Consider the following 142,231-nt stretch of genomic DNA (forward strand, 5'->3'; position numbering starts at 1 on the left):
AGGCTTTGAGTTAGAACACACAATACTCTAAGAAACCTTCCTGGATCTCTGGGAGTGCCCTATGAATGCTTGATTGTGCTGAGATTGTCCCAGTGCTCTGTAATAGGCGCTGTCCTGGTGGGAAGGTCATAAATCGGCCCATCCTGAGGGGCCAGTGAGCTGGTGGAGTCTCCTTCCCCTTTGCACACCAGCTGGGCATAGAAGAACCAGCAACTCGTTCCAAGACATGCCACAGGGCCAAGGAAGCAGGTGCTTCAGCCAGACATCTGCAGACACTCCCACACACACCAACTTCCCTGCTGGGCCCTTCCTAAGGGTCCTCACTGAGTTCCCCAGTGATACTCAGATACTTGGTGTTTGAGAGTTTCCTTATAACACACTGGGAACATCCTTCATCCCACTTAACTACCAGGAAGAGCTGGCCCCTGCCTTTAAGTATCTCCACCCCTTGCAAGATGGGTAATTAATTGTCACCTGCCTCATTTCTCCAGGGACTGGTGGCTCTGTTTGATTCATTAATTAACTGTACTCAGAGCCTGCTTTCAGCAGGCACTTATCTCACAGTAAATACCACTCGTAATGTGCCGTAATGTGCGTGGTGCATTCCAGATGCAATGCTAAACACTTGCGTACATTGTTTCACTTAGCCTTCTCAGCGATGGCCCAGGAGATCCAACCAGAACCTGCTTTGCAGGTGAGAAGGAAAGGCAGAGTCCTTGGCGGCAGACCAGAGCTGGGGCTCCTCAGCCACTTTGTGGATCTCCCACACTCGATAGCATTCCCACTCAGAGACAGGACAATGGGCTCCATAGAGATGATTCTGTATAAGGGGAGGGCAGAGAACCCTGGAGAGTGCCAAGAAGAAAGCACAGACCAACCAGCCAAATCAACTCCTACAGCTGTTTTCACTGTCTCAATGAACACTTCGTGGCTTTTGGTGATTGTCTCAGATGCTTAGATGCTGTTACATGTGTGCCAAGAATTTCAAAAGGAGCCTCACCATCGAACCCTGCCTTTGCCCACCAGTTCACCCACACTTCCACTTCTTCACACGTCTACGTCCACCCCAGTGAGTGTGGGAGCCGAGGTCTGAGCAGCCAAGCACCCAGAAAGTGGTTTGGCTCTCTGGCTCTACTTTTTCCTGTGTGGAGCAGAGGTGCATTCCCAGTACTTGTGATAGTGTGACTTTACGTAAAAGGTACCCATTTCATTTAAACCGTGACTGGCTTCAATGACTCACAGCATATACAGTCGACACTGTGTGTGTGTGTGTGTGTGTGTGTGTGTGTGTGTGTGTGTGTGTGTATGTGTGTGTGTGTACATGTGTGTGCTAGTGTGCTCTTGCATGTAGAGGTCAGAGGTCAACAATGGCTGTCTTCCTCTATCACTCTCCTTATTTTTTTGAGACACAGTCTCTCATTGAATCAGGAATTTACCCTTTCAGCTAGAATGGCTGGCCTGTGAGTACGCAGGATCTTCCCATCTCTGCTTTCCCCTGAAGCTGGGTTACAGACATACACGCTGCCACACCCAGGTTTTAGTGGGAAGCAACACTCAGTTCCTCATGCTTGCACAAGTGCCATTATCTGCAGAGCCACCCCTGCAGCCTTTGCTACCTTCACTTCGGAATGTTAACAGAGGGGTGAAATGACTCTCCCAAAGTCACACAACCAACGGAGAAATGCACACAGTAGATTCCATTTGGATTATGGCATAATGGTCATCACTCAACTTGTTTTTTGTGTATGAAAGCATGCCTTGATTTTATTTTAAACTCATTTCTAAAATTACAAAAGGGAGGAATACGGAGGAGCCCCTGAGCTGACTTCATAGAAACAAGGTACCATTGAGTTTCCTGAAACAGCAAGTTCTGGAACAACAACAAAAAAGAAGTCTAACCCTGTTCAGTTCTTCAGACTGGGCAGCAGCAGCTATGGCGCAGGAGGGTGGGAGCCATCCCAATACGGCAGGCTTTCCAGTTGCGTGGCAACTTCTGTCCTGTCCTAGGCATCTTTCCACAACGTACAGTTTAGTGGATGTAACCCAAACCCAACAGATGGTGGAGGTGTTGAAAACTGTCCAACACACAGCAACATGTGGGGCAGTTTGCAAGGCTTGCTTTCCAGTCTGGGCAAATGGGACTTTAGTAAGAGCAGCCTCTTATGCTATGGAAATAGAATCTTCAAGTGGGCTCACAGATGAGCAACTTCGGGGCTGAGGGCAGGGACACCAAACATTTCTCTCTAGTGCTCTGCAAATATCCAAGCTCAGGATGCACTCTCTGACGGGGTGTGGGAGAAAAATTACTAGTGCCTATAGGAGACTATGAGCACACAGCCATACTTATCTACCTCCAGTCACTGGGGGTTAATATCTTCAATATGACAGAGTCCAGAGTCACCAAAGAGACAAACTGCTATGTGTGACTGTGAAAGAGTTTATAGATTGGGTTAACTGTGATTGGAAAACATACTCTGAGTATGAGAATACCATCTCTGGGTGGGATCCTGGGTTGAATAAAAGGGAGAAATGAGCTGAGCACAGGCATTCACCCTTCTCTACTTCCTGGACATAGATGCAGTGTCACCCGCTGGCTGGTGCTTCTGCCACCATGCTTTCTCCACCATTATGGGATGCACCATCAAACTGGACGGGCCCACATAAGCACTCCCATCTGTGTGTGGCTTTTGGTTTTTGTCACAGCAGCAAACAAGAGAAAAAAGTGATTAAAGCAGTCACCTACATGTAGTACAGTGAGCACTGGACCTCCGGCTCGAAGGGCGTGTGCCGGCTTCTGCCCATGACTGGGAGTCTCATTCTGCAGAATGAGAAAGGAGCTCCTGCCAGGACCTGCAGAGCCAGGGCCAGAAACAATTTCCAAGGCTTTTTCAGGGAACCCTTAGAAGGAGGGAATTTGAGACTCCAGAAATATCATAGCCAAGGTTGATGGGGATCCTTTCTGTCCTGGATATCTGGGAGATTTTGGGAAGGGTGGTGCTGGCTTGCTGGCAAGGATAAAATTTCTATTGTTGAGCATCACCTTGCTCTTAGGCTGCAGTCACGAGGTGCTCAGAAGTTGATTGGACATGACAGGTGGCAGAACCAGGTGTCTACCCAACTCCAAGTGATCTGCACAGGTCAAGTCCATCCAGACAATGAATTAAAATTACCAGAGACTCAGACGACTGTGATTATTTTGTTTTGTGAGGTGGAGTCACCCTCACGTCTCAGATCAAGGCCTGTTAGACTGGGCAGCTCTGAGGCACGGCCAGGAAAATTAAAGTGTTCGAGAGAGCTAGAGGGTCAGACGAGTGTGCAAGAGAATGGAGACTGAGCAGGTGGGTGCCCACAGGGGATGGAGACTGTGATGGGTGGGTGCCCACAGGGGTTTGAAGCCCACGGGGATGGGGGTGTGTCTCTTGCTGTAGTTCCCAACAGGAGCCTCATCTTTTTGGAAAGCACTTGCGGTGGCTTTTAATTACTGCCACATCCTAAAACATTTTGACAGTGAGCTCAATGTTCTCATTCTTGAAAGATCATGGAGGATGATAGATGAGGAGGTAGTGCACAGGGATCAGTCCTGAGTCTCTTGGGGTTCCTTGCGTGAGTCACAGGCTGGAAAAATCTTGATGAGGATGTGGCAGAGAAAGCCAGAATCAGGGGGTTTATAGTTCTGGGAACTTCACTGGTTCTCGGGATGTCTGACTTCAGAAAAGCCTTATCCAGAAGAGTCCTAACCAGTCCTTCATTTCCCCCAAGCAAGTAGTTCCAGCAATCTAGAGAGAGCACTCAAACTTCATTCATTCATTCATTCATTCATTCATTCATTCATTCATTCATTCATCCACCAAACATTCTGGAGAGACCAAAGTAAGAGCCTTTATATTCTGGAAGCTTAGAGCTGAGCGATGTCTCAAAGTGAGGTCCTTCACGTGGGGAAGTGTTTATTGTCAGCTGGGCATCTCTCCTATGCCTATTATATCTCTTAAATATATTGACAGTGAGAGTGAAGAACTGGTCTTTCCTTTGACAACTTCCCAGCAAGGAACCTGTGACAACAGCCAGGTCCACTGGTCTCTGAAGTCCATGATGCTGATATCTTGAGCTCAAACTGACAACCTTAGGGTATTATGACTGTTAAAAAAAAAGCTATAAAAAAAGAGAGACTGACTCTTTGAATTATGTGAACCCCAAGTTAAAGCGCTCTCCCTGTTCTCTCCTGCTTCTGTTAGTGCTGCTTGGTGAGGAGGTGACACAGAATCCCTCCTGTGATTGACACATGCAAATACGGTGATGTGACAATAGAATGACAAGGCAGACTGAAGCCCTTTTTCCAGGGAAAGATGGCATCTTCCTCTTGGGATGGAGTCTCGATGCAGATACCCTCAGGTAGCTTTGCCTGTCCAAGACCTGCCCCCCCCCACTGCACACCCAGACCCAGGTCACCTCTTGGGCACAGAGAATGAAAACTTGGACTTGTTGCTTGTTCTCCAGTCAGAGCTGATTGCCAACACCAGCCTGACATCCGCTGACACTCTGGATTGGGCTGATAGGAGGCTGCGTGTGGGGGAGGAGGAAGAAGTGGAGGAGGGGACAGCATGTGGGGGAGGAGGCAGACGGGGGGGGGGACAGTGAGATAGAGCTGGGGAGCAAAAAGAAGCATGGCATGAGAGTGGAGGCAGGAGAGAACCCCACATCCCATGACTGTCCGGGGCTATGGGATGAAAGGGTGCAGGTGTGAATTGCTAATTCCCAGTCCCCCATCCAGGTGGCCTAGGGCAGCAGGAAGGAAATCTCTGTGCCCTAAGCAGAGGTACAGGCATGATCCCTTGTAACCCATCATAAAGCCGGAGGGCAGTTGACGTATCAGCCTCCCTCTCTACCCCAGTGTCTTTGCGTCTTATCACACTCCAGTGCTTCCTGGGATGTCATCTTCAGCCTCTATCCTGGATGGCAGAGGGCCTCTTGCTTTCTGCTGGCAGCACCACCTCTGTGGCCATTGGCTGAATGAAGGGTAAACCTTCACAGGAGAAAGCATTAGCCTGAGGCTCCGTGGTGTCATGAGCACTTGTCTCCAACAAGCATGGTTGGTTCTAGATTTTAGACACCCAAACAAACAGTGGCAAGCAGCAGATCTTACCCTGGCCATTCAGAGACCACCGGCCATGGATATATTTCATGCGGGATTGTCAAGGGACAGGTGACTGACCGGGCATAAAGGTAGCATAGCAGGAAGCCTGGCAATGCTAGCTGACAGATCTACCTGGCTCCACTTGTTTGCAACTGGAGGTACAAATATGCACCGCCATGCCCAGCTCTTGTGTGGTGGTGGCTGGAGTTCAAACTCAGGTCCTCATGTTTGTCCAGCAGTCACTTTATCTACCCAGGCATCTCCCCAGGCCCCATGCTGCACTTTCTAAAGTTGCCTTTTCTGCAATTGTTGGCTTAACTCTATTTGAGCTGGATATCTGAAGGCCAGGGGTCAACTCAGACTGGCTCAAACATTCATTGAATACCTACTATGTGCATGTAGACTGTTGGGTGCTGAGAAGCAGACTGAGAAGGATGGTCTGTCTTGCTCTCGCAGGATCCCTTGTCTTCTAGGCCTGCATGCAGTCAAGGAGAGTCTACAAGTAGCTGTAGGACGAGGCCCCTCCCTCCCTGAGCCGGGCTTTAGGTGATTCAGACTTGCAGGGGGAAAGAGTGGGAGTCCAGCCCACCCCTTTCTCACTAGGGTCTCTTCAAAATAGACTAGGGTCTATTTTGGACCTCAGTTTCCCCACAAGCAGCGTGGAACTACAAACATCTTTTTTCTAGTTGGGGGTGGGATGATCCTCAGGCTTGCTGCCTCCATTGGGCTTAACCAGCACAGGTACTTTGCAGACTAAGCAAAGGAAGAGACCCATAGCAAGGGTCAGCAGGCATCCCTGCTTTCCCTTCTGGGATCTGTTACCTGCTACCAGTGATGGTCCTGAACCTTAATCCTGTGGCCTCGTGCTGAGGTGGGGAAGTGGAGCAAGAAAGGACCCAAAGCAGACAGCCTCGGTGGCTCTTATAAGAGCAGGAGGGTAGAAGACTCAAAACTGCTCAGGTTGGCCTTCTCTGCCCCTGGCTTCATCACTACCCATCTTGTGGGCTCCAAACCCCTAAGGGCAGTCCCTCCTCCACAGGGTTGAATAAGGCTTTGAATTCTTTCCCTTGGCAATGCTTTGGTTCCTAGGAGGCTTGGGGGTAGGGAGCTGTAAACAGCAAAACCCTGGAGCACCATCAGGCAGAGCCCTGGAGCACCGGCATGCAGAGCCCTGGAGCACCTGCATGAAGGTCTTAAGAACACCACCATGCAGAGCCCTGGAGCACCAACATGCAGAGCCCTGGAGCACCTGCATGCAGATCTTAGGAACACTATCATGCAGAGCCCTGGAGCTCCTGCATGCAGAGCCCTTGCATGAAGGTCTTAGGAACACCAGTGTGCAGAGCCCTGGAGCACCTGCATGCAGATCTTAGGAACACCAGTGTGCAGAGCCCTGGAGCACCTGCATGAAGGTCTTGGGAACACCAGCATACAAAACACTGGCCCAGATGTAGATTTGCTGCTTCCTCTTTCCCATCCCAGGAATATCCATAAGAAATGCTCAGCCCTAGCCTGGCCCTTCTTCCACACTGACATAGTGTCAGCACCTTCCAGAAGGGTGGGTCTGGTCCACGAGTGAGCCTCTGTCAGCACTTCCTGCTCTGGCCCTGCCCTCCCATCCAGGACAGCATCTTTCCTCACACCTACCCAGTTTCTCCTGTGTTTGCTTTTATTTTGTTGTGGTGAGAGGGTTGAGGAAGATGTGACACTGTGAAATCAACTGCACAGTAGCTTGCAGGTCCCACTGATACTGAGCTGTCTGTCTGCTGGCCTCGGGCCTCTGTAATTAGAACCCACCTGGGAATGGTCTTGAGAGTTTGGGACAAGATGGCTTACTTGGACCGAGTTTTCATTTCCCCTCAGAACCATTCACTGAGGACTCTACTCAGATTCTTTATAGGGCTCGAATTATGGATCCTTAGGAGTGAGTCCCCCAGAAAGGTGTCTGTAGATCATAAGTGAAAATGGTCACCTTTGTCCAGGTGCACTATGGGCTTCATTGAGGCTGCTGTGATGTCTGTCTCCCTGTAGGTATGACGTATGAGGGGATAAACAAGAGGTAGGGAATTCTCACAACCTCCTAGTGGGACCCCCTGTTCTTCCCCCTCTTCTAGTATGAAGCATGGTTAAAAACAGGTTAGCAGAGAAAGCTAAGGCAGGTTCCTGATGGTGGCTCTCCCCGCGCCTGAAAAGACTCTGTGAGAAGAAATAGCAGGATGCCCAGAGGTGGGGAACTAGTCAGGACCAATAGGGGAAAGGGGAAGGCCCAGGGGTGTTATAAAACACCGAAGCCAGCACCCGGCCTTGGGTTTCTCACATCCTGAATGAGTAAGTTGTCACTTTTCTTTCTTTTCTCTGCTGCCCGGCTGTCTGTCTTTCCTGGTATCTGTTCGATTGTTTGCTCATGCCAGGGAAAGAACTCAGCAGTACCCCCAAAACACAGCCATCATCTCCATTATCAGTGTCTCTGGTGGGGCCCAACTGCCTTCCTTCCCCCAGAAGTGGCAAATGACATTGTTGCTCATTTGTGCCATTTGCTGCCTGTCCCACCTCTCACTAACCTCTCATTCAGGTCTCCTGACAAGCCTAGGCTGAGCCACTGACCTCCAGAGAGAAGTCTGTCCTCCTAGCCATCCCTCCACACCTTGTTTGGACCTTGCCTGTTTGTTGCACAGCTCCTTACCTCCGTCACCTGGCAGCTAGTGAAGCTAGGGATCTTTGTCACACCTTTGCTAGCCAGGGCTCCCACTCCATCTTGATCCCAGGTGCTGTTCCTATATTCTGAATTTGAAGCCTTCCTGTTAGGGATGGGATGGTTCTTCTCAGCCTCTTCCTCCTCATTGGTCCAACAAGGCTGTGGCTGTGTGTCTGACAGTCCTTGTGGGGGTTTTATATTTATCTTTCTTTTAGAAATTCTTAAGTCACATTTGTTTATTTGTCTTGTATACATATAAGACTCATGTGTGGAGGTCAGGGACAACTCATGGAAGTTGGTTCTTTTCCTTCTGTCATGTGGTTTCCAGGATGGAACTCAGGTCAGCAGGCTTGGCAACCCTTAGCTGCTGAGTCGTCTTGCTGGCCTGGATAGTTTTCAACTCATCCAAGATCTTTAGAGCTGAATGCAAAGTAGAAATTTAACCTTTCTCCTTTGTCTGCCATGCACAGTAGCTGGCTGCATTCTTCCCTACTATACAAATAGGGGTCTGTCCTTGGACCATATGCTGTCTACTTCAGGGACGTAAGATAGATGCCATTATCTCAGCTCTGCAGGGCAGTGTCACTTAGAAGGCTGACATTCCCACATGAAAGACCTTTTATTTTTCTGTCATGTCCCCTTAGTTATCGGCTGAATGAGTTTTTATAAACCAACCTGTGAGGTTTTGTCCTCTGTGGACTTTAATTAAGATTGGGTTCAATTCTAGATTAAGTGGAAGAAATTGGCAAGGGGAACCCAAGCAGTAGAGGCTCAAAGGAGCTAGCCTGAGTTCTCCATCTCTCCCTCGTCATGTGATCTTATACAAGTTCATTGACCTGTCTGTCTGTGCCACAATCCTTCATCTCTAAAGTGGGCTAATAATATACAGATCCTTCTTGTAGGCCTGGCGCAGAAAAGCCAATAGGTTAATGCTATATTGGTACATATTGAATCATTGTCTCTTTTCAGATAAGTCATTATTGTATTTACTACTAGAAAAGGAAGAAAATGGAGTTAAGAGAGCCCTGATGCACCCTTGATTGCAAAGCACACCCATTTCAGGGATTCTCATGTGTTCTAGACTCCTCTGTGACTGTTAACTTTATAACGTGTCAATGCCAGCCCTGCACAGAGAGTGGCCATTCTTTTTATTTACATGCCTTTTATTCATCTGTAAACAAGACTTTAGAGTAGTCTTTGTGATTATTCTGAGGATTGTCGGTGACTTTTTAGGAAGGTGAAGGGATCTTGAATTCCAGCTGCTTGAGAACCAGGGCCAGGAACCAGAGTCCTTCATCCGGTCTTCAAGGATGCTGAGGAAGCAGTTAGTCAAGGTTGACACTTTCTGGTGATACAAACTGGCCAGCTGTGAAAGGATACCCAGCCGGAAGTAAACATGGAAACAAGCTGAGCTGTGTGTCATCACCCCACAGCCTCCCCGTGACAGAGGAGGGCAAGGAACCTGAAAAGGCAGAGGAAGAAATGAAAAGTCACAAATATCAACCCAGAAGAAGCCTGGCTCTGACCGTTCATGACATGTGAAAAATTCCACTTGATAAATTTGAATGAATGTGTTGAAGATTTATTGGGATAAATTACAAGTTTAGCAAGCTGACAGATACAAGATAAACACTTTTTAAAGATTAATGTTTTGGACTGTTGAGATGGTTCAGCAGTTAAAGGCATTTGACGCTGGGCCTGATGTCCCAAGTTTAATACCAAGGACCTACCTGATGAAAAGGATAAAATTAAGTCCTACAAATTGTCCTTCTACCTCTACACACAAGCCATGGAAACCACCATCTTCAAATAAAGAACAAATATATACATACAAATTTAAATGCAATTAGTGTTTTACTGCCAATTCCACAGCCAAATAATACAGGACTTTGAAAAGTGACTGCATATAAGAAGTCTAAATGAGGCTTACTTGACTCTGTAATGCAGATAATGGACATATGCGCTATCTGGATGATGGTAAACAAAAGAACATTCGTGACATGGCTCACTCATTTTTCTTACACTTAAAGTCTTGCATAAAGCAAAGAAAGCAACAGATTCCACCTCCAGCAGTTGCAAGATTCCTTAGGCTTGACACTGTATCACCCTGGGTTTTTACTCTCTCCCTCATTCTCTCTGTCCTTGGCTTCATCTTTCTTGTGCTAGAGTTTTCATTTCATCAGAATATACCCTGGAGTAACTCTTTCAGAAAGGAGGGTATTGTAAATTAACTGATTCTGATTTCTATTTCATTCCTAAACTAGAATGCTGGGTTTAGGAGTTACCAGGAAGAAGCTGGTGTGAGTCTCTCCTCTGCAGGGGCATCTCTTCTTGTACCCCAACTATTTATTTATTTATTAGCATGTAAATGTCCATATCTGTAGGAATGAGGAGGAGGAGGATGCAAAGGTCAAAGGCCAGTGTTAGAGGTCTTCACTCACTCTCCACCTTGAAACTGATATATATATCAGTTTATTATAGGGTGGGAGGTAGAGAGCGAGAGGGAGAGAGTCAGAGAGGGTAAGAGAGAGAGAAGGAAGACGAGAGTGAGAGAGAGAGGAGGAAGAAGAAGGTAAGAGAGCAAGAGAGTAAGAGGACCTTGGCTTTTCTTTTTATTTTATTCTTTTATTAGTTCAAATTAGGAACAAGCTTGCTTCACATGTCAATCCCTTCTCCCTCTCCCTCCCCTCCCCCCAACATCCCACCTGCCCCTACCCATCCCCCCTCCACTCCCCAGGCAGGGTACGGCCCTCAAAAGGGGCTCCCCAAAATCTACTACATCATCCTGGGCCAGGCCTAGGCCCTTCCCCATGTGTCCAAGGACCTTGGCTTTTCTTAAAGGTCCATTTTTTTTTATTATTATTTTTAGTTCTGTGTAGGTGTGTGTGTCAGCATGGGGTATGAGCACATTAGTGCAGGGGCCTGTGGAGGCCGGAGGCATCTAATCCTCCTGAGCTGGAATGGCAGTTGGCTCTGAGCCAACTGACATGGATGCTGTGAACCCAGCTTGGGTCCTCAGGAAGAGCAGCAAGTGCTCTAACTGTTGAGCCATCTATCCAGCTCCAAACTTCATCTTGTTTTTTTGAGACAGGGCCTCTCACTGAGCCTGGAGTTCATTAAATCAATGAAGCTGGCTGGCCAAGAAGACCAAGGAGCCTCCTGCCTATGCTTACGAGTGCGAAGATTGCAGTCACTGTGCTCTGCTGTTTGGTTTTTTATGTGGGTGCTGGGGTTAGACTCAGGTCCACATGCTGGCTTGGCAAGCCCTTTGCCAGCTATGCCATCCTCCAGCCTACTCCTCCTGCCTCTGAATCTCATTTGGTCTATCATGAACTTTCTCTCTCTGGATATCAGACTCCTTGCCCTGTTATTGGCCTGTTGTGGGCCTGTTCTCTATGATCTGCCCAGCTATAAGTTCATCAGCTTTGAAGACAGTGTCATCCTGTGGTTTGAGAACAGCCGGCCATTCTCTCCATCCTTTCCTTGTCATCCTCCCTTCAGAAATGTCTGCCACCAGCACTGGGGGGGGCCTCTGGATCTGGTCCAAGTCCCCCACCTTTCCCCTTCTGCCCTTTGCACTGAATTCCTAGGGCGGCACCTGCCTGAACCTCCAGCTCACTAATTTGCTCCTCAGATGTCTCTCTCTGCTTTTCAGACCATCTATTTTAAATCTCCATGATCTCTAATTAGTTCTTTTATATAAAAGCCCATTCTTGCTTCATGAATACAATAACCGCATATCTCTTTAAGGATAGTAATTATACTTATTTTAGAGTCTCCTTCTGTTGATTTGATCAATGCTGCTTCCGCAGGCATTGGCGTTTCTGCCTCTTTCCTTGTGGGTTCAGCTCACACATTTGGTCGTGCGGGCAGTGTGCCCAGCTCTGCGGCTGAGATTCACCATTTATCTGTCTGCCACTGGGGCATTTTTCTGCACTTCAGAGAGATACAGTCTCTTACCTGAGGCTTTATTTTATGTTTTTTTTTTCTTAGCTTCCCAAAGGTCAACCTGGTCAAAAGGAATATTCAAAGGAAGATTCCAGAAATAAATATACATAAGCTGCAATGCCTTTAATTAAGAATATGGTTTGAGTCTCTGTGAGTTGCAATCAGGCTCTTGCTGTATTTGACTTACAAATTAAATTTGATCCTAGGCATGTGTAGCCACACAGGGCTTCCCCAGCACATGCACAGGGGCTGCTGTACGTGTGTCCAGGTGGGATGGTGGAAAGGTAATCTCCCTCCCCTGAAGTTGTTATCTTTCCTTGAGGTCAGCAGCTACCTGGTCACTGATCTGCCACTGTGGCCTCTCTGGGTCTCAGCCTTGGTGTCAAAGGCTGTGAGTAATAGCCAGGAGCAAGCAAGTAGCCAAACTGTTGAGCCAAAAGCAAAAGCTGAGTGGCCCTGACTGCGCTCTCTATAACACCTCAGGGCTACTTTCTACCACTTTACCTTCTCCCACATGACCACTGTCCACTCCACCCCATGGCAGTGTCCACCCCAAGACATGACCACTGCCCACCTCACACCATAACCACTGTCCACTCCACCCCATGGCCAGTGTCCACTCCACAACATTGTCCACTCTCTACCATATCCCAAGGCCACTTTCCACTCTACCCAATGACTTGTGTTCTCTCTATACCATGACCATTGTCCATTCCACCCTCACTGTCCACTCCACCCAGTAGCTATAGTCTACTCCACCTAACGGCCACTGTCCACTCCACACCATGGCCACTGTCTACTACATTCCATAGCTACTATCTACTCTACCCCATGAACTCTGTTCGCCTCACCCCTGGACACCATTCATCTTAGCCCATGGCCACTGTCCACACCACCGTATGACCACTGTATACCCCACTAAAGTACCACTGTTCACCTCGCCTTATGGGCACTATCCACTGCTCTCCATGGCCACTCTCTTCTCCACTCCCTGGCCACTGTTCACCCACATAGTTGCCATGACTCTGCATCAATTCCCATATCGTCCAGGATACTTTCTCCTCTGGTTTCTGCCTTCCTCCTACTGCATGAATATTACAGGGGTCTGATCTGCTGAAGTTTTTGTTTGTTTGTTTGTTTGTTTGTTTGTTTGAGTGCTCCTGGTTGCTGAACCCAGTACCTCCTATGGCCAAGTGTTCCACCCCTGAGTTACATCCTTAGCCCCCACAAAGGTGACAATCAAAGATAGCCCCTCTCCAGGGTGGCACAGCACTGGTGGATCCTCTGGATCCTGCACCTGTTGTTTGGGTGACACCTGAGCATTGACAAAAATATCTGAATCTCTTCAAGTACCAAAGACCACCCAAGACCACCAGCAATATGACACAAGGCTCACACCCTAAGCATGGTCTACAACCAGCCAAGTGTAGAGCTACTCACCGTCTGAGGTCTGTCTTGCCTCGTGTCTTAATTGGGGTTTCTATTGCTGTGAAGAGCCAATATGACCATGGCAACTCTTAAAAAGGAAAGCATTTAATTGAGGCTTGCTTACCAAACAGAGGTTTAGTCCATTGTCATCATGGCTGGAAGCATGGTGGCATGCAGGCAGCTATGGTGCTGGAGAAGGAGCTGAGAGTTCTACATCTGGGTCCACAGACAGCAGGCAGAGAGAGAGACACTGAGTCTGGCTTGAACATCTGAAACCTCAAAGCCCACCTGGTGACACATTTCTTCCAACAAGGTCACACCTACTCCAACAAAGCCACACCTCCTAATAGTGTCACTCCCTATGAGCCTATGGGGGGCGTTTCATTCAAACTACCACATCCCATTTCCCCATAAAGATGCCTCTGTCCAGTTTTGGGGGGAATAGCTGGTACACCCTTTCATTCCAAGGATTTCTGGAGAACAAAAGATGTTTCCAGTCATGGGGACAATTGCACAGACAAGGATATGGATCTTGGGAGGGGCACCCTCCTCAAGCCCTGCAACAGACCAGAATGAGCCTACAGTGGCCTCAGTATCCCCAGTGCTGAAAGCTGTGATTCCAAGACTCCTGTTCCACTAAGTGGGCCTTTGGCATCAACATCTAAGTGCCTGCCCTTCTAAAATATCCCATCCCTCCAGACATCGACAGATCATTACCCAGAAACGTGTCCTCATCAGCACCCATGCTTACAAGCCTCCTCTCCGCCTCGGTGCAGCTCCTCCGCCCTGGTCATTTTAAAAATCTGCCCTTTCCCTGGTGCCTTAGGCTGAGTCTCTCCTAACTTGATCAGCAGCAGGGAAATTGGATCAGGGTGTGCAGATCAAGGCCACTCCTGCTGTATGAATGTCAGAGGCCCCTGGGCTCAAAGACCTGTTCTTTTCTAAAGCTTCATCTTTGACAGGCAGATGGGGAACCTCGGAGAGCCTTATTGAATTTGTCTTTATGGAAATGATGCTTCCGATTATCGCTGGAGGGAAGCAGTCTAAGCCAGAAGCTAATGTGGCCTATCTATGAGGCTTAAATCTACTTACCTTTAGGAAGGCCATGTGCTCCATGGGGACAGCTGGAGCTTCTGGCTGGTGCCAGAAGAGTCAGAGACTAAATGTTCTCCTTCCCTTGTGACCCTGGGGGCTGTCTTTGGTTGGGAGCTGAGATGCAGCTTTCATGTGCCAATGCTCTATCCATCCAAAGTGGACATAGAGAAGTGAGGGACAAAACAGTAAGGAATAGTGACAGTCCCAGGACCTGTCCCGTGGTGATCCGAATGAGTAACTTGGCCCCCAGTTGGTGGTGCTGTTTGGGGAGGCTTAGGAGTTGTGGGCTGGCTGGAGGAAGTCTTCATTGGGGGTGAGCTTGAAAGTTTAAGTCCTCATACTATTTCTGCCTGGCTCTCACTGCTTCTAGCTTGTGGTTCAAGATGTAAGGTGTGAGCTCTCAGCTTCCTGCTCTTACAGTTATGCCCACTGTCTTAGTTACCGTTCAATTGCCATGTCCAAGGCTATTTATAAGAGAAAGCATTTAATTGGGGCTGGCTTACAGTTTCAGAGGGTGAGTCCATGATCATCATGGCAGGGAGTACAGTGGCAGGCAGGTATAGTGCTGGAAAAGTTACAGAGAGCTCACATCTGACCTGAAAGCTGCAGGCAGCGGGGCTGGAGGGCTGGGCCTGGCATAAGATTTTGAAGCCTCAAATCCTAGCCTCAGTGGCACACTTCCTCCAGAAAGACCACATCTCTTAATCCTTCCTAAACAGTTCCACTAACTGGGATCAAGCATACAAACACATGAGCCTATAGGAGCCATTCTCATTCAAGCCCCTGCACCTGCTGCTTTCTGCCACAGCCTCCCCCCCACCATGATGGACTCTTATCCCTCTAGAACTGTAAGCCAAAATAAACTCTTCCTTTTATAATTTGGTATTGTGTTTTATCACAGTAGCAGAAGAGTAACTAATATACCCCCAGATTTAAAAACAGAGATCACACACATGATCCAGCAATATCATTTCTCACTATGAACCCAACAGTCAAAAAGTGGCAACAGGCCCACTGGTAAAGGTAATGATTAGTTTTGTCAACTTGATCCAACCTGGAGCCATCCAGAAGGGAATCCAGGTGAGAGACTGTCGAGATCAGGATGGCCTGTGACATGCCTGTGGAGGGTTGCCTTAATTTCCTTAATTGACATGGGAAAACTGTCATAGTTACTTTTCAGTTGATGTGACAATGCTATGACATACAGAAGACACCCATGGTAGCTGTTGATAGTTGCTACCTGGTATCATTGACACAACCGGGTGCCACCTAGCTCCAGGACCCACAACTCACCCAACCGCTTAAGCAGTTGTCATATGGGTTGTGAAAGCAGAGGTGACATGGTCACAGAGATCTAGGCAGGGGTCTAAGAGAAAATTACTGGCCTGCAGCTCAGACTATAGCCACCATTCACTGTCTCTGGGGCCCTAGTGCAGCTATCTGGCCTCTGACCTTTGAGGTGCAGCTGAGGCCAACAAGGCCCTCATTTCTTCTCCTCCCCTACCTCCTCCCATGAATCAGAAACCCACCCTGCCCAGTCAGTAGACGTTCTGCACTGTTGTGGATAGCACTTCACCACTTTCTTATGAAAGGAGAGCAAGGGGCAACACACAAGGACACCCAGCACACATTTTGTGATCTAGGGAAGACACAGTACTGCAGATGAACCTGAACAGAGAGCATGAGTAAGTTTGAGTGTTGGCTATGACAGCATTCCTGAGTAGGCTCCTTCTGTGTGCCAAGCAAGTGCCTAGGGCATCCTCACCCATTTCTCTCTCATGGGTCTGCTCCAGGGTCATCCCTGGTACCCATAGTTCCCTGTGATCTCTGCCCAATCCCACTCCCCAGACTAGCCTGTGGACAGGCTTGACCCACCTCTGAGCACCAATGCCTGGTAGCTTCCTTCACTGGTAATGGTGACAAGAGGGAGGTAAAGACTGGCTCTTTGTCATCTCTGTGATGGTTTGGGACAAGCTCCAGTCTCATCCAGTTGCCCTTGGGAAACTGCTCACTATATACTGCCGACTCATCTGCTTGCTTCTTTCTGTGCACCCTGGGGTTGTCTTCCATGTAACTATCTTCCATAGTAATCCTTATCCATTGCCCATTTCTAGCCTGATCAGAAGCTGCAGTGCTGAACTAGCTGAATGAGTTGGAAGAGGAAACCTGGGGCCAGGCTGGATTACACAAGAACCCTCTGGCTGCTGCAGTGAGCCCTCAAACATGCAAGGCAGGCTCCTCCTGAGCCTGAAGAGAGTCCATTCCTGCCTCTTCTTCATCCGAAGGTTGCCACAGCATCAAGCCTGTGACGACTCTTCCCCGGACCTCACTGCTATTGTCATATCCACTCTGATTCGAGCCTCCTGTTACCTTATTCCAGAGCCACCCTGGCTCTTCTGGGTTCATTGGGATAACCTAGGACCATCTTTCACTGAGTCTGGAGGATGGCATGGTTGGTAAAGTCTTTTCTGCATAAAGTCTTTTCAAGGACATATCTTCAATCCCCAGGACCCACTGTCACGTGACATGGTGGCTTGTACCCCCAGTGCTGGGATTCAAACAGAAAAAAGTGGGATCCCCTAGGGTTCACTTACCAGCCAGTGTAGCCTGCTTGGTGACTCCAATCCAGTGAGAGACCCTGTCTCAAACACACACACACACACACACACACACACACACACACTGGTGTCTGGCACCTGAAGAAGAGTATCTGAAGTTGTTCCCTGGCTTCCACATAGCCATTTGTATGCACCCGACTCATGCACAGATGTATAAACATACATGCCCATATGTATGCACCTACAGGATCCCTCTGCACCATGTCAATCCCATCACACCCTGGGGACGAGGGAGCACCCTGCAGGTAGGACTGCCAATCACATGTCTCTCTGGTACCCTCTTGGGCTTGGAACCCTGGTCATCTAGCTCCTGTGGTATGAGGCAGTACAGTTGCAACAAGGGAACCTTTGGCAGACAGGCTTCACCTCTTTAGATTGGCAGATTTGGGTCAGCAGTGGGTGAAAGATTCCTGAAGAGATGGTGATCTCTGAGACAACTAAGCTGTTGAGTACCATATGCTATGCAGCCTCACTAAGAGGCAGAGCAGTTTGTTAGATGTGTGTGTGTGTGTGTGTGTGTGTGTGTGTGTGTGTGTGTGTGTGTGTGTGTGAGAGAGAGAGAGAGAGAGAGAGAGAGAGAGAGAGAATATGAATGTGTATGAGTGTATGTTTGTGAGTGTGTGTGTGTGAAAGTGTGTGAGTATAAGGGAGTGAGTGTGTAAGTGTGTGTGTGTCTGGGGGGGCTGCCTCCCTCTTCACCCAGTACACTCAGAAGAGACAGAGCATGAAGGGGACATCAAGGGTCCAGGTCACTCACTCCTGAAGACTTGCTCATGGTGGGCTGCTCAGATTTACACGGGGTTGCTGGGCATCACACACACAGTTCCTTGCTCACAGATGTCTACTCGTGGCCCTGTGGGGAGCTGGATGCTCCTGGATCCTGCCCTGGGTTCCAGTACTGCTGGGATGGGCTCCTATGGTATCCATCCTGCCGATCCTTTTGTGGCCACTGTTCTGGTTGCCTCAGATGTCCCATGGGCTCATCCTGGGAGAACATGCCCCTTCCACCTTCAATTACAGCCACTGTGCTTGGTTGAAGAGACAGAAGCCACCTCTCCAAGGGAGACCCTGAGTGTTTATCTGCCACAAGGAAGTCCCTAGGGACTCAGCTTCAGGCTGGGGGTGTGCAGTCCTGTGGCCCCTGTTGCTGCTGTGGAGCTGCTTGCCCTGACTAGTCTGGATCAGCTTCCATGCCCCCACTCCAGTAGCCGTACTGCTGGTTGTCACCGCCCACGGTCAGGAGGTAGCCGCAGCTGGCTCACGTGGCAGAGCCAATGGGGGATTACAGCTCCTGAAGGCCTCCAGCATCAGAGAAATTCGGAAAGGCAAGGGGCTTATTAAAACGCTGAAATTGGTTCTAAATGAGGTCAGCCATCGTCGATGAGCCTTGGAGTGGAGCCAGGCACTGAGCAGAACACGCAGCCTATTTCCTGACAGGATGACAGTGACGTCCTGGGTGCCACCCCCAGCCTACCCCCACCCTGGGAGAGCAGCTGACACAGTCAGAGTCAGCAGGGTGGGGGTGCAGGCAAGAGCAGGAGAGAAGGACACCCCCCATACCTGGACCTCCCAAACACAACGAGGAAGTATGTCCAGCCAGCTCAGCGTTTATGGGTGTTGAGAGCACCAAGTTTATAGGCTGAACATTGTTCCCTCTCCAGGGTCAACTCACCCCTTTTCGAGATTAATAAGGGGGAGGGCAAATAATGATAATAATGATAAATAACACTAAAAACAACTAACATTGAAATTTAAGGGCTGGGGAGATGGCTCAGTCAGGAAAATGATTGCCTCACAGGCATGAGGACCTGAGTTCAATTCCCCAGCACCCATCTAAAAAGCCAGGCCTGGGTATGGTGACACATGCTTTTAATTCTAGCACACAGGAGGCAAAGGCAAAGCAGACAGATCTCTGTGAGTTCAAGTCAAGCCTGGTCTACATAGTGAGAACCTGTCTCAAAAATAAACGAACAAACAAATAACCAAGTGAAGAGGAGGCTGGCTATGATACCCGTGGGCCCTGCTGGCTCTGCATTCTGGTCAGCACATCCTCATGACTCCTGTGGGATCACCCTGACCTTGATTGTCAGGGCACACCCTACCCCTTTTTCTGCTAAGAAAACCCATTTGGGGATCCCTTAATGCTGTCTTACCCTGCTCTGTCCCGCCCTTGAAGGCTGTGTGACCGTACCCATCTTCCCCTCTCTGTGGCTTTATCCCCTTGTGTGTCAGATAGGGACAACAGCAGGCCGGTTTCTCAAAGCCAGCAGAGCAGGCAGGCCCGCTTCCCTCTCCTGCTAACTACCCGGACTGGGTAATTGTTGCTTGTGAAGTTGGCTGAATCACTTCTGCCAGCGTTCCAGCCTTGTTCCAAGCTGCAGAACGGGATCGCTTTCTGGATCTGTTAAAAATAAACGTGTGTGTGGCACTCTGCTGTTTACTAAGAACCGTGCTTCTCCTCCTCTGAGCACCGAGCGCAACTGTTGCTCTCACCCTGGATCCAGGAAAGGAACTCAATTTGCTGCAGTCAGGTTCCTGCCAGCACTTCTGCCCTTCTTCAGAGACTGAGCCCTGGGAGGACCTGAAGCCTCACTGTCCCAGGTGACCCCAAGGGCTCACTGAAAACCAGGCTGTGGCTGAGCTAAGCACACCCCCACCTCAGAGCCTGTGACTCTTGTCCTGGCAGAACAATGTGCCTACTAACTAGCCCTGGACCTTCTGCCTCTTAGAATCCCAGGGCAAGGATGGGACTATCTGGAAATTTCATCTGTGTACAGGACTGAGGTCCCTTTCCCTCTGTGGGACAGAGTTCAGCACAGAATAGGCCTTGATGCCAGAGGCTCAGGTCTCTGTGTTTCTCAGAAAACAGGAGGAAAAGCAGAGAGAAGAAAGGAGGGAAGGACTCACAGCTCAGTTGGAGGGACTACAATCATAGTTACAGAGATGGGTGGCTTTGGATGCAAGTGGAAGGGAAAGTAGAATTCCAGGGTAGATGGAGACAGCAGAGATTGGGGTGGACGAGGACAGCAGTACAGGTCCAATTACTGCTCATCAAGAAAGGGACAGGACTGAGCAAAGGGAAGGTAGACACTTCAGATTGGTGGTCAAACAGGTGCAGAGGCCCTGTGGTAAGTATAGGAGAAATAGGGCTAGGGCCAGATGGCCTGAGCGGCAAGAGGCAGTCCTGGCTTTGAGAGCTTTGGAGAGAGAGAAACAGGCATGTCCCCACCCTCTTCTTCTCTAAGGACTGTGCCTACAGCCATGCACCTCGCCGAGTGCCTATTTCCCCATTCACCTCACTCTCTGTTTGCTCTGTGCTGTCTTCTCCAGTGATGCCCCACGCCAATCTGTACCCCAGCTCTGCACCCACTCCTTCTGCAGCAGCCGTGGCGCCAGCTGGAGCCCGTGGGGAAACAGGAGAAAAAGTGGGAACAGCAGGCCTTGGAGAGAGTGTCTAAACACGGACTATTTGGGGACTGTCTTTTATTTTTAGTTTGAAATTTGTCCACCCTCCAGTATTGTAAAAACAGGAGCCAGGAGCCCACCACTCTGTCACCTGGAACAGAGCCCCTCGGGTCTCAGTTGGATCATGTGCAGAGGGTGTGGTACCTGGCTGCCTATGAGGCAGTCACTGGGGTCTGACTAAAGGGGTCCTCAGGACCTATGACCGCAGAGTAGCTGCTTCCAGCAAGCATCAGAGCCGTGTTGGACATCAGCCATTCTGCTTTGATTCTCCTGACGATGTCCCTGTGTCATTAGGGCCAATTAGGGGAGGATGGGAGCAAAGTGTTTGCCCCAGGGCACGGCTGGTGGGAGGGCCACCAGGACAATTGAATTCCCCATCAGACAAATGTGATTAGGAGCAGCCTGGCCCACCCCCACTGGACATGCATAAATGCCCCAGTGAGGCTGGTGTGCTCATCCCAGCCATGCAGGCTCACCTCACCCACCAGCATTGCTGGAACAGTCTCCCCAGCCCCAGTGTTCGTGAGGCGGCTTCCATGTATAGTACTGCTGTGGCCATCTTCTTGGTCATCCTGGTGGCTGCACTGCAGAGCTCAGAGCCTCCAGAGAGCCCCTTCCCCTACCACATTCTCCTGGACCCCGATGGAATCCTGGAGCTCTCATGGAACATCAGCTATGTCCAGGAGGTCATCCACTTCCAGCTCAAGGTGCAAGGGCTGAGGGCTGGGGTTCTATTTGGAATGTCAGATCGAGGTGAGCTGGAGAACGCCGACCTCATCATGCTCTGGACTGATGGGAACAGATCCTACTTTGCGGTGAGTCTTCTCCCACCTTGCTATCCTGCCCTCGTGCCCATACCCCCTATCTGGCTACCTTCATACAGCCATGCTCCATGATAAACAACGGGAGCTTGCCTATTGCTTCTGTGTTTGATGTCACTGATCTGAATTAAGACTGTGTCAGCATCAGAGGCACACTCACTAAATGATGAAATGGTAAGCGGGTTCTTCCTGCAGTCCTGTTAACTGCACCTCCAAGTAATGGATGCAGCAATCCCAAGAAGGTTAAGCACATATGGAGGACACATATGCCAGGAAGCACCCCATGCCACGTGAGTACAGACCCTCCATATCCACCAGTTTTACAAATAACAATTCCATTCCACGCTGCCAGTACATGCACACCTGTTGTGGGCCAGGTGGTGGCATGTGGCTTAGTAGAGCAGGCAGAATACACTCCAGCCTAAGACACAGCACACACAGGCCTTCTGTATTATACTCAATGGTGGTAAACAGAGATGCAGATAAACCACAACTCAGGTGTGGGAAAGCCCCACCCTCACCACCCAAGCTCAACCTAGGCCAAGAGGATACATTTGGTTCCCTCTATTCAAAATCTACCTGAATGACTGCCTGCCAGAGTGGCAAAGGAAGTCTCCTATATACTGGAGCAGCCTTCGGGCCCCCAAACAAGCTACAGGGGTCAGCAGAGGGGGAGAGCCCCCACCACACCCTCTGGGGCCCTGCTCCCCCTTCCTCTGCAGAGGGGGCTCACCATCATGGCCTCTTTGGGGATGGAGTATTACCTCTCTACACCCACAGGGAAAGGATTGTCAGAGATTTTTCCTTATCAAATCAGGACATACCTTCTTCATACCAGGCTGCCTCAAATTTGTGTTAATCCTTCTACCTCAGCTTCCCCAGTGTTGGGATTACAGGTGTGAATCACTGCACCTGACTAAGAAATGCCTTCTTAACCTGCTCAGAGCAGACACTCTACCTGTTTCATAGTGAGGCCAGAGTCATCTGCTCAGACCTGTCTGGAGCCACAGCCCTGTCTGAGATGTGTGGAGGACAGAAGAGCCTCACTGGCTCCCAGAGGGTTTGTGGCTCCTTTCCCCATTCCCAGGGAGCTTTTCCATGCTGCAGTTCCCACAGCCACGGGAGCCTAGTGTTTCACTTTTCCACCCCTGCCAGGTTCATTTGCACAACAAATACCTGTGAACCCAAATGTTGAAACTGGGGTTCTTGGGCAGCAGTATGCTTGGTAGCACACTCTAGATTCTCAGCAGCAATGTCAGCTGCCTGTCTGGTCCTGCTGCAAGTCAGCAGGGTCCCCAGCAGGAGTTTCAACACACTGTTATCCTCAGGGAAAATTTTTGCAGACTCCTTGCCTTCACTTTCCTTAAGCTGTGATGATAGCCCCAGAGGTAGGACTCAACAAAAACAGCCCAAACAATCTTCACAGCAGAGGCCCAGGGTGTTCATGAACTCACTGGGTGCCATCCCACAACCTGCCTTCCTTGCACTGGCCTGGAGTCCTACAGGTGAAGGCAGGGAGACTGGGCCAGTCAGTGATCTAGACTCTAGGAAATGTCCTAGGGAAATACTCAGTCCAGCTGCCAGTGTGGCTAGGACAGCCTCTCCAGACCAGGCTTCAGTTTACTCCTCCAGGCAAGGCTGGCACTAGAGTGGAGTAAGAGATGCCTAGGGTACAGTATTTAAGGCAGCTTTTGCTCTCAATGTTATGCAAGTATGGAGTTGGTACCTGGGAGTGAATGCCACATTAAATGCTGGCCTGCTCCTTCCACTCTGGCTGCATCATCATCATCAGTCTGGGTCCAAGGCTCTGATCTCAAATCTCTAATCCTGGTGTGCACTCCCGTGAGAAGCCTTGACCACCTTAACAGTGCAGTGCAGTTCTCCACATCTCACTCTAAGGCCTGAGAACCAGTCATCTGGCTGTCCCTGGGATTCTCAGGCACCTGGCACATGTGTGACAGGCTGGAAGGAAGCTGGATCGGGCTGCACCTTCAGGCAGGATGGGTGGCATGGGTGATATGGGGGCTAGGAGACCTGGGTCAAGGGTGGACTGATCATCTTGCACACATACGCCCAGCCCTGGGTTTGATCCCCAGTACTGAAAAAGAATGAGACAGGTGAGATCCAATAGGAGTGAGATTGAGCAGCTCCCTAGCCCCACTGGGTGTTCCCAGGGAGCTGGTGACTCACTAAGAGTAGCAGCTGTGATCCCGACTGAAGAAGGGCAACTACATTCTGTCTACCATGCTTGTGCTCCTTCCCGCTCGGACCCTGAGCCTGTCTCTGCAGGATGCCTGGAGTGACCAGAAGGGGCAGATCCATCTAGATGCCCAGCAGGACTGCCAGCTGCTCCAGGTGCAGAGGACTTCAGATGGCCTATCCCTGCTCTTCAAGAGGCCCTTTGTCACCTGTGATCCCAATGATTACCTCATTGAGGTAGGCTACCCAGTCCAGGAGAACAGTTCTCGGAACTGTCACTGCACCCTACGGTGTCAGGTCAAGGGCTCTCCCTCCATAGGAAGCCTGAGGTAGGGCCTACACTTGGACGCTGTTTTGAAAGGCTGTAGCTCTGCAGGGGACATAAGTCTCTAAAGAAGCAGCTCCCCGTGGACATGTAGTCAATGTTCCTTCCAGATGTGGGTGCTGTCAGAACCCTCTCGCTCTGGGATGTAGTTCTATCCTACTCCCATCCTGCTCCCATCTGCTCCCATCACCATGTCAGGTGGAGCTCTACACAGAGCCCAGCATACCTGGCTTTCTACCCCACCCCATTGCAAACTTGCTGTGAAACTCGGGACTGGTCCCTTTCTCCCTAAACCTCAGTCTGCTGTCTATAAAATAAGGCCGGGAGCTACGGGATTCCTCAACATGGAAGGCCTGATTGCATAATTCATGGCTGCAACTTAGCTCCAAAACACCCGGGCTTCTTAACTGCTGCACAGTTAGGAAAAGCCAGTCCATCTTGCCCCTGCTGGGACCTTTGCGTTCTTGTTATCTTAGTTAATCTTTCCTGACTATACTGACAGGGGCTAGCAGTTTGTCCCTCTGCCTTAAGTTATGTTGATGACTGAGAGACAGGATGGAGATGCTGATTCCATGGGAAGAGACTCATAGTCTCAGAGGGGGCCACCACAGCATGTGGGAAGTACCAGGCTCAGTCACTAGGCAGAAGCAAGGGCAGAACCCTGACAATGTGCCCTACTGGGCAAAGGCTAGGAGGGGCCTGAAAGCACCAGGGTAATTCTGACTCTTCTGGACTGCAGAATGCTCTCTGATTGCTACTCCTGGCCTTGAGGTGATTTAGGGCAGGGGAGATGCTAGCTTGGAGTAGAGATGGGTGGAGATTTGGGCTCACCTGAGCTACAGGATTTGGAAGGTGGTATATACCCATTCTAAGGCTGGATCTTAGGGATGACGTAAGTAACTTTGGCTGTTTGCTTAGACCTGTGATTGATTGATGGATGTCAAACAGACAAATCTGGAATTTAAGAAAACAGATAAGGAATTGAGGCCAGTGAGGGGATAGACTAACCCAGGAGCTCTTGACACAAAAAGCTAGAGCAAGACCATTGGAAATGGGTCACCTGAGCCCCCATTCTCCTGTAGGCAAGGCAGGAACAGTTAGAGAACCTTTTAGAATACACTTTAGACTGATGTTTGCATGTTCTGGGGCCAGAGACTTCTACATAGAACTTGCAAGGTGTCCTCTCCAAGAGCAGCCCATGGGGCTCCTACCAACCAGAGCACACAGGCTGCCCACATGAGTGGGAAGTGGCTGCAGGCATTTCCAGCAATGTACCCATCCATAGCCACCAGTCTCCATTCATAGCAACCAAGCCATCTCTGTGGTCTGGCTGGGCCCTCCAGCATGGCAACGTCCTACAGCTTTACATGTCCAGCTCCTGGGAGCTTGGGAAAACTATGTCACACAGCTCACTGCCAAACTCAAGGTTTCTTCACTGTGGTCACTGATCCCGCAGGTGTGAACCATCCAGAAGAAATACCTCTTCCCTGCCCCCAGTGACCCTGGGGTTCATTCATAGAGGAAGCAAGTGTCCTAGCCTGCTTTACAGCAAGGCCCAGTGACTGGATGAATGGAAGCTAAGCAAATGCAAAGAGTGTGTGAGAAACACAAAATATGTTTGATGGGTGGAGATGGGATTCCACAAGCAGCCTGGGGCCAGGCAGAGCTTCAGAGTCTTTTCATTTGCCAAGGCAGTGTGGAGATTTTCCTGGTTGGAGTGGGTGGGCGGGGACACAGTTCCCTTCACTCACCGCTGAACCTATGCTGGCTCTAAGTGAGTGGTTCTCTCTGGGCTGCAGGATGACACTGTCCACCTAGTGTATGGGATCCTGGAGGAGCCGTTCCAGTCGCTGGAGGCCATCAACACCTCAGGCCTGTATACCGGCCTGCAGCGCGTGCAGCTTCTGAAGTCTGAGGTCCCCACTCCAACCATGCCTGCTGATGTACAAACCATGGAGATCCGGGCCCCTGATGTCCTCATCCCTGACAATGAGACCACATACTGGTGCTATGTCACTGAACTGCCCCAAGACTTCTCTCAACACCACATCATCATGGTACATTTGGGTCCAGCTGCTCCATTTCCTCCCGGGGCCCCAGAGCTATGTAGTCCTCTTAGTTCATGAATCTGAGGTATTGGCCTGACCCCCTTAGAAGCAGCACACACCTACTGGTCCTTTGTGACCCTGCCACTATTGGCCTCAGGGCCCCTGTTTTCCTGCCTTACCTGCCTGGACCAAAGTAGAATTTTTTTTTCTGAGATTGTCCTTGAGGCTAGAACTTCTGTCAATTTTTCTGGCAACCTCCCTTCATGTAAAAGTAACTCAATTCAATTGCTCCAAAGCCACAACTAGGGACTTCATCACAGTGGTGCCCAGAACCGGATACTGTCCCTATTCTAGTAGAGGAAGAACAACCCAGAAAGGTTGCATGAGTACTCAGGGTCACACAGCAAAGAGTAGCCTGGTTGTATAGCTATGCTTAAGGCCCCAAGCTCTAGCCTGGAAGCATCTTGCTTCCCAATGGAGCTTGTTTCCCAGGGGTCCAGAGTCACCCCACGCACACAAGGATAGCTGCCTTCCGAGTTCCACCTTTTCAGGAATAGTCTATGTGGGTTTCCACTTTCTTCCCCAGAGCTCTTCGTGGGTTCTGGTACCTCCTGGATCTGGATGGTAGCCCTTAGTACCTGAAGTTACATTACTTACCCTTCTCATTTATATTTATAGCCGAGCAGACGAGGACCAGATGGCCCAGCAGAGTGGGAAAGTTAGGCAGGTACTGGGCTCCCGGCTCAGAGTGTTCTGTTCCTCTGCAGTATGAGGCCGTTGTCACTGAGGGTAATGAGGCTCTGGTGCACCACATGGAAGTCTTCCAATGTGCAGCTGAGTTTAAGAGCTTTCCCCTCTTCAATGGACCCTGTGACTCCAAAATGAAGCCTGACCGACTCAACTACTGTCGCCACGTGCTGGCTGCATGGGCCCTGGGTGCCAAGGTTTGTGCGTATTGCTATATGTTTGTTCCAGTTTGCTTTCTGTTGTTGTGATAAGGAGAGGAAAGCGTTTACTTGGCTTACATTTCCAGGTCACAGTCCATCACTGAGGGAAGTCAAAGCAGGCCTGCTTGATATTGTGTACATCCCCTCTGACCAAGGAGCTCCTAGCCAAGGAAGTACAGCAGGGATCCTGGAGGGTGCTGTTTTCTAGTTGGTGTGCAGGACAGTTTGTACTAAGTTAGCTTTCTTCCACAGTCCAGGGAATGGCACTGCCCACAGTGGGCTTGGCCCTCCTACATCAGTAAAAAATCAAAACAAACCTAAATGAGCCCATAGGCTGGCCCTCCTATATCCAGACAAACTTCATAGATACTCCAACAGGCCAATCTGATGTGGATAATTCCACAGCTGATATTCTGTCAGAATGATTCTAGGCCTTGTCAATTTGACAGTTTAAAGTTACTTAGGACACCATTGCGCCTTCCCCAGGCCTTCTTTGGCATCCTCAGGATCCCAACACCCTGCACCATCTTCACAAAACCACATCCTAAAAGGACTCAAAAAAGGGACAGAAAGGGGATGCACAAGGCCCTCAACAGAGTGTGGGCTCCAAACAGTCCCAGTCACTCCAGGATGCTTGAGCTTTGGTGTTCTTTGGGGCCACAAAGGCTCCTTCCAGGCTTCTGTGAGAAGGCATATCACCGTGAGTGTATGCCTCTTACAGCTCCTGTATCACTGCAGAGACCTGGGTTCTGTGCAAAGCATGACCCTGTGGCTGCCTGTAGCAGAGTCTCATCAAACCCCTATCCTCCCCCAGGCCAGAGGATGATGAGGGCTGGACTGGAGGGCCCAGGCTCAGTGCCCTCCTGATAGGACTGTCTGTGTATGACAGCAAAGGCTACTTAGCTCCAGGAGAGCATCCTTCTAATCCAGCCACTTGTTGATATCACCAACTTCTGCTCAGGTTTGTCCCAGGCCCCCCCAAAAGACCTCTGTCTGATACCCCTATCCCACACAGGCATTTTACTACCCAGAGGAAGCTGGTGTTGCCTTTGGGGGCCAGGGGTCTTCCCGGTATCTCCGACTCGAAGTTCACTATCACAATCCACGGAACATACAAGGTAAGATGGTAGAGGGTGCATCTTCTGACCCCACTTCATCTCAGAGACTCTTGCTCAAGCAGAAAGGAAACAGGGCGTATGCATGCTCCAGAGACAACACAAGACAAGACAAGCTCTTTGTCTACTTTCTTGTAGTCAGCAGCCTAATGAGTCCCCAGTCTGGGATTCTGAGTGATCCCCTCAAGCCAGGGCTCTGATTCATTAGTGATGTCTGCCATTGCAGGACTTGGTGCTATGCTGTCTAGCACCTAAACACTCAGTGAAGACTGGGCCTTTACAAATCCCATGGGGTGGGCAGGATGTCAAGTCTACTTCCTCCCAGGGCACCACAGCAGGCCTTAGATACTGAAGGCCAAGGGCCCTGCCTGTGACCAATCCAGCCAGGCACCAACTGCTCTGGACCAGGTTCTTTCCCCAGTTTGTTTAGACAGCACAAGTGGTGCAGTTAGCTTAGAAATGCCCAGGGCAGGACCACACCTGCCCACCTGTCTGTATTCCACTGCCTGCAAAGAGCTGGAGAAAAGCAGGGATGGCCTGCTGGGCCTGAGAGTACTGTGTTAGTTAGGCAAGGGGATCTCAAGGTGAACAAGACCCATGCATGCTGCCAAGAGCTTCTAAGAGAGGCAAAGTGTGTGTGTGTGTGTGTGTGTGTGTGTGTGTGTGTGTGTGTGTGTGTGTGTGTGTTGTTCGTGTTTGCATACAACAGAAGGGTAAGGATTTGTGAAAGGGTCCATGTGATGTAATTGGTATTTTGGTGGCATTTAGTAGCAATCTTGCAGGCATAGCACATTCTCAGGTAAGGACAAAGGAAGTCATCATTACGGCTAGATCATCCCATGCCTGAAGGTGAACAACCTGAGTGGGTCATTAAAGGATTGACAGAGGACACCACATCAGAAGCTAACTATTTCTTTGCTCTTGTACCCCATTTTACAACAAATGTCTCCCCTTCCCTTTCTCTCCCCCTCCCTCTTTCTCCTTCCTTGGGAATGACACTTATCTTCACATATGCAAATAAGGAGCAGAAAGGGCCTGACAGACATAGTCAGCGGCCATAGTGAGACTGGAGCAGCCCCTGCACCCAGCTCCCAGCTGGATGTGGACACTGGTTGTGCAAATTTAATGACACAAGTGGCTTTCCCTCTGGCTGTATAAGCAATGCCTCTGCTGCCACAGGAATTATCTACAGCGTGCAGGGAAGGCGAGAGGCGGCTATGGCCTAGCACCACAGGGGATTTATTGCTCATTTAAAACCTTAGACCAAATGGATTTTTGAAAACTCCTTGGGCATTAGGGAAGTCTGTCTTCTCTGATCGTCTGCATGTATTTATGGATCTTTTGCCAAATATAAGGGTGCTCCTGTCAGTTGGTGAATTTTGAGACAGGCTGCTTTTCTATTAATATCAAAATCCACGATTATCTCATTATTTAATCCCCATCTAAATTTTAACCAATTGCTGCTTCTTTTTATTATTTGCCTCTGATGTCAGCAGCCCAGAGACACAAGGGGCTGTTTGAGCTTGGATATTGTTGGCATGGGTGGGGGTGGGGAGTTGAGGGGATGAAGACAGAAAAAAAAGAGGTACCCTCAGATTCAATGAGTAGAAATAGCCAGGGCCTGCCAGCAACATCCTGCCTCCCAGCCAGTGGTCCTGGGTTTGGAGCCCAGTTCAAATGCTTCTCAGAACTTTGGTTTCAGGTAGAACCTTTCATTCAGCCTCCAGCTTCAGTTTCTCCATCTGTATATGGGAACAATAGTCCTTACCATGGAAAACTACCATAGAGGTGACAGGTGACCTTTCTTGCTCTCATCAATCAGAAAGGGTGACCAAGCACACTGTTCCCTCAGGGGTGTTTCATGAGCTGCTGCTTACTGCATGCCTTTTCCCCAGGCCGGCGTGACTCCTCTGGCATTCGCCTATACTACACAGCCACTCTTCGGCAATTCAATGCAGGCATCATGGAGCTGGGCCTGGTGTACACACCCGTGATGGCCATCCCCCCTCAGGAGACCGCGTTTGTCTTGACTGGCTACTGCACAGACAAGTGCACCATGTTGGTGAGCAGACCGGTTCTGACACACGCCCTGCTGTTTTCGCTGACCAGGGGAGGGCAACATGAGGGTTTTGAACCCCTGACCTGGGATCAAGGTTGTCTGAGTCTCTATACCCCCCTCACTAAGCAAGAACTGGGCTATGCCCATGCACCCACACCTCCATGCACCACTTTTAAATTTTGATGTGTGTGTGTGTGTGTGTGTGTGTGTGTTGGATCCCCTGTAAGGCCAGGGAGCTGGTAACTAAACCCAAGTCCTTTGGAAGAGCAGCAAACACTCTTATCAGCTGAGCCATCTCTCCTGTAACCCCACACAGCACGTTTTAACTTCTTTTGTTATGGGAGTCTCAAAACTTCCAAATGAGATTCACCTTTTACAGGCTCCCCAGCCCCCATTATATCATGTTTCACTACCAGGCCGGAACTAGGGGAGTCAGCAAAGTGCCCAGTGTCCCTGAGGCTGTGCAAACACAGGGTGACACTGCAGAGTAAAGCGGATGGGGCCTTGGCTTCTGCAGTAAGTAGGTAGTGGCTCCTAGCCTGTTCCAGGGTACTCAGCTGGGATGCTATCTTGGCTGGGCTCACCTCTCACCTAGCAAGAAGCTGCAATGGATCTGGTGAGGCATGTCTTGCCATGGAGATCCAGAGGAGCCACAGGTCTTAGTAAAGTTAGGGACAGCCACCAGTGGGGATCTCACAGAACCCTCTCTAGGCTGTCTGTATTCCTTCCCACTCGTGATATAGGCAGTTGTGGCATTCCTCCATGGATTGAGAGGCAGGCCTGTAGCTCTCCGTTGTCCATAGCCTCTGCTCATCTCTGCTAACACTGCTCTTGTCCCTTGTAAGGCTCTCTGGCTGTTTGCCATGGGCCTTACTGTCTGGGGCTCTTTTGTTATCACAGATGTGACTTCACTCTCTGCTGTGTGTCCTGTGTTCTCTGATGGCGTCTGCTTTTTACAGTGACCTTTCAGGGGAGTGTAGATAGGCCTGCGTCACAGATAGGATGATCCAGGTCTCCCAAGAGAGGACATAGACTCCCAAAGCTGCACTGTGGAGCCAGGGTGCTTTGTCACAGAGCTCAGAGTGAATCCCCCCTGCCAGCATACTCACGGTATGACACTTGTTCTTGGGGCCTCACTACCCAATCACCTGGTCTTTCAAGGATTAGCCTGGCTCAATGATCTCCAGCTGAGATGCTGGACACATTGGTTCTTATACTCAGTCAAAGACTTTTTAGCCTGAGGCCAGGATGAGAAATCAACCTCCCTCCCCAATCAAAACAGACAGGTCAGAAAATGGATGCTGGCTTCTGAGACCTGTGTCCACATTCCACCATACACCTGCATCCCTGGCTTATTAGCAATGGTTCCTGGCCCAGCATACATGTTGTCACAGATGCAGTCATGAAGGCCTCTGCTTTTCATTGCAAGAGTACTAAAGATACCCACAATGCAAAGGGCAGGGGCAGTGGCCAGCCAAAGCAAGGCAGAAGGTTCAGAAGTAGAGTTGTAGAAAGCTCAGCAGTCCAGAGTCATCCACTGTCATCTGCCAATACCAAGATTTCAGTTCTGGCTGGTGGCATCAAAGGAGCAGAGGACCATGGCACGGTGGCAGAAAGGTGGCAGAGTCACCATGCGTATGATGTGTCTGAGAAAACTTTATCATCTTTATAAGACAGCTTAGGAAAACTTCTGTTCTCTGGAAGATTTCCTCATTCTTCTATGGGGAAGGGAAGCCTCCTCACACAAGGACTGGCTATCTTTCCCCCACTGGCTTAGTGGCCAGCATCATTGCTGTTGACCAGGGTCGCGGTGACCTCAGAGGGAATACAGCCTCTTATTGTGCACTGGGCACTCCAAGGCCTGGTTGGGGCCCTGAACATGGTGGGAATTACAGAACATAACTGACAGAGAACCCACAGAGAAGGGAGGTCCTGTCCAGCCTCTGCTAGCTGAGGAAAAAGAGAATTCAGTCTTCAGGCACCCCAAGAAGACCAAAGGACAGGGGTGCCATCTGCCCTGAATGCATTCACGTCTGGCTGCTGGCTGGGGCTTGCTGCTTCGAAGTCTTGGGCTTCTGGCCACAGTGCTATCAAACAAGCCACTCTCTGACAGGTTTATAATAGAGTTCTGGGGAGAATCATCCAGAAAAAAGCAAATGTTCTGTGAAGCCAAGGGATGTTGCCTCTGCTCTGGGTCTGACTCTGCCCCTCCCACAGGCACTGCCAACCTCTGGAATCCACATCTTCGCCTCACAGCTCCATACACACCTGACTGGTAGGAAGGTGGTCACTGTGCTCGCCCGGGATGGCCAAGAGAGGATGGTCGTGAACAGAGACAACCACTACAGCCCCCACTTCCAGGTGAGGACCTGCCTGTCACCAGCCTCCCAGGCCTTCTGTTTCCCACAGCTGTCCTCTGACCTTTGGTGGGGGACCCTGGCCCAAGCTGCTGGGTGTCATCAATGTCTTGGTGACAACTTGATTGATCTTGTCTCCTCCTGATTGGAGCACACACTTAGTCCTGACTCTCTGGAGAGATGGAAGCAGAACTGATTACCCAGGGTGATAGGAGGGCCCACAGCTGTCTTACAGCTTCTCTCTTCCCCACTCTAGGAGATCAGAATGCTGAAGAAGGTTGTGTCTGTCTTCCCGGTGAGTATCCAGCAGGACAGCTGCCTGTGGCAGGAGATACCTGGAGAACACTGTTCCCAAAAGAGAGAAAAAGAAAGAAGTAGGGAAGGAGAGAGTCCCCGGGCAGGCATAGCAGACCTAGGGTGAAGTCCATGTGGACTTCATGGTACAGAAGGGACATTGCCTTCTAATTTCAATTGAATTACAGTCTCACCAGAGTCTCACTCCTTAAGAATGCTGGAGAGAAATGGGGGTGCCAAGATACAGTCCTTGCCAATGCAAGGAGCTCTGACATGGCCAGTCAGGGTGCCAAACTACTGATAGATATAAGCCCCAGGGGTGCTTAGATCGAGAGCCTGACTGGGGAGGGCTCTAGGCTCCTCATGGGAGATCACACATCACAGTGCCTTAGTCATCATGATGAGCTGGGCACACCTGTCAGCCCTGAGTGGGCGGGTGCTAATGTGTGTGTCACCTCACTCTTCAGGGGGACGTACTCATCACTTCTTGCACGTACAACACAGAAGGCAAGAAGCTGGCCACAGTGGTAAGTCACACTGGCTTTTCTAGCCCCCCATGCAGGAAAGAGAAAGGCCCAGAGTCTGGTTAAAAATTTCTAACCAGGCCAGGCGTTGGTGGTGCATGCCTTTAATCCCAGCACTCGGGAGGCAGAGGTAGGCAGATCTCTGTGAATTTGAGGCCAGCCTGGTCTCCAGAGCGAGTGCCAGGATGGGCTCCAAAGCTACACAGAGAAACCCTGTCTCAAAAAAAATTCTAACCATTCCTGTGGTTGAGTGTGGCCTGACAGAAACAGGACTGCTCCTCTTGCCTTTCTCAAATGGATTGGACACTATCTGCAGCAATCCTCCCCCCAGATCCCCAGGGCTTATTATCCAAGCAGCCTGCTGGGCTCTACACTGGCTCCACTGAGTCAGACATGGAGGTGACACTGTCAGGGCCTCTTCTAAGAGACACTACAGTGAGTTCTCATTGGCAACATGTGCACAGTATCTCTCTGCCATGGGAAGGAGCCAGGAAGCACTGTGGAACTCAAAGTCTGCCTGAGGAGACAGGCTACAGGAGAAGCAAGTGAAGTCACAGAAACTTCACCAGAGCCAGGACATCGCCCAGGGATGACAGGAGGAATGTGAGGCCAGGGAGAGACGGAAAAGAGCTCTGCATAGGGGAGTGTGCCAGAAGCCCCAGAGGATAAAGGTTTTCTGGGTGGGGAGATGTTCAGTTGTGACAGGGAGATGTGGTCAGCACCAGGCAGGTGGGAATGGCTGGCCACTCCAGAGAAATGGCATGGATCTTATTTTGGCTGGACTGTGGCTAGTCCAAGGAGGAGGAGCACCTCAAAGGTCTACCTTCAAGGTGAGATGTGTAGGAAATGTGTCATCCATCTTGGACACATTGGGCAGGGAGAGGGACACTTCTATAGTTGTCTCAGGTCACTACTATTCCCAGCCATTAACCTCTCTTTTTAAATTTTATTTAACTGTATTTTATGTGCATTGTTCTGAAGATCTCAGATTCCCTGGAACTGAAGTTACAGACAGGTGTGAGTTGCCATGTGGATGCTTGGAATTGAACCCAGGTCCTCTGGAAGAGCAACCAGTGCTCTTAACCACTGAGCCATCTCTCCAGCCCCTCCCACTGACCTTTTAGTTGATCCCTGAGCACCTGTGACGTTGAGTGGGCCAGACCTTGGGCTACATCCCACCCTGGCACCCCTGCATCTCAGGAACTCCCATCGATAGTGTAACACTATCCTTTGCACAAGGTTCCATGCCTTCTGCATGGAAGGTCCTGCAAGGTCCAGGGTCCCTCATTCTGTTTCACGTGTTCTTCAAATAGCTTTACTGTGGGGTGATTCCCACAGCACACAGCTGGGGTGTGGGAAGTGTGCAGCTCATTGCCTGGAAGCATGTTCACAGATCCAAGTACACAGTCAACCCACAACTGTCACCTCCAGGTCCCCTCGCCCAGTCTCTAAGGCAAGCATTTTCCCTCTGTACTTTCTTCATAAGCATCATCTCCTTGCTGCAGCTGCTATGGGTGGGGGCGGGAGGCACTTGCCAGCCATTGGTAGAAGGGAGCCCCCAGGCCTGCTCTGCCGAGGTGTTTCTGCCAGGCCTGTGTTCCTGTCTTGCCAGCTTCAAGGCTGCAAACTAGTGCCTTACTTGTCTCAGGGTGTTTGTAGCTGCAGCCTAGAAAGCACCTAAGATCTCAGACTGTAGGCCTTCAGGTCAAAGACCCAAAGACAAAGTTCCTCCTTGGCTATTTAAGCCTCATGAGCTCTTAGGGAGGCTCCATCTAGGATCGGAGGCAATAGGAGCTCCCAGAAGGCAGACATGAGCTTCCTAGTTCTGACAACCTGTGGATCCAAAGAGATGGTGGCCTTTGAAATGCAGCTTCCTTCCCAAAGTGAGAGAGGAGGGGAAAGCAAATCTGCTCTGGCATTCAGGCCCTGTTCTCATTCTTGATCTCTGAAGTGTTGGAACTAGGCGAGCGGGAGATTGTGGGGGAGTCTCATGCCCACTGAGGGCTATGAAAGTTTATGACAAGTAAACACTACAGGAAGACCCATAGATCACAGAGGCCAGGCCAACTTCTTATTGGTGAACTTGCTTCTCCCACACCTCCAAAGAGCTAGCCCAGTCTCCCTCCACTCGAGGGGCCAGCCGAGTTCTGCACCATCATTGTGGTCTGCCATGAAGTAGTGAAGGCCTTTCTTCCTTCACGGTTCTGACGAGCCAAATAAAATCTCCTTCCCCACATCATGTTCACAAAGAGCCAGGATCCTGGAGCGATGCTGAGAGAGCCTTGGTCTGGGCTCTCTGCCTGGTTCTTGACCCTACTGTGGGCTTCTTTCTCCTCCCATCAGGGACAGTTCACTGTATCTACAAGCAGGAAGTAAGTGGTGGGGATGTCACCTACTCAGTCCCTCCATGATGTGGATGGGTGGCCTGGGGAATGGAGACTGTCCAGGATGCTAGCACCTCTAAAGGTTTTCAATGTGAAGGCAGGTCTGCTCCCACTGGAGACCACAGGACTTGTCCCCTATTCCCTAAGGCTTAGTTGCTTTAGCCCGTATGGCAAGAACAAAGCTCTGTCTCTGTTTCTGTTTTCCCATCACCTTCTGATGCTTATTTACTGGGTCTCTATCTCTCCTGCCACTAGCAGGTGCCAGAGAAGGTGACCTCCCTCCTGGCTCCATCCTTGGGGCTTGGGTGACACACATCCTGCTGTAAGCAGATGAATGCACTGGGTAATAAGCAGACATGAGAAAGCTACAGGCAGACAAGCGGTTGAGAGTGACGTGCTGCGGGCTGACGGATCTTCTCTCCTCCAGGGAGGTTTTGGAATCTTGGAGGAGATGTGTGTCAACTACGTGCACTACTACCCCCAGACAGAGCTGGAGCTCTGCAAGAGTGCTGTGAATGACGGCTACCTCCAGAAATACTTCCACCAGGTTAACAGGTGAAGTGTTGCTTCTTGCTTTCTGCCCCTGGGAAACCCAGCATGGATAATCTCTGCACCCTGCCCCATGCTCTCTCCTCATGAAGAATTTAAGCTAAGTTCTTGGAGTCAAGTTAGCATGCATCCCATCAGACCTAAGTGTCGTTGGAGGTGCCTGTGGCAGGTATCACTAATCAGTCTCCTGACTTACAAGCTATCCCCAGAACAGCCATTGTCAACAACCAAAGCTGACATAAGAGATGGAAGCAGGACCAGGACAGCTTCTTAGGCAATGGATGGAGGAGGCAAGGCTGTGGAGGAGGTGACACAAGGGCAGCTACTGGAAGCCATGCTGGGTCTCCCTCCCTCTGCTATATCTTTAAACCAAGTAACTGTCTTTCCTTCCAGTTTCAACAATGAGGAGGTCTGCACCTGTCCCCAGGCCTCTGTCCCCGAGCAGTTCACCTCCGTGCCCTGGAACTCTTACAACCGTGATATGCTCAAGGCTCTGTACCGCTTTGCCCCCATCTCCATGCATTGCAACAAGACCTCAGCTGTCCGCTTCCAGGTATGACAGCATGGGAGTGAGTGGTGAGTCACAGCAGACATACAGAACTCCTCATCACGATCCAATACCCAACAAGCCCCACTGCTGCCTGAATCTCCAACCCAAGGTCTGCCCAGATCCTGAGAAGGACCCCAATGGGTTGAGCAGGAGTACCCTGAACCACAAACAAGAAGCACTCTCATGAGATGGAGAAAATAACAAGATAGTAATAGAGACAGACAGACAGACAGATGGATGGATGGTAAGGGGACGGGTCAGCAATACTGCCAGGAAGACCAGGGAGGCCACTTCTCCTGGGCACTGTGCAACTGGGACTAACCTCAGGCTTTTCTGGGTGGTATGTGATCAAGTGCCAGCAATCTCCCCAGGGCATAAAAATAGAGCTACGGGCAAGGGTAGGAAAGAAGCCAGAGTTCTGTGATACCAGCCTCACAGTCCCACAGCCCTGCTTCTCCCTCTTTATCTGAGTCCTGCTGGGATTCAAAGGCACCTAATTTATTTCCCAGCAGAGCCAGCCAGCTGCAGCAGTACCAGCCCAGAGCGTTGGTCAGCAGACCCAGCCTGCTGCATTAGGCAGGAGAGCCAGGCACTGCAGCAGCTGGCGGGGGGACAGGGCAGGGGAGGGGAACAGTCCTTTCCTGGCAGCATTTAGGTACTGGATTGATTGCTAACCCAAACACCCATACCATGGGGTGGCTTTCTCACCCCAGAGCAGTCTGGGGTGCTGCTGGATGTGGCTAGATCTTAGCTTTTATAAAAAGCCTTGCTGGAGGACAGTGTCTAACATGACAGCCTGCCACCAGGATCCTGATCCCTTCCTCAGGGCATACAGCTGAGTGAAGGGGCAGGCATGGAGGTGAACAAGCCTGGAGGGCTTCAGGTTCTTGACCAGAGAACCCAGTAGCTTGAGAAAGGACATGGACCCTCAAGTGGTAACCCTCAAAGGGTGACTTGGAGGACGTGGGAAGTGTTCAGCATGGGATAAATGAATTTAAGGACAAGAACCCAATCAGCTAGGGATACAGCACCCTGCCTGGCCCTTCCAGCCTCAGCTTCCCTCCTGGTCCCTTCTTTACAGGGTGAGTGGAATCTGCAGCCTCTGCCGGAGATCACATCCACACTGAAAGACCGCACCCCAAACTGCCCAAATGGACAGGCTGTGAGCCGCACTAGCCCCGCCACCGTCATCAACTGGGGCCAGGGCTGAGTAGGGGCCTGTTCTTCAGCCCCTCCTCATGATGTCCCTGTGGGCTGTGCACCCCTTTTTGAAGACTCCCCTTCATAGAATAGTGCTGATCACCTAGGAGGAAGGGGCTTGTCACCCTGGAGACATCTGCATGACTGAGACCATCTCATGAGGTCCACCTGGACACACTGTGGCTTCCATGTAGGGACCATTTGCTACAGGGTCCCAATTCAGCATTGCAGGCCCTACTCTGCCTCCAGATTCCCCAAGCCTCACAGTCCCCACCCTGTTGGTCCTCCAATGGTGACTTGTGTTGGTGTTTGCCATGACAGTACTGCTTAAACATCTTTTTACAGAGTGGCTCATGTTTCCCAGTGGGTGGCTTCCCTGCGACAAGACAGGACAAGGCATTTAGCTAGTTCACCAGGGGAACTCAATTCACGGCAGAGTAAATAGATATTTTTGCCCACCTAGAGGGAAACCCCAACAAATAGTTCCACCATGGAAAGCCAAGATGGCTAGAGCCAGGCTCTGGGGGTGGGGGGAATGGAATGATTAGAGTCAATTACTTCTCTTGCTGATGACAGACCAGGCTCTAATGAAGGAGTGACTAGGGTAAGCCAATTAGCTGCCTGACCCTCAGTCTTCTTGTCTGTAAAATGAGACTCACCCTCACCTGGCACCAACTGTGGACACCTAGGCAGGGCCGATGTTCCTGCTCCTGGTGCTGAAACTTTCTGGGCCCTACAGTGTCACACATATTGCCCCATATGAGTGAGGTCTGCTTCTTTAATTCTAGTCACCTTTACCCTCCCTGAATCCTTCTCTCCCTCATCTCCTGTTTAAGGGCCAGCTCAGCTCTTTGATGGCTTTGGAAGGGAGATGGGGACTGGGATCTTTTCAGCTATTTCAGCAAAATGCCGGCCAGGCTCCTCGGGCAGGGAGGGTGATGGATGAGCTTTGTGTCCCCCATGACCACAGACACCAGCTAAGCGCTGCCTCCCCTTCAGCAAGGCACTTTATTACTGGGGAGAGAAGGTGCCCAGACTCTCTGCGTTGTGTGCTATGAATCATGGCTCCAGGTACCCATAAGTCATGGGTGTAATCGGTGTGAAATGCCAGGTCTGACAGCCCAGAGCAACGCTCAGCCCTCTGTCATCTTTACAGCCTCAGAGATGGGGGAGGCAGGCCATCTCCACAGCTCTGTGGAGCCTTCCCTCTATGGCTGCCTGCCTAAGTAGCCAGAGAGTATAAGAAAGACTCATGGAGCTCTGAGGAGCCTGACCTTCAACACAGTCACTTTACTCCTAGTGATGTGCCAACTTACAGACAGAGAAACTGAGGCTCATGGGTCAGCCCAGGGACTACAAGAGGATCTGCCTGCTGCCCATGTGACACATCCAGACCCACAGTCCCTTGCATCCCCCCTAGGCTGTCATGATCTTTCTCCAGGGAAGCCATCTGCACACTGTCCTGCTTCTGTGGCAACAGGCCTCACCAGGGAGGCCAGGGTGTTGTTACGACTGTCAGCTGAGGCATATGGGGTCTCCATCAGCTAACCAAGCCTTTAAGGATTCCCTTTGCCTCTTCTAGACAGCTGAGAAAACTGAGGCTCAGAGACCTGGGGTTAGGTGACAAGGTCCCTGCAGAACAAAGGGCAACACATCCCTCCCACATGCTGTAAGCTAAAACCAGTCTCCAGAATACCCCTCTTCCGAATTGGGGTGATAGAAAAGGCCTGAGTGTGAGCCAGTCCCACCTCACTGGTTATATTCTTTCCCTTGCCGGGCTTGGGTATCCCATAGAGCAGAGGGCTCGGTTACCTCCTAGGAAGTGCCAACAGATGGAGTGTGCTACTCTCTAACAGTATTGAGAGGGCCTTGGGTACAAGTAGGGTGTCCCCAGGCCAGGGACAAGCTACCAGTACTACCTGGTAGCCCTCAGTCTCTGGTGGCTATTTAATTTTTATTTAGATTAATTAAAAAATGGTAAGCAGCAAGGCTATGGAAGTAGTTCAGTCAGTAGAACATTTAACCTACCATACACAAAGCCCTAGCTTCTATCCCTAGGACCATATTAAATTGGGCAGTTACTTGAGTACATCTGTTATCCCAGCACTTGGGAAGTAGAGGCAGGAGGATCAGAAATTCAAGGTCATCCCTGGCTATACAACAGAGTTCAAGGCCAGCTTGGTCTACATGATACTCTGTCTCAAAACTGACACAGCTCTGTCAGCACTTGTCATGCAAGTGTGAGGACCTGAGTTCAATCCCCAGAACCCATGTGAGGGTATGTATTTATAGTTCTAGCACTGGGGCTGGGGGGAGTCAGCCTAGCCTAACCCAGCGAGCCTCGGTTCCCAGTGAGAGGCCTTGTCTCAGAAAACAAGGTAGACAACTGAAGAACAAAACCCAAGGTTGACCTCTGACCTCTATACACTTGTGTATGCATGCACATATATGCATGTACACACACACACACACACACACACACACACACACACACACACACACACAGTGGGATATTTGCAGTTCCCTTTTGGTGTCATTCTTCCATGTCAGGGCTCAGCAATATTATGTGACTCACAGCTGCCTCACTGGATGGGGGCATCCACACAGCATCCAATCATTGTGAAGAACTGCTTGGGATTGTGGCACCAAGTGAACTTCAGAGGGCCATCATGGGTTGAAAATCCCAAGCCTCTCTCCAGGTACCCCAGCAAACCAATTATCAGTGGCTCTGGACAAAGCCACCTACACAGCTGCCAGGATTTCCTGCGGGACACTTAGGGCAGGACCTGTCTTTGAGGCTAAAGGACACCCACCACCTGTGATACAGAAGGTGGAGACTTCGTACCCAGTGCAGAGCTAGTGTACAGAGCTTGTGGCACTCCACGAGCTGTAGTGACCTCCTAGGATGTTTCCATGAGCTTGCATACACAAGTTCCTGGGCTTGCCAGCTGTCTACAGCTCCCTGAGTTGGCTGCCACTGTAGTTTGCTTAGCAGTGGGAACCAAAGAACCTGGGCACCTATGCAAAGTGTCTGCTCACAGGTAGTGACACCATCAGGTCTTTGGTGGAAGTCTCAGTGCCCAGGGAGACCAAGATTGGTGTTTAGATGCTAAGTAGGTCTACATGGAAACTGCTTTACTGAAGACTGCAGGGAGAGTAAGGAAGAAAGTAGGAAGTGACCAAAGGTGGGAGGGGCCACATGCTGGGTATTCAGGGCTATTTGACCTGATGGGATCCACAACTTGCAGGAGTAACTGGACCAGCAGGAAGTCAGGGAACATACTGTCCATTTTGCATCTTGACGGGATGGCCACCTGATGTGTAACAGCTTGAGTTAGCCATCCTCTGATGCCCTTCACAGATGCCCACCATTGTCTGCCTCTCACCCACCACAGGAACAGCCTAGTTCCCTCTGCCCACATACAGGTTGGGCCTAGAGGGACTCAAAAGGCCTTGGCTCTGTCCATGAGCTTTTTCCAGCTCATTTCCCAGAGACCCGAACCATTTGCCTGCCTGCTCTCTCTTACCCTTAAGAGTGACAGGGCTGTCACTTGGGTTGTCCTTGGCAATCCCTCTGGCCTCTGAGTTCCCATGGGGTAGAGATAAGCTAAATGCATATGCTCAGCCAGGCTGGATGGAGCTCCGTCTCATGCTGGAAGGCATGTGGTGTGGTATGCTGGCCTGGCATTCTCTCTCAATGTGTGTGTCCTTATACAAGAGGGTATGCAAGCACGTGTGAACACATATAGGCAGAGGCCAGAAGTTGATGTCTTCTGTCTTCCTGTCACCTTCATCCTCATTGCTTGAGACAGGGTCTCTCATTAAACCTGGGTCTCATCGATTGGCTAGGCTGGTGTGGCCAGCAAGCTCTGGAGATCTGCCTGTCTCTGAGTCCTCCTCCATCCCCAGTGCTAGAGTTACAGAAATGTGCCACCACATCAGGGGTTTACTTGGGTACTGGGGATTCAAGCTCAGGTCCTCAAGCTTACAGGCCAAGCACCTTACCTAAGAGCCGTCTCTCCAGCCCTGAAGAAAACATTGCTCAGGGTAACAGAGACCAGGACAGGGGCAGCAAGCCTGTGTGGGTGTGCCTGTCTCTCTGACCTCTGCAGTGACAGCTCCACCCAGAAACCTCTGAACCCCAACACTGTTGTATCTCAGTGAGGCATCTGAGGGTATCAAGACCCCATCATCTCCTTCCACTGCCTGCTCCACACTGCTCTCCATACTTCACATCCGTTTTCCAATGACTTCTGGTCGGCAATGCTCAGCCACAGCGGGGGCCATCGCACTTCATTTTCCAGAGAAAAGAAGTTTTAAAATATAGCTATGAAAGGTGCCTCTAGATTGGCAGTGCAGGAAGCCAGGCTGAGGTCTCTGTGATCCATCCAGGATGGGGTGCCCTGGGCAAAGGCACTTCAGGGACTTTCCAGATGAACTTGGGAGGTGATTCTTGACAGCTGCTCTCACTCAGGGACCCAACACCCTTCCAAGGACTGTGCATGGGGGAGTCAGGCAGGCATGGGAAAGGCACGTGAAGTCTGAGAGTTAGGCTGGGAAAGCACTCAGACCTCCCTTGTCCTGAGCTATCCCCAAGGACAGGTTGTGAGCTACATGTGGTCATTGACCCAACCCGGGGGTCTTAGCCAGACCACAGAATTGGGGAGGGAAGGCTGGGCAATCTTGGCAGCTGCCTTCCCTCCTTCCTCTTCCTCCCTCTCCTCCCCTCCCCTCCCTCCTCTTCTTTAACCCCCTCCACTTCTTCCCCACTCTCCCTTCTCATTCCTCCCCTCTTCTCTCCTCTGGCTCCACAAAACTCATGTCATCCAAGAGCCAGCACTGTGTCTCCGGAGACCACAGGTGTTCCTTCAGTCATCCAGAGGTTCTTCCACACCCTCCCGCCTCCAGCCAGGCCCCAGACTCAGGGGACCAGATCCACTTTTGAAAGGCCAAGTATACCCCACACATCTTCCCATGCTTTCAATTTTATTAGCTTGTCCTTTTCCAGCTCAGTGTGTGGTGTGTGAGCCTGTGAAGAGTCAGAGCCCACCCAGGACAACTGTGCCCATCTTTCCCCTCTGCTGCCTTCTTCGGGTTTAGGAGGCTCCAGCTCTGTACCACCACATCATCTGTCCCCTGCTCTCCTAGACTACAAGGCAGGAAATGTAAGGCTACATGGTGACCTTTGTTCGGGCAGTCACAGCATCCTGATTTCTGAGTCAGGGTGTGAGGCAGAAGAGAATGGCTGGGTCTATAGAAAAGTGACAGACATTCACCCCAGGAAGAGACAGGGTCATTCCTGACATGCAGGCAGGTGTAGGTGGTTTCAGGAGGTGACAGGAGCCACTCCCCTCACCAAAGGTGGGGTGAACAGGGTGCATCTGTGATAGAGACAAGTCCTTGCAAAGGGGCACCACAGCAGGGCTGTGCACAACAGAAGCCTGGTGTCCCTGGACTCACTAGCAATGCTTCAGGGGGAACTGAGACAGAGGCTAGCCATGTTCCCTCCATATCACAGGGGGCGACTCTCAGACAGCTTTCTCTCCTGCTGAACTGGAAGGTTAAGGCAAGAACTTTGTAATACCCATCTCCTCTCTGGTGTGAAAGGCAGCCATCCTGAGGAAGGGCTGCACCAGTCCAGCACATACCTCTGTGTTCTGCATTCTATCCCTGTGGCAGACATTGATCATCAATCCCTGCTCACTGTCCCCTGATTCACTATTCTTCAAGTGCTCAGGCTGCACATTGCCAGTATGCCAGAGTGAGGAGCAGGGGGGAAGCCATACATCTTCTGAGATACTCACAGGGGCCTTAAGCTAAGACATCTGTAGGGTGCATTTTGGGAGCACTACGGTGGATTGGAGGCCACTGTGTGGTCCATGAGCAGGAGGAACTCCGTGGTTTATCAGTCCTGTTTAGGAGCTAGGATGGTTTGCAGGATCATATGGAGGCTAAGGGTGGGGAAGGCTGTGTTTTGCCTGTATCCTGGGTCTCGGGACACAGGGCATTTGTGCAGTACAGGAGTCGGCAGGCAGGGTGTGGGAAGTGTGGCGGTTTCCAATGGCCTGAACAGCGGTAGCCTCTACCCTGCAGCACATCAGTAGATGCCCTTCACCCGCTTGTTGTCAGGGTCAAAGGGAGATTTCAGGTGAACCTGGGCAGGATAGGTGACCCCCATTCTCTCCAAGGCATACTCTCCACTCTTCACAAAGTCCAGAGAGACCTAGGAGCAGAGGGAATCAAGGTCACTCAGTTGTTACTGAGGGTGGTCTAGGGTTCCCCATCCCTAACTCTCCGATAAGTCAACCCCTGTCCCAAGCCCTCTGGAGCTCCCTAGAAGAGCAGATTATGTGCCCTGTGCCCATGAGCCAGACAGGAATATCTGAGCCCAGCAAAGCTCAGCCCCAGTAGCCAGCAAGACCTCTCCCTCAGCACGACCTGTTCCTGTGACCTGTTCCAAGCTGCCTGGGAAGATGGGGCTCAGACAGGAGCCTGGGTGGTTTTAAAGCCAGACAAACACATCATTATTATAGGGCAGGGGCCAGTGGCCAGACATGCTATCCTGAGGGACAGGGTGGACGGAACAGCTTTCTGGACAGCAAAGCCCCTGTGCCCTCCCTCTTCTTGGCAAGTGCTGGAGCTGTTAGCTCTGGGAGCAGGTGCTCCTCCGACAAGGGAGAGTGCAATAGCCTGACACTCTACTGTGCTGGAGGGAGAAACATTCCCAGGCCACCCAAGGAGCTGTTTCTTTGTGTACAATGAGGACTCCAGGCCCAGGCTGGAAGTGTCTGGGGCTTGTTCTCCCTCCTTCCAGGTGGCTCAGGACTGGATAAGAAATAGAAAAAGGCAAAACGGCTTTTTAAGCCACAGGATCTTTAGGGGTGAACCCTCTGTGTATGTACTTCCCTGCATGACTGGGAGGCTGGTAGATTTCAGCAGGGTGTTCTGGGACTAGCCCAGTACAGCTGATAAACACCCACGTGCCACAGAATCCTGTTCCCTGCCCCCCACCACTCCTTAGTCTTTCTTAGAAATGTGGGTTATCCCACCAGAGCACTGATAAGTTGGTTTGCAGCATCTGCCCACTCTCATGGCATGAATATTCATTCCAGAAGCTTGATCACAGCAGTGGGACATAAGCTTCTCATTCCTTTGATCACCTTCAGTGTCGGGTTCCTTGCCTGTGTGGGATTTATGCTGGGTCTCCTGGGTTCTGTTTATCAGAAACCCAAGAAAGCGTGGGAAGGGTGGGTGGCATTGATCTTTGATAGAAAAGGCTGTGGGTTCTCCTCTTCCCACTAAGACTGGGCACCAGTAAGCGAACTTCTAATTTTGCCTTGGCTGGGACCCAGGTTGAGGCCTCTCAGTGTTAAGAAGGTCCTGTGCAGCCACCACAGGTCCCAGGCTGGTTTGCAACATTTGATGACTGTCAGTTAAGTTCCACTCATTATGGTGGTCCATACTGGAGGGTGGACGCCCATGCTCTTTTTATAGGAAAAGCTTAGGATCGTAGAGAAACCCCTGGTCCATGTTCACAGAACAAGAAAAAAAACACAGCCTCAAACTAAGCCTGTGCCCTAAGCCTCCAGCTCTAGCACAGAGCACTTTTCTACCTTCAGCCACATCCAGCTGAGCTCCAGAAGTCAGAGGACCCCTCAGGCCCCATGGTAGCCACTTGTCCTTGCTCCTTCCCCAGCCTGGTACTCCCTCCCTCCATTCAGTCACACTGTGGTTCAACGTGTCTTGGTGTCAGGCTAGAAGACAGAGCCAAGTCACCATCTCTGGGACTGGAGTTGGGGCACAGGCGACCTCAGTGAGACTTGGGCAAAGATGGTATGATAATAAATGTCACTACTCATTACACCTCTATACTCATGGCTGGAAAACTGGAAGAGGTAAAGGTTACCCCTTTCCTCCTGGAGACATAGCTCGTACCCTCCTGTGGGTGTCGGGGCTGCCTCAGCATCTGCAGCCTGGGTTTGGCTCACTTGTTGGGGTTGAGGTATCTGGGGTGAGGAGGAAGGGCAGAGATGGTCCGCTAGCCTCTAGGACCAGAGAATGTTGTCCCAGACCCTACAACTCTTTTTGATCAAGAAAATCCTGGGGCTGCCCCAGTCAGTTTCTTTTGGAGATAAAAGAGAAAAACGGGCAAGGTGCTGCTGAAGACCAGGACTGGACACGCCTCCACCCTTCCTGGCTTCCTTCCTCCTGTGTTCCCAGCATGCTCAGGTATGGTCAGAGGAGCCTGGTGTGGAGCCTGGAAAGGGAGAGGAAACAGGGCTTACCGGCCCACCACTGGGGTCTCGGATGTAGCCATAAGCGATGGTTTTGTTCACAGTAAACCCGAAGTCAGCCCTCCGAACATGGCCCACCACTTGGCCGTTTCTCCAGATGGCCTCCAGGCCAAACATAGGCACCTCCCTGGAAGAAACAAGAAGATGGCTGGAACCCCAGACTGTAGTGGGAACACAGCCTGGAGAAACCAGGCAGCTGGACTGTACCTGTAAGAACATATGCCCCACATCGGTGCAGCTACGCTACTAGGTCCTTGAAAGGCCCCAATAGCCCAACATCTGGCCTAGGATGACAGGAGACAGGATGGGAGTGAATGAGAGAATGAGCAGAACTATAACTATAACCCTGACTATAGCCCTGAGGCTTCTGAAATGCCTCACTCCAAGCCCTCTTCATTTAACTTCCTTTTTATGGGTCTATATTAATTTAAGAAAATAATGAGGGGGCTGGAGAGATAGCTCAGTGGTTAAGAGCTCTTGTAGAGGACACAGTTCGGTTCTCAGCACCCACACCAGGTATTCACAATCCCCAGGGGATCCTATGCCCTCTGCTGATCTCTTCGGGCACCCATGCACATATAGCATACATGCACATATAAACAAACACATAGACATAAATAAAATAAAACCTTTAAAAAATACCAATACTCTGTTTCATTGTGAGATCATCATATGTGTATATATTTGCTCTGTTCGCATACACCCAGCTACCCTCTCTCTACCCACACAGTCCCTCCCCCTTCTACTTTCATGTCACACACACACACACACTTGCACACACACACAAATAAAGGTTTTTAAAATAACATATAAAGCACAACCCTACAGAAAATAAAACTACAATTCCATTCTTATTTATGGGTAAACAATGGGTAAATCATGCACCATTGTGTGTGTGTGTACCATATTTTCTTTAAAATTCATCCACTGAACTGGGCATTGGGGCGCACACCTTTAATTCAGAACTCAGGAGGCAGAGGCAGGCAGACCGATAGGAGTTCAAGGCTAACCTGGTCTACATAGTGAGTTCCAGGCCATCCAAGTCTACATAATGAAACCCTGCCTCAAAAAATAAATAAGATAATAAAAATAAAATTCATCCATTGATGGGCCTTTGGGCTGGTTCTCTACCCTGGTTATTATGAACACTGTTGCAGTAACCACAGTTGTCAAGTGCTTCTGTGGCTTGCTGACTCAGAGCCCTTTGGTGTACACCAGGAGGGCGTAGCTGAGCCGTATGGAAGTCCCTTGGTCACAGTGGCTAGAATGACCTGCATTCCCAGCAGCAGTGGATAAAGTTCCTCTTTCCCTGACCACACCAGCGTTGGCTGTCATTCCTTTTCTTGGTGTCAGCCTCTGACTGGGGAGAGATGGACTCTCAGCATAGTGCTGGCTTGAATTTCCCTCACAGTTGAAGACACTGAGTAATTTTTCATATGTTTATTGGCCATTTGCATTTCTCTCCTTTTTCAGCTGTGTGTCCAGCTCATTTGCCTACTTATTTGTGGGTTGTTTAATTTTGTTGTTGTGTATTCTGAGCATTTATCTTGTCAGATGGATTTCTCCCATTCTACAGGCTGTTTCTTCACTCTGGTGATTGTTTCCTTTGCTGTGGAGAATCGCTTTTAATTCCTGCAATCCCATTCATCTGTTCGTGCTGGTTTCCTGAGCTACTGGAGTCCCACTCAGTCAGACCTGCCTACATTTGTATCTTGAGGTGTCATCCCTCAGTGTTCCTCTTGAAGTCTCAGAGTTTCAGGAGGCTACAACCTCATCCACTTTGGGATTATTCTCATGTGGGATGAAAAGCAGGGGTCTACTTCACACTTCCACATGTGGATATCCAGTTTTGCCAGCTGGATAGAGAGAAGAGGCTGCTTCTCTCTAATGTGGTCTTGGACCCACCTTTGCTGAGAATACAGTGACTGTAAGAGTTGTGTGGTTTGCTCCTGGGTCCTCTCTTTGTAACATGGGTCTACATGTCTATGTTTATGCCAGGACCATGCTGGTTTGTTGCTCCATTATGGTTCTGTGATATAATTTGAGGTCAGGTATAATGATGCCCCTCCCTCTCTCTCTGATCAGGACTGCTTTGGTGATTCTGGGTCTTCTGCTTCCATATAAATTTCAGGATTTTTTTTTCTAGTTCAATGAAGAATTCCATTAGAATTTTGATAGAGATTATGCTGAATCTAGTTCATTTAACTGCCAAGTGGGCTTATTTTACAGTTTCTGGTCATCTGCTTCTTATAATACACTTACCTAAAGGGTTTTTCTTTCTTTCTTTCTTTCTTTCTTTCTTTCTTTCTTTCTTTCTTTCTTTTTTTTTTTTTTTTTGGTTTTTTGAGACAGGGTTTCTCTGTGGCTTTGAAGGCTGTTCTAGAACTAGCTCTTGTAGACTAGGCTAGTCTCGAACTCACAGAGATCCGCCTGCCTCTGCCTCCCGAGTGCTGGGATTAAAGGCGTGCGCTACCACTGCCCAGCTAAAGGATTTTTCTTTATCAATGTACTATATTAATACTAAAGTTTTTTATTCAAAATTCAAAATGGTAGACAAAAAGAAAAAGAAACTCACTAAAACCTAGAAATGTAAATGCCCAGATCACGGTAACACTTGATGTCATCTGCAGATTGTTCCTCTGGGCTGTCATTAGAGCCACAGTGGTGTGAAACCTTCCCAGAATAACAAGAGTCAGGGCAGATTCAAATGCCCTCTTGGGTCTGCAACTCAGAGACATACCATCTGAGTCCTACTCACCAGAGGATAGGGACCAGGATGAAGGCTTGGTGAACACCTCCTCCCCTGCATCCTCTCTAGTCATTCTCCATGGGACAAAATGGCATCATGGAGGCTCAACTCAGCCAAGTCCCCTCAAAGCAGCAGGCACACATCATTGTGTGCTTTGTAGCCAAGAACCTCAGGGACAGGAAGGAAGCCCCTGAACAGGATAGGTGTTGACCCTTAGCTCTGGAGCTAAACACGGGCCTCAGAAGCTATCATAGAGGCTTAAGGGGGACTATGAAAGCTCTGCCCCATCTGAGAGGCCCCTGCCACCCAAGCTGGGCAGTACTCAGGGGAGTAGGTGAGAACTCAAGAAGTCACAGTATGATGGCAAACCCTAGTTCTGCTCATTGCCTCTCATCACACTTGACACTCTGAGCAAAGTGGCAGCATTTGTGGCTGACTGCCAGCTGCAAAGCAACGCCCAAAGCCATCTCCCCCTCCTGGAGACAGTTGCTATGAGAATTTCTATGGTACCACCATGGGCTGCAACATTATCCAGTGTACAACCCAGGCCTCCAGGATCCAAACGCTCCTGGTGACTGGGAGCACTTGAGCCTGGCTCCCAGTGACATGTTCCAAGCTATTTCTTGGTGAGCTGAATGGAGGGTTGAGTTCCCCAGAAAGGGTGTTGAGTTCCCTGGAAAGGGTCTCTCCTTTCACCTCTGCTGTGTGACTGGGTATGAGTCTGTCACATGACGGCCCTCATTTATAAATGGAGGACAGTTCTACCTAGTCAGGATTTAAATGGAACAGGATAGGAGGTGGTTGCAAAGGGACATGGGCACCAACTTGTAAGTAGGGTTCACCCTCCCAAGTTACCAGGCCTGGCTCTACTCACCACAGAGGAGCCAGCCTGGCTTTCTCTTCTAAATGACTTCATTAGAGAGGGTTAAGCCTTTCCTATGTCCCTGGGGCCCTGACCACGCCCCCACCTCTGACCCACTTCTGGCCCACTCAGCGCCCGAGAAGTCTGAATCTGAATACCAGTTCTGCTTTTACCAACTATGATGCAGATCGTGTGTTATAGATTTAGAACTCCTAGGCCTCACTTTTCCCATTTGCAATGGGCCATTTTGAAAGGGAGGCGGACCTGAGAGACATGCCAGTCACAGGGACTCTCCCTGGAAATACTAAGTACCACCTCATCAGTGTGGACAGTCACTCTATGGGCCAGAATACTCACTCTTCCACAGTGAGGCACACCAGGCGTCGGTAGAGGCCTGCCGCACGCTGCTTCTCCAAGGCCTCACGGCCAAGGAAGGGCACTGAAGACTTGAGCTTACAGGTGAAGGCCAATCCTGCCTCCAGGGGGCTGTCATCAGGTCTCAGGTCTGCATGCCAGTGTCGATAGCCTGTGGGGCAAGGAGAATGTGCGTGAGTGTCCAGCTGAGATGGGCAACAAGTCTTTAGAAGATACATGTGGGAGCTGCTCAAACCTGCACTACCCAGTCCCCAAATCTCCACCTTTACTGCTGCTTAGAAATCTGGGCAGCCCAGGAAGATGAGGTAGATCCTGGACTCCAGAAAGTTCCCTATATGAGCTCCTGGAGCAGACTAGTCCCGTGAGCTTTCCAGGCCCTTGTACCCTCAGGGTGGGGTGTTTGCTCAACCCAGAAGGTGGAGTGAGCCACCCTAGGGGAAGGGCAGATCCCACTCCGAACTTCCCCCATCTTTTAAAGGAAGTGAGGTGGCCACTTGCTAGCAGCCTATCCTGCTCTGAGTCCTCACCTCTCAGGAGATATCTGGGTGCTGCTAGTAGTAGGACACCCCCCCACACACACACAGGCATATGTGAGGCCCTGGGGCCAATGTCCAGGACCAAATTCTTCAAAAGCTCAAAAGATTCTCTCAAGGAGCCCAGAGTGCTGAATTCAACCCCTCCCCACTGAGGCCTATTCCCTCAGGATTCTAGGCAGTGCCTCACCTCTGAGTCCAGGTGTGTATGGGTATTGGGGGCCCCAGAATCACTTCTAAGGCCCTGTGTGGGAGACCCCGTGAATAGGCAGTGAGGAGGGTTTGGGAAAATACTCAAGGCTTGGACATAGAGGGATTTATGATGTGAAAATATGCACACCAGTGACAGAAGCATCCCCAGATTCTTCCTGGTGGCTTGGGTGGCCTCCCAGGGCTCACCTTTCTCGATGCTCAGGGAGTCAATGGCACGGTAGCCTGCATTGACAAGGCCATGCTTGGCACCTGCAGCCATCACAGCCTGGTACACTGGTAAGCAGTATGCACGGGGGACATGCAGCTCCCAGCCCAGCTCCCCAACAAAGGATAGCCGTATGGCCCGGACCTGGGGAGACAAGGGTATAAATCAGAAAAAGCTGCCTCAGGTTGATGAGGTCCAGGCAGACTGCCTCTTACCCACAGGCCTGGGCCTGGTCAGATTGTCAGTGAGAAGTGGGTTTTCCAAGGAAGGTTCACACAACCTGATCTGGGAGTCTTGAAGTGAAGGAAGAAGATTCACCTTAGAGAGCAGGAGACAGTCTCCACCTCCTGGCCTCACACCTCAGGAGTGGCCAGCTGGTTCCCTAAGGTCAAGCAAGTGACCAGAAACTGGGCGGCTTAAACCAATGGAAACAAACTCCATGTCTATCCTGGGGGCCATAGTCTCTATCAAGGCACGGCAGAGCCACACCTGGAGGTTCAGGAAACCCCTTCCTGGTTTCTTCCAAAGCAAGGGTCCCTGTAATGCTTTGAATGTATCTGCAGCAGTCGGCATCTGCGCCTCTTCCAGATGCCAATCTCTGTGCCCATCCTGCCTCTTACCAGGACTCTGCCATCAGGCTTTGGACCCATGCCAACTCTGAAGAACCACATCCTGACACCTGGGGCAGTTGATATGGACCATCAACACGACAGGATCTAGAGTCACCTAGGAGACAAACCTCCTGGCATGCTCAAGGAAGGCTCTAGATTGAGTTACCTGAGGTAGGGAAACCATTCCATGGGCTGAGCTCCCAGACCTAATAAAAAGGAGGAAGTGAGCTGATGCCCACGTCCATCTCTCTCCCTGCTCCCTGATGATGGGTGAAATATGACAGCTGCCCCAAGCTCCTGCCACCATACCTGCCCTGCCATGATGGATCTGCCCCTCAAACTGTGAGCTCAAATAAACCCTGTAGGGAGACACTGTAGCCCCACCTCCTAGTAGTGCCAGGACACACCCGTGAGGGCGTGGTCAGGGGAGGTCTAAGGTGATGCGGGAATGATTCTTAAGGGACCAAGCACACGTGAATAGCCCCTTCTTTCTGGCCCCTCTCTCTGGCCTGGCTGCCTTGTGCACCTGGCACACTCTGGCTTGGCGTTTGGGCTGGTGTTTATCTGAATAAAGAAATCTTAGCCTTACGGACTACGGATCATCTTTGAGCGCACAAGGCATGCAATAATCACCAAAACCCTTCCTTCTTTTTTTGTTTTTTGTTTTTTTTTTTTCAACATGGTATCTCTGTGTAACCACTCTGGCTGTCCTGGAACTCTCTCTGGAGACCAGGCTGGTCTCGAACTCGGAGACCCACCTGCCTCTGCCTCTCCCTCCCGAGTGCTGGGATAAAAGGCGTGTGCCACCAACGCCCTTCCTTCTTTAGGATGATTTTGTCAGGTGTTTTGTCACTGCAACAAGATGGCAACTACACACACACACACACACACACACACACACACACACAAGGCCACGGCCTCAGGTTCTGCCATCCTGAGCCTGGGCTCTCATTTTAAAAAGCACGAAGCCTCTCCCATTCATGGGAAGAAGGTGGGAAGTCATAGGCATAATCAATGCCTGCCCACACCAATTCGGGGTGGCTACATGCCAAATCCATCATTCTAGATGCCACAGGAATGAGCATTGTGGGTTCCCGAAACTACGGCTCACACACACAGGGATGGCGGCACCATTTATCTGCTGTGCCTAGGCTGAGAACTTCACAAACATCCCACCCAATCACAACCATGCAGGAAGGACACCGAGACCCAGTGGGGAGAGCTAGATCTGGGTCTGGGTCAGGGGTCCACACCCAGACAGCCAATACTACCTTTCCCAGAAGATGCAGTCTTTCTATACATTTGGCTTTGTACATGACCATACCTTAACACACCCAACAGCTGATGCCCACTTCCCCAGCCTTCAGGCAAGTTCTGGGATGTGTGGGTGAATGTCCCCAAGGGTACAGTTCAACCCAGGATCACTGCTCAGCTCATCAAAGGAATGTGGGGGGCTCAAAACACCTCACAAATAAAGACGCTGGTGGCCAGGCCTGTGCTGCCACCCCTGTGCTGGGTGGGGGAGGGAATGACCCTGCTGTCTGATCACGAAGCCAGTACCTTATCAACCCGACAGTCTAATCACACAGCCACTGAGAACCTGGGTTCTAAAAGCCTTTGAAGCAGCGCCATTTGCCTGGCCTTGTGAAAAAACTCAAACTGATGCTGAAACTATGCTGTTGACATTTCCCTGCTTCCCTGTGCAAGCTGTAGGCCCCTGACAAAGACTGCCTTGTCACCAGGGTGCTAATTTTAGACAGCCCCCGAAGGAGCTTGGGGCTCAAAGCCAGCCTCGTTTTGAAGCAGGGAAAGTCATTTTTAAAGTGCACCCAGCCCTGCATCCGTGTTCAGACACTCCTTATCCAGCCAAGCACACAGGTGGGGTGATTGATGTCCAGGGGTGCTTGAGGTCTCCTGACCTCAGTGGGACACAAGGTGGCCACATCTGGGACTCCACTGCAAACCAATGTGTCCCATGGCAGGTGCCAAGACCTCCTAAGAGAAGACAGTAGGTTCTTCTCCCTTCTGGCAAGATAAGAATCTGGAGAAGTGCCTTCCAGGTTTCTAGATCCTGGTTACCTGGGTCCTTTTCATTTTTTTTTCCCTTGAAGCAGTAGAGTTAAAGGCAGGTCTCATTTCTTCCCAGTATTGACACTCAAGGATGGAATGAGACTGAGAAAACAAAGGTATCAGAAACTCATTATCCCCACTGCTATGGGTCAGACACCTCCCAGCCACCTTGAGGGCTCAGGCTATATGCCCTACCTAAGGAATGTGCATCAGACAGGGCTCATGAGCAGCAGGGTTATAGACAGCTCTGTGCCCGGCATATATTCACCTGCCATCAAATGTTGGCTCAGGCACTCACACAACTGTATTCATGGCTGCTTGAGTCACACTTGCAAGGAAATGGAACCAGCCTAGATGACTATCACCAGATGAATGGATAGTACATACACACAATGGAAATTTATTTATCCATAAAAATGAAATTATGAATTGTCTAGGAAAATGGGCAGAACTGGAAACTACTGTGTTAAGCGAGGAAACCCAGGCTCAGGAAAACAACAAGATACCGTCTCAGGTGGCTTTAAAAGGCTTTCGGGAGGGCTGAGGGTATGACTCAGTGATAGAGCACTTGCCTAGCATGTGGAAGTCCCTGGGTTTGATTCCCAGCACCACAAAAAGTACAAAATAAAGAAGGCTTAAGAGTGGGCAGAGCTCGCTTGAAAGATGCTGTTGGCAATGGACAAAGCTAGAATCCTACAAGGTTGGCAGCAAGGCCTTGAACCAGGGTTTGGTAAAACTCTTTTCTCACTCTAAAGATTCCATAAGAAACAAATCCAGCAGTTTTGAGATACAAAGCCAACATACAACATCGTCTGTCTCTATATGCTAGCAATGAACAACCCAGAAATGGAAACTAAGCCAGGAATGGAGGTGGAGGCAGCAGGATGGAGCAGTTCAAAGTCATCCCTGGTTACACTGAAGCTTAAGGCTAGCCAGGCTGCATCAGAGTGTCTCAAACCTTCAAAACAAAATAAGAAAGAAATTAAAACAATTTCATCCATGCCATCATTCAGATGTTTAGGAATGATCCCAACCAAGAGGTGGAAGAACTTTAAGACAACAACTAAATTCAAAGACACCCCATGTTTAGGGATTTGGAGAGAATTACTAAGATGCTCAAAGTACCCAAAGCAGTCACAGAGGCCACACAGCCCTGGCAGAGTCCCACTGACATTTATTAAGTAGCAGAGGTGGAAAAACAACCTCTTAAAATTCATATGGAATCTCAAACCTGAGAGTCAAATCAGTTTTGAAAACTGACAAAATTGGGGGATTCTGTCTTTTTCATTTCAAAACAGACAGCAACTAGGCCATAGCAATGAAAACAGATTGGCACTGTCACCATGACAGAGAATCAGATGAGTGAAACTCAGCAGAGTGTCTGAAAGTAAATTGCCATGTAGGTGATCAGGTGAGAGCTTCATGCATACACAGACACACATGCACATACGCAATTAAAAACAAAAAACAAATCTTGGGCTGGGGAGATGCCTCGGAGGTTAAGAGCACTGGCTATTCTTCCAGAGGACCTGAGTTCAATTCCCAGCAACCACATGGTAGCTCACAAACATCCACAATTTTATCTGGTGCCCTCTTCTGCCCTTCATGCAGAACACTGTACACATAATAAATAAATAAATCTTAAAAACAAACAAGCAAGGGCTGGAGCAATGGCTCAGAGGTTGAGAGCACTGGTTGCTCTTCCATAGGTCCTGAGTTCAATTCCCAGCAACCACATGGTGGCTCACAACCATCTATAATGAGATCTGGTGCCCTCTTCTGATATGTAAGCATACATGCAGGCAGAACACTGTATACATAATAAATAAATGAATCTTAAAAAAAAAAAACAAGTAAATCTTTTAGCACACGCCTTTAATCCCAGCACTTGGGAGGCAGACACAGAATTTGAGGCCAGCCTGATCTACAGAGTGAGCTCCAGGACAGCCAGAACTACTCTGAGAAACTCTGTCTTGAAAAACAAAAAACAAAAAAAAATAACTTTAAAGCAAAACAGGGCTGAAACAATGACTGAGTGGGTAAAGGTAAAGGGGCTTGCAGCCAAGACAAAGGACCCAAGTTCTACCACTAGGACCAACATGGTAGAAGGACAGAACTGACTCCTACAAATTGACCTCTGACATTCACAGGCATGTCGTGACACGGGTGCTCACATACAAATAAATAAATGTAATGTAACTCTTACAAAAAGTAAAACAAAAGAATGACATGCTGGTGAGGGCGTAGAGAAATCAGAAGCTTTGGACATGCTGTCATGGACATAAAATGGTGCTGCTCCCAAGGAAAAGTGTGACCTAGGTGGCATGGCCCAAATTGTGAGTAAACATTGACCCCATACACACAACAGGGGAGGCAGGGCTCAAAGAGGAATTTTCACACTTGTGGCACAGCAGCCAGAGGCAGAAGCAGCTGACAGCAGTCACCTGTGTGTCAGGAAGGATGTCCTGATGCCTGCTGAGATGAAAATGAACCCCAAGGCTGTGCTGAAGTCATTCACAGAAGGGTCTATACTGCAGGGTTCCACAGGATGTCCTTTCTAGGGCCAGGGCTGAGAAATGCTCTACTTAAGGGGTTTGAGAATTAGCTGAACAAAATAAAACATTCTGGAGCTCACACTACTGGACAGAGGGCTAAAATGGTTGAAGCTGGGCATAAATCCAGTACTCAGGAGGCTGAGGCAGTATTAGGATTCAAGGACAGTCCTGTCTATATAATGGATCCTATAACCCCCAAATTAAGATGGTAAAAACCCAGATCCCTTCCAGGGAGAGAAGACTGAGGCCTGAGGGCCAGGATGAGGTGCACTTTGTCTGTGTCTCAGTTGCTTGGGAGAGAGAGGACAGATGAAGGCAGAAAAGCAAACCCAGAGAGGGTAGAGCCATGGGAGCTCCATGCTGTGCCCAGTGGTGGGTTATGAAGCAGATCTGGGAGGAAGAGGGAGAAGCAGAGCTGCTCTGGGTTATATGTTGGGAGGAAATGGAAGCTGTATGTTGACAGTCTACACTACCATGTTCATTGTGATGATGCTACTCAACATAAATGTAATTCATGTACACAATGGAATAATATCCAGCCATTAAAAAGGTTAGTCCTTAAATTGGGCAGTGGTGGTACACACCTTTAATCCCAACACTCAGGAGGCAGAGGCAGGCAGATCTCTAAGTTTGAGGCCAGCCTGATCTACAGAGTGAGTCCAGATAAATCCTGTCTCAGAAAAACAAAACAAAACAAAAAAAGGTTAGTCCTTGTCATTTGTTAAGTGTAATAACTGACGGGTAAGTGCTGCGTGATCTCACTCGTATGTGGCTTCTAAATAAGTTGATCTCGTGGCACGTGAAATGGATTATCCTGTGAAGGTACTTGCCACTCAGCCTGATGACTGAGTTCAGTCACTGGAATCCATGTAGAGGAAGGAGAAAACTGACTCCCACAAGTAGTCATCTGACTTCCCTCCATGGCATGTGCATACATGCACACACACACACACACACACACACACACACACACACACACACACACACAGAGGATCGATCAATAGATATAGACAGATGATGGATAGATAGATGATAGATAGAAGATAGATGATAGATAGGTAGATTGATTGATTGATTGATTGAAGAACAGAAGATAGGTAGATAGATGACAGATGTAAAAATACATAGTAAGTGGGGAGATGACTCAGTTGGTGCTTGTGATGCAGGCATGAGAACATGAGTGAGATCCCCAGCCTCCACATAAAAGCCAGGCTTGGTGGTCTGTAATCTCAGTGCTAGGGAAACTGAGATTCGAGGATGCCGGGGGCTTGCTGGCAGCCAGTCTAGCCCAGCTGTGAGCTCGAGGGTCACTGAGAGACTCTGCCTCAAAAACAGAGAGCAATTGAGGAAGATACTCTGTGTTCTCCTCTGGACTCCATATGCTTGTACATATTCACACACTCATACCTCCATGCACATACACAAATATGGACACACACCCTACACACACAAAGAAATGATAGCTGTTTGAAGAGACAGATGTGTGTGCAGCCTGATAGAAACAGTATAACACCTTGTGTCCATGCATCAAAATAGCAACTGTGCCTCCCCAGCACATGGTATCCTGCCACGACATGGTACCCCACTATCACATGGAAACTCACCACCATACAGTATAAAGCTATCACATGACACCTTTCTACCACCACACAGTACCTCACCATCAATGGTCCCCAGTCACCACACCCTTACATCCCAGCACATGGTGGTGCCCCCCCACCACACGGTACTCCATCACCATGCAGCCCGCCATACCACAACAAGATGCCACCACCACCACTTGGAACCTATGCTATTACATAGTACCCATTTTCCACACAGTACCCCACAGTACCCCATCCAATGAGCTTCATTAATATGTAAATTTGTGTGTTAGCACAGCATATACAACCAGACTCCAAGGAATGTCTTCAGTGTAGCTGACATCCAGAAGCCCACCCCTAAGTGAAGACACTTTTAGCAAAACATAGGTTTAGGACTTGGATAATTTGGGAGGATGCACAGCTATGCCCAGAACTGCGGAGCCCAGACTCTGACTTGAACTTTTCATGAAGCTCAGACCCTTGGCCAGGCAGACCACCCCGGGAGTGTTGGATAAACATCCTGTCTGAGGCCAGCCCTACCTCCTGTATGGAAATAGGCACTTTGAATTAGACCCATGAGGATGAGGCAGCAGAGAAGTCCCTGTCCTGTGGAGGAGACTGTACCCTAGAGTTATGCATCTCGTATCAGAGTGTAGATTAATCATGACAAATAAAGGAACACCTTTATAGCTCAGGGACCCCACTGGGAGGTGACACTCTCCTGCCTGGCCCCAGCTAGGGCAAGGACGCAGGGCCCATGGTTTAGCCTGTGATCCTAATTGACAATGGTCTATCAACCAGAGTTGATCATATGGTAAGTAGAGCCACAGTGGCCTTTAGGGCTCAGAGCCTTAATGGCAGAATGCAGCTTGTCAAGAATTGTCTCTAAAGAGACCAGTAGGAAGGCTGAAGCCTTGGAAACCTGCACACCTAGGTCGATATCATCACCATTCCAAATCAGCCCAGGACCTGCTTCTTCTGGAGGGTCCTGCATGCCTGACTCCTCCTGGTCCTGAAGGTATTCTGCAAGATTCCATTGGTTCCCAAGGATTAGAGGAGAGTTCTGCCCATTACCCATGCAGGATATCCAAGTGGTAACTGTTGTTCATTACAGCAGATGCAAGAGACCTCACCTTATGCCTCCACTCAGCACCGTGTCCCTGCTAGAGAGCCAGCAGCCCCCACTATAGTGGTTAGGAGGCTCAGGCTCAGCCCAGGAAGAGCAAGATGAGAACTCAGAACATCTAGCAAAGCTTCCAGCCCACCAGCCCAGGGCTTTTCACAGTGGAGGTCTGGCCATATCTGCTCCATTCTAGACTAGATCACTAACCCAGACACAAGTGTCAAGCCCAGAGCAGGACAAGGCTCTGAGCCCCCATTCCACAATCACTCACCTTCAAGCACCCCATTGGTCTAAGACACAGTCCCAGTATTCTAACCTTTGGCAGTTCAGAGTATATTGTCCAGCCTTCCTGGCAGTCAACCAACACCAGATAGATGAGGAGTCAGGCACCCAACCATGGCACATGCCGTAAGAGCCAAGATCATAGGATGACACAAACAGAGCTTTGAATCTGAGACTGACTGCTTCTCCCAGACAACAGACCTTGCCTGAGTCTCAGCTTTTGCTTTGGTGAAACAGCACAGTAACAACCTTTGCCTCCCAGGACACATGTCACAAGACAATCACCCCAAAAGTAGGCAAGTAAGGAACCCAGGGAGGTCAAGTCATTGTTCAAGGCCTGGTGATATCTATGGAGGCATATGAACTGCTATATGTTGGGAGGTAGAACTGTCCTATAACCTCTACCAATTCCCCTGGTGTAAATGTTAGCCAGCATGGCTGCTTTCAGGTGACTAATGACTGAGTAGACATCTTATTAATAACTCTGGTCCTCCAAGCTGGATAAGCCCCAAAGAGGCCTCAGAGACTTTGGTGGCAGAGTGGGATTCAGCCTGATTGATACTCCCAGATCCTAAATACTGAGCCCAACTCTGAAAGACACCTCCACTCTTGAGTGTTGATATGAGAGAAGGATCTGGGATTTTAGTCAAAGGGCTGGGGGATTATATCCAACATCTGACACATTGCTGAGCTTCTCACCAGCTGTGAATGGAGGGACTAAAAATCCAGAAAGGCACTCAAAATGGGCTTAGCTGTAGCTTGAAGGCCGTGCTGGTTCTAGGACAGGGGAGGCCAAGCCACACCTCGGGGTGTCCTTAACATGTGCCATCTACAGTGTAGGAGCTCGAGAAAGCAGGTCCTGCCTAAGCCTTTGCAATAACACTGCCCCATGGCAGTCTCACAATGTTTCCAGAGCACCAAGTGCATCCTCCAAACTCAGTCATTCTTACATAAATGAGGACCTCCCAGGGGATGGAAGGAAGGGTGCACAGAGGCCAGAGCAGGTATAGCCTGGGCCGAAACCCATGGGAAAGGGGAAGGAAGTTGGTGGTAGAACTGGAGGAAATTCCATTTAAACCCTCTTGGAGGGCAATTGATCTTGCACACTTACCTGGTTTGGAGGCTGGGAGGGTGGGAGGTGAGGATAGCAGTGATTCTCATGATGTTAGCATGAGTTTTCTGGCCCGGCAGGTTCCACTGCCCTTGGTTTCCCGTAAGAACTCCTTTTACAGATGATGGCACCAGTGTGCTCACTGTGCTGATACTTGGTGATGACGCAGATGAAACTGATGATGGTACTGACGGTAGTGAAGGTAGTGGTTGATGGCGTGGTGGCAATTGTGGTGGTGAAGGTGGTGGTAGTAATGACGAAAGTTATGGTGGCCATGGGGATGATAGCGGTAGTGGTGTGGGTAGTTAGTAATAATGGTTGACTGTGATGTTTGTGGTAGTAATGGTGGTAAAAGGTGGTGGCGGTGCTGGTGATAAAGATGATGGTGCTGATGAAAGTGATAATAGTGATGGTGTTGTGTTGGTGCTGGAAATGATGGTGGTGATGGTGGTGGTGATGATGGTGGTGATGGTAACAGTGATGAAGGTGGTGGCAGTGGTGATGGTGATGGTGGCGGGTGGGAAAAACGATGATGGTCACCATAATAATCAACACCATCATTATGGTGTTGGTAGTAAGGGCGGTAACAATGAAGATGGTGGCAGTCATCGTGGTGCTGGTGGTGGTGGCTATGGTGGTGACAGTGTTGATAACGGTGATGGTGCTTTCGGTAGAGACAACAGCAGTGTGAACGGTGGTAGTTATAGCATGGTAGTGGTGGGATGATGGTGAAAGTGTTGACCATGGCGATGAGAAAATGACCGAAGTGTTAATGGCTTTGGTGGCAGTGATTTTGGTGGCAGTGGTAATGATAGTAGTGGTGATGGCCATAAGGACTAGAATCCAATCTTCTAAAAATAGGCATGAGCACACTGTACTTCACCCACACTGCTGTGGGTCTCTCCTAGAGTTGCCGGCCCTGGAGTCCACCCCTCTGGCCTTAGGCAGAATAGATCTGCCAACGACCTTCTTCCAGCCTCTCTTCTGAGGAAATCCCTGTCCTAGCATGTCTAACCTGAGATCCCAGACGTCAAGCAGCTGATAGTGATGTCTGCAGCCACAGACAAGAGCAGCAAGGCACAGAAATCTGCAGAGAAAGGACATACACCACTCCCACTTAGTTCTGGAACCTCAGTACGCACTGGGGTCACACAGGGCGACCCAACCTCATTCCAGCCAGGCCTTGTTCCTGCTTTTTCCTGGCAGGCAGTTTTGCCTCCACTGACAGCTTGAGTAGTGGCAGGGAACACATGCCTAGACTGCGGATGCCGTATCTCTCTTGGCTGTGTCACGGAACTAGAGCATAACATAGTACGGCTGTCTGAGGGCTCTGCAGATCTGTGCTGGCTTCGCAGCACAAGTTTCTAGGCAGCTGTACTCTGTGTGTATGCATCCTCGCTGGTACTCTGTAGTTTATCAAATGCATGCTATGTGAGCCTGTTCTATCCTGAGCAAATGGAGTCACAGCAGTTACAGGCTAGGACTTCTCCACTGCCAGGAAAGAAATCCAATTTCCTTCTGATTTGAAATTAATTTTGAGAGGGAAATTGCTTTATTGTTATGCCTCATGAAGACGGCCAGCCTCGGGGCTTGCTGCTTTGTTAAGAGGGGCCTGATCTCAGCTGGGAGGAGTTTGGGGGGTGTCCTCAGCCGAGGTGCTGAGAACGCCCGTGTCTGACCCAGTACTGGCTGAGCTGAGCTCTGGGAGACTCGCCGGGAAAGCGCTTCCCCACTGGGGAATCTCACTGGCCTTGAAGCAAATATTTGAGGAGCAAAGACAGCTGGTCTGTTGGCTGTTGAGTGGACACTTACTTTCCCCAGCCCCCTTCTTCCTCTAGGAATCCAAAGACTGTGGATGCCTGGCCCAGGCACAAGCATCTCAGAGAAGCACTATTGCAAAAGTCAGTGACGTGTGGCTGGGCATCTCTGACCAAGTCCGGTCATGAGTGGAGCTTGGCAACCACAGCAGGGTCCTGGGCCTCGGTCCCCGGGCCTGGGTCTGCAGAACTTGGCACTCACCAACGTCATTGCTCATGTCTCTGCTCGACCTGGGGTTTGCTGACTATGCAGATGCACACATTCCTCTCCTGCAGCTGGTAGGCTAGAAGCCAACTGATCTATAAATATGTGGCCTGGCTCCATGTTCTGGCCCCAGAGCCTCCACATGCTGATGGACAGTTCATCAACACAGTTTTAAGCCAGAACAAGATATCACTTAGAATATGAAATTTCCTCTGGGTTCCAAGAGAAGATTCAATATTTGGACAGATATATGTGATGCTCCAGAAAGGGCGTTCAACATTGTCTAGACTTTGTACGACAGCTAGGGAAACTGAGGCCCAAGAAGGCTGGTGCAAGACTGGAAACCAATGTCTGCCTCCCAGCTCTGAGAGCAATGCAGTGCAGAAACGTCAGTCTATACCACCCTTCATGTGTGTGGTTCATATCTCTGCTCCTCCTCCCTCTTGCCTGTGAGCCCGCCACTGGGGCCAGGGCTATGCCCAGCCAGCCTCTGCTGCTTTAAGTGCCACCAGTGGCTGAACTGCCACTCCGATGCTGGCCAAGGAAAGGCGGGCTTAAGCCACCTTGGACGTGTGTTCTGGGCCACACTGAGGGACAGCTTTCCAGGTTAGCCCAAACCACAGCAAGGGCACCAAGGAACAAACTTGTTCTCTTTGGCCTAACACTCTTTTGGGGCCCTTGGGAGAAGGTGGGGCAACCGGGACAGGATTCCCTGGCGGGGCAAGTCTTACATGACCTCAGCGGCAGCCAGCGTCTGTGCTCTCACCCCAGCCCACATATCCTGGGAGCTGTGCTCAACTACCTGGCAAGCCCTGTCCTCAGAGGTCCTCCCAATCTGTGTGGTCATGACCTCTGAGGAGGTAAGACAAGCAAGGATAGCTGGCTGTGCTCAAGGACAAGCATCAAATGTTTCTGGGTGGAGACTGAACCACACCATGACAGACCTTTCTTGTTACAGTGAACCACTGGAACATTGGCTCTTCTTGGGAAGCCAGGCCTCAGGCTCATGGTTGCTGACAATGGGGTGACAGTGGTGCCTGATGCTATCCCATAGTGACTGTCCCTCTAATCTTAGGGCAGGCCCAACAGGTGAGATGTATGCTGGAAAAGACAAGGGGATAGAAGTACAAAGCAACTACTGGCCTCATGGGCAATCCGCAGGCAAAGGTACCCGAAGCATAGGCCTCACTTTGAGACACTAGCATCTCCATATCAAACTTCTCTTACCAAGACTCAATTCTCCCTGTGTGCATCTCCCAGGGGCTCTCAGTCCATCAGCTTCTGGGCAGTGGCAGCCATTCTCCACCGCCCTGGACTGCAGCTGCAGGCTCCCTTGAGCCCAAGGGTGGGGATACACTCACAGAGGGTGGGGGCTGCACCTGCCTCCTCAGCGCTGGATCTGGCACAGCCCCGCAGGTGCTCCTAGCCAACACATCTGGAATGCATTCTAAAGCCAGGGGAGGGGCTGCTGGGGGAGCAGAGGAAATAAGTTGTACAATAAGAATAAAACCACCAGTTTAGATCCAAACACCAGAACTCTCTGAGGGTCCACAATGGTGCTATGGGTACATGGCACCAGGAGGTACGTTGGCAGTAACTGCCGGGCGGGGGGCGGGGTGTGGAGAGCAGTTTTGATGAAGCATTACTCATGTCTGGCCTCAAAGACACAGGCCTATCTGACAGCCCCATTGTGTGATCAGCTAGTTGAAATGGGACCTGAGGTTTCTCCATAATATTCTTTCATGTACCATCTTCTGGGCAGAGCTCAGGGATACGCAGGATTCTGGGATTACCAGCTCACTTTATATCCAGTCTCCCCAAGACAAGGACTATGGTCTTGAGAGCACTGTCTTCTATCCGACTAGGTCTAGGGCAGCACTTGCCTTTCAAGAATGCAGCCAAGAATAAGTGGGTAGCGCAAGCTGTGTCTCTGATTCAGTAAGTTGGCATACAAGTTACTTTCTTAAGACAGAAATCATACCACTAGGCTGCTCCCAAGAGCAAGAAATGGACCCCATGTTGTTTGAGCATGGGTACCACTGAGGCAGAGGACTGGGCACAGGTTCTTGCATATTGCAAACAAGTAGCATGGATTTTGGCACCACTACAGAACAAAGCAGTATGCAGACCATGGCTACTATGCAGAAAGCAGGCCTGGCATGGTTACAAACAGGCAGATGTGATAATGGAATAGCCTGTAAGGGTGGATGGGCCAGCCTTCTTCAATTTTCTCATGTTTGACAACACGTCCAAGAGGCGGGTTACATGTGCCTGTCAGTGTGTCCTTGCCACATGGGAAGGCCATCATTATGCAATCGTGTCATGGGTTCTGGACCATGACCCTATTCCAGGGCTGCTGAAGATCATGGCCCAAGGTTGTGCTGCAGAAGTCGAGTCTGACTTGGGCTCAGTTCCCAACCTTTGCTGTGCAGCCATGGCTGGAAACAGAATGAGAAAGTTTGAGGTGGGTTGCTTTGTTTTGGAGAGCAGGATTATCAGTGTAGCCTTGGCTGTCCTGGAACTGGTTCTGTAGACTACGCTGGTCTTGAACTCACAGAAGTTCACCTGCCTCTGCCTCCTGGAATGAATGCTGGAATCAAAGGTATGTGCTACCACCACCTGGCTTTCTCTTTGTTTTTTTTACAATGTTGGGGACTGAACCCAGGATTTCACACATACTAGTCAAGCATTCTACAACAAAGCTATTCCCAGTTCTCTTTTTACTTGTTATTTTGAGACAGGATCTTGCTTAGTTGACCAAGCTGGCCTTGAACTTTTAATTCTCCTGCCTAGGTCTCCTGCATAGCTGGGATGACAGGCCTGTGCCATCTGGCTGGGCTATAAACATTATTTCATCCATATTTTATGCCACCATAGTCAGCCTGGCAGGAGATAGAGATAGTCAGTGAGGACATCCCCCAAACCAGACACCTACTTTGGGATTGGCCTACCCATGATCCTGGGCAGTGTGAGCTCTGTATCAGCCTGGGCCCTGGCCTAACTCCCAGGCCCCAGGTGAAGATTCCCAGGCAGCCTGGGAGGGCTGGGGAGGCGGCCATGGCCAGGATAGGGTCCCACAGGAGGGAGCAGCTGGAGTTGGAAATCCCATGCGGCTCCCCCCACGGTGGTCCTGCTGATGGGGGGAGGATGCTGATCTTGACAGGAGGGGATATGTTCCCACCTGGTCTGCCTTCCATGAACATCCAAACCACACACAGATTGAGGCTATGCCAAGCCTCAGCGTAGTGGAAGAGAGACACGCTTTCCTCTCCTCCACAATCAGAACCCAGCCCTAACCAAAGCTGGACTCTGGATGCTTGCTAGACCACACAGATGCCCCCAGGATGCCCCCATAGACAACCCAAGCTAGAGTCCTGAGATCTGGAGGCTGCCACATCTTAGGATCCCACCGTGCCACTCTCTCAGACCCTACCGTCTCTGAGCCCAGCAAACAGCTTTGCACTAATGAGGCAGGAAACAAGCTAGACAGAGAACCCCCACCCCACTTCCTGAAGCCTGGTGCAGCTTCCAGAGGGGAGGTGGAATGCAGCCTGCGTGGCTGCCTTTATCGCCCGTTCTCTCTGGCAGCATCCTCCCTAGCACTCAGCGTCACTTTGTTTATTGCTGACAGGTCCCAGCCTGGTCCCAGGATGTCTGGCCCCTCTATGGGCAGAAATCTCATTCTCCAACTGATGCTCCTCCACACTCTCCCCTCAACAACCTAGAGATGGCCAAGAAGAGAGGACAGGACATGCCCAGCAGTGGCCTGGCCCACTTGCAGGCAATGTGTGTCGCCAGCATAGATTTTCGTTCTTTGGGGACTCCTTTGCTGGACAGCCTGGGTAGGACACCCAGTGTCTCTGAACTCAGTTTAGGGAAGCAACCCTCACTCAGCAAGGCCTGAGGCCACTGCAAAGCATCAGGAAATAAATGATCCAGGGTGACCTTAGTGGGCAAGCCAGCCTCGTCAGGACACACCTCCCATAGTCACCTCTAGGGATCACTGCCGGTATCTGTGAGCAGAGGCCAGAGTGGTGGCACTTGGTGTGTGCGCCATCAACCCCTCCCTCAGCCTTGAGAAGTCCAGGTGGAAATCACATGTGCATTTTCCAACTAGGAGACTGAGGCCCAGGAAATAAAGGGGCCGGCCTGGAGCTAGGGATGACTCCCTACCAGGGTCTCCTAGAGAGCCCTTGAAGTCCAGGGGACCTTGATTAAGATGACATCCATAACCGCAGGAGAGGTGGGCTTTGCAACTTGGCCTTGGACTTCTAGAAACTGGAGTGGAGGTGCACTGGGGATCTGGCCAGGCTCTCCAACATCTACAATACCAGGATGATCACAAGGAAGGAGGAATAGCCTCCCCAGGAGACATGGGAACCTGGAGAACTGTCAGCTGTACCCAGCCCTGTTGTTTCTAGGGAGGCAGTAGTCACCCTGGCTTAGAGGGACATGCTCGGCAGCTTTGAGGAGAGGGTACAAAGGCAAATGTTGGAGCAATGAAGGCTCTTCCCAGATGAGACTAGCACATGCCAGCTACCAAGCAGTGGACACATGGCACAGCATCGTGGCCCCTGTCACCCCTCTCTGAGTCCCTCCAGAGTCAGGCTGGCTGCCATAGTCTCTGACATTGGGGCTGAGGCCCAAGAGATAGACTTGCCTTAAGTAACAGCCTCCTGTGCCCACCGCACTTTTGCTAGGAGTTTCTGCCACCCACACCCTAGAGGCTGGTGGCCACGGCTACCTACCAGGTGCCCTGCAGCTCTCACCAGCTGGTGAGTGGAGAAGGGGAAGGCCTCATTGCTCAGGTCAGCATCGAGAACATCCTGGAGAATGGTACGGCTGTGAACAAGGAGAGAGTCGTCAGTCAGTGAGTCATACACACCTCCAGAATTCCCGGCCAGGGCCAGGAAGGCAGTGGGGTCAATGCTGGAGGAAGGAAGACAACAAATGGTATGTATCTAGACATTCTGGTAGGTACACGCCACAAGTGCCACCATGTGAGACAGCCACCTTCCTATGGACTGTCAGGGCCCGGCAGAGTCTGGAAGGCCAGGTCACAAATGAGCTCTGGCCTCAGGCTGGTAACTACAAAGTTATGCAACTGCCAAGCACTCTGGATCTCACCCAAGTCACCATTGAGAGAAGTTGGCAATGGTGGTCTCTGTTTTACATAGGAAAGTCAAAGTTCAAGCTGTAGTGAGTAGCCAGGAGCCAGCAGGAGAGCACAAGGACACTGTAGGGCACCACTCCACTGCCACCCTCACCGCTGCCACCGCCACCACCACCACCATCGCCATCACTGCCTCCAGCCCAACTGCCACCACCACCACCATCCTATGCATCCTCCAACCAAGCCCAAGTGTCCTGTCTGTCATGGGTCTCAGCCTCACAGGAGTCACAAGGAGGTAGAGAGATTACTTAGAGTCCCATCCCCTGGTAGACATCGCCTTCTTAAGGACAGGGACTGTACCTAGCTGGAATACCCTGCAGCACCAGACTCGTCTTCCCCAAACTGTGTCACATCACAGTGGCTCCTACCGTCATGTCCCTTGATTTCCTAAACCACAACACGGTTCATACTCATATGCCCACCATGGAGGCACGTTCTAGCACATTCCTCACCCGTCTCAGCCCTGCAATCTCCCTTGCCCACCTCCCCACTCCTCTGCAGCCCCACTCAGGCCCTCCTGCTGCTAAATATACAAAATCTTATGGGCCCATGCCCCAAGGTCGCCACCACCAAGCCCACGTGTCTCCTCCCAGGTCACCTCTCCTATGTCCCTCCACACTCCCACCCTGCTCCCTGTCACATTTAGCCCTCTGTCACCCTTCAGCTCTTGACTCAGCCAGCAGTCACCTGCTCTAGGCAGTGCCCCTAGACATATGGGTCTGAGTCAGGTTTCTTCCCAGGGGTCCCACAGGTGTCTCTGTGTGACTACAGGAGGCCTCTGGCGTTTTTTTTCTCCCTTTGCCACGCCCAGCCCTCTAAGCCAGGGGCTCCCTGCCAACAGGACCTTATACCACCCTCTGCTTGGCACACAATTATAAGCATCTGGGCTCGACACAGGCAACAGGGCATGTACCCTAGGGCTGGAAACGCCCTCACTTCTACCCATCAGGGGTCCCAGAGGGCTGCAGCTACTGCTCAGAAGTGCAGTCAGCCCAAATCCCCACCACACAGAGCTGGGAGCTACCACCCACGCCCGCATGAGGTGCTCAGCCGCTGCCTTCTGCCAAGATCCTTATGTAACCCCAGCCCCACGTGGTGCCAGCCCTAGAGATTCAGCTCAGCTCTACTGCAACCAGACCTCCTAGAACCCAGGCTCTCACAGCCCTGGGGCAACCACACAACAGAGAGGTAGCCTGGCAGGATATATAGGGCTTGCGCTGTCTTCCTCATAGGGCATAGGAGCTACAGATGGCTCCTAATGTGGGGCTTGGAGGATTGGAACCTAGGCTGGGGTGTCAGCTCCAGAGAACAGTCACCCAGGTCTGCCAAGGATGCTGTCCTTCTCAGAGAACAGGTGGCCCGAGGAAAGGGTCACCTGGAGTCTTGAGGGCAAGTCCCAGCCCCTCACATGCCTCAGCCCTGGCTGCTAAATGGAGACCTAGACAACCCTTACAGAAAGAACCACAAAAACATGTGTCCAGTGCCTGGGGCCCATGCTGACAACTATGACCATCCCACATAGCTCAAGTGTGTCCCCAGCAACCACAGGAAGCTGTTTGAACTGAATGAAGTTCATTAAGGGTCAAGAGCCAGGTAAAGTCTTAGCATACTGGCTGGCTCCGGGATAGCCAACTTCCTGAATGTTCTTCCGAGTAGCAGTTCACATAGTAGCAGTTTCCATGACCCAGGTGCTGTGCTAAGTGCTCCCCATAAAGGCCCATAACTAGGCCTGTTTGTATTGGTGACATTACTACTCATATGGGAAGGAGGAGAGCCTTCTGGAGGTGGAAAGGAGAGCTGCCAGCCTGGAGGCTGCCACCTGGCTGTCCCCTGGGGCTGTACCTTGATCTGACTGTCTGATATCCTCACCCCTTCCTTCCCTCCTCACCCACCTGCCTCCCTCATTCTAAAAATAGCCAGGCCCTATCCAAGGTCACTACTCAATGAAGCTGGAGTCTCCTGAAGGCCAGGCTTCTATTGCAGCAGGTGGGACTCTATTCCTTCAAGCTGACCTATGGGCTCCAATAACCCTGCGGGGGAGGGGCTGGAAGCCACACCCACAGCACCATTGGGCCCTGCCGCCAAATGCTAATCAACCACTCTAAACACTTGAATAAATGGTTTCCCTGTCCCCATGTGGCAGCCTTGTAGTGTGGTTCCCACCACCTGCCCCTCTTCCTGGCCCCTCAAGACCCTTCAGCCAGCTGTCCCTGAAAGGCGCTCAGCAAACACTATGACCTGGTGCCCTCCTGTTCTCTGAGCAGCAGCCAGGGTCTGGACTCAGCCAGGAGTCGCTAGATTGGTCAACCCCAAGGCACCAGGGAAAACTGACACCACAGCAGAGTCTGAGCTCACTAGTCAGGGTCCCAGCAGGACACCCAGGGTGGAAAAGATGTCACCATTCTGACCCCCTGGGGATCCTAGCAGCCCTTCCTGAGGAATGCTTCTTCCCTTTGCCCCTCCCACAAGAAGTGACTCCCTTCTGCCCTCACTTCCAGCCTAGGCCCAGGGGATCCACCAAGCACAGGGATGCATCTGTGGGACCGACACATGGCACCTTGCTGGTCACCAAAAAACATTATCCAGTTCAGACGCAGTTTCTCATGAGGGCTTTTGACTTGGCGACTAGGGTGGACTATGAGAGATGGGGGTTCCCATCTCCTTATACCTTGGCTCCCAGGCACTGTGTGACCCTGGAAATGTCTCTACCTCTGATACATCAATAAGAAGAGAGAATTCACAACCACCTGATATGGTAAACCTCATCAGCTGTTGGACAGAGGGGCACCTCCTAGATCAAGAGGGAGACCCGCCAGGTGTTATCCTTGGAGCTATTTCAGAGACCAGCTCTGAATGTCAGCGACACGGGCACCAGACAGAATAAAAAAGAAAAGGAATAACCCTGTCACGTGAGATCCCCCCTTTCTCTTGCCCATCTCTCTTTCCCTTTTTCTTCCTTCTTCTCTTCTCTTTTCTCCTCAATCTCTCCCCCTTTCCTCTCTCTCTCTGCTCTTTCCCCTCTCTCTTTTCTCTTTTTTCTCCTCTCTCTCCCCCTTTCTCCACCACCCCCATCCCTAATCTTTGAACTTGTGACTAAAAACAAGTCCTTCCTCCCTTAGGTCATTATTTTACAGACATTCAACATAGCAACAAAACACCTACCACCAACCCACAGCCTCTCTGCAGCATCAGGGGCAGGGGCTAGGCCAGCTCGGGCACCACAACTGACTGTACTTGGTTGGTGTCTGTTCACAGCGCATTCGTTCTTCCTCTTGTTTCCCCTATCCTGCCCCTTCCCCAAAGCTCTGCCAGAGTGGTCTTGTGCACACCCGGCACACATCCTTGTGTCTAAGACCCTCAGTAGCACACAGGGGTCCCCATGAGATTCTGACTCCTCCTGCATCAGGAACAAGGCTCAGCTGAGAATTATAGAGCCTCAATGGTTGATGGCTTTGTCTGGCATACAGAGAGAATGGGGGGGCCTCTCCTCAGATCTCTATTTACACATGGGAGTGGGTCCACTCCTGGCCTGGCTCTGTCTATGTGGAGGGATGAAGAAGAATAATAGCAACCAGAGACTCTAAGGGGTCTTCACAGAACGCAAGGCTGCAGAGTTAAGCTGACCCTGGTCCAGGGCTGACCCAAACCTGTTATTTTAAAAACTACTCAGCCCATGTAACACCCCAAGTTGTCAGGTCACCCATTGTTCAGATGAGTGGTTCTGCCCATGGGCTCGCCTGAAGGCTCACATAGGGGCACCCAGTAACCCAGGTATCAGGTCCCTGTCTCTTCTTACCTGGCTGGGCCCTGGATGCTGAGCATGCCCAGATCTTCAGAACTATCCATAAGCTGGCATCGGAACTTCTGATCCTGTAGAACTGTAGTTATGTGGGACCAGTTGTGTTGGGCCACAGCCCCACCTACGGCCAGGTAGTAGCCATCCCCTAGAGGAGAAGCACCAGGTTTAGAACAGGACCTTGGGACAGAGAACAAGGTGAGGGTGGGCCTAAGGGACCCCAGATTCTTACTGGAGAAAGGGTGTAGCTTGGTTCCTTCAATGGGCAGTGCCAAAGGCTTCCACCTGCTTCTCTGGTGCCTTCGGGTCCTAGGGGTACTATCCAGCCTCAACCACTAGGGCTAAGCAGCCTCAGACAAATATTTTTCCCTCTCTGAGTCTCAACAACCTTACTAGTTCCCATCATTAACATATCCCATGCCCCTGGGCTCCCTGCCTCTGCCATTCTGAAGCTCACTGGGCCAGGCTTAGAGATGGGAGTTACAGGCAACAGTCCCCTCGTGGTGGCTAACCTCGATGGTCAATTTTATAAGATCTAAAATCACCTAGGAGGCAGGGCCTCTGAGTATGTCTGGAGAGGGGTTCTAGATTCAGTTAATCTGGGTAAGAAGCCCCACCCTGACTGTGGGTGACACCTTGGGCTGGGGTCCTAGATTAAATAAAAAGGAGAAAGTGAGCTAAGCACAAGCATCCATCTCTCTGCTTTCTGACTGTGGATGTAACGTGACCAGTCATCTCAAGGTCCTGCTGCCATATTCTCCCGGCTGTGTGCTTGGACTGTGAACTGATGAGCTGCTCCTTCTTCGAGAGGCTTTTGTCACAGCAATGAGAGAAATGGCTAATACAACCTGAATCACCCAGGATGTTAGCACATCAATTTTCCCAGAAGTTCAGGGAGGAGACATGTGTTGGGAATAGGTGAAACCCACTGTTCCTATGGCCATAGGGCATCCGCAGAGCCACACAGGCCCTGGGTGGCTTTCCCTTGGACACCAGCTCACCTCTGCCAGACATTCTGGGAAACCACAGCCTCAGAATTTAGTGGCTGTGGACCTAGTAAACAAGCTCACCAATATCAGTAATGCCATCTGTGATTCAAGGTTCAAAAAAGTTCTCATTGGAACGGATGCTATGACCTGTGGTAGTCGGGTATCCCTGAACCATTGCCTTTACCACCCCCTGGACCAGTTGTGTGTGTGTGTGGGGGGGTAACCTGGCACAAGGAAGGCAGGGTGGGAGGTTTCTATGGTGCCTCCCATCTTTCTGACCCCCTTTCTCACTGACTCCCATAGGCTCCTCTGCTTTGCAGTGAAGGCCCTCAAAGTCCTTAAGCTTCTGGGCCCTGATCACTTGCTTAGGCATCAGGATGCAATTGGAACCGCCTTTGAGGGCTGCTGGGAGGAGGCAAAGCCACAGCAGACACAGGAAGCAGGGTTTGGGGCAGAATGGCAATATTTACATGCTCCCTTTCCCTTCCCCTTCAAAGGCCTCTTCATGCCCAAACATTGAGGTCCTCACCACCAGCCTTGCAGCTCCCCCTGCTTTGGGACTTGGTTCTATTGAGGGGTGCTTTCATCCTGCCCAGTCCTCTCCCTTGCTGCTTCTCCACCTCCATGACCAGATAATGCCCTCTCCTGGAACCCCTCTCACCCCAACCTTGCAGAGTTCTGTAATAGGCTGAGTCTATGACAGCCAGACCTCGGCCCTGTGCCTATTCCTCCACCCACTCCCCTCACACTAGTGATGCACCCCAAAGAGCCATGGGTGGCAGAAGCCCTGATCCCTCAAACCTTTATTTCGGAGACACCTCACAGGAACACACAACATCCATGGAAGGATGCGGTCTTGGGAGGCACACAGGCTTTGGCCACCCTGTCCGACTGCACTGTCTGCAGCTTGCTGGCCTCAATGTTCATCTTTCTGAGCCTCTCCATTTCCACCTGTACAATGGGCCTGGTCCCAGCATAGGGCTACTTAGAGCCTCCAAGGGGAAATGCTACCAGAGCATCAGTCAGGGCCCACCAAAGTGTCCCTCCCTTCGTCCTCCTGAGTAGAAAAGAGGGAGGGGGAAGGAGACGGAGGAAGGGAGGCAGGGAAGGAGGGAGGGAAGGAGAGAGAAGAAGGCTCCCTGATCCCTGGCTGGAGTTACCAGAGGATGCTTGAACTCTGGGCAGTGTCCTCAACCCCTTGCCAAAAGATATTCCACCATCACCAATGTCCTCATGCACACTTCAGCCCCCATTCTGTTACCAGCCTGAGTTCTCTACCAGTTGGCTTGAGAATAATGTGCCGCTTGCCCTGGGCAGCTATCCCCACTCGGCTGCCCTACAGAGAGTGCAGGGCCTGGGACATGGTGAAGGCACAAGAGCCAAGGGGCACAGTCTCACCCCAGACTCCTCTCCACCATTTCCAGGTATGGGGTGAGCATTGTGGGTGGCAGGTCTTATATGCCATTTTCATTATGTCGGTGTGTTTCCCACAAGCAAGTACACCTTTTATAATATTAAGAAATATGAATAAAGATAATTTAAAATTGCTTCCAAGATTGACAGCTGCTTAGTACACAGCCTTGATCACATGTAAATTGTCACATTCTCTTGACTTACTGGAGCTCTGAGTCATATGTATAATTAACATGCATATTAAATATATACATAATGCAACTGCATACGCATCACAGGGCCCGTCAGTGCAGGAGCCATTTCTCTACTGTTTTGGGGTAGCCCTGGGATCCGCAGCCTCCAGAGCATGGGGCTCACTGGATCATCCAGCCTTGCCCCCTGGGTGGAGGCCTCCCCCAAGCACTCAGCCTCAGGAACTGTGTGGTGCAGGGTAGGAGGTACAAGATAATGTGTCACAAAGCACTTGATAGCTTCCAGCAAGGTCATTATTGCCAAGATGGGAAACTGAAGCTTGGGAGCCCCCACCTAATCTCTTAGCCCCTCTGAGCCCTTATTCTTTCCTGTAGCAGCTGGGGATGGAGGCTCTCCAGTCCCCATTTCACAAACACAAAATGGTGGTAAGGACGTAGCTCAAGGATACTGTACTTAGAATATGCTTGCCCTAGGTTCAATCCCCCCCTCAATACAAGAAAAATCAGAACTGTAGCTGTATCACACACAGATAAGGAGAATAAGCATCCTTCCTTTCCCACCCCTGCCTATGTCCACTGAGACTTAGTCCCAGGAGGCTTCAGGAACAGAGAGAATATCTAGAAAGTAACCAGGATCCATATGGGCCATCACTAGCTGCTGTCACCCTCCTGGATGGCAGCCCAGAGAGCCACACAGTTGATTCCTCCTCTCTGTAAGCCACTCTCTTATAAGTATCAATGCCCTCTTGGAGAAAAGACATGCACACTCTGTCCCCTCTCCTCCTGGTGGACATAGATCACGGGAAAGGAGATGGACTGCACCTGTGGAAAGTGACAGGAAGAACCCAGGGTCGGGGTGACAGGAGGCAATCTTGTTTAGATATAACAGCAAAAGCTGCACAAGCAGAACTGAAGTGCTGAGCTTCTTGTCATTAGGAGTGTGCAAGGAGAAGTGGAGGGACACAGAGGTCACCCAGGTACCAGTGTAGACACTAAACCAAGTACCAAGGGACCTGCCTAGGCCTAAGGATGACTCAAGAACTAGGACCAACCCAGATGTCAGGGAGAAGAGGCTGAACTCTGAGTGGGACATGTGGCCTCCCCTAACCTGGACAGTTGGGTTGAGTCAGCCACACCAAGGCTTCTCCAACATGCCACAGTACCAACAGGTTCAAAGACATAATTACAGAGTGCTCAGAGCAGCAGCATGTTCGCCTGAACAGAGGCAGCATTAAGCCTAAAGTGAGACCGCTAATCACCAGGTCCTAACCACAAGTGGACATGACAGATTATTATGTAGTCGTCCTGGACAACCCTTCCTGACCTTCTGGCCACCAGGGACTACCAGCCCCCTGAGCAGGCCACATCCATGCCAGGGCTTCTCACAGCAGCCTTACCTTCAAAGGCAGGGGCCAGGGGACTGGCCTGGGTGCCAGGGGCCAGACGGCTGACGGTCAGATCGCTCTCAGTGCCTCCCCGGTGGTTCAGCATGCAGGTGTATACCGTTGAGCCTGATAACAAGGACCTAGGTGTAAGCTTCACCAAAGCTTGCTCCTCCTCAGAGTCTAAAGGACCCCACAGCGGGTCTTCCTCGTAAGACCTCCTACCCTGTGACTCTATTTCAACCAACCAGACTAATGATGAGGTCATTCATGGTTGTCATTTGGGGAGGGACACTCTTTGAAAATGTTTGCCTGGCTCCTCCCTCACCACCATCAGCAGTGTGCCTGAAATGGCAAAAGCAGTCTCTATGGGGTAAGTGAATGGCTGTGTGGATGAACAGCGGGCAGATGAGTGAGGAGAGTAGGGTAGGCAGAAGGGTGGGTACCCTGGGTAGGAGCACATGGATGGAGAAAAGGGTGGTAGAAAGGGCTGGAAGGCAGCTGGTGGTAGTAGGGGGTGAGCAGGTGGGTGGAGCCGCTGGAAGATTCACAGGAACAAAGCCGGCTGCTGCACATGGGGCTGGTGGCTGCCGAATGGCTGCACACGGGATGTCTTAGGTTGAATCATGCCCCACAAATAGACATACTAGGATTTTTGACTCCAAGAACTTGTAGATGAGACCTTACTTGGAGGTAAATTCTTTACAACACTGTGTGAGAGACAATCATTCGAATGGCCTCCCAGCCAGTAGGACTATTTACAAGAAGAAGAAAGTTAAGGCCTAGGGAGATGACTCAGTGTGTTCAATATCTAGGATCCACATTTAAAAAAAATTTCAATGCTAGGGAGACAGAGATAAGACAATCCCTGGTCCTACCTGGCTGGCCAGCCTGGCCTACTTGGTGAGTTCCAGGCCAGTGAGAGACCCTGTCTCTAAAAAAACCAATGTGGATGGTTCCTGAGGCAAGACAACCAAGAATGTCCTCTGGCGTCTGCTTGCACCTGCATATAAACGCACCCACATTCCCCAACACACATACAAGGAGAAAAGATGGGGACACAGCATTCAGTGTCAGAGGCAGAGATGGGTGAGGGGGCTGAAACCCAAGCAAGGCCAATGCTCCCGGCCCCCACCAAGCTGAAAGAGGCAGGCCGGAGCCCACTCGTAATCTTGGAGCAAGGGGCTTAGCCAAAACCCTGATTCTGGCCTCTGGCCTGGAGGACCAGGAGATAATCCATCTTATTTTAAACCACCCAGCTTGTGGGACTTGTTACAACAGCCATGGAAAAGGAATAAAGACGAGGACGGTGGGTGGATGAGTAAGACAACGGCAGGTGGGTGGCAAAAAAGATGATTATCCTAAATATTCCATGGGATACACCATAACAAAAATTGGTCATTATTTACTCACGATTAAAATGTAACTAAGCATTATGGGTTTTTAATTCTGGCAACCCCACATAGGGAAAGCACCCTGATGATGGGGAGAAGTGACCGGGCTTAAGTGCCAGGAGGTACTGCTGAGTACTTGTGGCCATGTATCTCTTCTGTGAGCAAAGAAAGACAGGATCCAGAAAGGGAACAGAAGAAAGGATGGAAAAAGTAATGGAGGAGGGGCAAGACCATGGGGTTGGGGATTGGTGACAGGACACAGAGGGCCAGACATCAGCCTGGGAAGAACAGCAGGCTCCCTGCCTGCTGCCTCATCCATGTGCCCATGGCCAGGCCATGAGTTCCAACTGAAACTGAAGTAGGAGAGGAATGGCTCTATCCCACCCTGGGCCCAGTACCTGGGGGTCGGTTGACATCTGCTGAGAAGAGCCAGTCAGCGGCCTTCCTGGCGTCCACCCCCAGCAGGTAGAACTTCCCAAAGTAACACATGTTGAACAGGGCTGCAGCCCGTCGGCAGGCCAGACATTCCTCCTGGATCTGAAAGGCCCAGTGGAGGAAGGCTTTTCGGGGTGCTGAAGCGGGGACACGGGGCTGGGCCTTTCCTGACACATTTACTCAGAGCTTCCCCACTACTGCCCTCCCCACCTCAGTCATCCCAGCTCGGGGGCCACCACAGTGCATTTTTCTCCAGAGCAGGAGCACGTAGTCATAAATAGGCTCTGTCAGCCATGAGAACCAGTCATGGTGGCACAGGCCTGTCATTCTAGCACTGAGGTGGCAGAGGCAGGAGGACCACAAGTTCAAGCTAGTGACCCTGCCTTGCCCTCGAAGAAACTATCGAGAAAGTAAACTAAACGGACAACAAGCAGAAAGAAAGATGGCCAATATACAACACCTACTCCATTTCTGTGCATTAACACAGAGCAATCTAAAGAGAAAGCAAGAAAGTGACTCCATTTTCACAGCCCCCAGGGCCATAAAAATATCTAGAAGTAAGCCTGACAACAGAAATTCGACTGTTGTCGAATTGAAATGAAAAGTTAAAAACGCATGTGTGTACATGTGTGCATGCATGTATGGAGGTCATGGATTGATACCTGATGCCCTCCTCAATTGCTCTCTGTGTTACCTTTTGAGACAGGGTCTCTCACTGACCCTGAAGCTCACTGGCTAGACTGGCTTGGCTAGATTTTTGTTGTTATTTTGGTTTGGTTTTTCTAGACAGGGTTTCTTTGTGTAGCCTTGGCTGTCCTGGAACTAGTTGAGTAGACCAGGCTGGCCTCGAACTCACAGAGATCCAACTGCCTCTGCTTCCAGAGCACTGGGATTGAAGGTGTGTGCCACCACACCCTTTTTGTATACAGTCTAAGGATCTGAACTCAGTTCCTCATGCTTGTGCAGCAAGCACTGTATTGACTGAGCCCTCTCCTCAGGCCCTGAAGAAACGTTATTGAGAGAAAATGATGACCAAAACATTCAAAGTTCATGGGACAGAAGATACACTGCCCATAGGTGACCACACACTCAAGTTGATCTGTAGATCTGATTAGATCCCTAGCACAGCCTCAGCTGGGTCCCTTGCAAAGTTTACAAGCTCACCCTAAAATCCACATGGAATTTCAAGGGATCAGAGTATCATAAACAATCTTGAAAAATAAGAAGTTAATGTGTTCACACTTCCTGATTCCAGCACTTGCTGGCATGGCAGGGGGTGGCGGCGGGGGGTCACAGTAGACAAAATATCCAACACTTGCTGGGGGGAAAAACTACAGTAGACAAAACAGTGTTGGGCTGAGCTAGTGATGGACATGTGACTAATGGGGTAGAGCCCAGAGTCTGGAAATCAACCTCATGTTGATGGAGATTGGTTTTCAACAGGGATCCCAGGAGAATTCCATGCGGACAGAGTCCACTCAACAACTGGATATCCACATGCAAAAGAAAGATGCCTGAGTATTTCCTCATGCCACACACAAGACTCCAGACAAAATGGGTTGTAGACACAAGGGCTAAAGTGACAACCCCTTAGAAGAAAGCACGGAAGTATGTGTTTGTGCCCCCGGCCAGTCTCTTAGACATGATGTTGAAGGCATCAGCAACACAAGGGTAAGAGAGATGAATTGGACATCATCAAAGCTTTAGACTTTCATACAAAAGGACTAGAGTTTGTATTACAAATGATTCCATAATGACAGTGAAAAGGGAATGGGACTGATTTATATATTATACATCAAACAAGGGACTTGTATCCAGGATATTATTTCTTTTAGGCTTTGTACGTATGTGTGATGCGTGTGTACGTGTATGGACTATGCATGCCATTATGCAGTTGCAGGAACCAGAGGACACTGGTTGTCCTGATCTTATCAGTTTCCATCTTTTCCTCTTGAGACAGGGTCCCTCACTGATCTTTTGTGGGGGACAGAGTGTGGAATGGAGTGACTCCTGATGACTGTGGGGCTTCCTGAGTGGAGAATGAAGCTGTCCCAGGAACTTGCTGAGGAACAGTGAATGGAAAGCTTTCAATCCATGGACTGTGTGCTGTGGGAGCTGTAGCTCAGTAAAGGTGTTAACAATGAAAAGAGTACACACCCCTCCCTGCCTCCTCCTGGCCACTGATCAGCTGTGACAACCTCACTTTCATTACTGAGGGTACAGTGATGGTGGGAGCAGCTGCCATGGGCTGGACAGCCACTGTGTCCCTGGAAGCTGGACCACATTCCCATCAACTCATCACCCACTGAGATGGCATCACCCACTGAGATGGCATCACCCACTGAGATGGCATCACCCACTGAGATGGCTGATACTAACTCTTGGTATCCCCAGAACTCTGGAGTCCAGAGCAGCACAGTGTAAAGCCACAGAAATGTTGCCAGCATGGCCAAAAAAGACCCTCATCACAAGGGCAACAGTGGAGGTCTCCAGTGCCACACCCAGAGCTGAGCAATCAGCCTCTCAGACCTTGCAGTAGGGCTCTGGGCAGGCACCACAGACCTGGCTCAGCCTTCAGCCAGCAGGTTGGCATACCACACTGCCTCCTGAGGCCTCGGCTCCTCTGCCTCCCTCCAGACATCATTAGGGATCACTTGCTGTCCGCCAGGCTTTGAGGTGCCTTTGCTGGCACTGTTTGAGCTGTCGACCCAAACCCAAACAGCTTCCTGGGCTGACACTTGCTGTCTGCCTGGCTGGGGAAGCTGCCAATGTGGAGAACAAGTGTGTGTTTCATGCTCGGGGACTGTCTCTGGTGCATTTGCGGAGGCTGGATGGAGCTGCTAAGCCAAGTTGGCATCTCCCCCGAGCTTCCACACCCTCCAGGGCTAGGAGTCCCACAGGCTGTAGAAGCTGCAGGTGTGGAGGTGCCAGACGCAGCCATGCACTCCCTTGAGGAGGCTATGAGGACTGGGCATCAGGCCGACCATGCAACTGTTGCATTTTACGGAGCTCCCGACTCTGGTACCACTTCTGAAAGCCCTGACATGCCTTAGTAACCATTTACCTCTCAAACAAGCTTAGAGAAAATTGGGGGAACAAATGGGCCCTTGCCTTCAGGACTGGCCACAATGTGCCATGAAAATGAGGGCTCTGGTTCCAGAGTTTGGGGAGACACAGACACCACTGATATTGACTGTGAGGGGCCTGAGTGATGGCAGTCCCTGCCTGTGAAGACCTACCCTGGATACTATAAGGCTTTCCTGGTGCTTTGCCCACAGTCTAGGGCTGAGGTTGAGGACTTTGCTCTGCATTTACCTCAGATGCATGGTGGGACATCACAGGTGCCTTGGGCAAAGTGACATGCCCAGAAACAACTACAGTTCTTGGAGGAGCTAAGGAGGCATGGTGAGGACATCATCACTGCTTGTTATGTGTGAGCTGTCTGTGGGATACAGGCTGCTACAGGAATACCTGACCCCCAAGACTCAGCACCTCATCCCTCATAGGGTGGAGAGCCAGACACATTGCAGAGGGACCACAAGCTGCCTGCACTACCTCACCTGCCTACTTTTGAGTCAGTGAACAGGCTCCAACGGTACAGCCCTGGCCTCTTCTACTTTGTTATTTGGAGGAGTCATCCAGTGGCCTTGGGCACGGGGCCAGAAAACCCAACTTGTTCTAGACCCATTCCACTCTAAGTGGAGGTTGGAGGCCTCTGTAGAGCCCAAGAAGAAGAAGCCCCATCCCTCATGGATTTTCACAGCCTCAGGACCAGAGGACTAAGAAAGGGTACAATCCTGTCTCAAAGCCACTGTCCTTGCTTTGGTTTTTGTTGTTGCCTTTTGTTTGTCAGCTTGACACAAGCTAGAATTATGTAGGAAGAGGAACCTTAGTAGATAAAATACCTCTATTCAGATTGCATATAGGCAAATCTGTAGGGCATTTTCTTAATTAACAGTTGATATAGGTGAGGCTAGCTCACAGAGGGCTGTGCCACCCCTGGGCAGGTGGTCCTGGATATATAAGAAAGCAGACAAAGTAAGATATGAGGACTGAGCCAGTAAGTTTCGTTCCTCCACGGCCTTTGCCTCAGTTCCTGCCTCCAGGTTCTTGCCTTGAGTTCTTGTGTTTCATGATGGACTACAAACCCTTCCCTCCTCGGGTTGCTCTTGGTCATTGTGTCTTATCACCTCAACTAAGGCAGCCACCCAGGCCAGCCGCCTCAATCCTGCTTTTTGCTGCCCTCCAGCAGAAATATTGAGAGACCGACAGATCTGACTGTTGGCAAACTGCTGGCCCAGAAGAGAAGGAGAAGAAGGCATCACATGTTCCCACAAAACTGCATTAACCAGAAAGGGGCAAACCTGGAGCAAGCAGAAGCCCCCTCCAGCCACCCAAAGCCAAGGGCCCCTCAGGCAGCTCAGCAGGGGCTTCTACATGAGAAACAGAAGGCAGCTGGGGACTCGGCCAGACTCAGCACAGGTTGCTTACCAAGTGGTGGTGGGGTGGGAAGTCGAAAGTGTACTCATCACCCAGCAGCCTGCTGTAGGTGTAGTTCCTGTGTGCCTGGTTTCCATAGGCCCCATAGTAGTCGTAGTCAAGGACCTGTTACAGAAAAGTGAGGCCATCTCCCACTGTCTCTTCGTCTTCCCTCCTTGTTGAGGCTTGAGGGTAAAATCTCCCCCACGGGCTCATATGTTTAGCACTTGGCCCTCATCTGGTGGTGCTATTAGAGGTCGTGGACCGGTTAGAAGACAGAGCCTTATTGGAGCCTTATTGAATGTGTCAATGGAGGAAATGGGGTTGAGACTTCATAACCCAGCCCCACTTCCTTTCTGCTCTCTACTTCCTGACTGAAGACACAATGTGACTAACTTTAGCCGGGCAGTGGTGGTGCACACCTTTAGTCTCAGCACTCAAGGAGGCAGAGGCGGAGGCAGAAGGATCTCTGTGAGTTTGAAGCCAACCTGGTCTACACAGCGAGCTCCAGGACAAGCTCCAAAGTTACAGAGAAGCCCTGTCTCAAAAAAAAAAAAAAAGGCAAGAAAAAACAATGTGACCAGCTGCCCTGTGTTCCTGCCACCATGCCTTCTGTACTACAATGCTATGCCCTGCTGATATAAAGGCCGCCTTCCTTAAGCTGTTTCCCGTGGCTATTTGATCAGAGCACTAAGAACTATACCTAACACACTCCCTCCCCTCTCTCTCCTCTCTTCACAAGCAGGCTTGGGAAAGATGCTCTACAGATTCTCATAAATTCTGTGGATGCCAGGATGAACATAACAGGGTTGGTCCTGTCCTCCATGAACCCCAGCCCCTCACCTGACACTGATTGGGTCATAGACATGCACAGAGTTCATATAGCTCAGGTAACATGAGGATACTTTCTCAAATGACAGCTTAATCCCTGCCTTGCTAGTTCTGACACCATGACTGGAGGATGGGGAGGAGACTGGTCACCAAATGAGCTGGAGAGGAACGTGGGCCACTGTGAGGTCTTCTACCTGATGCCATGACACCAGGTGGAGGGTGAAGGTGTGGGCAGGAACCACCACAGTGTTGGTTCCAGGTACTGTTGTCACAAAAATCCATGACACTAACTCCCACTGAAAGTGCCCACAATGCCTAATGAGCCACACACTCTGCAGATGGAGAACCTGAAGGCCAGGTGATTAAACCCACCCCAAAGTACAGACCAGGCCGAGGAGTCAAGGCATGAAGCTGGGCAGGTGTGACTGGTGTCTATGGCTGTTTCTAGGAGACTCTGGAGAAGGTTCCAGTGTCTGGCTCTTCTCCATTGTCCCAGCCTCTCCTAAGTTCTGTCACCTCTGTCAGATACCACACCAAACACCACCCCCCTTGACCTCAAGTTCTGAGTGGCTTCCTTCTCACTGCAGGGGTGAATAAAGGAACCATGGCTCTCATCTCTCAAAGCTCTAATCACAGGCTCCACCTACTCCTCAGGGGTAAGAGCTGAGCCCCAAGAGTGGGAGGTTCTATCTTAGCCTCACATGCCTGGGCCCCTGCCAGCCATGGCACCTGTGAGGCCTTCCCAGCACCTCTCCCTTCCCAGCTAGGCGTACTTCCCCTGGTCCCTGAGGCCCCAGCAAGAATATCCCATCTGCTTGAGCCCCACAAGGTTTCCAGACTAGCTCCTGGGTAGGTATAAAGTCTTCTATCTGGGGACCAAAACACTTCCTGTTCCACTCAGTGCCTCTCCCTGCCTAAGGCCTCTAGAGCAGAGGATTTGCCCAACCCATCCTGCCTACACTACCTCCCAGAATCAATGAAAGAAAAGATGCTGACACTGCGACAGAGGCCTTGGTTGCATATTAATGACTCTGTTACCCTTAAGTATGCCCTCCAGTGAGGCATGGACCCGAGTTACCAAAGAGATGGAAGAGCGTCACACCGGAATGGGATGGATCACCACAGCAGGAAGAAGTTAACTGGCACACACCTAGGTGTGGGCCTCAAAGCCTCTGTGGCCTGCTCCCAGGGGCTGTTCCTATGCTCTGGGGAGGCCTCTAAGACATCTCAGAGGCCAGTATATGGGATGGTTCAGGGGGGACACAGAGGCACAGTTCCTCCCACTGACAGCAACTAACAGCTGGTGTTGCCAAATATACATTCCAAAGGGTGTGTAAAGGGGGTGGGTGAAGATCCCTGGTTCCTCTTAGAACCAGGGATCTTCCATTGTGTCCACAGTGTGGGTCTGTGCTGGTGTCCAATGCTTGCCCATGTGGGCCTGGGAAGCCTGGCTACTGTAAGCAGACTGGGAGCCAGGCCTTTGCAAGTGGCCTGGTTCTGACAACTCTCTCTCAGGTTGGTACTCAGTTTCCTGAGTATGGACGACTGCCCTGTCACCACAAACTGAGGCACACTGGATTGGCCCGACTTGGGGGCTGGGAGGATGCTGGGATAAGGAAGGGTATGAGAGGCCCAGGGCCTGCTAGTCACATAGACCAGTACCCAGGCGTTGTCACTCACCGGAGCTGTTTCTTGGGGGTTGAACCATCCAGGCCGTTCCCAGCCCTGGCGCTCTTGGAACACACAGCCTCGTCCAAGGAGCTCCTGAATGGAGACAGAGAGGGCCCATCACACAAGGCCAGACACCTCTTAGAATGCAGAGCCAGGACACCCACTGCCCACACCCAAGAATGCTCAGGGAAGCAGAGTCCCTAGCCCAGGTCACTGCTCCTCCCTAGAGTACCCTCAGCACCTTCACCTCAAGAATCTCTCATCTAGAGAATGACCTGCTATGAGCTGAACTGTGGCCCCATCAGCACATGTGTGATAGTCTGGAGACGAGCCTATGGGGAGAGCGTTAGGGTTGAATAAGGTCACAGACCCACTGGTCCCAATCACAGAGGGCTGGACCCCTTCCAAGAAGAGGAGGGCCTGCCAGGATGCTCTCTGCTCTGGAAGGACATGGCAAGACAGTGGTTATCCTCAGCCAATAGGGGGTTGTCCAGGAACCACCAGGTCAGGGGCAACTTGGCCTTGAATCTTCCAGAACACAGAAACTGTCCCAAGAAGATTATGATGAGAAGTCTGTCTCTTTGCTTGCACAGCCTGGCTGCTCCTCTGGCATATACCTGTACACACTAACCATGCTGTCTACGCCTAGACCCCACCTGCACTGCTGCAGCCTTGGGGCAGGCTCCCATGTTGGTTCTTGTGTGTGTGTGTGTGTGTGTGTGTTGTGTGTGTGTGTGTGTGTGTGTGTGTGTGTGTGTGTGTGTGCATGAGAGAGAGAGAGAGAGAGAGAGAGAGAGAGAGAGAGAGAGAGAGAGAGAGCATTGTGCAGAGGACAGAGAACAACCTTGGAAGTTATTCCTCAGGTGCCATCCACCTTGTTTTATGAGGCACAATCTCTCATTAAACCTGAAGCTAGGCAGGCAAGTCAGGGAGCCTCAGTGAGCCTTGGGGAGTCTCCTGTCTCTGCTTCCCCAGTGCTGAGATCATAAACATAAGCCACCATGCCCAGCTTTTTTATATGTGGGTTCTGACTATTAAACTCAGGTCTTCATGCTTACATGCAAACACTTTACCAACTAAGCTATCTCCCCCACCCCCAAGACTGTTTTTCAGGACATCTGTCTCTCCACTTGGTCTAAAGCCCCTGCGGGAACTAGTGTCCCCCACCCCAACCTTGGCATAGCACCCTACACAGAACTCATGGAACAAGGGCTTACAATAGAGTATCCCACATGTGTCTGTTAGCCCAGCACCCCAAGGCCCTCCAGGAACCTCATCTTGTATATGCCTGGTATACCTCATGCAGGGGGTCTTTCCTCATGTTGCGTCCTGCCAGTGGCTCATCGTGGGGGAAGACAACTGAGTAGTTCTTGGCATAGGACTCATGGCTGCGCTCTCGGATCCAGCGGGGGTGGTCCGTGAGTGAATGATGGAAACGCCTGCCACCAATGAAGGAGATGGACTATTGTGGATAACCTGTCAGGGATCCAACCTGCAGTCTGGGCCTCTTCACTTAGTCACAAACCACTCTTCTCACAGCTAGCCCAGCTAAGGATGCCATGAGGAGTCCAGTCCACAGTTGATCTCTCACAGGTTGGGTAAAGCAACCACACGTATGGGCCCAAGATTCCCAGGGGAGGTAGGTGGTCCATCTTCCCATTCACAGATGCATAAATTAAGGCTCAGGGCCACACAGCTGGGGGTTTTGGGGTGGGCAACTGCTATACATCTATCCAGCTGTGAGAAAAGCATCTACTGTGGTCTGGAGGCCCCTGGTGCTGAGCAAGCCCTGGGACCTTCCCTTACAGCTAGGGTCTAGACATGCCCAAGACCCAGTGCTGGCTGCCCTACCCAGACATGTCCCCTGCTGAGGGTGCCTCTTTATAGATGAGGGTGAAGGAGTGCATTCTGCCCTTGACCTCGGTATGGGCACAGAAGAGAGATAGTTATGTTCTGGTTCACGCTGGCTCCCTCTGATTCTTTCTGTGTGTCTGTCTTCCTCTGTGTCTGCCTTTCTCTATGTCTGTGTCTCTCTGTCTCTGTCTCTGTCTCTGTCTCCCTCTCTCTCTCCCTCTCTCTCTCTCTCTCTCTCTCTCTCTCTCTCTCTCTCTCTCTCTCACACACACACACACACACACACACACACACACACAGCTTGCGAGCAGGTCTGGAGTCCACGGTGGCTCCTCAGGTGTGCTGAATAGGTACAGCTAACCCAAGCTGATCTTATCTGGGTTGAATGAAACCCTGATGGCACTGAGAATGGTCCTGTAGCTGTGATCACACAGTTGAAGGAGGTCAGGCTGCCCGACTCTGTTTGCAGTAGGAGGAATATGAGCAGACCCTTCCCTGAGGCCCCTTGAAGCTGTATCATTTCTAGAACATTCTTCTCTGGGAGGAAAGCATAGGTGTGGCTGCAGACAGTCTCTGAAGGGATAGAGCAGACCTCACAGCACCAGAAGCCCGTCAGGGGGTGGCACTCTGGGGTTCTCAGAGTCCACCATCTGTCTTCATGGTGGCAGACGTCACCTCCCCCATGAGTGCAATGTTCTCATTCAGCCAAGAAGAGACAAGCTGGCAGGGCTGTGGGACATCCTGCACTGAGCCAGCAGCCCCTCCACCCGCCTCTGTCCCCATGTCAGGCCAACAGGACAGCTGGGTCCCTCCTGGAGACTATTGGCCAGGAACACATACTAACTGCAGACAGAACAGGCTGAGAAGCAGCTTCTTGCCTGGCTGTTCAGTCCTTGTGCTGCCCTGCAGAGCCTGGTATGGCCCCAGAATGGACCTCACTGCACAGGTCAAAAGGACTATTCTAAGAATGGGACATGGAGCCTGGGAGAACTCATGCTTCCTGCCTGGGAGCCCTTACAGCAGGCCATGGAAACCTCAGATGCCTCCAGGCTCCTATCATCAGCACTTGGCCCAAGCTATATGGTTCAGTGCCCAGGGTTTCCTTCCCCACAGACCCAAGTCACTCTCTGTACACACACCAGCCTGTCCATGCTGACTGTCCTGAATCATGGGGCAGAGCCTACCCAGTGTTGAGTCTGACTCAAGTGTGGCCAACAGACAGGGAGCCCCACCCCTGGTCCTAACGATGGTCCCAGCTGGGCCCTTCTCCCTAGCCTCAGTCTCCCCATCTGTGCAGTAGAATGGTGGGATCCTGTACATACGGATAGTGGGTCAGGTAGGACCTGGACCAAGAGATCCTGGACTCCACAGAGGCGTACCAAACCTAGGTGTTCCTCCATGACACCTCCCACAAATCTCACTGCCATCTTCCCTCCCACCCTTGCTGCCCCACTCTACCAAGAGATCATCTGGATTTCAAGCAAGTTTCCTTCCTGAAATAACCCTCACCCCTTTGCCCTGCTGTCCCATTCAAGATACCCTGCTCTTTGGATCCAGCCACCATACTTGCCTGATGTCATAGCTGTACATGTCCTTCTCTGGGCGTCCGTGCACAATCCAATTAGCCAGCTCATGCCCACAGCCACCACCCAGCATCATGCCTGGTGAGATGGGAGTACAGGGCTACAGACTGCTCCCTCCACACCCAATTTTACACCCCTATCTCCATGTCAGCCCCACCCAACCCCTGTTCTCACATCTGGGTGTTGAGGGGCTGCATGCCTTCCAGCAGGACTTCACTCTGCACCACAGGCCTCCCTGTCTCCATACCACTAGGGCCTTCCCATCAGGTGCCCCTCACCTGCACTGTTGAAGCCACAGCCAAGGAAGAATCCACGGAGCTCAGGAGCCTCCCCCATCAGGGGCTTGTGGTCGGGTGTGAAGGATTCTGAAAAGAAGGGAGGCCTAAGACTCCTCCAGGCCCCAGGCCCTTGGGGTAGGGTGCCCTAGCACTGTAGGGATGGGAAAGTGGTCCTTGGATACTCTCCTCTGTTGAAACCTTCCATCCTTATAACCCAAGGTAATACTGTTTCCTCCAGGGAGCCTCCCTGGTTGCCTCTGTCCCTGTTCCCCTAAGCATTTGACCTATGACCTATCAGCTCTACCCCAAGGGCCCAGATTCATCTCAGGAACATTGTCATTGTCCCACCAACAAGGGATCTTCCTCTGACCCAGCATAGTGCTGCAGCTCCCCTCACTGAACCATCTTTCTGTGTTACTGCCTGCTGGATATGGAGGGCAAGAACCAGCCTTGCTAAAGGCCATGTACTTTGGCTTAGCAAAGGCTAGCCAGGTCTGGCATGGTGTGAACTATCACTGCCCAGTGTTTATCACAGGAGAGGAAGCTGTCTGGCTGGGCTCTGCTGTGCTCCAGTCACTCAGCAAAGCAGCCCGGATCTATCCAATCCCAGACTCTTAGCTTAGGCAGGTAGGGAAGTAGCATGCCCATCCTCTCCCCCAGAGGGTGTTTAGAGCCCAACCTGCTGATGGACACTGTCTGAGCTGAGGAGCAGCCAGCCATGGAGCAAGAGGAAGCTTTCAAACAGTAAGAAGTTGCTGGCACATCAGAGGGCAGTGGCAGGAGATACAAGGCCAAGCAACTGAGTACTTGTCCCTCAGATGGACTCCATAGGAAGGCTCATCCCTGGATATCAGTGCCAAAAATGTAAGGCAAAGGCCAGATTTGTAGTGGACCAAAAGAAATGGTCCTGGAATAGCCTGTGAGAAGCTGAAACGGGCTCTCCTGATCTGCCACACCATACACGCTGACCAAATGTGAGCTCAGCATTTCTTTCACGGTTCCACATCAACCCTGTGTGTGTTCTGGAAGGACTTGGCACTTGAGTGAGCATGCTGAGAGTGGGCTCAAGGTCAAGGCAGACTTGATGAGCCAACTGCGTATGGCGCAGATCATGGAGATGCCACACTGAAAAACCAATGGGGAAGGAGAAGAATTTGGTCTGCAAGGCCAACAGCCTTTCACCCTCCTAGGAGAAGGCCTCACAAAGGGGAGGAAGGCCTGCGATGGAGCACTGATGACTCTCTAGGGTCCCATGTCAGGCTGGACTGTATGACTGAGGGTGGGGGCAGTCATCTGGGTAGGACCAGAGTGGCTGGAGAGAATGATGAAAGTCATGTCCAGGTCTAAAAAGATAAGAGAGGGATCCCAAGCAGATTTGTCAGAGCTGGGGATGGAACTTTGGTCAGGAGGGCAGGTGTGGAGTACAGAGTCCCTTAGAGTTTAACATAGGCAAGATTGATAAAGTTAAGAACGGTGGAGCCCCCAGCATCGTGGGTGGAAGGACTTAAATTTGCTCCCCCCACCCCACACCTTGGCTCTGAATTCTCAGCCTAGGTCTATCTATTTGCCCAAGGTCTCTGTCTGGCGCTGGGACATCTCTGAATTCTGGAGCCCAAACCTCTGAGCTGTCTGGCAAGGAGAAAACCTACCTACCCCCGACCCCCATACCCAAACACACCCTCACTGCTAGGAGAACAGACCCAAGCTGTCTTCCCAAGCATTCTTCCCCCAAAATAGGGCCCTATGGAGGAGTGACAGCTTCCAGGTTAATTAGAAAAAGAGAGTCTCTGGGGACATTCATGCCCCTGGGATTCTTCCTGTGTTTCTCACCATCGGTCCCACTCTGGCTGAGCAGGGACGTGAGTCACAGCCCTCGCCCACGTCCCAGATCAGGCATGCTCTCAGCCTGCTCATAGAGGCTAGCAGCTGACTCCATCTGGCCTCCCTGAGACTACACCCGGTGCCACAGTCTTCTTCATCAGTCACACATATGAACACAGACTGAGCCGGCTGCTCTGTAGTCACCAAGCATGCCCTGACAGTCGGGGCTACACTCCCCAGAGGGCCATAGCACCTTCCATTTGGGACCCTTCATCTCTCCTGAGATAACCTGGCCACTTTGCCCCATGGAAGATCCTTGGCTTCCTGGCTTTCTGCTATCCCCTTTCATCCATAAGGCTTTACTACCAGTGCCTGGCTTGGCCCCAGCCTGTGACTTCTCAACTGCATGCCACCTCTGCTGACTGGTATTCTGTCCCTACCTCCCAGGTCACACACTGTGGTGCTCAGGGGCTCCCAGTCATGGACTGCTCAGCCTATGGAGCTGCAGACAGTTTCCTTTTGGGCTACCCTACGTCTTTCTGAGCTTGAGTCTCAAAGCACCTGAGCTAGAAGCAAAGTTTACCCTGTAAAAGCAGGAAACACATCCCTAAGATTCCGCTAAGAATGTCTACCCTGCCATGTGTAGTCAACATCACAGCCCAGCACTGACTGACTCTGTAATAACTGATACTGATCTTCAGGATCTAGAATTACCTAGAAGGTTAGCCTCTCAATTGTGAGGAATCATCTAGATTAGGTTAGCCTCAAGGCATGCTGGTGATAGATTTTCTAGATTAGGCTAATTGAGGTGCTAAAAGTGGGCGGCCCCATCCCTGGGCTTGGGTCCTAGACTGAGCACCTGCATCTGTCTCTCTGCTTCCTGCCTGTGGATTCAGTGTGACCATCTGACTCAAGCTCCCCATCCAGCACTTCTCTGCCATGATGTACTGTACCCTTGAACTGTGAGCCAAAACAAGCCCTTTCTCTTGTCGTGACATTTTGCCACCATAATGGGAAAAGTAACTAAGACAGGCTCCTTCCTCTAGGCAGCCCAGCCTGTGTCTCCCATGCCAGGCTGGGAAACCTTGCCCAAGAATGAGGGCACAGGCCCTAGGTGTGTGGGGCTGCTGGACTATTCCACACTTATCTCCAAGGTGCAGCTGCCTGAATCTCACACTATCAGAGCCAGTCAGAATGTTGACTACACATGGCAGGGTAGACATTCTTAATGGAATCTTAGGGATGTGTTTCCTGCTTTTACAGGGTAAACTTTGCTTCTAGTCAGAATAGACCTACTTTCCAGCATGGCCTCTTTTCTCGGATCCTCCTCGGGCAGCCCTGCACCCTCACTCTGAGATGGAGCCTGGAGTACCCTGTGAACAGTGGATACTCTGTAGATAACCTACAGGGAGAGACTCTGGGAGCTAAACTCACTCTTAGCCTCCTGGAGAACAGCGAGGAGGCAGGGGCTTGGGCCCTGGCCAGGAATTTCTCCATGCACAGCTGATCTCTAACCCTACAGAGTTCTGGATACCCAAAAACAAGGAGTGAAGCCAGTGGTTGGAGACCCTGGCCAGGGAAGTGAGACTTGGGGTGTAAAGCTGGGGGCTCCACTAGGTAATCACTGTGCTAGAGTCACAGTTCACCTTCCTGTCCTCACTCTGCCTCACATGGTGCTGGGACAGGATCCTACATTTCCATTTTACAGATGAAAACCCCATGTTCTGGGGACAAATGGGGTCTAGAGTCTCAGTTTTGGGGTTAGAAGCCCAAGGATACATTGCTGCCCTTGCTAGCCTTTTTTTTTTTCCTAGAGAGGAAATAAAAGCACCTAGCTAAGCCCAGGTAATGTGAGACAGGTCACCCTCAAGAAGGCACTGTCACCCAGATGGACCCAAGGATGCCTCTGCTCCAGCTTCAGCATCCCCACTCACCAGGGCCACAGACAGTGGACTTGATCCCCGTCTTCTCCAGCACAGGGACACGGTTAATGGCACCTTCAATGTGCTGGGTGAACACATCCCAGTCCAGGTCAAAGAGGCCAAAGGCAAATTTGTCTGACACCTGCAAGGGCATCATGGGAAAACTGTCAACCCGCCATGGGAAAAGCACCAATCCCTTCCAGGCCCACCTCTGACAGAGCAACAGCCTCTAGCCAGGTAGGGCACATGACTGACTTCTACCAGGTCAGATGAGACAAAAGGTCAAGACTCCCCTGTGGGCTCACAATACACCCACTCCCCTCCCTTCCTCTTCCCACCCCCACCTAGCTTTCCTGGACTGTTTCTGTGGTCTCCTGTTGGGTGCCAGCCTCTAGCCTCTAACTTGTTCTCTTAAACCATACAGTGCCTGCCCTTCTCTGGAGCCTCCCATGGCTCCCAGTTACCTACCACAACCACTTAAAACCCTCTATGAGCCTGCCCTCCCAACCATTCCCTGTGCTTGGCCTTCTGACCTCCCTTCTGCTTTTAAGAAGGGAGAGCTGAGCCAATCATGGTGGTGCACACCTTGAATTCCAGCACTCAAGAGGCAGAGACAAGGGGATCTCTGGGGGTTCAAGTCCAGCCTGTCTACATAGCAATTCCAAAACAGCCAAAGTTATAACAGTGAAACCCTGTTTCAAGAGAGGGATGGGGCAAGCTGCTCCAAGGCCTCCACCACAATCTGGGCAACTGGCCATCCAGTCCACCTGTGTCTTCAACCTGGCTCCCGGTCTCTCTGGATGATCCATAACCTGCTAAGTATATTTGGAGTGTGCCACCCACATTACACTACTTACCTCTTAACTTCTTTTTCCCCTCTGTGTAGCTTTGTAGACCAGGCTGGCCTTGAACTCATGGAGCTCCGCCTGCCTCTGCCTCCCAAGTGCTGGGATTAAAGGCGTGCGCCACCATCGCCTGGCTACGTCTTAACTTTTTGTTGGACTCCCACCTCCAGACATCTTGGACTATTAAAGAGACTATTAAAGAGCTACTATCTTAGTCTCCCCAATGCTTCCCAGAAATAAAGTGGCATTCGGTGCAGAATAATCGTCTAATCATTCTGTTTGTGGACACATGGATGAGACACCTGTGTGATCTCCTGACTTGTCCTCCAGCCCAGAGGCCCTACTGTGGCCCTGGGGAGGGGCAGGGAGACTTTCAGAAAGCCCATCTATGCTGCTGGCAGACCAAAGACTAGGGTCTTTGAAAGCTCTGCTGGGGTCTTAGCACTGCCTCATGCTGACGAGTGCAGCAGCACCCCCCCCCCCAGCTTCCGTGTACCTGAGTGCCAGCTCTCAGAAGCACTTGGTTTGGCTGGGGCCAGGGCACCTCTGTTTTTCCACCATGGGACCCTTGTGGGTCTTACCTCCTCCCAAAAGATGGGGTTGGCCTCATAGCCACCCACAGACAAGGCATCCCCTTGCAGGCGGAGGTAGACAGAAGCATCGTGATCTCGGACATTTGGCATGTTCTGGAAGGCAGAGCAGAGAGGCCACAGGCGTCAAGCTGGCCGGGTAGGAATGGTTCCCATGCCCTGAGTTAGGCACAGCTCTGTAGAGACCTGTGTCTTCTCCTACACTAGAGATGAGCAGGGAAGGAGACAGGCAGAGAAAGGCAGGAGCCCCTGGCAGGAGCCCTGTTCATTTGTAATGAAAACGACCCAGTTAAGGGCTGCTTTCAGGGGCTCAGTGATTCTTTCAGCAACCAAATACTACTTTAAAATACTAACAGTTAGCTCTGCCAGGACCACCACCAGCACTAACACTCCAAAGATAAAGGAACCCCAGGGCACTATAGCACAGGATTGTGGAGACCCCTGGCGGCCAGGAAAGCTCCTGCTCCTGTCCCAGCAGGACGGTACCCACCTCAGTACTGATACTCTTCCGCAGGTCCCTATAACTCTACTAACACAGCACATGCTCAGCTCAGCAACACATGTCCACCCAGCAACTCTACTGCTCTCTGTATACAGGAAGGAGTCCACCCTACTCTTAGTGGGCACTATGGCCCTGCTCCCATTTTTAACCCAACTTCTAACCTCAATTTATTCTCCCCTAGCTGCTTCAAGCCCTGCTGGCTGCTTCCTCTTGGAAGTTGGCCTGATTGCTCCTGCTCTTCTTAGTCCCTCTGAAGCAGCAGCTGGCTAGATGACTCCATGCTCCTCTGTCACCATCACTGTCAACACACCTACCCCGTGAGCTCCTGACAGAGGCTGGCGCCTCGATCACTACATGACCTTGCTCTGCCTCAGCACAACCCATGCGCAAGTATTACCCACGCTGCAGAAAAGGAAACTGAGGGCTGAGGATGTGGCTCAGTTGATAGAGTGCTTGCCAGCAAGTCTGGGACCCCAGCACCCACAAACTAGGTGTGGTGGTGCATAGGATGATTGGGAGCTCCAGGTCATCCTTGGCTACAAAATAAGTTCAAAAGCAGCCTAGGCTACAAGAAAGGGAGAAGGAGAGAGGGGGAGGGGCAGAAGAGCGGGAAGGAGGAGCAGAAATAAGAAGAGGAGTACAGAAGAGAAAGATGGCCCATCGAGATGGCTCACTGGGTAAAGGAGCTTGCCACCAAGTCTGATAACCTGAGTTTGGTATGAGGTACCCACATGGTAGAACTCCATAAGTTGTTCCCTACATGCACACATGCCTAGACATACATATATACATACATACATACATACATACATACATACATACATACATACATACAGAGAGAGAGAGAGAGAGCGAGAGAGAGAGAGAGAGAGAGAGAGAGAGAGAGAGAGAGAGGAAAGAGAAGGGAGCTGGAGATCAGGATAATGATCACACTCTTCTAGACTGGATCTAGGAAGATGGGAAGAGTTTGACTTCAGACCCACAGCCTGGGCTCTGGCCCTGTTCTTGGCACCTGGATAAGGCAACCATCTCTCTGCAGAAGCAGGTAGGATGAGGATAAAAATGTAAGAAGGACATAGCCATGCCTTGAATGGGATGGGCCCATGTCCATAGGTCAGGGCAGAGTTAGCTAGGACCCAGGACCTGGGCAGTTCCTCAAAGCTGAAAGAGTTCTTGGCCACCACAGAAGATAGGCACCCAAGCCTTGAGTCCTTGCCTGTAGCCAGAGCCTGGTGTTGCTGTGGGAGTTCAATGTCCTGCAGCACAGGGCTGCAAGGTCCCAGGAGCTTTCTGAGTTGACATGGGCAGGGGCACATGAACCCTGGGGCAGTCTCCCAGCCTTAGGGCCTGCATCAGCACAGAGTGGGACCACAGTAATGTTCAGGGTCTGAGGCCTGGCTCAGCCTCCTGCCTGCTCCCAGCATCTGGCAGGGCCAAAGCCATAGAGCCCTCCACATGGAGGGATGGGGCCTAGGAACTCTCTTGCCATACCAGACTGTACTCAGCAGTCTTGGAGCATTGAGGGCTGGTGGCCCTATCCATGTTCTCTTATATCTAGTGGCATACAGGACCCTGGGTGACTATGTAACACCTGCAGCTTCCCTATGACTTTGATACTCTTGGGAGGGGGTGGCCAGCTGCAGTCCTTCCTTCTGCTTTCCAGAAGGGGAACTTTGTCAGGGATCGGGAAAAAGTAGCTAGGACTGAGGGTGGTACCCCTCAGTGGACACCTTGTGGCTTCCCTCCCTGAAACCTCAACCCAGGATATATCCCCTGCCCCCCTTTACACTAAATCTTCCCAGCCTCAGCTTGGTTCTCCTGTATCCCTTCATGGTCAGAGAGTGACCCCTGGTGGCCACCTGGGGAGCGGGTTCTCCTCATTGCTCTAAGCTTCAGTAGTCAGCATGGCTGTTCTTCCTTGTTCACCTACAGTACAAGGTAGGTGTCTCTGTGAGTAAGGACCTGTGTATTCAGGGGAGTTGCCCTGGGATTAGTGGTAGGTACCCACTAGACCCAGGTTTTTGCTATACTGTCTCCTTTAGTCACACTATGAAACAGCCGGGCTTGACATGTTGGAGGCAGGAAGGAAGCCAAGCTCATAGAGGGTAGGGGATACAGGCCCCAGGGACAAGACTTCTAGCATGGGGAAAAGGGGGCCTCCAGGTGTCCAAGACTCTCATCACTGGTCCCTAAACAAGAGCATTTTGGCCTCTCACACTCCTCACCCCACAGCCTATGGCTCAGCTCCCTGAACTGTCAGTCAAAACCAAATGCCATGCTCTGTGTGATGGACCTTCTCCATCAGCCTCAAAGCCCCACTGAGGTATGGCCTCCTCCTTCTCCAGGTAGCTCCAAAATATCAAATTGGTCCTTCAATCTTGGTTAGGGATGTCAGGCATCCCATGGCCAGCCGCATTTGATTGGCCTAAGGGAAGTCAGTTGAGTGTCTTTGGGGATAGTCCATTGGGACAGGATGTACCCTGTACTAGGTCTCAGAGCCCTGGAGCCCCTGGGTGTGTTCCCGTCCGGAACCCTTTGCCGCTCCTTTGCTTGTCTGCAGGATCCCCCTTTTCTCTTTGTGCAAAAACTGGGTCTTTCTCTGTTTCAGCCTTGCCTCCTGGAGTAGAAACATGAAGTCCCTCCAGTCAGTGTTGGCTGGAGAGAGGGTTCAATTCCCTTATAAAGAATTAGCAATTAGATGGATGATGGAAGAATAGAAGAAGGGAAAGGTGAATGAGGGAGAGGGAGGGAGGGATCATGGATGGGCGGTGGATGGAAGGCAATAGAGAAGAGGGGATGGAATGGATGGATGATAAGTAGATGGGTAAATGGCTGGGTAGATGGAAGAAGACACTGAGGAAGAATGAAGGGTGAGGGTAGCAAAAAGGATAGAAGGAAGGGAATGGATGGAGAGATAAATAGATAGAGGAGGGATCAATAAGAAAGAATAAGTGATGGAAAGGGAAGGATGATGCATGGGAGATAGAGGGGAGGAGAGAAGGATGGGTGCGGTGGGTTTAGAATGAGTGATGGAGGAGTGGGGAGACATGCTCAGATGATTGCTGGAGGGAAGCAGGGTGGTCAATGACAAGGTGTCAGAAAAATACCAGCCATCAGTATAGGAAGGAGCTGAGTTGGACAAGAGGAGAGAGTGATGGGGATGTCCTTCTGTATATGTTTCTCTTATTGGTTGGTGAATAAAACACTGTTTAGCCAATGAGGCAGGAAGATAGGTGGGACTAGGAGATGAGGAGAATTCTGGGAAAGGTAGGCAGGACCCATCAGAGATGCCATGCTACCAAAGGAGTAACATGCCGGATTATGGGTAAGCCGCAGCCTCATGGCAATACATAGATTAACAGATATGGGTTAAATAATTTAGAGAGAGCCAATTAGAAGGCCAAGCCATCGGCCAACAGTTTCATATTATAGCGTCCATGTGTTTATTTGGGGCTGAAGGGTGGCAGGACCTGGCAGGACAAGAAACTTTCATCAACAAGAGAGAGCTGGAGGCATTTAACTCCGGGTGCCTGCAGGTACACCAGGTCTGAACTTCCCTCAGCAGAGGCTCTCAGAGAGGTGCTGAGTGCCAGGAACCAGTGTCCTCTGAGACAGCACGGAACAGCATGGAACAAAGCCCTAGCTACCAGACTAGAGATATCAAGGACAAGCCAAGCCCTGGTCTCCAAGGTAGGCCATACCATCAAATTCACTGTGCCAACTGGGTCAACTCATGTAAGTCTGCCAGCACCCAGAGGTCTCCATTGCATAGAAAGGTGCCTACGTCTGAGGACCGTGACATTGTCTGTGACCAAGCTAGGTCTTAGGGCACAGTCCTTAGCCTCACCAGCCCTCCCACTGCAGAGAACCTGGCACCATCGATTACCTGAATCCCCTCAATGCGCTCAGTGACAACATAGGCATGGTGCATGGCCACCAACGGGACCTTCACTCCAGCCATCTGGCCCACAGCACTTGCCCACACTCCTGGGGACAGAATGGAGAGCAACTTAGCTGCCACCCAAGTGGACACAGGACATTCCTCAGCATTCCTGCCTGTCCTGACTTCCCAGTCCAGAAAGGGGTGGGACTAGAGCTGGGAGGAGCCAGAGGTACATCATTCCACCTGCACAGTTGACCACACAGGGTGTCTGGATGGAGCCATGCTCTGTCTCCACTGCTGCCACCCGCCGCACTCCGAAGTCATCCGTCCGCACACAAATGCCAGTCACTGGGCAGTTTTCAATGACCTGAGGTGGAGAAAAACAGCACCTAAAAACCATGTGGACATTTCTGAAGGCCTGACCTCTGTCCCCAACAGACTGGATAGGACCAGGGGATGCTGCTTCTGTGAGGGACACTTTCAGATATTTCCCTCGTTTGATCCCATCACAAGAAAGGAGAGCCCACTCCCTTGCTTTAGTTGGAAAACTTGTGCAGATGTGGGAGGGGTGAGGGCACTCGTTCAGAATAGGAGAGGACAGCAGATTGATTTTCAGTAAATGAGATTCGCTTGAGGAAAACCTTTTGTACATCACTTTGTTTTTTTGTTTTTTGTTTTTTTTCTTTTTGTTTTTGTTTTTAAGTTACGAAATGCTGTGTGCCTGTATGCCTTCATGGGAACACTTAGAGAAACACATTAAAATGCCCACAATCCTGCCAGACTTTTTTCCTTTCTTTTTGCTTATTTGTGTGTGTGTGTGTGTGTGTGTGTGTGTGTGTGTGTGTGTGTGTGTGTGTGTGTGTGTGTGTGTTATATGTGGTGTATGGGTATGTATATGTGCATGTGTTTGTGTGTGGTGTCTGTGTGTGTGTGTGCATGTGTTATGTGTGTTGTCTGAGTGTGTATGTGCATGTGTTATGTGTGGTGTCTGGGTGTGTGTGCATGTGTTATGTGTGGTGTCTGGGTGTGTGTCTGTGTGTGTATAGGTGCACGCATTACTGGTTATTTTTAACTATCAACTTGATACAACCTAGAATCATCTTGGAAGAGTCTTACCTGAGGACTTATCTAGATCAGGTTGGCCTGTGGATGTGTCTGTGGAGAATTGTCTTGCCTGTTAATTGACCCAGCGCACTGTAGGAAGCACCATTCCCTAGACTAAGTCTGAACTTTGTGAGTGGAGAAAGATAGCTGGGCATGTAAGCAGGTAACGTGGATGCATTCATCGCTCTCTGCTCTTGACTGTGGGATAACTGCTTGAGTTCTTAACTTTACTCCTCAGTAATAGACTATAACCTGGTTGTAAGCCCAGTCAACCCTGTCCTACTCTAAGTTATTTTTTCATCGGGGTATTTTATCACAGTCACAAACACAAAAGTGGGACATGCAGACACATCTGGAGGTCAGAGGACATGGGTGTCCTCCTCTGTCACTCTGCCTTGTTCCCTTGAGGCAGGATCTCTCACTGAACCTAGAGCTCACTGCATCTAGAATGGCAGACAGGAAATCCAGCAATCTTCCTAACTAACCTCCCCAGCATTGAGGTCACAGTCACCTACTAGATGAACGCTGGAAATACAAATTAAGTCCTCATGCTCATGCATCAAGTACTTTTATCCAGTGAGCCATATCCCTGTTTGTCATTTTTAGTTTTTCTACAATAAGTGTGAGGTTGAGGCAAATGAAGACAAAATGATAAGAACAGATGGTGGGGATGTCTTCTGTACAGATGTTTCTCTTATTGGTTGATGAATAAAGCACTGTGGCCAATGAGGCAGGATGATAGGTGGGACTAGGAGACAAGGAGGATTCTGGGAAGTGTAGGCAGACAGTCATGTAGGATGCGAGAGGAGTAACAGGTCTGGACTCTTTCTCCGGTAAGATAAAACCACGTGGAAATACTTAGATTAATAGAAATGACATAGTAATTAAGACAGAGCTAACCAATAAGAAGCCCAAGCCAATGGCCAACAGTATTATAACCAATATAGTGTCTGCATATTCATTTGGGACTGACGCAGCAGTGGGCCCAGGCTGGCAGGAAGAGTTATAACAAATAGATTCAGAGATTTCTCTGTAACAGAGTAGGATCCTTGAGTGAAAGGAGATGGTGGGAATGCAGATACCTGAACAGAATCGACCCAAAGGCTGAGAGGTCCCAGCTGGCCCAGGACCACATCTCAGGCCAAGGATGGTGCTTGTTCTCAAGCCTCAGGATTTGTAGGGAAAGGGGATGGGCTCAGAGCAAACACCCAGAGTTGGTAGTGATGAGTACCTGAGCTCCTCGAGCCACTGCTGCCCTGGTGAGGGTAGTGCAGGTGCCAGCGGGGTCCATGGTACCATCCTGTGGCACATACAGGGTCCCATAGAGGTCATCCACATTCATCAGTGGATACAGATCCTTGGTCTCTGCTGGGCTCAGCACATGGGACTCCACACCATAGGCCTTGCCTAGCTAGAAGGACCCAGAATTAATACCTGAGCCCATGGAAAGCATGTCTTTAAGCCACTAACCCAACCCAGGGCCCTAGGTCCAACCCCAACCCTGCTGCCTCTAGAAGTCTGAGCAGGTCTCCATGTCCAGAGGACCCCTTGGGTCTGCTCCAAGAGGGTGAAGGGGTGGAACCAGTGCAGGGGCAGGGTCTGGAGCCACGCCCCTTTGGCTCTAGCATCTGCTCCAGGGCAGCTTTGTGATGGGGTTGGGAGACTGAACATCCACTCCCAGAAATGGGCTGAAGTTCATTTGTGCAGTTAAGAACTTCGACCAGAAAGAGCTACAAATTGCCTAGTATGTCATAATAAAATTAAAATGATCCCCAGTCTCTTATTTCGGGTCTGAGGACTAGGTTTTCCGGTTGCCCCCAAGAAACACCAACATGATCCTGCCTTGGTGGCACTGTCAAATAAACCACACCCCATTTTAATTGGACATATGGCAGCCAATCAACTGGAGGTGATGACCTATTTAGCAGGGCTGTACCTGACTAGAGATGAGATTCCCTAAGAATGTTTTTCTTTTTGAGATAGGGTCTTATGTAGTCCAGGCTAATCATAACTATATAGCCAAGGATGACCTTAAACTCTGGATCTTTCTGATGGGGTAAGAGGCATGCACCACTGTACCAGGCTTCAGATTACTTCATAGGTAAAACAGTAACTCTGAATAGTTCAAAATTCAAGGTTTGAGAGCAGGTGAGCCATCACATACAGAGTTGTGGGTGAAACTCAGGGTTTGTGCACACCAAGCAAGCACTCTAGCAACTGAGCCCCATCCTCCACACTCCCCAGGAAATTGGAATGAAGCTTGTAGCCAAGCCTCTCCACCCAGGTAGTCCAGCCAGCAAAGAGCAGCAATAGGGTTTGAACCCACATCTGTAGAAACTTGTTTTCAGTGCCAAGGGGCTATTGCATGCACTCACCACTGGGGCCTCCTCCACTGTACCCCACAAAAAATACAGCATCCATGTGAGCTCCCAAAAAGGCACACACACCACCTTTCCTCCAGGGAATATAATCACCCACCTGAGCCCCTGCAAGAGCTCGCCCAGCTTTCCCTAGGAGCATACCCACCGACATAAGCCTCTTGTACTCATCTAAGCGCTGCCGGTTAGAGGCGATGAAGAGACCGCCATTCTGGATCCAGCCTGTGTGCATCCCAGTCTCCTTCTCCAGATCATGGCTCACCACTTGCCGGGTGTGTGCCAGAAGCTCCACCTCCACATCACTGGGCCGCAGCTGCCACAATAAGCCTGGCCCAGCACAGGGCACCATCAGTCCCCTGCAAGGTGGTACCACACCCACTTCTTCCAGCCAAATAACAGGCAGCAATGGGGAGCCCAGGGAGGCTGAGTAGGACGTAGCCTGCCTCAGTTAGAGGTTAGGACTATTCTGGGGCAGGTCGAAGTGACAATATCAAGGGCTCCCATCCACATGTGCCATCTATGTGCCAGATTGGTACAGAGTCAAGCTAAGGGTGACCTCAAGAATCCTCAGAAGCTCTTGAGAAGCCTAGGCTAGCCTCAAACTTGCTATGTAGCCAAGAATGAACTTGAACTCCTCCTCTTTCTGTCTCTGGCTCTTAAGTGCTGACACAATAGGCCTGGGCCACCAAACCTGACTTTGAGAGGTTATAGGTAAAATTCATAGGCAGCAAATAGTTGAGTTCTAAGTCACAGAGCAGGCGAATATGAGACAGGAAACTGGCTGGACTCAGATATCCCAGTCTTCCTAAGATTGCTGCTTTTAAGTGGCAGAGGCTGAGTAGTAGAGGCCAGAAATAAGGCTGGTCTGATGTGGAGAGGCAGAGCTTGACAGCCCAGCTGGTCCTGGCCTTGGAAGATGGGGTGAAGGCCTAGAGCAGTGGTTCTCAACCTTCCTAATGCTGCAGCCCTTTAATACAGTTCTTCATGTTGTAGGGACCCCCCAACCACAAAATTATTTCATTGTTACTTCATAACTGTAATTTCACTGCTATGATGAATCATAATGTAGATAAAAAAGTCCCCCTCCCAAGGGGATCATGACCCACAGGTTGAGAACCTCGAGCTTAGAGGCAGTACACTGTGCACTGCCAGACTGGGTCAGCTCTCCACGCTCCAAGTTCAGCAGCCTCATGCTGGCCTCTTGACAGCAGCTGATGTACAAGTGTTTGCACACACCAAATTGGCACCTGTGCACCAGCATGCCACTGAGGCTGAGGACATGCAAACTGTGGGTGCTTAATGGTTGTGCACAGGGTCAGCCAGGAGAGTTCCACAGAAGGTGAAGTCCCTACCACACAGGTCCATACATACTCCAGCAGGCATGCCTCTACCCGTGGGCTTTCTCTGGGGAAGGGGCTTCTGCTCTTGGTTCAGACAGCTGCCTGGACCCAGCTTCACCCCGACCCAGAGGGCCACAGGTAGTGCCTACCATTTTCCCTAGCACAGCTTTCTGGAAAAGAGAGTCTGGCTGGCCTTCCACCCCAACCATGCATCTTTACTCTCCCACTCTGCTGCCTCTCCCAGACAGACCCCAGCCGTGTCCCACCCACCCACCATCACCCAGGCTCCCACCTGCTGTGTGCCAGGTGGTCCCAGAGGTCAGTCGCTCTCTCTCCAGCAGCACTGCTCGGCCTACACCCAGCTTGGCCAAGTGGTACAGGGTCTGGCAGCCCAAGCTGCCCCCTCCAATGACCACAACATCAGCCGTGCTAGGCAAGGGCTGGCTTGGTCCTTGGGGCAGCACTGAGGAACCTTGTGCCTTCTCCTTCAGGGTCCGCTGGTACGGAACACTCTTCTCAGTGGCGGGCCTGGCCTCCCTGGCTAGGGGCTGTAGCCCCAGATTCCGAGCATATCTCCCTTGAGGACAGGTTGCAGCTACACGTACGGCTCGGCTCAGCGAAGCCATGGGGACTTAGGGCTTCTGTACCTTGGGGAGCCAACAAAAGAGTCAGGCTGGGTGGGGTGCAGGACAGACACTGTAGGAGTTGACTAAGTGTGTGTCCACGTCACTGAGGCTCACATACTACATCGACGGTCTTCTTTCTGCTGCTTCCCTGTGATGAGTGTTCACTCACTCATTCACTCATTCATTCACTCACTTGTTCACTCACTCACCTGCTCACTCACTCATTCACTCACTCATTCACTCTCTCACCCACTCACTCACCCACTCACTCACTCACTCACTCACTCACTCGTTCGCTCACCTGTTCACTCACTCACTCACTGGTTCATTCGTTCTCTCACTCACGTGCTCACTCACTCACTCGTTCACTCACTCACCTGCTCACTCACTCATTCACTCACTCATTCACTCTCTCACCCACTCACTCACCCACTCACTCACTCACTCACTCACTCACTCGTTCGCTCACCTGTTCACTCACTCACTCACTGGTTCACTCGTTCTCTCACTCACGTGCTCACTCACTCACACGTTCACTCACTCACCTGCTCACTCACTCATTCACTCACTCATTCACTCTCTCACCCACTCACTCACCCACTCACTCACTCACTCACTCGTTCACTCATCTGTTCACTCACTCACTCACTGGTTCACTCGTTCTCTCACTCACATGCTCACTCACTCACACGTTCACTCACTCTCACCCACTCACTCATTCACTCATTCATTCATTAACCCATTCACTCACTCACTCACTCACTCACTCATTCAGCATTGATGTACTGAGAGTTGGATATACATCAGGCTCCAACTGGTCTCAGGGGAGACAGCTCTGGGTAAGGTGAGGGTGTCAGAGAAGTGGGGTTGGCACAGCTGGCAGATATCCCAAATGAGGCCTAAGGAAGAGGAGTTAGGGGACATGAGGACTGCTGTGGAATATTCCTTTACACTGTGTGGGCTAGGCGTAAGAAAGGGCCCCCATATAGGGAGAGATACTTTGCTCAGCTTAGACATGCCTAAACAAGACAATGGGACAGACTTAGTACTCTTCCTAGGGGATCAGATGGGAGGTCGGGTGGGGGTAAGTAGAAGGAGCAGGAGGAGAAGAGGGAGGGGGAACTAGGATTGGAATGTAAAAAAATAAATAAATTTTTAAAAAGAAAAGGCCTTCAGAGGGACACTTTGTGTCTTCACAGGACATGAGGGACCCAGACAGCATAATATAGAGGTGAGATCATCCAGGGCCTGGTGAGAGTCTAGCTGAGCTTTCTGAGTGTGTTGACCTGTCATAGTCTGCACTAGAGACAGGCCCTAGAGCTATTGGACAAGGCTTGAGAGGGAAGACTGCAGCCCCAGAGGAGCCGTGACTGCACTGATAGGAACATGTGCATTCACCTGCACACAGAGAGAGCCAGGGTAGCCATGTGAAGGAGGCAATGGGGCAATAGCCCCAAATGGGTGCTGGCAGTAGACCCAGCAGGGCCCTCAACCCCACATAAGCTATTGCTCCTTCAGTGGCTCCCAACAGAAGCCAATGGAGGCTGTGGTGTCCAGATACTCCCACCCTGCCCCAGGCATCTGAATTTCAGATGGGACTCAGGTACTGGCTTAAGGGGCCTCACTTCTCTCTGTTCCATCCACAATCCTTCCAACTACCCTAAGAGCTCATCAAGAGTCCCTCCTTCAGGAAGCTCCCCAACTTCCTATCCACCAACATATAATAATAAGAATGTACCAGGAATAGTGGTACCCAGGGCATATCCTGGGGAGTGGATGCCTGCCCAGCATAGAAAAGGAAGGATGCCTCCAAAGGGTTTCTTGTGCTCTTTCCTGGGATGAGCAGGAAAAGCAAAGCTTTGACTGTGACCCAGGGTTCTGGGGTGAGTGGAGCCAGCTTCCTTAGAATTAGTGACTGTTACCAAGTGGCCAGTTGACTGAGACGGTCACTTCCATCCTCAGGTGTGGATGAAGGCTGTGTGCATTCACTCACTACCACAGAATGATCTGAGGCCCATGACTCTGGTCTCTATTTCAGGGGGAGAGACTTAGGCAATGAAAAGCTTCCTAGGGCAGCCAAGGTCACAGGTCTCTATTTGGCTGTACTGATCCAAAAGCCAAATGTTCCCCTGACCACCCCGAAACTGCCCCCAGCCTCGGGACTTGGGTCCACTATGGCACCATATCCCACTTGTGAGCACTCCTGAGCCCTCACTGGACACAGCAGGAGATAGAGTGGGACGTAGCCAAGCCATCCACCTTAGCACCTCACCCCAAGGGTAGGGCCCACCTCAGTACTTCACCCCCAAGGGTAGGGCCCAGGAGTCTATGCTGAGAGGCCTGGGGGTGAGGAGTGGTTGCATTTGCAGACAGGAGTTGTCCTTGGCCTTACAGTCTCTCAGGCCATCCCCATGCCTACAGTGACAGCTGCCAGTCTCCCTGGCTTCTGTGGATGAGATCAGGTGTTCCCCTTAGCAGGAGTCCATACATACCTTAGTCTAGATTGTCCTTAGTTTTCCAGAAGCTCCTGAGGGGGTCCTAGCGAGGGAAAGTCAGCATGATATGGACCCAGTAGAGGTTCTGCAAGCCAGGCAGTGCCTCCTCCTTAAGTCACCACACCAGGCACCACACACCTGCCAGAGCCACCTCCTTCCTCTCCAGACTGTGTCCAATGCTGCTGGCCCGGGAGCTGCCACGTGCCCCTTTCCTGCCAGTCCAGCCAGTCATGGCAGGAGTGGGGGATGGAGCAGCCAGGCCCCCAGCCTTCTCCTCCTGCTTCAGAACAGCTGTTTCATTAACTTGCCCTCTGGCCCCTGCGACTCCCTCCCTCATCTTCCCAGGGATCAGGGCACAGGACACATGGAATGAGCACTCAGCCACAGGCCCAAGGTCTCAGACATAGGGCCCTTTCTGAAGGCTGCAACAGGGTGGAAGGGGGCCCAAGGAGGAAAGGCACTCTGCAGAACCCCCTCCCCCATAGGGGAGCCCTCTCCTGCAATCCCACAGTTACCTATGGTCTTCCCACCTATTCCATGGTCCCTTCAGCCCAAGGCAGAGGGAGGTCCCAGCTAGCCAGCAGTCAGTTCCAACCCTGCCAGAACATTGCCCCTCCCTTCTTTCCCAAGCTGCATCTGGGTCTAGCTGAACAGGCCACCCACACCCATGCTGCTGCCCCAATGTCCCCGCCTATAACTAGGGAAGGAATGCACCTCCCACTACCCCAGCTTCCTGGCCAGCCCAGCTGGGGCAGCAGCCAAGTGGGCAGTTCTCCTAGCTGGCCAGAAGATCAGGGCTGTGAAACCTGAGCCTAGCTCTGTGGGTGACCCCCCTCCTCTCATTTCCTTCCTCATCACTAACCGGGGGGACTCCATATTGCTGTGGTGAACCTGGGCATTCTGTCTCCCCATGCTTGCCTACCCTGGTTCCCCAGCCCCTGAACCAGCTGGCTGCATGGGTAGACCATCCTTCCTTGAACTGAGGCCCATGGTGAGGTCATCTTGGCACAAGAATGTGTCTCCAACTCCAGCTTACTCGATCCTGGGACCAGACAGAAAGTTCACTGTCCAAGGAAGCCAGCAAGGAGTCTGTGCTGACTTCGAGGGGGCTGCCTTCCCCCCTCCCCGCCCCATCCTGCTCTTTAGATCCCTCTCTGTTTCAGAGTCCTATCTTCCTCTGACTGCTGGGAATGCCTGAGTCCACACAGGCCACAGAAGGAGACAGACAGCTGCCCACAGTCTGCCTATATGCAGGACATTGCATCCATTCCAGACAGAAGAAGATACCTGAGTGAATCCGGAAGAACCAGTGTGTTTCAAAACCTCTAGATGCCCAAAGAATCAAAGGAGGAGCTGGTACCAGATGGGCCCCACTTCTGCCCCAGGTGGGACAGAAGGATGGAGATTTTGTGTGCAGCTCTACTCACCACAAAGGAACGCCCAATCAGGAAGGGACAGGGGTATTGGGTGCTGAATTCGCCACTAGATACTTGTACTCTTACTCACATGGAGCTGTCCAGCTGCCTGCCTTGCTGCCAGCTTGTCTCTCATGTACATTTACTGAGCACCTACTACATACAAAGTAGCTGCTGGGGACTAGAAATACCAAAGACCCAGGCCTGGATTAGAGGGGCTTGGGAAACAGGAAGCAAAAACGGAGGAGAGAGGCCCTGGCATGGCTGACTGAAGAGCTGCTTTGCAGCTGACCAAAGTGGGACATTTCAGAGGAAGTGGCAAGGATTCTTTGACAAGCCTGTTGCCACAGGTCTCAGTCTATGCCTTGAAGGTTGGTTGTTCCTGGTCTCACCAGCTTGAGATTTCTCTGAACAATGTGGGATCCTGAGACAGGGAAGGGAGCTACCTGGCCCCTTCAGATGAAACCTGTCCTGACAAACTGGGGTCAGGCTAACCTGTCCTGACAAACGGGGGTCAGGCTGTGCTCACTAGGCAGGGTGACAGGCTGAGTGGAGGCATGGAAACAGGTCATGGCCTATGTCTTTTTGAGTCCCAGCCTCAGTGGTGTGTGAGGGAGGGTCACTAGGTCAATATAGCCCTGGGGGCGGTATCTGGGCCAGGTTCATACTCTGAGACTGACACTGGCAGCTTCAAAGTTGTCCTGAAGCAAGGCCACAGCATAGTCACCTGGACTTTGGATAGGGGTGGTGGCTGGAAGCTGGGCCTGGTGGCTGGTCAGCATTGTGGAAGTTGTTGTTGACCCTAGCACGTCACCTGCTCAGGTCAAGGAGAGGTGGGAGGGGAGGCTGTGCCCCTGAGTGCTGGAGGGCAAAGCTCACATCCAGGGGCGGAAGGGCAGGGGCCTGGTGACCCTTGCATGAATGCAGCCTGCTCTGCTCACTTCTCCCACTACCCAGGCAAGATTGTCTCACACCTACTCCATTCTATCCCATGCCCATCTCACCCCACCACCTTACCCCTCCCACCTTACTCCCCCACCCTACCCAACCCCAGTATTTTGATTCTCCTGGTGTATTCGAGGGGCATGGGGGGAAAATGGCTGCTCTGTGGGTAGAAACAGCAACGGTTTATTCCAAATTGCCAAAGCTGTCTCTAGGGGAAGGCAGAGAGAAGCAAGAGGAATGAATCTCCAGGGTAATAAGAAGAGCATTACTCTGGCAGAAGGCGGGGGTGGGGATGGGGGGGTGGGGGTGGGGCTGGGGGGAGGGCTATGAGCTGGAGGGGGCTTTGAAGTGTATAACAAGTATTTGTGAGCAGGTGGAGGGAGCCTAGAGGCTATAATGGACTTTGATAAGCTGATAGGGCACCACAGACACACGCAAACGAGAGAACCGTGTGTCCCTTTTGCCAGAGATAAGGGAAATGACTTCTTTTGGTAGTGGGAAGCAGTCTCACAAGTTCCTGAGGAATGCTGGCTTTTATCCACCAGAAATCCTCCTATACTACAGGGTGAGTTCATTTCTGGACATCTGGACTCCATTTTGAAGTTTGTGGCATTGGAGTTTCCTTTGGACCTGACACTAGTACACTATAAAGGAGACCACAGTACAAGCAGGGGTCACCATTGATCCCATTCTCTGGGGTGGGGGGTTATCTCTAGGCCATGACCCTTCCAAGGTGCACAAACTCAAACAAGAGTTGTGACAGACTGGCCTCTCGTGTCCTGAAAACACCCCCCCCTCCACTTCCAGATCTTTCCTTCTAACCCAGCAGGGCTCCCATTGCTGGCCAGCCTTCCAGGGCAGAAGGGTTGCTAGCCACACTACCTGGGTAGAAGTCCCCTAGCAGGAAGGTGTTGGAGGGAAGGTCTCCTGCCAAGCTCCACATGTGGCTCTGGAAGAATCCAGAGCAAAGAAAGTAGATTGAATATGGCCAGTAGACAGAGAGACGGGGCAGGCCGGGGGGGGGGGGGCACATAGCAGCATCATGTGGAGAATGAGTAGCTGGGGGGAGGGAAGCCCATGAGCAGGAGGAAAGTTGGGGTGGGGAGAAGGTAAAGAGGACTAGGATGCTAGGACTTTGTAATGTGTAACTGGTTCTTGTGATACTGAGGGCGCTTTGATATGCTAATGGCACCAAAATAGCTATTTCTCCCTTCTGGCTTCTGGAATTTGGAGAAATGGAGTCTCCTTTGGACCTGACAAGGAACAGGTGCACAGGAGCCTGGGTGCTCTGCGGCAGTCACTCTGGGCAGTGCTGGAATGGAGGACTGACAGGGGCCAGTTAACAGGCATCTGTGTGGTGACCTCTCTGAGGGAGAGTGATAGCCTCTGTCATGGTAGAGATGAGGCAGAACACAGCTCTGGGGTGCCAAAGGTCACAGGGCACTGACAAGTCTCTAGGGCATTGTTAGAGGCGTTGTTGGGGTCCCCAATATTTAATTTTTCCAAGAAGAATGTATAAAGTCAAAGGGGCTGTGGGGATGGTTCAGTCAGCAAAGTGCCCCCTGCATAAGCCCCTGAGTCTGATCCCCAAACTCCATGTTTAAAAAAAGTCCAGGCACAGTGGCGAATGCCCGTAACCCCATCACTGAGGAGGTGGCGACAGGAGGCTGCTAGTGTCTGCCTCACCTACTTGGTGAGTTCCAGGCCAATGAGACCCTGTCTCAAAAAAACAGGGATACAGGGTAAATCAGGTGTTGGTAAATCGAGGACCACCCACATTCCAGAGCCAGGTGCTCCCCAGCCACCTGCCCTCAGTGACCCAGCAGTCCATCACCAGCTGCCAAATGCCACACATTTCCACTGTTGCCACATTTGCCTACTAGGAGCCCCCATAGAACAACAGTTGCAAAACTTCTTAGTCCTAATGAGCTCTCTGTTTATCACTGTGTCTCCTTTTAGACTAAGGAAGCAACAAGTCTCCAAAATATTTCAGATTGGTATGGATTTTTGTATGATGATAAAAATTTAAGGTTATATTTGCTACAACATACTATATGTGATTCAACTCTGGTTTAGGATATACTGTATATGATGATGAAATTTCAAGGTTACAAAGGTCTACTCAGATTAACAAAAGCTGGTTTAAGATGTATGGCTAACTACTTACGTCTTTGCTAACTGTTCAGCACCAAGCTTCTAGAAAATTTAGATAAGTAACAACATATGTTTGATAAATAAAGTATATTTGATAAATAAGATTTATAAATTTCTAAGTAAAAAAGTTTCTACACCCGGATAAGCCTCTCCACCGATGCAGTAATCCAAATCAGATCAAATCAAACCAAATTAGAAAAAGCCCACATTTAATGGATACAGAGCTCCTGGATGGCCTTCCAGATCCCCAGAGAGGAGACAGGAAAGGGAGACCAGAAAAACCACAAGTCTGTTCTCTGGGGGACAGTTTAAATACCCTGTGGGAGTGGTGGTGAGCATCTCTGGGGGAAGGGGCCATCATTTGGCAGACTTTCTGAGATACAGTAGGGTTTGGAAGGAGATAGAGAGTAGGGCTGGAGTGGAACTTCCACCATAACTTTCTAGACCCTTTAGGTATATGGATGCCAGGGGCTGGAGCGAAGGTTCTGCCATAACCTCCCAGACTCTTTGGGTATATGGATGCCAGAGGCTGGGGTGAAGCTTCCACCATAACACTAAGGTCTACTCAGATTCAAGTAATATTTGTCCAGCTTCTTTGTCTTTGTTAGTTTGCTAAGCTTTAGCTATTCGAATAAACTGAGTCATACAAAAAAATGTATGACATTCTATAATAGTATACTATAAAAGATGAGTAAAGTTCCCAGTCTCTCCATGGACTAAAGTTTACTGAATATATGGTTTATTTTGATGCTAATGGATCTTCAACTCTAAACTTTAAGGCTCAAACATAACAGGTGCAAAGCTATAAAATCCTAATCCTATAAAAGCTATTAACTTACTGTAAAATGTTAAAAATAATTAAGACAGGAACATTAATAAGTCACTTTATAAATGACTAAATTCTTTAGTGTGTTCAGAACTGTACTTGCAGCCATGCTAAGTACTAATGTACTTAATTACACGAATAAGATTTATTTAGCCTCCTGTATATGCTTCCAAAGTTAAGCTTAAAATAAGTAAGTAGAAATGACCAAAGTTTGTTTAGTTTAGATATACTTAATAGATAATGGTCCTCAAAACTTTTCAGAGACCTTCTGAATATGGTATTTAAAATGTTTAATGGAAGAAGCTCCCTATGACAGACAGAGACCCCCAACTCCTAGTGACCCCAAGGTCTCCAAAGAAGATGATGGAGTACAGAACTCTACCTGGAGCTTGCTTTAAATGTAAATATGTAAAAATGAAAAATGTTTCAGATCTCCTTCCCTCTCTATGCTATTGCTATATTAAGACTTCAAAAGTTCAGAATTTTAACATTAATCAGTAGAATTCTGATAAGCTATTAGTCTGGCTCTGAAAGGCACTGACTACTGTTATCATAGTTTCAAGCTCAAATTTTTATTTTTCCTTTGGTTGTCTTCTAAGTATAGACTTAAAATTGCTTCTCATTCTGCTAAAAACACATGTCTAATCTATATACACCCAGTATTCTGGATAGAGGAAAGAGTGTTCATGTTTTTAACCCAGAATCATTTTTGGGTCCCCAAGCTTCTTCAATGACTCAGAGGCATGAATTTACTGCCTTTTCCACAATGTAGATTTCAGTACAGATTACAAACAGTGGTAATGCTAACACATCTAAAACTTCTCTTTTTAGAAACTTAAAAAAAATTGTGTAAGCTTAAAGGAATCAACTTGAATCCAGTTCTCATGGGGGAAAATGGACTCCAGACAAGTACTGTCAATCAACAGCCCCACTGGCCTATTCCATTTATTCCTGAGGTAGGAATCTTAATCTTACCCCTTTTCCCTGGTCTTGGGACTCTCCTCCACCAACTACCAGGATCCTGTGTCTAAAAGTTTCAAATGTACACCTAAGGAAAAAAAACCCGAAACTTTACCTTCTGTCCCTAAATTATCTGTTTCCACATCCTACCTGCCCCATGCACTCCCTCAAAATCTGCATCCCAGACAGAAGAGCTTCAAAGCTGCTACCCGAGGGATTCCAGACTCACAAAGTGCTCCAACTGCTGCCTGCCAGTCCCTAACCCCAAAAGGTCTCACAGAGCTTGTCAGCATGTGAAACAGCCTGCTTCACCTGTCCCAGACCCCAGCTTTCTTGGGTTCCCAAAGCTGTTGATGCCTCCAGACAACAGGAAGCAGTCTAAAGAAAATGGCTCCTCCATTCCCGCCTCACCAGTCACCCCGTCCTGTTCCCTCATCTTTTATAATAAATAAGAGGGAGGAACATTGGTAAACTGAAAGCCATCCACATTCTAGAACCAAGTGCTCCACTAGCCCGTTTTCAGTGACCCAGCATGAGCTGCCGTGTCATCACCAGCCACCAATGTGACACATTTTCACTGTCACCGTAAGTCAAATACCCACTAAAAAGCCCTCACCATCATGCCTGCTCCTTCTCTCTCTCTTGTCCCTGCTCAAAAGTGCCCTCACACACACACACACACACACACACACACACACACACACACACACACACACACACCAATAAATCTCTTGAGTGAGGTCTGTTGCATGGTGTGACCTTTGCAGTACTCTTTGGCCCTGTAATCGATGCAAAACCCTAACATCAGGATCTTCCCAAGGAGCAAGTGGCAGCTCTCCCGGGACCGCCAAAGTGCCTCATGTTCCAGGCATTCCAGAGAATGATGCTGGGCATTTCTCTGGCCTTGGCACAGTGGGTATAAGCCCTGCTCATTTGTGAAATAAACATGGTGGAAAGATGGTCCCTCCCTGTGACTGAGCCTATGCCAGGCAAGTACTGAACTCACTTCATAAATGGCCTCTGGCACCATGCCGGATCCTGAAGGTGCTGACATGCCCCATGCTCTAGAGGTGGTGGGTTGGCTGAGGGCTAGCCTCAGGCCCTGGCCAAGACCTTCCTCTTTTCTGGGGTGTTTGGAGGGAAGGAAGAAGAAAGAATAGCTACAGGTGAAATGTGCTCTCAGCAGAGTCTGAGACCCCCCAGACCCCTTGGTTATTCAACTAAACCCTCCCAAGTACTCACAGTGGCTTCTCAGGACAGAAAACATGACAGGAGGCTGCTCCTGGTGTGATTCATGCTGGGCTTTGCACCGTCCTGTGTATCCTGAAGATTCCTTACAGACAGACAAATTCCCAAACTTCTCTTGAAAAGCTGGGGCACGGTGGCTGAATGAAAAGGCGGACATGACTGCCCCCTAGGCATGGTTGCAGAGAAGGTTTTTATTGTACATATGAAGGAAAGAACAGAATCTGGAAGGGTTCAAACTGAAAATGGACAGCAGAATAGACCATGAGAGGAGGTGGGGAGTGCTAGAGAGGAAGAGAAGACAGAGGGGCCAGGAGAAGGAGAAAAACAAAGAGTTCAGGAGGGCAAAGAGCTCCAAGACATGGCCAAAATGGTTGAGTTATATAATGATCAGAATCTGGGGGAAGGAAGCAAAGCTCAGGGGTGGAGAGGTTTAGGATAGGGGTTGTGGAGGAAAGGAGGTGGGGCCAGGAGGAGCCAGGACTCAGGTAGATGCTGGGAGAGACTGGCTACCAGAGTCCACTTTGGTATGTTAATAGGCACCTCAGTTAGCTATTTGTCCCAGGTTTCTCTGAGACCTGACAGTGGCCACCCTGCCCCCCACTCCTATGTGCTTGCTAGACACCCTTAGATGGGGTATTTTTAGTCCAGTTGAACAGAGTCCCTGGCTAGTTTTATGTTAACTTAACACAAGCTAGAGTCGTCAGAGAAGAGGGAGTTGACAAAATGCCTCTATAAGATCAGGATATATAGGGCTGGAGAGATGGCTCAGAGGTTAAGAGCACTGGCTGCTCTTCCAAAGGTCCTGAGTTCAATTCCCAGGAACCACATGGTGGCTCACAACCATCTATAATGAGATCTGGTGCCTTCTTCTGGCCTGCAGGCATACATGTAGGCAGAACACTGTATACATGATAAATAAATAAATCTTAAAAAAAAAAAGATCAAGATATAGGCAAGCTTGTAGGGCTTTGTTTTTCTAGTCAGGATTTCTGTGTAACAGCCTTGGCTGTCCTGTAACTCGCTTTGCAGACCAGGCTGACCTCAAACTCACAGAGATCCTCCTGTCTGTGCCTCCTTAGTGTTGGGATTAAAGGTGTGTGCCACCACACCCCACAGGACATTTCCTAATTAGTGACTGATGGAGGAGCCCAGCCCATTGTGGGTAGTGCCATCCCTGTGCTGGTGGTCTTGGGTTCTATAAGAAATCAGGCTGAGAAACTCATGGAGAGTAAGTCAGTAAGCAGCACCCTTCCATGGCTTCTGCATCAGCTTCCAGGGTCCTGCCCTATTTGAGGTCCTTTGATGATTAACTATGATGTGGAAACAAGCTTAATGAACCCTTCCCTCTCCAAGTTTCTTTGGTCATGCTGTTTCATCACAGCACTAGTAGCCCTAGCTAAGACAGTCACCCATCATTTTGTCCTCTTAAATTTTCCACTAGCCTGGGGAGCTTCACCTTCTCAACTGTTTTTCAGAGTTCTGGGCTGCGTTCTCAACAAGTACCCAGGGCAGAGGTACCGCTCAAGAACATCCCTTGGGGGCCCAGGCATCCAGGAGACTACCTCACAGGACAAGCAGGAGCACTGGAAAAAGGTCTTTCCCTGTTAGGCTCAAATGCCTCCCCATGTTCCTAGAAAAGGCCAGGAGCACCAAGGGTTAGGGGCGCTTGTCTCCCCAGGGGCCAGCCCTTCTCAAAGAGGATACTTGGCAGGAAATACTGCACCCTGGTTGTTGTTTGTGAGTTCTACATCCTGAGAGAGCTGAGCCCTGGCCCAGGAAGGAGGCCATGGGTAGGTAGGACAGGCCTTCTACTGGACTGTCAGTGGGGGCTCTCATACAGTCACTGAAAGATTTTAGTTTGCTAAGAGAAAAAGTTTTGAAAGATTTTAGTTCACAGAGAGAAAAAGTTTCCCACGGGCCTTGGCCCATTACAAGGAAGTTGACCCCAACCCTGGGCACATCCTATGGTTTAGACAGGGACAATCGCCAAGACAATCCTCTTTGGGTCACACCTGGCTGGCCAACAGACAATCAAGGACTTTCCAGGGTACATTCTGTGGTTTTTCCTTTGTAAAAAAGCAAGTCACACCTGGGTGACCACTCTAACATGAGATCATACTTTGTAATCAATCACTTTGTGCCCCTTGCGTGTATGCTGATCTGCGGTTTTTTCCTATAAAAAGAGCCTGTAACCCTTGCTGTGTGTGCAGCTTCCCCGATATTGCTGACACCTGAATGCGCATTCGTTCAATAAACCCTCTTGCTTTTGCAGCTCTTGGTCTGGTTTCTGAGGCCTTTAGGAGTCTGGGGATCTTTCATTTGGCAAGCCAGCCAGGAGCCAGGAATTTGAGGAGACCCCCAGACTCATTACCACAAGCGAGAGGAGGTAAGTCGGGCCGGCACATTTATGTTCATGTTCTGTTTGTCTGTCCATCCGGAAGCCCTGTATAGGCTATGCAGGCTCTGTAGAGACTCACGAGGTAGACTGATGAGTCGTTCCCTTCTGAGTCCGACCCTGGAGGACGCTCCATGGGTGATCTGAATGGGAGAGAGCAAGCAGGCAACCCTCGTCCCTGGGAGCAGTCGACGAAAGTCTCTGCCCCCGTCTGAATCTTTGGTTTCTGCTTGGCGACAATCTAGCCGACTAGTCTCTGTTGTTTGGCCTGACTGTCTGTCTCAATGTTTGTCTTTTTGTTTTTCACCATCTGACCACCATGGGACAACTAACGACCCCCTTAAGTTTGACTCTAGACCACTGGGGAGACGTTTGGGACCAAGCCAACAACCAGTCCCTGGACATGTCAAGAAGAAAAAATGACAAACTTTCTGCAGTTCCGAGTGGCCAACATTTAATGTTGGCTGGCCTCTGGGTGGTTCTTTTAATCTTAAGATTATTTTACAGGTAAAAGAAAAGATGTTCAATTCTGGACCCCACGGACACCCCGACCAGGTTCCCTACATCATAACCTGGGAAGACCTGGCCCACAACCCTCCACCCTGGGTGGGCCCTTTCATTAATTCTGGATGCAGCACCCTACCCTGATCCTTCTGCAATATGTAAATGACCTCCTGCTGGCAGCCCGGACTGAACAGGACTGTAAACAAGGTACTGGGCCCTTTTGGAAAAACTAGAGACCCTGGGGTACCGTGCCTCAGCTAAAAAGGCACAGATTTGTCAGCAGAAAGTTGTAAAAGTGTCAGAGAACACTGTAAACTGTTTACTATGGGCTCTCATATCTACAAATAATAAATTTATAATAATAATATAGATTAAAAATTTTAACCACACCAGGTTAATTCTGTTTAAAAGTTTTATTTATATCCCCCCAAATTAATTCTGTATACTTGTTAAAAGGTTCTATCTATGTTTTCTGTAAATTTTATTATAAGCCAAAAGCCAAAACAAAAAACAAAAATGGTTCAAATATTTTTACTGTCTAATTCTAACAGCAGTCAGTCACTTGTGGACATAGCTCAGAATTTATCTCTGAGCTCTAGTCATTAAATTTGGGTTATCAGGAATTCAGATGTCTTTTTAATAAAGATAATATTAAAACTGTTTCATGGTTAAATCTGTCAAAAAGTTAAAACTAATAACCCTGGAAATTGACAACATAAATTTAATAGTCACCCAGATGATAATGATTTTAAATACATCAAGAATGCTTTATTTTTGATATTCTTACAAAAAGACATTAAAAGATTTTTAATCGTTCAAACTTATAAGGTTATAAGATATTTATGCTTCTGTTATATTGTTAATATTTATGCTTAAATCAAAAGAGCTAAAATTTAAGATCACAGCCATAAGTTCCATGTTAATAAAAAAACTAAGCTGTTTATTTCTTATGGTACAGTAAGACAATGACCTTAACAAAGGGCTTAAAATAACTGCTAAGCCCATAGGTCTCAATTCTTTAGAGTTTTAAAAACAAAACTCTTTTATAAGTGTAGCCTAGGACCATCTATATGACAGATGTTTACATTGATAACAACAAAAAAATTTAAAGATAAACCTACCAGTCAGAGGGAAAGAAGTCAAACATCCCCTGGACCACTGGAGACTTGTCCAGTATGCCGTAATTCCATTTCTTACACTGCACACACTCCAGGCTATGGTGTGGCATGTACTACAACCCGGGGTTATTACCACCTATTGTTCTCTCAACCTTTGCTCACATTTAGTAAAAACTTCTGAATCCAGTGGGAGGTGAGGGCTGCTGCCTGCTTCAGGCTCAGACCTGATGATATTTCTGTGGCGTGAATCCTCCATTTACAGACAATTTCAAGCTACCGTGGGGGGGGGGGGTAGCCATCACTGACTGTGGGTACTGAGGACACAGCTCTGTGGGCTGGCCTGAGCAATTCCTCCTGTCCCTGTAGAGTTCTTTGTCTTGGGGCACCTGGTTATACAGTACCAACTCCTGTTGACACCTGCCTGGTGAGTCTCTTTCCACACATCTGCTTTCAGTGCCTCTGTGGCACCAAGTCTTGTGTGGTACTCGGCTGAGGTCTTCCACAGCTAGTGGTAAAAACTCCCCATGAGGCTGACTGAGCAGAACTGGAGGCCTGTCACCCTTTGGCCCACCTGCTTTGTCGCCTGTCTCAACCCTGGGACAGCACCAATTTGTGGCTTTTCTAGTGAGTACAATAAGCTCATCAAGGGCATGAAGAAAAGTGGATATGCGCACTCAAGCTTGCTAAGGACTCAGAGCTCAGAAAACAGGCCACCAGGCTTACCTCTTCACAAAACCTCAACCTAAGGCTCAAAAGGCACTGTCTGGGTCTGCTCAAATCAAAGCCTGGGCTCTCGACAAGAACAGCTGGCTTAACAAGAAGAAAGAGAGAGAGAGAGAGGCTTCTCCCTGGTTTACTTTGAATCAAAAGCTAGTCAGACTAAGGTGCATGGTGAGAGGGAACTGAGGCCACTCACGAAGCACAACTTTCTGACCTTGGAAAGCTAGCCCACCAAGCCACATGGTCTTAGAGAGCTAAGGCTGTCTCAAGTCACGACTCAGTGAGACTGCTCCCCCATTTGTCCTGTGAACCCTGCCAGGTCACTCAGCCTTTGTGGTATGGACTGCTGTTACACCCCCTCCAATTCTTTCTTCTATGACAGCAAGACCCAGAACAAAGGCCCAGCCTCTCTGGGTGACCAAGTTATAAACTATGGAAGGTAGTGGGCGAAACTTCCAGAAAGTATCCCTAAAGAGAAGGCAAATCCTTTTTGTGCCCCTTCTTCCCGAGGTAGATTAGCTCCTTTCTCAGCATTATGACAGAACACCTGACAAAAGCCACTGAAGGAAGGTTTATTTTGGCTGATGGTTTTCAGTCACAGTTCACCATAGTGAGAAGGCATGGCAGCAGGAGCATGAAGGAGCTGGCCACGTTGCATCCAGTCAGGAAATGGAGAGAGATGGTGTTTAGCTCACTTCCGTGTAGGGTCCCAGCCCACAGGATGCTGCTGCCACACTCAAAGCAGGTACTCGAATCCCAATTAATCCAGTCTAGAAACTCCCTCCTAGAAATGCTGGGAGGTTTGTCTCTTAAGTGACTCTAGAGCCCATCAAGGTGATTACCAACATTAACTCTGACAGGAGGTCACACTGAGAACCAAACAATAGAAAGAGACAATTCCCTGCGCCATGGAGCCCAGACCTAGTCATCGGTGGCTACCTTGGGCAGAAGTTGTTCTTGTCTGCTGGGTTGTCTATGGCCCTTCTCAAGAAGACCAAAATCCCAACTGAGCAGACTTGCCTTCCTATGGAGCTGAAGGGGAGGGGCTCTCATCACACATCCCATCAGGAGAGCATTCGAGATGTGGGGTAGTATCAGAAGGGACCCAGATGAGAACTGCCCCACAGAGCTCCCATGTGTAAATACAAGCTTGATTTTGTTAGGACACATAAAAGGAGCAGAATGGAATCACGAGGGAATATAAACACATCAGGTCGTGACAGAGGGCAGGAGGCTGAGATCACCAGAGCAGCAGACAGTGCAAGTTCCTGCCTTAGAGAGGGACTTGGTGAGTGCCACTTCTCTGCCCTGAAACAGAGCCAGTCTCAGTAAGACACAGCCATTACAACCGGTGCCATTTCAGAGCCCTGTCATCTGTTCACAACGAATACATTTGTTACTCAAATTTCTCCCCGCCCCCCGGAAACATAAACGTCTTCACCCTAAAGTCCCAATGACAAACCCAAGTACAAAGCCACAAGAGTTCACCATCAGGAATGAAGGAGTTTATTGGGTTTCCTTACCAGGGTGTGGATGCTCCTCCTAAAAAAGTCTTTACCAGGTAGGGATGAGGGCTTTCCCATAGTCATATACACGGGCCCCTTCTCCCCCTAGTCTGTTTGGCCTATGTACTCTAGCCCCCTTCCCAAGACCACACACGATTAGGGCAGAATTGCATACAATAGGGGTTATGGAGTGGTTAGATACTCAGATGAGGATCCCTGCCCCTCTGTGAGGGGCTGTAAACTTATCAGCAGGGCCAGCTAAGGTCTTTTGCAAGAGGGTACAACTGAACTCTCAAAGATGGCAGCTATTTAGCTCAGAAGACAGTCCCACACTAAATAGAGACTAAACTTTAAAAAGATTATTATATCTTGTTTATTTACTTATGTGTGCATTCGTGCACACCACGGTACAAATGTAGAGGCCAGAGGACAACTTTCAGAAGCTGGTTCTCCCTTTCCACCATGTGGCTCCTGGAGATTGAACTCAGGTCTTTAGGCTTTGTGGAAAATGCATCTACCGACTGTGTCATCTCACTGGCCAAGACTAAAACTTTTGTTTAAGGAACAAAATGCTTGCTCTACCTTGGAAGAGTTGTATTACTGATTTCTAGGAAGCCAGGTTGTATGATTTGAACGTGTAGAATTCACTTTATGGCCCAGCACAAGATAAATTTTCTGGATTTTACTTCTTGATTTTTAATTATGTCTCTGTTTGTGTATACATGCACATGAGGGCAGTGCCAGTGGAGGCCAGAAGTGAGCATCAGATCCCGTGGAGCTGGAGCTACAGGCTTGGTGTTCAGAACCAATCTCAGGTCCTCTGGAAAAGCAGCAAGCCCTCTAAACTACTAAGCCATCCCTCCAGGCCCACCCAGTAAAATTTCAAGGATAAGGGTACATTCGAACTGTAGAGACAATGTTGCTCTACATTTTAACTTTATATTTTTTAGCTTTAGTGAGGTTTAATTGAGGTTGGGTTGTGAGGACACACCATTCATTGGAAGGACAGTGGTAAACTGCCTCTGTTACCCTGATACCTCCTGACAAGACAGCCAAGGGCTCGGAGATGAACCACTCCAGAGGTCTCGGGGAACAGTGACTGCTTTATGGCATGTGAGCAGCTACTTACATAGTAGAAGCTATTAACTGGGATTGGTTAGCACATTGCCTGGGATTGGATACGGGAATGCTCACACAACCAGGGTCTCTATGGGCAAGAAACATATTAAAGGAGGCATGGAGAGTGCACACTCATCCAGAGGCCAGCTACTGGCTACTCAGGCAACTTCAGAATTCAGAGTTCCAACTTAAGGAGCACGGTGTGCTATGCTTCCTGTTTAGAAGTGCAGTGTGCCAAGTAAGCTGGCCACCAGGTGACAACTGCATTTTTCTCCAATAGGCAACCGGAAGACATGCATGCTGAATAGTTGTGGTGTGGATAGGGCTAGGGATGAACTGTGCAAAGGAAACTCATGAGCTCCAGTTCCCGGGGTACCTCAGGGTTTCCAGGAACAGAAATTGGTCTTATTAGAGGCAAAGTTAGCAAGGTCCTCGCCACCTCCTAATCCAACAAGGATAGGGTCCACCAGAGACCATAGCAAGAGGCTTCCACTGCAAGCCAAGGAGGAAGCCTTCAGAAAAAACACCTGGTGGCCTTGACCATGAGGTCTGGGGCCACAAGGACATGGGCTTCTGTACCCACAACTTCAGTCAAACGCTTTTGTCACAGCAGAGGTGACAGAGATCATCTGGGGCAAGAAAGGTGCAGAGCCCACTGGGAACCAGGACTCTGCCCCTCAGGGGACTGTGGCCCAAGAGGGACAGCCTAGAACCTAAGAATATTCCAGAAAGGGCAGCAGGGTTGAGGGTGCTGCTTCCTCCGCCTGCTGCCCACACAGTGGGAACTTAGACCACCAAGGCAGAAGAGACCCAGAGGAAGTGAGGGTGATGAGACCTGGACATAACCATCAGGAGCTGGCTGATGGGTGGCTCAAGCCCCTGTGGTCCTTCTGCCCTCTACTTCCCAATGGCTTTGGTTGCAAAACCCACAGAAGACTACAGTGGCTGAAGCCATCACAGGCCAGTTAGAACGTGTCCAAACACCCAACTGTGGGGTAGGCGTGCCAAGACAAGGGTCTGAGCATGTACAGGGTGACTGCCACTGTGTGAACTGGATAGATGGGATGGACACAAATGTTCATGTTCACTGGTCTCTGGCCTGGGCACATGGGAAGGATACATGATCATAGTTGTTGACACACAGAGTGCACACTAACCAAGTGTGGGTCACAGGGACCCACAAGGTGCACCTATGCTGAGGCCTTGATCCATTTCCTTGGTAACGGGACACCACCTTCTCCAGGTGAGCATACACCTACCTCACTCTGTGTACTTCCAAGCATCACTGTAGCAACAAGTGGTCCTGCAACAAGGTGCTGGCTACAGAGCTGACAGGGGCCTCTGCTTCCTTTCACAGTTATACCATTAGGAACGTCGGGAGCCACACCAGGTGGTGAAGTAACCATGAAGAAGTACAAGCTAAGGATGGAAGACTGGGAGGGGGGCCTGGGATCCTAAGGCATGGGCTGCTTTTTCCGTAGGTAGTGATGGGGACAAAACACTTGATTATTTAGGTTTTCTTTATCAAATGATACAGGACTCATGATAGAGGAGAAAGTGCGCTTTTATCTCTGAAGACCGAGGCTCTTGCTCTAAAGTCACTTGCTGGACTCTGCTGGATGTTGTGCCAGCCAGGCAGAGGTAACCATCTGGCAGCCAGGCTTTGGGCAGGACAAACCCTGCTGGACTTAGGATGCCAGCTACTCCCTCCTAGGCACAAAAGGTTATCCACGGCTGCAGAATAGAACGTAGGTTTATTTGTAGTAAAAACCGTAGTCTTGGGAGGAAAACCCATTGGCAAATGTACAATTGTTCCATTAGGGGGTGCTGCTGGCTGTGGGACCCCCCATCCCTGACTTGCATGCATTGCACTGCAAATGTTCACAGCTGATCTCAGGCCCCCAGCCCTCAGCCCTCAAATGGTGTCCAGTCTCCTGCAGAGGTGCCTGTGGGACAGCTTGCCCACCACCCTGCTCAGTGTGCCATGAAAACCAACAACTCAAACCAAATACAAACATCAAAACAAACACAAAACATTCACAAAACTGGGGTTCTAGATGATTCTTTTTCTCAGTGTCCTTCATTATCATGACTTCTATCATGACAAACTAAAATATACATCATTTTGCTATTATAGACTCTTATTCACATATATAATGGGAGATTTAGACGAAATAATTACAACTCCCCCCCTTTAAAATACAAATAGGCAAAACAAAACATAATAGGACAAAACAACAACAAACAAACAAAAACCAGAAAAAAAACGAAAGCACAGGGATGGTCTGAGGGCATTCCTGTGGGAGGGGCTGACAAGGTCCTCCCCACAGCCTGCTTCGGCACTGGGCAGGCTGGGTGAGGAGCTGTGCAAAGCGGCCTGAGCCCCCGACTCTCTCCAAGCCAACTCCTCACGCCCACACCAGCTTCTCACAGCCTTTCCAGGGTGTTCCGCCTTCTGTTGCTCCCTATCTTCTGAAATCCTCCTTGCCTCACCCCACATCCCAGCAAGCTGTATGTGGGCACCAAGCTCGAAGACATGAGGCCAACTCTGGAAAATATCCCCAGGTGCAAGGTGGTGCCCAGCCCCACTCCAGCAGGGACAATGTCTCAAACCCTAGCCTTGGTTCCCTCCTCACCCAGGACTGGGCAGCTAAATGGAGGGAGAAAGGGCCCCAAAAAGTCCATGTCTTCACATAAGCTTTCACACAGAATTCTGGGTAGGGAGAAAATAGGGGCTGGCCAAGCCAGAGGTCAAAGGCCAGGAAGCACCAGGAAAGGGAGATGAAGGGATGGAGACACCCCAAGAGCACTTATTTTGGGTTGGCCACAGGCCCCTTGTGTGGGCTGCAGGAATCTTTGTGAGGACATCTGTCAAGGGCTAGAACCGACATCTAGTGCAAAGGCCAACAGACTCCTAGGGACTATGGTTTGGAATGCAGAAGAGTGCCTCCTGGAGAGAAAAGAGGCAGTGGGGAGGGGAGCCTGGTTCTCTCCCCTGCCCTATGGGGTCCACAGATGTGTCCTCTGGCAGCAGGGCAGGGAAGACCTCAGGAAAGAGGCTTCAACAAACGAAGAGCAGTACCACTGACTGGGGGTGGGCCAGGGGTGGGACAGCAATGTCATCGTTCCAAAGGCCCCTCCCAAGAGAGGGGCCTGCCCAGTAACACTCAGCAGGACCCTAATGTGTTGGGAAGGGAGGCAGTGGGGGGCGGGGGAGCTGCAGAGCCAGCAGGACCCTGGGCTCCTGTGCAAGCTCTCTGATCCTGGTCCCCAGATGGGCCTAGTGTGCTCTACAGCACAGTCTGGTCCTGCCTGCCTCCCAAGACCTGACACCTACTCTAGAGAGCAGCAGAAAAGACAGGCAGTTCAGCGGAAGGCCGAGCGGGCTAGAGAGGGCCCCCTCTGCTGTCCCCAGCCCTCCCTGGCACACCATGAATTGAGTTCTAGGCTCCTGAACATCTAGAGGGGCAGGCGGTGACTTCTGACCTTGGCTGTCATCCACACCCGCCTGGCCATGTTGCCTGAGCTCCCTCTCCTTGGTGCTCTGGGTGTGGTCAGCACAGGATTCCTCTATGTACAAGGAATGTACCCAGGGACAGGTAACCCAGGGCAGGTGACAGTGGAACACCCATCCCTATGGGTCATAACAGCTGCAGGCCTGGCAGGCAGTTCCCAGAGCCATGGAGAGGCCAGAGGTGGACTTCAGAGCTGGGGAGACTCCCAAGAACATCTGTGAGTCCTGTCCAAGTCTCGCCTTCACTGGACACCCTCCTCTTCCACATACGTCGAAGGAAACCAACCGATCTGAAAGAGATAGCAGGACATGTGTGTCTGCATGTGCATACACATGGCAAGGGTGTGTGTGTGTGTGTGTGAGGGCAGGGGCAGGAGGGGCTTAGGAAGATGAGAACCCTCCTAGGCACCAGAGCTCTCACCCAGGCCTCACCGAGCCTTGAGGAGAGATTAGAGTCTGGACCAAGTTTATGATCTGCCAATGAGAAAAGTGTCAGACCCTACTGAGACAATCTCATCCTCCCATGTCTCTTGACATACAGCTTGGCCCTCAGCCATGACAGTGATGAAAATCAAAAGCAAACACAGACAGCAGACAGGAGTCCTGGGTCAGGATGGAACAGGAATCAGAAATTAAAGAACTCCTAGGCAGGAATCTAGATGTGGCAATGCATGTCCATGACCCCTGCATCCAGGAGACTGAGGATGGCCTTGAGTTCAAGGCCAGCCAGCCCTTCTCAGTGAGACCAGCTTCAAAAATAAAATAGAACTAACCAATAGACAAAAAGGAAAGATGGTAAGGAGAGGGAAAAAACAAAAACAAAAACAAACAAACCTAGAATCAAAAGACACAATGACTTAAAAGAATCCAGAAGGATCAAGCAACAGGTTAGACAAAGAGCAGGACTAACAGTTGGTCAATCCAGGATAGAATGCAGATGGACATATAAAAGAGAGGGACCTGGAAGATCAGACAGACTCGTAACCAAGATCAAAGCTAATTCCACGAACAATGAGAACCTTGCTGACAGCATGGCTGAGGAGCAGCAGGTGACAACTGAAGTTCCCAGTGTCAGCCCGCTAGGGGGCAATTCATTCTCTGTAGGGTGAATCTTGTTTAGGCAAGGCCATGGGACTATAGATCCCAGAATGACTTTTGCTTCTGTGGTGCCTTTACATGCGTGTTACTGCAACATTCCTCTAGCATGGTCTAAGTGGATGTGCGAGATCTCTTGGAAACCTCTCCTTCTACTGGGTATCTTTATCTGGTGATTGTCAAGACGACAATCCCTCCCTAAGCTGTACTGTCTAAACTGATTATGATGATGACAGCCTATACAGAGTTTTGATGAATAAAAACAAATACAAGAATATGTTTCACAGTTAGGGTCCTCCAGTTTCACCTAAGGAGCTGCACAGATTGTAGCTCAAGTTAATGATTGAGAAAAAAAAAAAAAAAAAACAAACAAACAGAGTCCCAGTAGCCCAGCTAGTTTAAATTCTTTTAACCTCAATGTCAGGGGATGTGGTCACAGGTCTCGGAGTGCATCACAGCTGAAACAAAGCTTTGAAGATAACAAAGTCTAAGATGTTTTTGTTAAATAGCTTTGAGGTGAAAAAAAAAAAAAAAAAAAAACAAGAACCCAAGAAGACAATCTAAAGTTTTAGAAAGGCACATAGTTGAATGCAGAACTCGTTAAGGTCAGGGAATAAGAACAAAGCAGCCCAATTACCATTGGTTGACGTACCTTTCTTACTAGGGTTGACTGATGACCAAAGGTGATGATTAATTCCTTATACCCTTTTCTGCCCCTCTATCTCCTAACATAAAAAACTATTGATGAGTGGATATGCACCCTAAAGATTTAAAGCAGAGCTGACTGACTCTTTTTCATATAAAAAGTTTAGGTTTGCCAGGCAGTAGTGGCTCACACTTTAATCTCAGCACTTGGGAGACAGAGGCAGGTGGATCTCTGTGAGTTCAAGGCCGGCCTGGTCTACTGAATGAGTTCCAGAACAGCCTCCAAAGCTACAGAGAAACCCTGTCTCAAAAAACCAAAAAAAAAAAAAAATTTAGGTTTTCAATTCCTTATAAGAGTACCTTTCAAGTAATAAAGTAATAAATAATAGTAATAAAAGTAATTGGCCCTTTCTTTGTAACTGCAAACAAAACGCAGCCTGACAGTAAAAGACCTGACAAGAATCCCTTGCTTGCCCACAGCTAATCATTAAAAAGTTACTTGGGTATGAATACATGTGGGTTCTTGGGATTTGTTTTTCACCTGTAGTATGTAAAATGTTTAATCATATAAGGGATATGGAAAGCATGCTGGTTTTTACTGTTTGTTTTGTATTCATTGCAATCATTCACTCGAAAAACAGAATGTCACCACATTGAAAATCCTACATTGCCTGAAAAACTTTGTTGGAGTATATAAGATGTAGAAAAAAAAAAGTATACAGTAGAAAGAATGCAGAAAGAACATGAGAGAACAGAGAATAAAAAAGAAAGCCATCAAGAGAGGGTGTGTCTTTTTCCCTATATCCCCTCAGATAGAAAAAGCTTAGCTTACACCAACTCTATGGATTTCTTTCAAAGTCCTGTGCTGCCAGAGGCTGGTACCCCAGACAGCAGTAGAATCTGGAACAGAATCACAATCAGAATCCATCCTAGCTAGTATCTGAGAGAAGCCTTGATTAAGGGATTTCCCAGATCAGACAGACTTGTCTGTGGGACTCTCTTGACTGTTTGTTAATTGATGTAGGAGAGTCCAGCCCACTGTGAGCAGCACCATCCCCTAGGCAATCGATCCTGACATGTGTAAGATGAAATTAACCCTTTCCTCCATCCCCCAAGCTGATTTTGGTCAGAGTGTTTTATCACAGTAACAGACTGAAAGAGAATAGATACTGTAACCTTGATGAATGACAACCCCCTTGTGTACACCAACATAAAGCTATGGCCTCCGTCTAAACGTGAAGGAGTGTCAAACCTAACCACGGGATAAAAATAACTGTCCTGTCTCCAAACCGGGTTATAATTCATATGTGACAGAGAAACTGTAGAACATTCCAATTAGTATGACGGTCATGGTCAGTAGCCCATGTAGCCAGTAAACAATAGCAAGAAGAAAGATAATTGAGAAGACTAGTGAAATTAGAAAATTTGACTACAGACCAGACGTAACTGTATTACGTCAAAGGGGAGAAGCCTTGACCTCAGGAAATATTAAGGAGCAAAGAAATGTCATTTGGGCAGTTACTCTCAAATATTAAAAAGTATAGAGTATACATGGCAACATCACACAAAAAGTGGGAGATAAATAATTTATAATTCAAGGCTGTGTGGTCCTCATACCGTCTCAGGAGTAAAAGTCCTCTCTGAAGGGACTCTGTATAGTCCAAGTGCATCTGTAACCAGCAAGATATTAGCCTATGTGGTAAAAAAAGTATATAACTAAAAAAAAAAAATCAATCATGAGGAGGAGGAGTGAAGTAGATAGAAAAAAAAAATATTGGTTAACCCAAAAGTTGCCCAGAAAGGAGAGGGGGGTAATTGACTAACAATAAGCAACAAGATGGTGGATTTACAAATGAATAGCCCAATATTTATACTAAATGTAAATGGACTAAATAAGCCTACTAAACGGCAAAGACTGCCACATTAGATTCACTTTAAAAATTCCAACTGGTTATAAAAAAAAACTCATCTCAAGTACAAGGAAAAAGAAAAAACCCACAGTAACAAGAAAGAGTGTGGAGAGGTGGTTAGAAAAGCACCCACTCAAGGAAAACTGCTGCCCTCTGTTAGTAGACAGGATTAGCAGTAACATTACCAGAGATAAAGGGGCATTTCACAATTACAAGCAGGCTAAATCAACAAGAGCCACTCACAAAAGTTCAAACTAGCTATTTTCAAACTGTGCCTGCCTGGACCCAGTGAGGGCCCAAGTTATTGAATCACAGACCCTGTTGCTTCCAACACAACTATCATAGGCCTGCTTTCAGGGCTAGTCCTCAAAGTTGCTGCTATGACTCGGTTGCCTTCACTCTTTTGAAGGACAGCTAGGTATCAACGAATATATCTGGGTCTGCAACACAGATGTTAGGCTAAGTGGGAACGGAATGGCTCCTGCTACCAGCTGTAGAATGTTCAGCAGAGGAGCCAAGACTGCCTGAAGACAAGTGCAGACAGGTCTGGGTAGCTGCAGCCCCAGGAAAATCCAGTTTGTCCTGCTGGTGGCACATGGAGCTCCCTGCCTTTCCAAAAATATGCTCAGCGACTGAGTCAAAAGCCAGTGGATCTAGATGGGTCCAGGAATAGAGGGGGCTTTTTGCAAGATCTCTGGGGGAAAGAGTCTGGGGGAATAAACCACCTGGAAGTCTCTGGAAACAAGAGGGGGTTGGTAGGACCTGATGGGTCCCTGTGGCTTCCCTACCTGCAAGTGACTGGAAGACTGTATGTAAAACCCGTTTCTGAGTGACTACAAAGGCAGAGAAACAGGGTCTGACACAGGACAAGATCTGTGGGGTCTGGATGGAGACCTGACCAGTGCCTCTAGGATCACAGTGAACATCTGGATTCTCAGTCCTCACCCCTACCCCTGTGACATCAGGGAGATGTCAGACACAGTGTGCCTAGAACAAGGCTGAGCATAGTAGAGGCTGTAGAATAGCTTTGTCTGGGTCCAACTGGGTCAGAACCAGCCCCGGGCCTCTGCATGAAGCCCTCAAGCCAGGCAAGTGACTCACCCGTCCATTCGTCTCGCCTTTCCACCAGCCCTGGTCCCCACCGATTCGGCTGTAGATCTTCACCACGTCACCTTCCCGCAGCGACAGCTCCCGCATGTCCCGTGCAGCAAAGTTGTACCTGGCCACAGCTGTGCCAATGACCCGAGGTGTAAACACTATTGGGACAGACAGGGTGGGACATCACACAACTGCAGGAACTGCTCAGTCAGAGCCCAGAGGCCCCTAGACTGAGCGAGGTCTCTTCCCTGCCTAGAGTGTGGCTTTGTGCCCACAGCTAGAGGTCTCTGGAGGGACACACTAGCCTCTAGCTCAGGGCCCATCACACCCTGGTGGGTTTGGGTATAAGACATACCCATGCATGCACTAGAAGAGGGTTGGAGGGCATCACCCATGCGGGGCAGCTATCACAGGCAACAAGCATGTCGCTGGTGAACAGAGCGGGCACCCATGCCTTGACCACTATGCCTCGAGGTGGCCCCATCTCAGATCTCCAGACTAGACTGGAAACCCACTGAACTGGTTCAGCTCAGAACTCAGAAGTCCTGAGGAACAGGTGACAATGGCAGTGAGTGAGGGAACACACACAGCCACACAAGAAGGGCTTTGGCTCTGGCAACAGAAAATATGTCGTACCAGGGCTGACTGAAGCCCTCTCCTTTAGCACCCATCCAGCTCCCATGGCAGCTTTCACAGCCGCAGAGTGGTCGCCATCTCCGCCCCTCCTGCCCACATATCCCACAACCAGAGGCAAAGTTCCCAATGGCGTGAAAGATGACAGCTGAGGAGGCAGGGAAGCAGCTATCAGTACGGCCAGGGAAGAGCCCTGCCTAATGTGTCCTCATGAGCAGCAGGCTCGGCCTGATTCCCAGCCTCCCTCCCCCACCCGGCACCAGGCTGCACAGCCAGGGGGACCCATCAGGCTGGGCCCTGAGCAGTAGAGGTACCTGACCAGAAGGGAGCGGAGGGGCCCTGAGGGGCAAAGCTGAGGCCCTGAGGACTGAGAAAAGAAAAGTTGTAGGAAGCACAGGAAGCTGCAAAGAGGCAAGAGAGAGCATAAGACAGAGGGCATGACGCTGACGGCCAAGGAGCACAGGGGATGCCAGGCTTGACCTCAGTAGGACACCAGGGAGGGCAGGGGCCTAGCATAAGCAAGGCTAAGCCACTGCTTGCTCTACACTCGTCTCATGGTTCTGCGGGTCCCTGTAGACTGGAGACATGGGTTACTAGGGGAAAGAGCTCTGAGCTAAAAGCCAAACACTCTGGACCTGTCTCTGTCCCAAGGTCCAGGTTGCTCCCCTGTTCTTGGCTTTGGAGTCCCTCCTTTACATAGACAGCTGGCTTGCACAGCCAAGGCCCCAGGGCACCCAGGGAGGGATCTGTTCCCAGATCCTACCCACTGCTCCTCACTATTGTCAGCTCCAAGCACAGGTGTCAAGAGCCAGAGTAACAGTGCAGCCCCCATCTGCTACATGAAATAAGAAGGGGCATGGGTCAGCACCGGTGACAGATGGATTGGCTGGGTCCACGCTCAGGGATGGGGGCAGCAACTCTTGACCCTGGTGGACAGGGAGCATCTTGGCCCTGGAAGTTGGATATCCCTGGGCACAGACATTACCTGGGGACCGGCTTGAGGTCCTGGTGGTAGCACGCTCCCGGGACTTGTAGGGGAACTTGAGCGTAGTGTCCAACTGCTTGAAGCTTTCCTTGAGAGAGTGGCACTGGTAGTACTCCACAAGCTCCTGCAGGGGGTGCACACTCACCAACTGCTGGAATATCAGGAGCCCTCCCACCACCTAGGTTCCTCAGAGAGCCCCTCACTCCAGCCAAGCCCAGCTAGGACAGCCAGTGCCTTAGAGACTTCTCCCTCGGCTTTAGTGCTCCCAAATATTTCTGAAAAAATGCTCTGGAAGGAATGCCAAGGTTAAGGAAAGGACAAGCTGCAGACTGTAATACCTTCCATGCTGGAGTGAGGGCACACCTACAGAGCACAATGCCACGGGGCTAGCACCAGAGAAAGGACTGGGCAACAATGAATGATTGCACACAGGGTGGTGCCATGGCTTTGCAAGAGCCCCAAGAACCATGGCTGGCTACCCCAAGAGGCACCTAGAACCTCACCTGATGGCGAATGTTGGCTTTGGGCTGAGAACGGGATTTTAGGCACTTTCTGTTTGCCTTTGTGTTTTCCCATGGGCCACAGAGGGGAAAAGAAAATTCCAGTGTCCTGCCAGGGTCCGGGTATGTAGGGGATGCTGTAGCCAGCCCTGCTCTTTCACAGGTATGGTGGTGCACACCTTTAATCCCAGAACTAGGGAGGCAGAGGCAGGCTGATCTTTAAGAGTTTAAGGGCAGGCCTGGTCTACAGAGTGGGTTCCAGACCAGCCAGGGCTACATAGTGAGACCCTATCTCCAAAAACAAACAAGCAAAAAGAGTTGGGGTTGAGGTTGGGCCCAGTGGTAGGGCAAGTGCCTTAAGGGTGTGAGGCTCTGGGCTCCACATTAGTACCTAAAAGACAGGTGGGAGCAGGAATAGACAGAAACAGTCTCATGTCACTTTAAGGGATACTATGTCTTGCACTGCATTACGGCGGGGCTGACCAAGGAGGTGGAGAGAGTAGGGTTGAGTTGCTTGTAGTCTCATGTCGGGTGAGAAGCCTCACTGGGCCTTGGTTTCTGCTCTATCATGTGACCTAGGGAAGGCTTTGGAGTGTCCCAACTCAGGTAAAACATTGCTCCAACTGTATAGATACTCTATAAAGTTCCCCTAAATTTCTGACCCACACTGGAAAGAATCATTCCCCCCCTATGCAAAGAGAATGGGCCATGAGGGAACAGAATGGTTGTGGAGTGAGAGCCATAGGGCCGCTGTGCCAGGGTTTGGTGCAGCGGGAGTGACAGGCACACATACCAGGAGGCTCTCAAACTTCTTGGCCTCAGTGATGTGGATCCAGTTGTCTTTCTCCACTACCTTGATATGCTTCACCTCGTCATTGAACCTGGACAGACACACAGCCCAGCAGTTACTGCACAGCCCACACTGCCCAGGCTTATTCCAGATCTGTTTCAGCAAAGATTCTGACTCAAAGCTCTATACCACCACTGCAGCCACTCCAGGCCAGCCGTTCCTCCAGCACTCCATTTGGGCAGATTTCTTGGGACCTATCCTATCGCCCTTCCTGCCTGCTTAAAGTCCATACCCCAGAGTCCCCACTACCAACCCACTCTTCCCCTCTCCCCTCCCACCACCCTCTCCAGGATTCTGCTGCTCACTGGCTCTGGACACTGGGAGATCCTCTCCCCTCCCTGAAAGCAGCCAACTCTGCCCTGATCTCCAACATCCACTAGGCTGCTCCAGGAGCACAGAGCTCAAGTCCACCCAGTCTCAGAGCCAGCTGCCCCTGTCCTCACCCATCACCATCTTTAGCTCAAGTGTACCCAACCTTAGGAGGCTCTCCTGAAAGCCATCCCTGTGGCACCTGCACCATGAGCAAGTCTAATGTATCGGGCAAAAGCCTAGAGATTTAATGAAAGACAGACGTGACAAGCAACTCAAAGAGACCCTGTGGGGGCTGGGGCTCAACATCTCCCCCTTCTTTATATATAAATTAGCACCTGTCTTAGGTGACTAGGAAGTTGACGCTAACCTTACCCATCAATGGAGAAATCACCCAGGCTGCATGGCCCTCCTGTCTTAGGTTGGCTGGCATCCCCTTGATCTTACCCATCATTGGCTGCCTAATTTTCTGTAGGCTCAACCATAGTTGAGCTGAAGGATTCTCTGTGGCCATCAAGTAACAAATTGAGCCTGGGTTTGTCTAGTGCCAAGGCACCTTAGCCAAATAAGACCTAAGGCTAAAAGGCCCAGAAATAGGGACCCAGCCCATTCTTTGACTAAGGCCTGCCATCTATAATCCCCTATGGAGGGTCTCTCCAAAGGACAGAGGAACCCGGGTCTTGTTTATCCGAATAATTTGATTGGTCAATTGATGAGTATAATTTGTTGATTAAGATTTACCCATTTTCCAGTCTTTTCCTTCTACCCAGGAAGTTTTCACATCTGTTGTCACCAACACATCCCAACCCATGTCAGGCACCAAGGTCAAAGTCATCACATGGACAGAAAACCAGAGTCAGTATCCTAATGACTGTGGGTGTAAGAACCCAGCCAGTGAAGCAAGAGAACTTATCTCCCTATCTCATGTGTATCTGTATATGAACTGAACATGTAACAAGGACTGGCTAAGGGGTGGAGAGGCATCTGAGGAATGCAAGGTTGGTTCAATACCCTGAAATAAGCTAAAGCAAAGACTAATGAATAATCAAGTCCCCAGGTGGCCAGGCTCCCATTCCACAGGGCCTTTGCTGGCACCTACCTGTGTCACTCTGGACTTAACATGTGCTGTGAGCCAGATCAATAGGACCCCACTGTGGTGTCCTAAAGGTCAGGCATATACAAGGCACTGGACACTCCTATGAAATTGGTGTGATGTCTCCCATGTCATTAGGTTGGGGCTGGCTTTAGGCTATGCATTTCTTAATCCTGTAACACCTAGTAACTTGTGCCGGTGGCTGGCCTGTGCTGAAGAAAACAAACTGCTAGTTTTTTTTTGCTTTGTTTTAATCTGAGGAAAGATGCCCAGAACAAGGGCCTGCGGCCCAAGCTACAAGGCTGTCATGGCCACTGCTAGAATTCTGCATGGGTACCCAGATGGGTACATCCTGCCTAAGGCTCTCTGGACATGCTGCCAGTACATCCTTGACAGTGCTTCCCAGTGTCCCACCAGCCCACTCTGAAAGTGCTCCTCAACCCACATGGACATGGAGCAGTATCTTGTGTAGGCTACAGGTTGCACCCAGCACACACGAGGAGCCCTGGTGGCTAGCATGTGCTCTCTGCCACCATCTCATCCAAGATTTTCCAGCATGAACATCAGAGAAGACCATCCCCTCAATAATTTGGCTCAGAAGGGACACTCATAGGTCCCAGGGCTGTCGCTCACTTGATGCTGATGGCGAAGCGCTCAGCCTCTGCTGGTCGCTCTCTGATGAGGTAGGTCCCACTGGGATGAGACTTGAGCAGATTGTCCGTCTGCTGCCGTTCCATGTTGCCAGCAAACCTGGGGTCAGAAAACCAGAACTGAGACACATTGCTGAAGGGTTTGTGGCCTTGGTGTGTACATGTCACCTGCCTAGGGCTTTGCTCCTTATATGAACTTTAACCTTTCAGGTGAGGAGACATGCAACCGATGAGGGGTACGTGGCCATGTCCTGATTAGAGCACAATGTGGGGGATAGCACCCCAAGTCATGAATACAAGGGTATCTTGATAAAGATGTCACAGGGGAGAGATAGAAGAGAGAGTGCCACAGCCAGGCGAGGGGACTGTTGGAATCACAAACTTTTACCAGACCCCATGTGTCTAGTTTTTTTTTTTTTTTTCACTACTTGAAAAGAAGTAATGATTTGGGCATCTTGGGAGAGACATTCTAGAGATGGCCAGCATCCACGCAGGATGAGATCTGAGCACAATCAGGCCTTTCCCACCACCAAAAAAAGGGTAGGGAGGCTGGTCGCCTCAGCAAAGCAACCTCCACGTCCCCCATGGTGTGACACCAGGAGCCTAGTCTTCAGTAACATTGCACAATCAAGGTAGATCTGGGGTTAATAAATTTCTTGGTGGCTGGGGGACGGGATTCACTTTCTTTAGTAGTAGCCACTGGTAGGTTGTCCATACTCTAGTTAAACAACAAAAGCTCTCCCCCCATGCTCATACAAGCAAACCTAACTAAACTTAGTGGGTCACACACATAAAAGGTTTGAAAATGGGACTGGGCCAGCTGGGGAGAAGCTGGGAGCTGAAGAGTAACAGAGGCAACGTGACTAAAATTCATTACACACATGTCTGAAAGAATAAAAACATAATTTAAGGCCAGGCATGGTGACACATGCCTTTAACCCCAGCACTCCAGCACTCGGGAGGCAGAAGCAGGCAGATCTCAGTGACTTAGAGGCCACTGGGTCTACAAAGAGTCTACACAGACAAAGAGTCTACACCAAAGAGAAAAACAAACAAACAAACAAAAGAACCAAAAACGTAATTTAAAAACTAAAGCAACTGTGTGGTGGATAATCTTTTATGTCAACTTGAATCACCCTGGAAACAAATCTCTGGATGTCTCAGGGATTATCCAGATTAAGCTAATTGAGGCAGGAAGCCCAGCACCCCAAGGGGGATGGGGCGCCATCCCATAGGCTGGGTTCTCAGACTGAATAAAAAGAAAAGCAAGCTGAGCCAGCATTTGTTCAACTATGCTTCCTGATTATGGATGCAACTGCTGTCTCATGCTATCCCATAATGTACTGCACCGCAGAACTGTGAACCAAAATAAACCTGTCCTTCCTTAAGTGACTTTGTCAGCATTTTGTCACAGTAAAATGACAAGAAACAAGTAAAGACTCCACCAAAGGAAAGCCCGTGATCTCTATGATATCAATCATTTGCTACCTGAGGGTCAGTGCAGGGTAGCATGCACCCACAGGCCCAGTGGGCTTCCTAGAGAGATGCAATGGGACAGACAACAGTGAGGTGATAGGAGGGGACAAGGACTTGGGAAGCTGTGCAGACACATCACATGTGAGGCCTGGGGATAGTGCACTGATTGGGGAATGAGCCCCATCTCAGGTTAGTGGTATGTATGCTGCCCATGTGGGTCTGTGCAGCTGTGAGGACTAGTTCTTCTAGGCACGGGGCACTGCAGGGACAGAATCAACAGAACCTCCCAAGACTCACATGACCTGTGACCATGCCCAAAGCACCCAACTTTATCCTTCAACGTAACCCTGCTTCTCTTCTCACCAAAGGCATGATTACAAATTAGACCATAAATACATCACTTCTATCTATAGCTTATGTAATGAAGCTTGGTTAAGCCTGCATAGAAAAGGGCTCATTACCACAAATACTAGAGCCTACCAATCTGTTTTAGAGATGGGGAAATAGTCAAGGTAGGGCTCAGTTTCTCCCTGCCCCAGGCCAGCTCACTGACTTATAGGGCCACACTCTATGACACAGGGGCCACCAAATGCCCAAGTCTACAGCCCACAATCCACTTACCATGGGTACGCAGTGTAATCAATCTCCCGGGATGGCGGGCGGCCAACAGGTGGCTGGGGACAGAACACAGGTCTATTAATAGAGGGGAAGCTCATGAGAAACCCAATCCTGGGACCAACTGTCTATACTGGGCCAGAACTTCAGGTGGACTTAGCCCAGCAGCCCTGAACCGTGACATCCCAGGGGCACTGCCAGGACTTGCCCTGGGTAGATGTTCAGGATGGCTGATGGAGAGAATGACTGGCTTTCCCAGAAGGCATGAATGAATGAGGGACCAGCAGCAAACTTAATTCCTGGGAGGGAAAGGCTGAAGGCCACAGGATAATCCCAACAGTGGGCATGAGTTGGCCACACTAAGGAGGTACTGTGCCCCACCCCCTACCCCCAGCCCCCTGTCCTGCTCTGCTATGGGTTCCCCAGGTCTATCCAAAGAGTTCTGAGTGTTTAAAACTTTTCCTTCAAGCAGCAGATGAACCTGGTGGGTCTGGGGTGAGCAGGGTGCCATTTGTCCCAGCAATTTCAGGGAGAAGTGTCTTTTTCACTTTTAGTTGTGTGGGGGGGGAGGGGGTCTGGTTATTCCAGGTCAACTCCTTGCTGCTTTTGACATCAGAGCCAAGAACAGCCTTGTTTGTTCCAAACAAGACCCAGCTTTCAGGCCTTGTATCTGGGACGCTTCCTCTTCCCCAGCCCTAATGGCCTAAGAGGATGTAAAAAGCGTCTCATCCACAGGGGAAGGCAGTGGTTCTACATGAGTTTCAACTGGGTGGATGGCAGCTGTGGGGTTCGTATAAGAATGAACCCCATGGGCTCATAGATTTGAATGCTTGCTAACCAGGGAGTGGAACTACTTGAGAAGGATTAGAAGGATAAGGAGGTGTGGCCTTGTTGGAGTTAATGTGTCACTAGGGTTGGGACTAGAGGTTTCAAAAAGCCCACACTAGACCCAGGATTTCTGTCTGCTGCCTATGGAACAGAATGTAGCTGTCAGCTACTGCTCTAGAGCCATGCCCCCCACCGTGATGATTGTTAGACCCCCGAAAACTCAAGTATCCGGGGTCTCAGGCCAGGTTCGCGGTCACCCCAATCACCAGGCGGATTCGAGAGCTTGCTGCAAACTGCACGAGGCTTTATTGTAATTTAACGAGCTAACCCCATGTTAGCTCGGGTCTTTTACCCACCCGCCATGGCGGACAGCTAGAAAAAGACGGCTCCTTGGGTCTCCCAAAAGATCTTATAGGGCAGCGTAAGGGGAGTGACTAGGGGTACGTACAGGCTCACGATTGGTGTCCCTCCAGGCTTGGAGGGCTTGCCCTGTGTTGATTGGTCAACTGGTTGTTATGGCCCATAGGCCCTCCCAGGGTGGTTGCTATGCTCTCTACGTCATTGCTGTGTGCTTGTCCGTAAAGCACACCCAGGGTCGTAAAGCCTAGCGCCACCAGCTAACCTCTGATTGGCTCCTTGTCACGAGTCAGGCATCTGACTTTCTAGTGTCTAGGTCAAGGTCATAGAAGCACATGTTTGACCATTATGGCTGCCAAAAGGGAAGCCGGTTCCTTCAATGATAAGGGAATAAGCCTCTGAAACTGTAAGCTAACCCCCAAAGAGATGCTTTCTTTCCTAAGAGTTTCCTTGGTCATAGTGTCTCTTCACAGAAATAGACTAAGACATCCCACAGGCAGCTCATCTTCAGCCCTCAAACCTTCAACAGGCAACAGCGCCCCTGCCTGCCCCAACATGAACTGCTCTGCCCCACTGTGGCCATCCAGCAAGGACAACCTGACTCCCTGGCCCTAGCTCTCTGAATCCTGGACTCTGTGATCTTCGAAGCATGGGGGGGAGGGGGGAGACTCACCCTTCCATCCACTGGGCAGGGTTTCACAGATGAGCTAGGAAAATAACCAGACTTCCGGGTTTGAACCAGTCGCCCCTGGAGGAAGAAGTGACCAGGAAGCATGAGGGACCCTAAGATGCCTGCAGCTATCCAAATCCCAAGTCCAACATGAGTGTCACCTCCCTGCTGGGACCTTAGTCGGCCTCCTCACCACTTGGAGCAGAGAAGTGAGGACATTCCCACTTTACACAGAAATAACACCAAGGCTCAACACAACAGCCAGGTGTTTCTGCAAGTCCACCTAAAAGACAGGTGACACCCAGGGAGGGGGTAGGGAGGATGAAGACCTTGTGTGATGCTTACGTGTCAATTTGACACAACCTAGAATCATCTAAAAAGAGTCTCAGTGAGGGACTGTCTATCAGGCTGGCCTGCCTCTGTGGGGGATTGCTGTGATTGCCTAAAGTGAGGTGAGAAGAGGCAGCCTGAGCCAGGTGGTGGTGCACATCTTTAATTCCAGTACTTGGGAGGCAGAGGCAGGCAGGATCTCTATGAGTTCAAGGTCAGCCTGGTCTACTGAGGGAGTTCAAGGACAGCTAGGGCTACACAGAGAAACCCTGTCTCGAAATGGGTACCACTCCCTGGGTTTGGGTCTTGGTCTGTATACGAGTGGAGACGGTGAGCTAAGCACTAAGCCTGCATTCCTTCTCTCTGCTCTTGACTGTGGATGTGATGTGACAGGCAGCTTCAAGCTCCTGCCTGACTTCCCTGCAGTGATGGACTGGAGCTGTGAGCCAAATAACCCCTCTATCTCCTGGGTTGCTTTCTGTCAGGGGGCTCCATCACAGCCACAGAATGAAACCAGGACACCTGGGATGCAGAGCATCCTTCAGGACCTTCCGAGTCTCATGTTATGTGACTGTCTAGTCTGACTCAATAGTCTGGACTCCATTACTGATGATTACAAAACATTACAAATATCACCAACCTTTACCCTAACTCTGTACTCCAAGCTGGCCATGGAATCTCAGGGTTCCTTAATGCTGGGGCTCAACAAAGAGGGGGCTAAAGACGTAATACACTCGAGCTCAGAACTATAAACTAGTCCACAAGAATATAATGGGGCCCATGTTTATCTCCCTCTCACAGGGCCCTGGGGCCAATCCTGTGAGGGACTGCCAACCAGAATGGGAGCATTGGGGATGAGGCATGGCATGGCTGGCACAGAAACTGGTGAGGGCCTGTGGGGTCTACTAAGGCAGAAAGGACAGGGCAAACAAGAGTTGCTAACTGTGTAGCAAATGCCTCCAGGAAGAGATAGCAGAATTCACGTGCAGAACGGAGGTGGCAGAGGCCATAGTAAGCACCCCCTCTTCACTCCATGGCATCACCCCCAAACCTCCCTGCTCTGGCCTTGGGGGATGGGCAGGGAGAGGAGCAAGGCTGCACCCCTCCCTCCAGGGCCCAGGACTCACCTCCCACCAAGGAGAATCGGGGTCACCCCGGAGCAGCTCTATCACATCCCCTGTCTGGAAGGTCAACACGGGCTTCCCGGGTGGGGCGGGGTTACCATGGTAATTCTGCACGGCAACCATCTTGGGCCCTATGGATGACAAGGTAGAAGAGGATGGCTCACCAGTGATCTCATCCCTGATGGCAGCTCACCCCTTCACAGACCCTTTCTGGTCTAGGGAACCCTTCTGTGAGACCATTCCCCAACACAGAGGAGCCTACAATGTCCCTTCTGTACCCTTCACATATGGCTCCTATATCTTTTTGATAAATATCCTAAGTAGATTATCTACTCAAACAGATTTGAGAACATTCCAGTAACAACTGCTTATTTTTAGATGGAGCTTTCTGTCTCTTCCAGACACCGCTGGATCTACAGTGTAAACCTGGGTGGGTGGGGCCCCAAGTTAGAGATGAGGTCCCACAGAGCTGGTGAGAGGCAGGCCTGAGGCTGCAATGGAGATCTAGGCTGAGCCCCTAAGAATCCGAGGCTCCTCGGACGGTGTCCCATTGTGCCCCAGTTTCACACCAGATGTCCAAAGATGTCGCAGAACTGTCTTGCCAGGCCTGGTCCAGGTCACCATGGCCCAGCTGTGGTAGCATCTGGGTGGAGACTGAGTTTCCTCTGTTGAAGGTCAGACTTCATCCAAAAGGTGAAGCCTTTAGGCCTGCCTTTTTCAACAGCCTGGGATGCCCAAACCAACGGGACAGAAAAACAGCTATGATCCCTGGGCTTCCTGCTCACTCGGATTTTGGGGCAGCAGCTTAACATGTCTCTGATCTGGGGTGGAAGGTCCTTGACTCTCTGCTGCCTGGCCCTTTCCCACCCCATCAGAACCTGAGTCAACCTGGGGAAGCAGCCAGAGAGGCCAGGGCAAAGAATGGCTGTGCTAGCTGGGTGGTGGTGGGGAGTGACACATGCCTTTAACCCCAGCACCTAGGAGGCAGAGGCAGGCAGAGCTCTGTGAGTTCAAGGCCAGCCCGGTCTACAGAGCAAGTTCCAGGACAGCCAAGGCTACACAGAGAAACCCTGTGTCAAAACAACAAAACAAACAAACAAACAAACAAGGTCGTGCAAAGTAGCCACCACCATGCCCAGGCCCAGCTTGTCAGCTGATACAGACTGCAGAGGTGGCTGAGTCCAGCACACTCACCTGGTCCAGCGCCAGGAGCATCCTGTAAGGACAAGGACAGATGGTTAGGGAAGGTGCTGTACCTTTAGTCCCCACATCAGCACCACCACCCCACAGGAGAGTCAGGGTAGGAAGCAGGAGAGCAGGGTCACGTCTTAACTGCCCGTAGGTGTCTGCAACATTACTTCCCTCTCCCAACGTTAGTCATACCCCCCCACCCTATGTTCCCCAACCCCATTACACACCCCTAACTCTTACCTCCCCCAGAAAGCCTCCCTGACCACCCTCCAGTGTCTGTTCTGGACACGCCCTGGGAAAATATAACTAAGTGCTGTGTGATGGAGGCACCTCCATACCCTTGCAGGGCCTGGTGAGCATCCATTCAAGGCTGGACAACAGGGCTGGACTCTATAGCTTGCCAGAGACATGGCATATGTCCTCTAATGGCTTTAGTGACCTGTCCCCATGGGTAGGTATGCTGTGTCACAAAGGTGCAGCTACAGCTGGAGATCCCTAGGGAGTAGGTGAGCTGCTAGGACACGCCTCAGCTATGAGACCATGGTGGGGGGGGCTGCATGCATGGGCACACAGAGACACTTCTATGCTATGGTGAGGGGGGGGACAGACACGGGACACAGCCCCCAAGGAGTGGGAAGAGTTAGGAGCACTCACCGAGTCTGCAGGAGAACCTGTAAAGGAAGCAAATCAGGGGTCAAAGAGGAAGCCTCAACAGAAAGGCAGCCTCTGTAGTGTACGCTCACACCACAGAAGTGGCTGGGTGAGCTGCAAGGGACTCCCTTCAAAGGTCCATCACAGATATGAACATAGACCAGCCTCACACCTATGAAAGTTACCTTGACAGAAAGTTCTGAGTTCTAGCTCCAGGGAGCCATGTGTAACTCAGACTGGAAGTTATACCTGAGATAGCCTAGGCATTTCTACCTGAGCCAACTCTGTCTGAATGGTAGCAACTGCCAGGGTCACCTGGTAGAGCCTGAGATTCACAGGGCAATTTCCACAGTTGGTTAGTGATACCTGCCATGGGTCTGTGATAGAGGCAGGTGTGCAAAGGTGCCTGTTGCCATCCTCCTATAAGACCCTCCAGTTGGACACTGGTCATTCAGTTGTCATATAGGAAGGAAGATATACCCTAGCCATTGCTAGGTTGGGCTTCTATCTCAGCACGGGTCAAAACAAGGGTCATGACAGCTAGGATATGTGGCTGGTGGGACCTCAATGCCCCAACTATTGTGGCCACAGACTGCTCTGGGAACATTTGTCTCTTTTACAGACCCTTGGCACACAACAGTGGTTAGCAGTGTTCCACAAGATGGCAGCACAGCCTCTGCCCTGCCCAGAAAGAACTCCCATGGCTCTCAGGAGGGGCTGGCATCTCCCTAGTGGCACCTAGGCTCCCATAGGGGTTACACAGCCCATCTACTTTGGTGGTGGTATTGTCACACAGCTCACAGAGGAAAGCTGACCTATTGTGGAGTATTTGTACACTGTGTGAAGATGTATTGCTGTGTTGGTGTAATAAAAAGCTGGACAGCCAATAGTTAGGCAGGAGGTATGGGTGGGACTTCCGGGCAGAGGGAGAGAAATAGAAAGAAGAATCTAGGTGCAGAGTGGACAGCAGTAAAATGTGGAACGAGTTGAACAGACAGAATGGGACACTTCTGGTAAAAGCCACATGGTAGAATGTGTATTAATAAAATTATAGGTTAAGTTATAAGAGCTAGCAGGACAAGCCTAAGCTAACAGCCAAGCCTCCATAATAAGACTCCGTGTTGTTATTTGGGAGCTGGCTGGTGGGACAGAAAAGGACTCATTAAACTGGCCAAAGCCAGAGGAGCACTGACCAAAGCTGAGTCTCACAGCCAACCAGACGGAAAGTAGCTTGAAGAGCAATAGCATCCCCTAGCAGAGGACAGAGGGAAGCAGGGTTATACCCTCAGGGGAGTCACAAGGGAATAATGTCTGATGCCAGCCAGGGGTTGTGATGACACAGGATACTGGTCTCAGGAAGGACCCCACTGATATAACACAGAACAAAAGCCCCAAGGAGACCAGGACCTGGGCACTTGGGAATGCAAAAGGAAGGAAACATCCACATGCCTGCTGGTGCCTGAAGGAACTATGAAAAGTTCTC

At 50.4% G+C, this 142,231-nt stretch overlaps 3 protein-coding genes across 9 annotated transcripts in view; 1 reads left to right on the plus strand and 2 right to left on the minus strand.

Annotated features, from left to right (window-relative positions):
• Positions 1–20,844: 20,844 nt before the first annotated feature.
• Dbh (dopamine beta-hydroxylase) lies at positions 20,845–37,762 on the plus strand. The gene is made up of 12 exons (XM_027422761.2): positions 20,845–21,195; positions 23,491–23,637; positions 25,525–25,782; positions 26,541–26,717; positions 27,736–27,838; positions 29,731–29,897; positions 32,112–32,255; positions 32,508–32,546; positions 33,013–33,072; positions 35,881–36,008; positions 36,396–36,555; positions 37,634–37,762. Exons 1-12 carry the CDS (start codon positions 20,845–20,847, stop codon positions 37,760–37,762), a joined length of 1,863 nt encoding a protein of 620 aa, XP_027278562.1.
• A 4,959-nt stretch (positions 37,763–42,721) lies between these two features.
• Positions 42,722–105,990, minus strand: Sardh (sarcosine dehydrogenase). 7 transcript variants are annotated; one of them, XM_027423021.2, is made up of 23 exons: positions 105,831–105,984; positions 105,454–105,592; positions 105,313–105,358; positions 102,487–102,841; positions 101,003–101,181; positions 99,708–99,887; positions 97,616–97,739; positions 97,376–97,476; positions 92,979–93,083; positions 91,565–91,694; positions 87,810–87,896; positions 87,519–87,609; positions 85,392–85,533; positions 84,104–84,187; positions 81,605–81,718; positions 77,077–77,215; positions 75,300–75,413; positions 71,310–71,457; positions 67,089–67,182; positions 50,965–51,127; positions 50,015–50,183; positions 46,038–46,173; positions 42,722–43,975 (listed from the first exon to the last, which is right to left on the minus strand). In XM_027423021.2, exons 4-23 carry the CDS (start codon positions 102,818–102,820, stop codon positions 43,850–43,852), a joined length of 2,760 nt encoding a protein of 919 aa, XP_027278822.1. In that variant the 5' UTR covers positions 102,821–102,841; positions 105,313–105,358; positions 105,454–105,592; positions 105,831–105,984; the 3' UTR covers positions 42,722–43,849. The 7 variants fall into 7 exon arrangements, with proteins under 7 accessions (XP_027278822.1, XP_027278819.1, XP_027278820.1 ...); XM_027423018.2 differs by having other exon boundaries at positions 105,313–105,592; positions 105,846–105,990; XM_027423019.2 differs by having other exon boundaries at positions 105,313–105,595; positions 105,831–105,985.
• Positions 105,991–121,959: 15,969 nt separating this feature from the next.
• Vav2 (vav guanine nucleotide exchange factor 2) overlaps positions 121,960–142,231 on the minus strand; it is a 170,355-nt gene continuing 150,083 nt past the window's right edge. The window contains exons 18-27 of the mRNA XM_027423023.2: positions 140,752–140,768; positions 140,101–140,122; positions 138,910–139,037; positions 137,456–137,530; positions 135,604–135,656; positions 133,490–133,606; positions 131,398–131,485; positions 130,105–130,228; positions 128,490–128,644; positions 121,960–124,028 (exon numbers count right to left, since the gene is read on the minus strand). Coding sequence (XP_027278824.1) covers positions 123,981–124,028; positions 128,490–128,644; positions 130,105–130,228; positions 131,398–131,485; positions 133,490–133,606; positions 135,604–135,656; positions 137,456–137,530; positions 138,910–139,037; positions 140,101–140,122; positions 140,752–140,768 — 827 coding nt within the window. The 3' untranslated portion in view covers positions 121,960–123,980. The remainder of the gene's footprint in view (positions 124,029–128,489; positions 128,645–130,104; positions 130,229–131,397; positions 131,486–133,489; positions 133,607–135,603; positions 135,657–137,455; positions 137,531–138,909; positions 139,038–140,100; positions 140,123–140,751; positions 140,769–142,231) is intronic.

This window comes from Cricetulus griseus, chromosome 6, assembly GCF_003668045.3.
Source record: "Cricetulus griseus strain 17A/GY chromosome 6, alternate assembly CriGri-PICRH-1.0, whole genome shotgun sequence".
Lineage (NCBI taxonomy): Eukaryota > Metazoa > Chordata > Mammalia > Rodentia > Cricetidae > Cricetulus > Cricetulus griseus.

Coding starts and splice junctions, on each gene's coding strand:
- Sardh (XM_027423018.2), bottom strand. CDS start 102,820: ATGGCTTCGCTGAGCCGAGCCGTACGTGTAGCTGCAACCTGTCCTCAA. Junction 97,477..97,615: donor CTGTGTGGTCAACTGTGCAG/GTGGAATGATGT, acceptor TTCTGTCCCCAG/GAGTGTGGGCAAGTGCTGTG. Junction 81,719..84,103: donor ACCCCCAAGAAACAGCTCCG/GTGAGTGACAAC, acceptor TTTCTGTAACAG/GTCCTTGACTACGACTACTA.
- Dbh (XM_027422761.2), top strand. CDS start 20,845: ATGCAGGCTCACCTCACCCACCAGCATTGCTGGAACAGTCTCCCCAGC. Junction 21,196..23,490: donor GGAACAGATCCTACTTTGCG/GTGAGTCTTCTC, acceptor CTGTCTCTGCAG/GATGCCTGGAGTGACCAGAA. Junction 33,073..35,880: donor GCAAGAAGCTGGCCACAGTG/GTAAGTCACACT, acceptor TCTCTCCTCCAG/GGAGGTTTTGGAATCTTGGA.